Consider the following 124,204-nt stretch of genomic DNA (forward strand, 5'->3'; position numbering starts at 1 on the left):
AGTCCAAGCCTTTTGCATCTCAGGGAGGTTTGTGTGCTGTTTTCTCTTTTGCAGGGCTGTTTTATTGGCAGTAGCTCAAGTATCCTGCCTGTTAGCTCAAGCTATGGAAGTGGATCCCATGCAATTCAGAGCATATGGGAGGCAGCTGTGCTCGCTGAGGAACCTGCACAGCTTGGATACAAGCAAGTGCCTGGGGATGGGCAGGCGGCTTGCCAAAAGCTGAGAGGATTCCTGAGATGATCATGTCTGGATGCTGAGCGCTGGATGTTTGACATTCATGCCGCCACATGGGAGGGGAGCAGGCCTGAGGAGGCTGAGGCCCTGCAAGGAAGGATGTGGCTTGGAATGAGGAGCAATGTGAAACAGAAGGCCAGTAGAATTGGTGGCGTGGGGTTTGGAGTCATAATTTTGAGTAGGTGAATGAGATGTCTTAAAGGAGGATGACTCTTATCTCTGTGAACATTTTAAGATGCTGCTAACAAGATGGAAGCTTAGCAACCACAATGCTAATACCTGACTTGGAGCTGATGTCATCTCTAGTTGGACACTAAATTTAGTCTTTACAAAAGTAAGAATGAAAGATGGGGGTCCAGTAAAGGCCTCTGTCTGTTCTGCTCCAATGTCCTCTTGAGAAAATACTATCAACTCCTTAAAACAGGAATAACAGTTTCAAAAAGCATATCTTCTTCCTCCTTGAAAATGTCATCCATTTCCAGATGACCTTGAAAAGGTCACATAATCATAGAATCATTTGGATTGAAAGGGACTTTAAAGATCATCTGGTTTCAACCACCCTGCAATGGGCAGGGCAAGGACTGATGATATGATGAAATGAGGGAAGCAGAAGTCTTATGCCATGGAAGCTCTGCCCTGAGGACAGTTTCTGTGGCAGCTTGACCTTGTCCTCATAATCTGCTCTACAGATATGTCTCTGTCCCTCCTACAAAGGTACCAGACTAGGAAGGATAACCAACACAATGCTTTTTCTTCTAAGCAACTAGACAAGAGGGAATTGTAAAAAGTTGCAGGGCATTTAGAAGCCAGCTGCTCTTCTGGAAGGCAGACATCCCAGGAAGCAGCCCCGCAGAAATCCCTGCCTCCTCCCCAGTGCAACTGTCCCCTTGGGGGGGGTCTTCTACTCCCTTCAGCCTTGCAGTACTATGGCTTCTTCTCCCCTGCACGAGCTCTCTGTCTCTGCTTTGTAAGCAGGTTCCTCGTACTTCCAAATTAATTTCTGGGAGACGTTCAGCAGACAGTCCTAGGGTCAGTGTGACAGTGGTGCCTGTCATTTCCCATAAAAACACCTCTGTGAAGTGAAAAACCTGACACGCAACTGCTTGTACTAACACATCTCCCTTCCACCATTCCAGGGGTAGCCAGGAGGCTAACAAACAAAAAGAAAAGTGACGCTCAGCCAGTATTTGAGGGTACTGCATGCCCGGAGCCCCAGAATGCCCAGACTCTGGGCAACACAGGGTCCCTCTTCCTCTCCCTACAGCAGTGGGAGCGACTGTAAGTGTTACACACTTGTGCATCTGGCCCCCCCGGCCGCCAGCACTAGGATCACCTGCTGTGTGTGCCAAGACCCTCTGACAAGACATCAAGGGAGGAGGACAAACCTGAGGGGAGGCTGACTGTGGGATTTGAAATCCACCTGCTTTTGTAGTAGAAAAGATGGCCAAAAAAGAGTAGTGTTTTCAAGGCTGGCTCACTAGCACACAGGAGCCTGGAGGGTTACTTAGAGCCCAGAGGGGAGGCTGTGCTCGAGGAAGATGGGGCAAGGGGGAAACATCAGCCAAATTGTTTGAGAGACTGCCTGGCAGGGTAGTCATCCCACAGTCCCTGTCAGCCACATGGGTATTTATTCAGAGGAAGCTTTTCTTAGCCCAAATCCATTTGGGTTTTTTCATCTCCCAGCTGGTATTTTCACTATCATTTCCTGAGCACTATTAAGAATTACGAAGACAAATATAACCTGTCTATTATGCTGCAGCCGACACAAACTCTTTCAAAATAGAATATTTACTGCTTAATCTTGAAAATAGCATTATTCTCTTTGGCATTAGTCTCCCTGCTGGGGAAATGCTTTTATTGGATTTTTGCATAATCTGTTTTGATCCTACAATTGGATTCTGGTTCATACATCCTCTCTCCTCCTTAATGCCTCACAGATGCAGGGGAGGAACCTGCATCAGTATGAATGATGTGGCAAAGACTGGGCATATTGCTTACATTTCTTCATGCAATAGCATATTTAATTAAAAAACCACCCAAACAACCAAAACAAACAGACAACCCCCCTAAGCCATTATTGACATCAATTGGTAGAAGCAGGCTCATATTCACTATGGCAGTATATTGACTATATTGAAATTACTATTTTGTTTTCTTTCACTCATAACAGTAGTTGCTCATGAAAAGAACAACACTTTTTTCTGTAATCATCCTTCCTGGATACGTCTCAAGGCTCTAGACATTCCTGTTATTAGTTATTTATTTTTCCAATACAAGAGACATCATATTTTGTTTTCACTTTCCTATGAAGAGCTTGGATCTCTTGGATAGCATCAAAGCTTACAATCTAAGCTATTGAAATGATTTTGCTTAAAACTTCCCAAACTCCATTTTGAGTTTTGACAAATGCACAGGAGCACAGTGGTGATGTGCTATGGCAAAGCAGCCTGCTATATTTTTATATCGTACTGTAGAAACAAGGAACCTTGGGACATCACTGAAAAAATAATGTAACGCCTCTTGAATTTTGAGTTGTAAACTATGTAAGGTATTGATTAATTGTCCCCATTGAGAGACAAGGTACAATTAGCAGGAAAATGGCAGTGTGTCATAGTGACAACAAGCAGGGAAGAAGAAGGAGGACTAGGAGCAGAGACTAACATGCATCAAGTGATGTGAGATTCCTGCTACTGAAAACAAAATGTTTATTATGACAAACTTGGCATTAGAAAAAAATCAGAGAGGCTTCACAATCCAGAAAAAGATTTAAATGACTTGAAAAACAATGATTGCTTTTACTGAACATTAATTTGTGACTTGTTTGCAGCAATGCAGATAATGCGTCCACTGTGGCTTCTCAAGGATGAAGTCCTCATATGTTCATAAGAATATATTCATACATTCATGTGAACGACTGAAATAAGAGTATTTTCACTTTAGAGATAGCTCATAGCTTTAAAGTAGCAGCAGTGAACCAAAAATACTATGAAGCTAATGCTTTCCCATTCTGCTGGAGGAAAAGGGGGGTAAGAGGGTTTTTTAAAATTTGCTAAAACAAGAAACATGAAAGTATATGGTTAACTAATTATGATCTTTAAAGTGTAAAGTTTAGTGTAGCTCAGTTTTCCCCCTCATTACCTATTTTCTTAAGTAATAGAGACACCAAAACCATCCGCCTGGCTCCTACTCTAGATAGAGCATACAGATAGAAGTTTAGAAGGTTATGTTTGAATTTTAAATGGGCTAGACTGAAATATTAATGATTCCTCAGCTTAGAAGAGCCTAAAATAGATTGTCAAGTAAGCAGTGCCGAGGTTAGCCTGTTTTAATGTTCTGGGAAAAAATCTACAGCTCTTTCTAATTCTGTTGTGATCTCAAAATGTAACCAAACCACAAGAACCGAGTGTCCCTAAAGTGAGAAGAAACTCTGTTTTTTAAGCGGAGAAAACTGAACAGAGAGAGTAGTACTGCTGATGCTTGAAGAATTAACATTTCTCACCCCTTCCTAAGTTGGCGCTCCAGGCTGGAGGAACAGCTGGACATTTCTGTATTTTGTGTGTGTGTGCACACATGTCTGTGCAGACACAGACCCTCCCTCTGGAAGGACACGCTCACTCGGGCTCTGTCTCCTCTCTGGATCTGGGGACAGGGAACTTCAGCAGCTGCACTGAAGCCCAAATAATTGTTTCCCCTTGGCCTTGTACTTCCCTGGCCCAGCTGGAACATGGCGTGCAGGGAAGTGCTGGTGTTTCCGTCCCAGTGAAGTTTCTCTGCCACTTGATTCTCCGTTCATGGGTCTCTCCTGGCATTGCTGCTGCTGATGGAGTGCGGGGGACACAAAACACCCTCTCAAAGCTTATTTCCCCTTGTATACCTGCCCCTGCCAGCCTCGAGACTTGGTGCCTTTGGGTGCTCTGCAGCCCACCGTGCAAAGGGCTCTGTTCTCTGGGGCAAGCCTGCTGTGAGACAGGGCTGCCAGACTCCCTTCTGCCCCTTTCTGTGGCTTCCCAGGGCAGCCCCTGGGTATGGGGATGCTCTCTGGGGTGTGCAGTGGCTGCCCCTGTGGAGGGCAAGGGGACAACGAGGTGGGAGGCCCAGGAGGTTGCAGTGGTGTGACTGCACCATCTAGTGCTGTCCCTGCACAGCCACTGCTGGACACACGGCCTAAAGGAGACTCAGCTGGGATTTCCTCAAAAAAAGAAACCAAAAGAAAAAAACGACCTAGGTTGTACCTCAAACATGAGTAGAACCATACATCTTTCATTACCCCAAAATCCGGATAAATTGATGTGTCAAAGGCAGTAAGACATCGTCTTTCCAGTTAACTTAGCTTCCATCCAGCTTAGGCAGCTGTTAAAGAGGAAAAAGCAGGACACAGCACTAGCTTCCATCAGTGATATAGATGCACAAAACACACACATGAAATAATGAGCTGCTTCAGTGGGCCCTAAAGGGAAAACTGGTTCAGTGTAGATCACTGCTGTATTCAGGACCACCTGAATAAAGTCAGAAAATGATAAGGCAAGAGCAGAAATAGAGCCCAGACCCACAGAAGCTGCTCACTCTGCTCCTGCTCAGCGCTGCCCTAAGGCCTGGCCAGTGCTGGGAGAAGCAACTGTGGCAAGCAGGAAGAGTGGCAACTGTGCTCGCAGGGAGGCCAGAAAGAGATCAGTTCTGATGTGGCTGCAGGCTTACAAAAGTAACTGTTTTGTAGCTTCTGATAAGTCTGAAAGTCTTCAGGCCTCCGAGCTGGGAGTCAGGAATACACCATTTTACCCTTAAAAGCCTTTGGCAGCAGGTCCAGCAGAAGCTGGACTGCTGAGGCTCTCCTGCTTCCTGGGGTGATAGAGGGAACACCTGCATTGTGATGTAAAGGAAGCTGAGCGGAGCACCGGAATCATTAGCCTTAGCCAAGGTTAAGTGGTAATGCCTTCCAAGAGGTTCTCCAGAGCATGTTTGCAGATATACAAGTATATACCACAAATGGTAAAAAACAGAGGAGAACCTCAAGTAAAACAAAGGTAATGGAAAATAGCCTTACTGTCTCTATGCGAAAAGGAGAAAACAAAATGGGGAAATAGAAGAGCATCACTGTGCATAAGTGGTTTTGGAAAATGTACTGAGATAAAGAGCAAACTCTGAATCAGTTAGATGTAAAGACAACACCTGTTTTACAGCAATTAGCTGAATTTCCCTCATCCACTCTTCATGTTAGTACTCTGGGATCTATACCTGGAGACAGTGGCCTATATATAGACAGTACGACTTAGAAAAAGTAATTATTACAGCAGAGGATTTTAGGGACGTGGTCTTATGGATACCCAAATGGCAAGTGGCAACTAACAGCAGACTATGGAGGCCTGACAGCTGCTGCCAGACCACTCATTGCCTCTGTTCCCAGTAGGGCTGATATAGTCAGTCCTCTTAATGATGGAGGGCATCTACTGACACAAAAGAAATGTTTTTGATGACCCCAGCACCAGGGGCAGATCAGAGGAGGTTTGCTTTCATCTGGCAGGGACTTCACAATACATTTACTCGTCTATCCCAAATCTTAAACCATAGCCCTAGCATACATGTAGCTCATGCTACATTGGCTGAAGAGCTGGAAATGTTAAAATTTCCACAAGAGGTCACTGTGAGGCAGTGCATCGGGGATGCCTTAAGAGGTGGCCACTTTGTAAAACCTGTAAAGACTACAAACACTTGCTACCCCCACAATCAACTGGGGTAGAGATACCAGAGGAAGAGGAACAAGGGCCCAATCACAAATTCATCTTTTGGAGAGTCAGATGGACAGGTGGGAGAAAAACATATGCTACAAGAAATCCAATAGTTACCCCTGTCCCAGAATAAGAAATTAGTTATGTGCTGTGCTTGGAACTTCAGGATCTTGGAAGGCACATATTCCAGGATTTAGCATAATAGCCTGACTACTCCATAACTTATTAGAGAAAAATGCAGTCTGGGAATGGACCCCACAACATAAGAAGGCCCCTGCAGCTGTTAAAGAAAACCATAAATGTGTATCAGTCACCAGTGCTCATCTACCCTATGTGGCCACTCTCACTACAGGTCCAGGAGAGAGAGAAGGGATATTGCTGGGGACTAGAGCGATAGTGACTGCCTGGATCCATGCAACATCACATTACTTTGGGTTCCAAATCACAGCAGAAGATTACATTTGTGTAAGAACGCAGTCAGACATAACGATAAGACTATTATTAAATAATTATGAAAAGAAAAATGATTTTGAATAGGAAACCAGAGATTATGACTTTATAGGAAGATTGTGAAGCTGGGCAGTGGGATCTTGGAGAAGGCAAATACACTTCCCCTCTAATGAAGCTTTTTGAAAGTTGAAAAGAGCATGAATGTTTATTTCCATGGTAAGCATGGAGTGCCTCACTCCAGCTCACAAAGCTTTTTGCATCTCAGTGAAATGCATCAGAAAATATGATAGGTATAGTCTCTCCCTAGACCATTTTCTGCACTTGCTTAAGTGAGACCTTCGTTATCTCCATCTCTAAGTACTGCTTGGGAAAGTAAGATGATCTTGAGAGAGTAAAATTGTCATTAATAAAACTTCCTCAATTCTCTTCTTTCTGTCAGATACACTGAGCATTCACGTGCCATTTGGAGAGATGCCAGTTTTAGAGAAGAACTGGCAAGGCTGTGACAGAGCCAGAAGCTTTATCCACGAGGCTTAATTCAGGGATGCTGACAGTTGCTCTTTGAAGACCTCACCTTTTTGTCATGGTTATTAATAAGCAATGCCTTTAATGCTCAGTATAGCTACGCGTGTGCTCCATGCAAAGGTCTGAACAACCAACCCAAGATCATGGCAGGTATCTCAACACAATCCCCTCACAGAGGGCAGCAGGGACTTCCCTGCCTCCTTCTCCCTTTTTGTATCAGGAAACAGGGACAGAAAGAGGAGCATCTCCTAAGCATGCTCTCAGGTGAAAGAGAAAACTGATCCTGAAATTATGGAAGAAAACACAGAGAGAGAAGGGGAGAAAATCATATTCTGGTTAGTACTGCAGTGCTTGAAATATTTGTTTGGTGCCACTCCAGCCGAATAGGCAGTGTCTTGTGCCTGCTCTCTCCACCAGAGAGAGAGCAGACTTTTTGCAGGCTCCCTCTTCCTTCAGCAGCTCTTTTGCAGCCCTTCTGTGGTGAGAGGCTCCCACTCTGTTTCTCTCCCAATCCTAACCCTAATCCTTGCCCTGGTTTTGGCTGGGATAGAGTTAATTTTCTTCCTAGTAGCTGGTACAGTGCTGCTTGTTTGGAATCGGTATGAGAATAATGTTGATAACACAGATGTTTTAATTGTTGCTGAGTAGTACTTACCCTAAGTCAAAGTTTCAGTTTCCCTTGCTCTGCCAGTGAGGAGGTGCATGAGAAGCTAGGAAGGAGCATAGCCAGGACAGCTGATCTGAACCAGTCTGAGAGTGCTGGGGTTGTGGCCTTCTTGACAGGTCCAGCATGGCTACTGCACTGTGTGGCTTTGTCACCAAAGACCCTGTCAGCTGGAGAGGCAGTGTGAATCCTGGACGTAACCATTGCTTCAGCAGGTGCTTGACTTCCCTGGAATCTCTCCTGGGTTTCTGTGATTCTGAGCAATTCACCCATGTAATCTTAATACATTTCTTGTTGCAGGATGATACCAAGAAATGCACCTTCTTAGTTCCTTTACACACTGAAGAAGAATTTTGCCACTCAGATGGTAGCTTTTAAACACAAACTGAGGAACTGCCCTCATCTATAGCATTCTGCAAGCTGGCACTTCTGCAAAACCACCTACATCACTTCAGTCAGAGCATTTCAGTTCTATCCAGGAGACCCCTTAAACCCTGGAGTGTTAGTACTCCTTATGCTCAGTGGCAGAGACATCAGTGTTAAGTACCACTGGCCAATGCCAGTAGTAGTAGTATCTCTATGTTCCAGTTTTCAGAGCCATGTTTAATCGTGTTCCTTGACAGCAATAGGAAATAGATGTGCTCATTTCTCACGTAAGAGTCACCACAGAGGTGTGGCACTGCAAGGGAGTACTGCTACTGGCAGCTACGTGACAGAGCAAATAAATCCTCTTGGCAGCAGTGGCTGCACTTTTTTCCTCTCACCGTGCAAAACCTCAGCTCCTGTAAGCACTCTGGAGGAGACCACCAGCATGGCCAGACGTAGAGTAAACCATCACCTCACACTTCCTTGCTGTAGTATCAGAAGCAGGAAAACGTTTTCTACGATGTTGCAACACTAGCTGACTTTCTCATGGGTCTACCAAGGACTTGTGCTGAGACACAAATACAGGTCTTGAGAACTTTTAATTTCTTCAGGGCAACTTTTCTAGAGCAGAAAACAGCTCCTTTAGGAGAAAGAGATTCGATCTGTGATACTTTCTGAAGGGGGGAAAAAGCGTCAATACAGCCATCATTTCCAAATTCCTAGCATGGTCTTCTTTTTAAGACAGATACAAATCCCATGCTGAGAGATTTCTGCCCCTCGAGCTAATGAGAACTGAAGATGGTGCTCCCATTCTCTGGGGCAAGTACATTGCATCTGGTAGCACTTTCTTTTGCCCTGCTGGCAGGAGCAAGGGGAAAGCACCAGACTTAAGAGAAGAACTATCATCAGAGTGCTGCTACCCCTAGGTTGGCAGAGCAGAAGCCATGTGTTCTCAATTCCGTTGGTGACAGACACTAAAAGGCAGAAGTTCTTGCTTCCACCCTTGCTGTAAGATGGGGGCATGGACTGCACAGAACCATAGAATCATTTAGGTTGAAACTGTTTTACTTGAAAGCTGCCCAATTGACATACCTGCCTTGCACAGCTATTGCAGAAACCTCTGCAATGTCAAAATCCTCTATAGATGTAAAATATCTGTGTTACATCTGTGCCTTGGAGGTTTCCACTCTTTTAAGAGGAAATGATTAATATAATGTAAAAAATCTTGAACCTAAACAAAAAAACCCAAACCCCACCCCCAAACAGGAAAGGTGGTGTCCTTAGAGGCATGGTCACAGCTTCACAGTTTAGGTGGCTGCTTCCTGAGTTACTTCTCAGTTGTCTTTCAGACTCTCCCCATTTAGTCTGAGCTGCTGTTTCACCACATGTTAGCTCTCCACTCTGCATGGCACAGCTCTGCATGCAGATGAAAGCTGATCCAGATTTCAGCTGATTTCTTCTGCTGGTTTTTGCTTTTGTTCCTCTTGCAGCAGATGGAACTCAGACAAGTGACATCGCGGCCCTTTGCTCTGGGACACTTCCTATATGACACGAGAGTGATGCAACAGTCACACCCCTCAAGTCATGCCTGTGTCATGTTTTTTTAAAATTAATATCATACTACAGCTTTGTTGAAAAAGAGTAAGAAGGGCATGAATATTTTGAACTTTAATAAACTTGGTGAACAAGAATGAAGTTTCTCTGAATGTTCTTTTTCAGTTCTTGTAGACAAACCAGGACTTGTCCTGAGTCTCTTTCTGTTATCAATATTGCCAAAGATGTCTCAAAATGAAAAAAAAAAAAAATCCGCATAAGAATGCAATATCAAAGAGTGTTATTATTATTATTATTATTATTATTGAACAACTAGGAGGACCATGCCTGTGTGTGGAGAGCTGTGTGCCAGCAACTGGAGTGGTGCTGGTTGAGTGATATGGCATCACCTTCCTTTCCTCATTAGCTGCAAATCACATGCTTTGAGTGACTATTTTCCTTTACATCCTTCAAGTACTGCTGTTGGGGTGGAAGGACCTGACCCTGTGTGTGTGTGTAGCCCTCCCCATTTTCCAGACTTTACTCTTTTGTAGGACAACCAGGAAAGACCTGCTCCTGCTGGAATGTGAAGCTCATGCTGACAGTTTAACACCAAAAGAAAGGTTGTAACCAGTGTCCCTATTCAGGGCTGCCTAAAAGCCTGCACTTGTCCTCATCTAGGGTTGCATGAGCAGTGGCTGAGTAACAATGTTCCCATGAAACCGACCCAATCTGAAGTCAGTTGCTTCTGGGAGGAAATGGTCTTGGTCAGTTCTAAATGGCAGATGTGACAGTGTAATATATATAAATAAATATAAATAAATAAACATAGAATATAAAATTTAACAAAATTTTAAATTGCATATTTTCTTTTCAGTGAAGATGTGAAAAGGTCCCCTCTTTTCTACCTGCCCCTGCCAGCCTTGAGGCTTGCTGCCTTTGGGTGCTCTGCATCCCACTGTGCAAAGGGCTCTGTTCTCTGGGGCAAGCCTGCTGTGAGACAGGGCTGCCAGACTCCCTTCTGCCCCTTTCTGTGGCTTCCCAGGGCAGCCCCTGGGTATGGGGATGCTCTCTGGGGTGTGCAGTGGCTGCCCCTGCAGAGGGCAGGGGGACAAGGAGGTGGGAGGCCCAGGAGGTTGCAGTGGTGTGACTGCACCATCTAGTGCTGTCCCTGCACAGCCACCGCCGGACACGCACCCATTAATGGGCAATAACGAGCTGCTTCAGCAGGCTCTGCGGGGAAAATGCAGGTTCGGTTCTAGATCGCTGCTGCATTCAGGGCCAGCCTGAATCAAGTCAGGAAATGATAAGGCAACAGCAGAAGTAGGGCCCAGACCCACAGGAGCTGCTCACTCAGCTCCTGCTCAGCGTTGCCCTAAGGCACAGCCCCACCAAGGCCTGGCCTGTGCTGGGAGAAGGGCCTGGCAGGGAGAGCGGCATCTGTGCTGGTTCTGAGGCCGGAAAGAGATCAGGTCTGCTGAGCCTGCAGCCTTGAAAAAGTCACTGTTTGGTAGCTTCTGATAAGTCTGAAAGGCTTCAGAGCAAACTGCAACAAGGCACAGGGAAGGTGTAATTAGACGAGGTTTCCGAGCTGGGAGGCAGGACTACATGTTTACCCCCAAAGCCTTTGGCAGCAGGTCCAGCAGAAGCCAGGCTGCTGAGGCTCTCCTGCTTCCTGGAGTAATAGAGGGGACACCTGCAGCGTGACGGAAAGGAAGGATAAGCACCCTCTCTTGCTCATAAGCATGCGGGTTAGTAATTTTCTGAGTTAATGACTATGTGAATTGTTGAAGCAGTACATTAGAGAATTGAAAGATCAGACTAGTTTATCAAAAGAGGACTGAGCCCTGGTTTGATTTCCACCTAATAAGATCATGAAGTAAAGCTTGTCTGACAGTACATTGCCCTATGAATTTAAGAGACCCAAATGAACCATAGCAATCCATAAAATAGTTCACTGCTGAAACTAGAATTACACAATACAGTAGTAACAAACTAGAAAATGCTTTAACCGTGTGGTTGAGAGATTAAGGATCACTGTAGAAGGCAACATGGATTTATCAGGAAGTTCTCTTAGAAAGTGTGGGAGCTGCTTCAAGATGGGACCTGACACAGTCAATAGATTGGAGACAGTCTCTGGATCTATGCTGATGCATGCTGGAGTGGTGGGTACCTCCTCCACACTCCACAGAACAGTACAGTAAGTGAACTTCTGTGTTAATGTGCATTTTGTGACTCTGCTTCTCTCTTCTCTGAGTAGATTGCCTAAGGTTCCAGGAAAGCTTCAGTTTTGGCCCAAGCAATCAGCATGGATTGAATTAGAGGAAGTCCTGCTGGCAGCTCCTTTGGCACAAGGGCTACAACACAGGCACTGCAAAGAGTGACAACAGTCACTGACAGATGCTCCAAGCTCTGCATCTTGGCACATGTGACCTGTTCAAACACACAGACACCATGGCAGCAAGGCTGTACTGCAGAGGAAGTGTGTTTTGTGGTTTTGGTTAAATTTCATCAATATCTGTCCTTTTTAATGGCAAGCTTGATAGAAATCCATATTTAAGGACAGTCAGTTTCCCTTACTTCTAGAGAGGATCACAGATCATTTGGCAAATACACGTTAATGAAGGGTGCAAAAGACTTCTTGCCTTTTCCTGTTTTGTTCTCCTATTCTTTTTGTTTTGGGATTTGTTTGTTTGTTTTATTTTGTTTGTATTCAGTGACCTGAATACTCCTACTTCATAGCTATGAAGTATCTTGCCACATGAAAACATTTGTTGACTTTTAAGAAGCACTAAATGACAGAATTCCAAAATTAACTCTTCCCTTATTTGTGTGTAAAGATTAAAAGGCGTGGAAATACAATCAAGGAAAATTACTGTAACGGTTAAGAATGAATCAATTTGACCTTCAACTGCTTGGGCTGAAGCCATTTAAAGAACTATATTACCCTCCAAAAACGTAAAGTACCCAAACAAGGTAATCCTGTTGTTAAGCAGATTGGGGAAAAAAACTGCAAGGGACTGTGATGCCACCAGGCACCATAGCACCTGCTCTTGTTCTAACCAGGTTTCCTTTAATTAATGTAAAAAATTTTGCAATGTCAAAGAAGTTATTTAAAGCTAACAGAAAGAAATCTATTTTTTTTCCTCTTGCAACTGACCATGTTTTGTGACTGAGGCTGTTATTTTATGGGATTTGGAGCTCAAGAGCCAGCCAGCAGATTTTCTAAACATCAAGACGGCAACTGAAGGCCCTGCAGTGTAAACGGGAGCACAATTCTAAGTATTTGATGTTTGTAACACTAGCATCTTCTAATAAATTCTCCCCCTGCAGAAGCAGAATGATTATCAGACCAGGGATCAAGAAGATACTTGACACAAAAATATTGATCGCAACAGACTGCAAACTTCACTTTCAGAAGTGATAATCCTCTGTTCTTTCTACAGAGCAGATAGATTTGTAAGTGTTCGGTACTTCTGAAGTCGAGGCAGAGGTGTCTTGTCAAGTGACATGCCTAGGAAATTAACTTTGAAGGTACTCCTTTGGAAAAAAATGGGGCTGAAGTTCAAGCCCACAGCCTTGAATGATGGCAGATTTTCACCAGACTTCCTAGCAGTTGCTTCCAAGTTGTCTGGTTTCATTGGTAGAAAATTCACAACTTCAGCAGGCGAGCAAGACTGAATGAGTAACGAGCAAGTCAGTCACAAATTTCTGAGTCAAATGCTGAAAGATAAACCCTCTAAGAAGTTATCTCTAACTGTAACAATAATTCAGAGCATTTTAACAAAGAAGCTTGAACAAAACTGTAATTGCGCTGTAATTATGCAGACTCTTGATGCAAATGTTAATAACCAGAATATACTGTTCCTGATTTGTTGTAGAGGAACAAAACTGCTCGAGCAGTTGAAAGGTAATGACTTAAACATCACTATAGAGCATCAGACAATAAAGGGTACTTAAAATAAACCATTATCATAGCTGAACACATATTAAAACAGTCTCTTTATTGTGATTATTTTTTCTTTTTACCCGACAGTGTTATTTCTTAAGAAAAAATATTAACAGGTGAAAGTATCTCTGCTGGGCCTGCAAATTCACGTTCCTTGCAGCAGTACTGTCATAACCAACTATTTCGCTGGCTTCTTGTTCCCTGCCCTACCCTGCTCCTTCTTTCTGGGCAGTACACCGGCTGCAAGGCCACCCTGCCCACCAGATGAGGGACCTGCCCAAGCGGGAGTCACCACTTCCAACCCTCTACATCCTGGATGTTGCCAGCAGCCACACTGGCTTCAGTAACCCTCTTCCCTGTTCATCTCTGCCCTTGCACAATCCATTAGTTGCTCAAAACTTTCAGCAGAGCTAAAATAGGGAAGATATTTGACTGAAAAATAGCATTTTTAAAGACTAGTTGTTTTTCACTTGAGCCCATTCAACATGCAATGATCTCCAAACAGGGGACAAGGAGCGATGAGAGCAGGAATAAGGTAAGGGGCTGATGAATGTCTCACAAAAAATGGTGTACCCACGATAGAACCAGCCACCTGGGGAGCTGAGCTAAACTCTTGTACTCTGCCATGGAGCAGAGCTAGAGCTCTGGGGAAAATAAAAAAAAAAAGGAGAAAAAAGAAAAAGAGCATCTGATTAAGCAGTAACTAGCTGCTAAGGCAGCAGCACCTTGAGCAGCTGCAGCCATTTTGGAAATGAACTTGTCACTAGCCCCTAAACCACAGACACCACAAAAGCTGACCTTACCCTGAATTAGGAAAGATTTATTCTTCTGTTTTTCTACTCTGAGAGCATTTCAGACTAAGTAAGATGAAATAAAAAATGTTTTTGAAGAACATATATTGGTGGATGAAGATCCTGAAAAAGTTTTAAAATGGGCAACTCTAAAATAACTCTATAAGATGCTATTTTTTTACTTCAAAACACTTCCATACTTTAAAGCAAAATCAATTGATTTTAAATCTGTTATTCTAATACAAGGGAGATAATAAAATCAATACCACTTTCTTTATGATAGTTGTCACCTGGAAAAAAATCTAGTATGTAGTGACTTTTTGTGCTAAATCCACTGTTTTAAGTCTTAGCAAGCTATTTGTTCATCTGTAGGATGATAAACAGAATACATCACTTGGCTTCTAAACCAATTCAGCAAGAGCTCATCCAGGAAGACTGAAAACCAACAACCTTTCACCTTCAACTCAATAAATCATATCCCATTTAATTCAGTTTTTATTCAATGAAATAATGTATAAAAACTTACAAATCTGAGAACTTAACTATACACAAAAAGATGATATTCAGTTTAAACATATACACAGAGAAGAGCTGTGGTTTGTGACTTGCCCTCTCCCACCCCTCCCCCCAAAACACACACTGTCTCCATTTATGACGGGGCACTTTTTCTGTCCACTTACACCTTCTGTTGGCCCAGTAATTGCTCGGTGGGCTTCACTGCTGCCGTCAGTGTAGGTTTTTAGGCTACCAGCAAAAAATCTGGGCATCTATTTGAAATAATAAAAAATCAACAACTTGATTTTTAACACAAAGATGCAGTGCGACTATCAGCAGTAACCAAAACTACAGAAGTCATCCTCTCACTTTTTGCAGACTTTGTCTTGGCATTCAAAATAACAGGGCTCTCACAATTTGCCAGCCAGCACTACAGATTCACTTTAAAACAACCATGATCACCTGTTGCTAGAACACTGTTTTTTCTCCCTCTTAACTCATGCCATCAGAACAAATGAAATCATGGACGCTCCTTGCCAGAGTAAGGGAATAAAGCTTTTCTCTCTCCTTTCATCCAGAATGACTCAAACCTATAGCTAATAACACATGCATGTGCTGCACTAATGATGGTGCAGTGCTCACCAGTATGTCACCTCCCTAGTTTCCTTGGTAGCTTGGGTGACAACACTTATTAGCTTCTCTTCAACAGGTCAATAAAAACGCACACAGCCCAGGACGTTTTACATTTGATTAAAACTAACCTGTGCAATGACTAGTTTTACCAAATGACTAAAAGACATTCCAGGCTGAATCTGAGAGTAGGTGGCCAGTTACTTAAAAAGGATGTGTGCGTTTATTTACCTGTACCAAATATACACACAAACACTTTATATATATATATATATGTATATATCTTTATATATACACAGTATTTATATATATAAAGATTGCCATCACATTACTATTATAGCTACTTAAGTCAAAATTTGGCTAAGCAGCTGCTTTGCTTGACTCCAAAACAGATACCCAAAGGCATACTGGAGGGAAAATATATGGCTAAAAGAAACCCAACTCCTTCAGCTCTTTTTAACTCAATGAACAGAGACTTTTGCTCTCCTTGAGAAAAGTTCTGAGGGCTTTAGGTTATAACCTTAATCAACTTGCATGTGGACTTGTAAAAAGCATGGTGTTTATTTTGCCAGATCTCAAAATGCCTTCTACCAGGGAAACTAAAATACATATATCCTTCACTTACCAAACTGGTAACTCTGTTTCTCGTTACACTCATCACTGTATCTAAATACACTTTTAAGCAATCTAAATTTAATTTAAAATCTATGAAATTTGGATTAACTAATACTATCAACATAGTTAGCTGGATTATTTTTCACATGTTCCTTTGCATTAAAATCAATTTCGTTGTGGTTTGATGCAAGAGCTTTTTGTTTGTTTTGGTGGGAGAGGCAAAGTCCAATTTCCTAATGTGCCAGTACAGTTCTGGTTGCTGAAGACAAAGGGTGGGAAGGATGTTGGTGGAAAAGATGGAAGGGGTAAGTGAGGTAAGAGGTAAGGGAAGGAAAAAATTGATTTAATAAAAAATGAGTAAAGAAACTTTAAAAAATTGATATAGGTTTCACATTCAGTCTAACAACACTGCTTCTTGCTCCTTTTTGATGGAGGCTAACACTGCGTTATCAGTCTCTGTGGCTTCTGTGTCCCCACCACCTAGCAGAATGGAGCGATCTTCTTCTAGTGTAAAGACAGAGTTTTGATTTTGGCACGAATGCTTGACTACTTCATTGGGAGTTGAAAACGTTTTGTCACACAAGTTACATTTGTAGGGCTTGTTGGTCTGTACTAACATGTTGTCCATTTGACTACCTTCCTCAAAGGTACAGAGTTCCAGAGTCTGTTTATCCACCATTGTGTATGTGTCCATGCTCTGGTTTAGGCACACGTGTCTGGCAGCCTGGTTAGCTCTACAAAAGCTTTTGTCACAAGTGCTACACTTGAAGGGCTTGCCTGTGTGTATGTACATGTGCTCCCTCCAGTGGCTTTTCTGAATAAATTTGCGACCACAGATGGAACACTCGTATTTCCGTCTCTTTACCTCCCTCTCTTGATCTGCCTGCTCCAAGTTGTCAATGTCTGCGATATCAGAGGGGGGAGGTGTCTCTGACTGCTGCTGCCCATCAATTATTGGGGAGTCTGAGATCTGCTGCAACTCGCTGTCACTAATCATCCCTGCTTCAGGCACTTCCATTGCATCTTTATCAGCTGTGTTGTTACAGAGAGACAAAGAAATATTACTTTCTCCCTGCTGGCTAGATGTGAAGGGAACTCCCGTGTGGATTTGCAGGTGCTCACGCAAACTGCTTCGTAAATTGAACCGGCGACCACAGAGGTGACAGGCATAGTATTTTGGGAAGCTTCCGTTCCTTTTCATAATGCTTGGCTTGACATGTGCTATTGTGAGTGAGGCAGGCTGTTCATCTGAAGAAGATGCTTCCATGTTGGCCTCTTCTCCTGCAGGTGAATTATTACCAGCAGCAGATACCAATTCTGGAGATAAAGAAGATGGCAATGGGTCAGAAGTGGACATATTTGTCCGGGTCACTTGTGGCAGAGTTGTGGCTAACTGCGAGAGCTGTGAGCTTTCAGAAACCTGCTCTTGGTTCATCCGCGATGTCTGTGGCCTTGGTTCTCGCCCGAGTTTGTCAGTCGCTGATGTAACCTTAGTGGGATGTCTTATCTGGTGATCTGCAATCTGAATGCCATATAATGAAGACGCTAATGGAAAAACTTGATCCGGGTGAGAAAAAGTTCCCTGACTTGCAAGGCTGGCCTCTTGAATTAGTGGATATGCATGCAGAAACTTTATTCCCTGTTCTAGTCGAACTGGGTCAATGAGTTGTGGTGCCATCTTCCCAGTGTACATCAAATGCAAGAGATAACTGAAGATATCTGGCTGTATGTCAGTTGCTTTCAAACGGACACATTCACTGAAAGATGAAACAAATATATATTAGAGAAATGCTTTAATGTAAAAGAGCTAATCTTATTGGCCACTTGGAAGATGACTTTTTGCCTCAATGAAAAGACAAAGCTGTCCCATTGCGATCTGCACCCTTCTAAAATGCTGTTATGTTATAGATGTGTTGTCACATATTAATATATTCTATAAATTGCAAAGACGTTTTCCCCCTTTTCTTGGTTGGATTCAAACATATCTGTAGCTAGATGAAAACCTGCTAGCACTGGACTATAAATTCACAGTTCATTAAACTTTTCTCAGTACTCAGTACTTTTCTCCCTGAAAACATCTAAAAATTATCTGGCACTTGCCCGTTTGCCCTCTATGTCCTACTAGTGTATATATCTACAGTTCTGCAAGTGTGTGGTATCACCTTGTTTCAACTGCATTATGATCCAGAAACCATGCAGGACAGGGTGTGAATCCCCTGGGGGTCTGATGCAACAGGTACAGCCTGAGCACATGTAACCTGTGGAGTCCAGGCTCCTTAACCAGCAGAACAGTAGCTTCTTTCCTTGAATAAGAAGGAAGGAACAGGAGCACTAGCGGTATGCATGGCCAGCCTACAGCACTCAGTAAAGGGAAATGCTTTGGCTGTGATGCCTCTTCAGCCTAACAGAACTGAAACCAACATCATCCTCCAGCTGAGAGTGTGCCCAGTGCATCGACCTTTATGATGCTCTGGGACTGAAACACCCACCATGCCTCTGGTGGAAGGTGTATCTCTATGCAGAAAGTGAGGCATGGCTCACAGAAGAAAGAAAATAGGGAACACCTTGAGGTTAGGTCAGTTAGCTAACAGGAGAGGAACTGGGATTTTAATTATTTTTCAGAAGTATTTGTAGCTCTTGTATTAAAAACAAGCATTAAATAAAACACAGAAATCCAGAAATGGACATGACTGCGTGCTGTGGTCTGAATGCTCCAACCACAGTGTGCTACCAAGCCGAGGAGGAAATTACAGCCAATTCTTCCATTTCTTGAGATGCACCCTTCTCGAGTCTTCTCTGTGACTGCTTTTGAACTCAGATGTATTACTCAAAAATAAACTTTGCAATGTTGTCTTCCAAAAATAACTGTGTGCTCTTGATGGAGCATCAAGACTGATACATCTACCTGCAGTACTGTTTCAGAAGTGCAAATGCACTTCTGTCCTATAAGTTTTGAGATAGTTCAAATATTTGGAAAAAAAAAAGAAAAACTTTTAAAACAGTCTTACACTTCGGTTATCTTTTCAATGTCCTCAATGTAAGGCTCTGGTAAAACCCCTCCCCCCAAAAACAACACCAAAACACAGAAAGGAAAGTAACACAAACCCCATTATTTTCCACCACTATGTAGTATCTTATTATATAATTGACTTTGATAAACTGCAAAAAATATAAAGTACATACACCTCTTTTTTAAGTTTATTTCTCAAAATCTCCTAGTAAATCCTTATTGGGTTGTATATACTGTTATGGAAATGTCAAGAACAATGTCAAGACAGAGCAGAAGGGAGAAGGAAAGTGCAGGAGTGAAACAGGATCCTTGAAGTATTCAATTCTAGAAATCCTATGATTTTTTAAGGATAGAGAACTTGTGTCAAATTATAAAGTTAGTGCTAATGAATCACAGTTCAACTTTAATTTGTTTTAAAGTGAGGTTCTAGTTTGCAGATAAGACTGGATTCCATACTCCTTATGACACAGCAAGAAGCAAAAAGAATGTTTTCAGGTTTCAAAACGTTGATAGACTTCCTTAGCTCAGCTAACTGAACAATATTTAAACAGTGCACCTTTTTACAGTTACCTGGTTTGATGAACAAACAACATCTTGAAGTAGTTGGAGAAAGAAGCGAGGACTGATTTGTGTGCCTTGAAGTAGACATCACCAATGGCAACAGTGCAGTCACACAGGAAACCGAACTCTCTCTGAGCATTTAGTTGCTGCAGCAGAATAAGTCCATGGTTGGCCAAATCCATTTTTTTACACTCTGAAAAGAAAACGACTTTCATGTAAAACTTAGCAGTAGATGCACAGATGCAAGAGTAGCTGTCTCTTAACAGACATTTTCCTCTAATATCTGTATGCCTTGCTTTAGTAACATCTCTTAACCCCAAGTTAATGTATAAAAGATATTTTACACGTAGGCAATGATCACTGTTTCACGATGGGCAATGCAATTCACAAAGGTGCAAGTGATTTGCCAGGGTTAAAGAGCAAAGAAGAGCCAAGACGAAAAGTTCTGAAAAGGCATGGGGTTGGGCTTGGATACAGAAATAGAAATAGCTAAGGGAGAGGAAGATATATTAATAAACAGTAAAAACACTATATTCAGTGGAAAAACAAAAGCTTTTTGGTTGCCACTTGTCTGCTCAAGTAGGAAAAATAAATTTTCTTACTGATGTCAGTCACCCTCATCTCAATGGGTGGGAGAGACAAGAGCACAACCCAATACAAGACAAGTTAGACACTTTTAACTGATGGTTATGCCCTCTCCTGGGAAATATCAGATAAATACCTGAATCTTGCCAGAGTCAAACAATTCATTCTTGGTATCAGCAAGCTCTCTGCACTATCAATACAGAAGGGCCTTTTTACCCAACAAGTCTTTATTTATTTATTGAGACCAGCTACAACAGCATTTTCTAAGCAGCCTGTGTGTCTCATGCCCGCCTAGCAAATCAAGAAACTCAGGGGGTGAGAGGTGCAGTTCCATCCATCACTGACCATCAGCACAAGGTGGAATAACTAACAGTGAAATGTGGCACTGACCTGAACCCTCCTAAACCAGGGTTTCCACAGCCCTCCCCCTCCCTGGCACTTCCTTGTACCAGCTACTGGAGGCTGCCCAAAAAGAACTACCTAAGAGCTATAAACTTTTTCTCAAGGATTCAAATTCAGCCTTGGAAGCAGAAATCAATAACTTTGGGGAAAGAAATAGCCAGGAAAACACATTAGGACAGTTGCGTATGGTTGGATGGATGAATATAGGGCTAGTAAGATCAACGAGTGGATACAAACTTAACCAAAATAAATAGAGCTTTGAGCAGAAAAAGTGAAAGTATGAAGTCACATAGATCTGTACTTAAACACGTAAAACAGCAAAAGAAGCCAACAAAATTCCTGGCCATGTTATGCCCAGAAAAATGAAGAAGCAGAACAGAACAGAAAACAAAGAGGAGGTGAAATCAGAAGTGGATCAAAAGGTTTATAAAAAGTCTTGAGCATTTTCCCCTCCAAACTTAACAGGAAGCTATTGAAATTTTAAGTAAAAGTAGCTTGTTTCTTTTATATGGTAAGAGCATGGCTTTTTGGGAAAGAGAACAAAAGTGTATTCCACATGCATGCTTGGTCATTGAAGAAACAGGTATTTCTACTTGCTGGACAGTGAAGAATGCCCTCATATTTAAACCAATAACCAGGCTGATCAAATGCATTCCTATGCATCCACACGAGATCAGAACTCATTGGAGTCAGGGCATAAGCAGAAAAAGAAATACAATATACAATACAGTTGACTATGTTCTTACAGCTAAGAGAAAAAAAAAGAGTGCAGCTCTCTTAAGGTCCATATTCTTTTCCTTAAACTTTTTGGATAATTACATTTTTGTTGTACAAATGGAAGATTCCCTCCACAAGAGGGAATACTCACTGTCAGCAATAACAAAAATCATGTTTGGTGTTACTTAATCCTGCAAGATGCCCCACATATGTAGACTTTGTGATGTTACAGAAATCACACTAGATTTTTTTTTTGTTAGCTTTAATTTAGATTATTAATGTGTACTGTATTTCTAACTCATCAGTGCTAAGTCTAGTTTGTACTTGGACAGCAAAATTTGTCAGGCAGAGCAAACCACTGACATGAGGGCTTCCAAGCCAGAAAGGCATTCTTTCTAGTTATTATCATTCTAAGTTTGTTTAGCTTGTAGTTTCACCCTTACCCAAACAGCAGTCACTGTGGCTGCTGAAGCCAATGCCCTTCATCACAGGTCTGAATTAATCTTTTCATGAAATGACACACGTGCACAACATTGCATTTTGAGTGTATCTGAATGATATTTAAGTGCTGTAACTGAAAGCACTAGAAGAATTACACTCTAAGAAAATCGTAAGGCAGACGACAGGAGCGAGGAAAGCGCTTTGTTCATTATAGGTATGTGTGAACTCAGGAGTTCTACCCTTAGCTAAATAAAAGTTTTTTCCTCAGCTAAACAAAGGTGATTAACACCGGCAAGGCCGTATTAGTGCTGACCGGTCCAACAACTGCGCACAACATTTCTTGTACCCTGGAACCTGGACAGTCCTTCCCTGGCCCGGCTCTGTTCTGCCACGGTTTTGGAATTACCTAATCCGTTCAGCGTGGAAAGCCACGCCGGGGCGAACCCTTTCGGGAAGCGTGTGTTCATCTCGGAGACCCCGCGGGGAAAAGGGGTGGGCACGAGGCCAGGATGAGGCCGGGAAAGCGCCGGTACCGCACCGCGGGAGAAGAGGCTGGGAGCGGCGACGAAGGAGCAGCGCAGGGCGAGGGAGTGCCCGGGGCGGGGGCGGCCGGGTGGGCCGGCAGAGAACAGCTCGGGCACGGCCCGGCGCAGGCGGGCATCGATCCTCGGGAGCACCGAGCCCGCGGCGCTGCTCCCGCGCCGTCGGCAGAGGGCACTGCCCGGCCCAGGCCGCTAACAGCGGCGCAGCACCGCCGGGAGCGGGCGCCTCCACCCTCACCGCGGGCGGCGGGCAGGGACTCGCGATGGGCCCCGGGCCGGCCCCGCCCGCCGCCTCGGGACGGGACCGGACGGGACCGGGCTGCGCGCGCGCCAGCGGGGCGTGAGGCAGGGAAGGGGCGCACGCCGCGGGGGCGCTCCCGCCGCCGGGGGGCGTGTCCCGGCGCGCGCCCTCTCCTTTCCCGGGAGCTGCGCGCGGCCCCCGCGGCAGCAGCGCACGGCGCCCTCCCATTGGCCGACGCGGCAGAGGGCCAGGCGGGCGCGCGCCGCTCTCACTGGCTGCGCCCCGCCCCCCGCCCCGCCCCTCCTCCTCTTCCCCCCGCCCGCCCTCCCTCCCCCCCCCCCGCGCACGCCACGCGCGCACGGACGGGACGGAGACGGCGCGCGAGACGCAGCGCGAGCGGAGCCGCCAGGGCGCGCGAGACGGGAAGAGCTGCCGCTGCCGCCGCCGCCGCCAGGCCCAGCCCATCCCATCCCAACCCGCCGAGCGGGGGGGACAGGCGGGGCAGCCCCGCCCCGCCTGCGCCGGATCCCGCCGCCGCCGCCGGAGGGGGCGGGAGGGAGCGCGGGCCTTAACCGGCCGAGCCGAGCCCCGCGCCGGGCGGCACCAGCCCCGCCGCCCCCTCCCTCCTTCCCCGCGACCCACCGACCGCCCCCCCCCCAAGCCCGGCCCTCCCCTCGGCGCGCGCCCATCCCCCTCCCCGCGCCGTGTCCCGGATGGAGCCGCCCGGCCCGGCCCGGCCCGGCCCGGCGGGGGTTCGCCAGGCCGGCCCCACCTCCAGCCCCGCGCCCCCTCGGCCCGCGCAGACCCGGGGGGGCCCGGGGTGGCCCTCGCACACAATGCGGAGGTAGGGCCGCGCAGGCCCTGCCGCGCCCCCGCCGTCGCCTCAGCCCGGGCCGCGGCCGGCGCGGCGGAGCCGGGCGCACGTGCGGGCGGCGGGGCCGGGCGGCCCCGCGGGGCGGGCGCGGCGTGGCCGGTGCTCGCTCACCTGGGGGGCGCCGGGGCCGCCGGGTGGCGCCGCGCGGGGGCCGCCGCCGTCTCCGCGCCCGGCAGCAGCAACAACGGAGTCAGCGCGGCGGCGGCGGCGGCGGCGGCTTTTCCTGTCCGGTTACGTTCGGGTCACATGACCGGGAGCGGAGCACAGAGGCTGCGGCGAGGAGCCCCCGCCGTGGGGGAGGGGAGGCGGCGAGTGCTGTGGCGGCAGCGGCAGCAGCAGCGGGAGACACCCAGCCCCCGCCCCTCCCTCCGCGCCCGCCCCACCGCCGGCACCGGGCACGGGACCGGCCCTCCCGCCCTCCGGGCACCCCCGGACGAACGCTGCCGCCGCCCCCATCCCAGCGGGGCGCACTGCCCCTTTAAAACTCCCGGGCGGCGGGGGCTGGTGTGCCCTGCGCCGCCAGCGCTGCGGGGATAACGGGGACTGTGGCGCCGTGCGGGGCCGGGATTGGGATGGGATGAGATGGGGCGGTGCTGCGCCCGCCGCCCTCTTTCTGGCGTCCGCCCGGCCTCGCCGCGGCGGCAGAGGCTTCTCGGTGCCGCCGCCGGGGGCCACCGGGCGGCTCCCGTCGGGCGGTGCTTGGCGGCAGGCGTGGGATGGATGGATGGAAGCCGCCGGGTTCTGACCCCGCGCTCGCTCCCGGGGAGGAGTGGCGGGCGCAGGTGCGTCCCTGCGCTTCCCGCGGAGCCGCCGGGGATGTGGGAGACGGGGACCGGCCGCCGGCGGCGGGACGCGGCGTCCCGGGGCTCTCGGGCACGGGCTCAGTGCCGGTGCCCTCCTCCGCGTCACCCTGGCTGCGCTCCAGGTGTCATTTATAGCAAGGTCTCGGTTCGGTGCGCTGGGAAGGGGCGGCGTGGGGCTGATCCCTGTGAAACTGCCCTGGGCACAGCGTGGCTGAGCTGTCAGACGGGAGGTTACAAGTTCAGTTGTCAAAAAGAGTGATTCAGAGTACAAAAGTGGAAAGGTTGAGTTCGCTTCTGATCTGTTCAACAGGACTCAGGTTATTTGAACTGGCTATTCTTAGCATGACTTTTTAAGGGGACAGTATAGTTGTCTTCAAAAAAACCCCCACATCTGCAACTTCCCACGGTGGCAGATTTGGTTGCGGTGGAGTACGGACAGAAGGTGGCTGTAGCCAGGCATCTTTTTATCCAGATCTAAGGTGTGCTGTAGAATAATTTGCGGATGCTTATAAAACTGCACAAAGGAATGCACCAACAGACACTGCGATACGTGGAAAAAATTGTCGGTCTTGCAGACGTTACTTAAGTCAAGAGTTGTTAGTGTGGAGCAGGGATACCATCTTCTACAAGAGGCTGGGAAGTCCTTGGGTGTGATTCCTCCAAGCAGAGAATCAGTCTGGGCTGTAAGGTGACATCTGCTAAGCAGAGCAGTGGCACAGACAGAAACGTTTTCAGAGAGAAACTGTTGTTGAAAACCTCGTGGGAAGATACTGGCCAGCAGTAGTTAGAGGGGGTTCCTTTGCACCCCCTGCCCTGGAGGCCTGCTCTTGCTGTCCTTAAGTGTGCTTTTTGTTGTTCATGAGGAACGACATATGCGGCAATGCCAACAGTTTGAATTAGGTCCAGATAATGGTAATAATTATTATTACCTTTTTTAAGGTACTTATTTAAGCAAGTGTTTATTGTTAAAGGATTAGACCAGTTTTATGTGAGTCTAAGCCATCTCCCACTGAAATTAATGGATGTCTTGATAGGCACAGTTTGAGACTGTTTGGATCATATAGCTCATGAATATTAATTTATTTACCCAAGTTAAGCTGCACATGAAATCTAACTAGTGAAGTCTTAAAAAAACCTAGCAAACCAACCCCAAAGCCCAACAACTTTAATTTTAGTGGAGCTGAAAGCTTACAGTCTGTTTGCTGCTGTTGCAGTACTTTGAATAGAGCAGCTGAACAGAAATGCATCTTTAGGACCCACGTTGAGTATTGAGATATGCTGAACTACAAGGGTCATGTTTTTAACAACTCTGAGTTCTGCTATGTGAGCATGTGGCAGAAGTTTATAGAGTGTATTTAACCAGTCTACTTGGCAATTTTTTTCCCCTGAATGGTTTCCCTTACATTTCAGTTCTGCAAACTAAATACAAAGTAAAGAGAGTAGATGGGCATTAGAACTTAAGTTGCTTAGTGGTGGATCATTTGTCTCATTCTCATGAAAGATGGTGAAAGTGATAAAATTTTTAATTAAATCAAGTGGGCTGTTTAGGAAAACCAGTGTGTTTCTGGCAGATATATGGCAGGCTTTGTGGTCTCTTTTTTCTCTTTTATGTTGCACTTTAGTACTTGTGTATTGGCATTCGTGTGGGATTCTCCTCTGTGCCGTCTCTGAAATTGGAGAAAAACTTAGCTATGGTTTATTAGTAATAGCTCATAATTCAGCTTTAAAGCACTTTTATTTGGACCCAAATAAAAGTAGTTTAATCCAGCAATAATGCAGTTTCTAATTTAGAAGAACTCTGTTGGATTCAAGGCCCATTGGAATCTGTAGAAAGATTGCTGTGTTGAGTGTAATGCTGCTGAACTTCACACCTTCAGTACTGACTTACATCTGAGACCTGTGTCGCAGGGAGTAATAAGTTGTTCATCTGGTGCATTTTGGACACCCAATTTACAATGTGAACCTAAAATTCTACTTCGAACTCATCTGAGTTTTGGGGGTTTGAGTTTCTGGAGGTACTTGATTAGGACTTCTTTCCCAGTTTATGACGTTTTGAAAGGACCATTCAGACTGATTCAACTGTTCAGGCTGATTCAGATAGTGGTACTCATCTGGGTGCATTCTTAGTTAGGTGTGTTTCTGTTGATGACAGGATCAGTCCCTAGGTTTTTGGTTTTGCTTCGGTCTTCACGTACTTGGATTAAAGGCAGAATTTTACCTGCTAAGATCATATTTTGCATTGTAAATGAACATACTGCTGATGATTTAAGTGTTAATAGGATGACCAAAGTGTCTGCTAATCTGAGTAAAAAGTCACTTGAGCAGCACAAGGAACTTGATCCAGTCTCGAGTTCCGTGTGTCTTTTTAGTTGAGTTCAGTTGAAATCTGGAGTTGAATAGCAGATGTTTTTATTGTTATAGTCAAAACCTTAACAGCTTTAGTGATGTTAATCAGGCTCAAAGTGCCAAGATTTTTAGTGAGATTTCAAATTTCTCAGCATTTTTAAAAAATAAGAGAGCGGAGTCCCTCTTCCGAAGAGCTCTTTGCTCACCGCTCCCTGTGGCACTGCTCCCCACTCCCACAGGACTTTCTGCTGAAGCTGTGGGGATCTGGGAGTTGCATATCCTAGGCAATGGGTGGGAACCCTTCCCTGAAGATGTGGGACACTGCTCTCACGTGGGTACAAATATAGTAAAACATGAGTTTATGTCAGTGCTGTAAATCTGTTTTATTAGCACAGCTGCCATTTCTAACACTTCCACTTTTGATTCATGCTAGCAAGAAGGCTTGGTGGGAAGTGTGACAGCTGCAGTAGCTCCTTGCTAGAATACTATCCCTCTGATAGTCTCCAACCTTTTAATCCAGGACTCTGTCCTCCCTCTCTTAGAATTTTTCACACATTTGGTCCAAATCTCACCTGTCTTCCACACAGCACTGTAAAAATGTAAAAGTGATCCCTGGGAAAACCCCAGATGTAAGAATCCAGCAGAAGTTGTGGAACAGCTCTGCTTTTTCTTGGCTTCCTTGCCCTGGGGAGGCTGTTGGGGCATGTTGGTGAGAGGTGAGTTGTCAGCCCCCAAGGAGATCTGACCTTTCACAGTTTTTTTGGTGGTCCTAGAAGTGGAGATCTATGGTGTGTGAGCCACCTTTTGTGTAGGCTCTCTGAGGTGCAAAGATGAAGAAATGGATCTTTGCTGTTCTGAAGGCTGTTTTTCTGGTATTGGTATGTTAATTAGGAATTGTTCCTACACCTAGTGAACACAACTAGTTGAGTAGCTGCAATTTAGACCAGGGGAAATAATAACAGGCCAGTCCTTTTGTTAGTACAATGTTTATTGTTTAAGGAAATGGTTTAACTGTGTGTACTTTTTCTTGTTAGGAGTTTCATCTCCATCAGGAATTGTTAGTGTAGACCAACTGACACAGCTTCTGCAGTGTAGATTAGCCCTCTCCTCTCTGGCTTTGACTTAGTCCCAGATTAGCCTGTTACATGGGCTTTGCCCACTTTTCACTGGTAAAGTTCAAACATGACTACGTCCTCTTGGCTGGAGTGACATTTTCAGTGGAGCTTGACTATAAAGTTACAGCAATATATGAAAATGCATGTGTTGTTTTCCTTAGAAAAAACCTGATTCAAACTGCAATGGTGATGAGTGAATTTTTAAAGGCCATGCGGGTGAGGTATTCCAGAGAGGAAGCAGCTCTCAGTGACAGAGCTCTAAGTGAGTGTGTGTATGTTCCAGCTTATCCTGCCTGCAGAGCTAATGTGAACAGCGCAGCTGAGAGCAGGGACTGACTGTAGCCACTAGTGCTGTCACCCCCAAAAAATGGGGCTGGAATTCAGGAGTCACAACTCTCAGCCAAATAGCTGCTCTTGTGACAACTTCTTAGCAGATCTGCCAAAGAAAATAATCTGTAAGTAGTCCTTTACCTTATCTAGTAGAAAAAGCACAGATAGAAGCAGTCTGCATAGTTTGGTTCCTTAAAAAGAATGGTCTAACAATGTTCCATATGAGCAGAATTTTGCCATTCAGTCTTAATTTTGTTAAAAAGGTTAAAATTTTAGAGTTTTGGATAAACCAGGATTCCGCTCTGATTTTCCTTGTATATTCTGTATTTATTGTAACTTTTTTTTTTTTCCCCCAGGTGACCCTTACTGGTTGGAGTAAACCCATTTTGGTGAAGACTCAAACAGCAGGAACTGTGTAGTGATGGTTGTTTTCAATTACACTATGAAGGCGTGTGGTAGATGAGGCAGGTGAAAGATGAGTGTGTTCTCACAGCTAAATCAGTTTTGTGTTGCTGCTGGAACTGAAGACTCATCCTGCCTCTGCCATAAAACTTCCTCCTGGTCAGGCCATGCACACACACGTGCACAGGCTCCCCACGGGATCTCCAGTGTGAAGCAGAGATTGTAGGCGGGGAGTTTCCCACGTGCTGCATGGTTGCAGAGGGCTCTGCTCTCTGTGTAATCGTGCTGTGAAAGCTCGTTAGGTTCTTGGTGCACTCAACTTCCCAGCTTGCTTCTCTACATGTAATAGAGTAAAGATATTCTCAAACAGATTACGGAGTTTGTTGCTAAAAGAAAAGCCTGTCATGCGATGTAGTGTGTACACTGTGAAAAAAATGGATACAAAGTTTTAACATACATTAAAGCTTAACTGAACTTTTTTTAAAAAGCTGTGAGGAGCCACTCAACACAATAAGTGGGGTTGGGGGCTTGGCAGGAAGCAGAGAGTGTGACTTTAGTGGCTGTGATTTTATGTGCCAAGATAAACTGATCTACAGTTTCAAAAGTAACTGCGCTTCCCTTGTTTTGAGGTGGTGGTTGCTCTTACAGTCCCAAAACAGAATGCTTCAGATCATCAAGCCTAGACACTATGCTTTTAAAGAACATCCAGGAGTCCTCAAATATTTTTGTTAAACCACTTTTCCTGATAAATGCAGCTGGTCTGCAAATTCACATTTTAGCTAAATTTACAATTTAGCAATACTGAAACTGTGAGATGAAATGGGAACTGATGCTGAATGTAAGTATTACACGCAAATGGGGTGGGGGGAAGCCTGAAAAATGTTTGTTAAAAAAGTTAGAATAAAAATGTAACCCAGTTCTTGTTACTGGAATTAGGTGGTGCTTGATAAGTTTTTCTGCTGCATAAAAGATGTAATGTCCCATTACTTAACAACCCTGTGTAAGTCAGGCTATTGATGCAGAGCTGTTTGCACTGTACTACAAGACTGTCACCCAGCTGTTCTGCTGACTGATTCACTTCCCTGAGCAGGGCTTCATGCTTCAGACCTTCTCAGCAGTTCAGAGAAGTCAGAGTTGAGCTATTCTAAAACCAAGACCTCGAGGCAGGATCTGTTCTGGTTCCAAGGAGAAAAACCTTCACTTAAGAGCAGTTGCTGCTTCTTAAGCAGCTCCTGTGACACTGTAACATAATTTATGGCAAAAGGATGGGTTTGTAGTCAGACGTTTTTCCTGTCTCTGCCTGACTTTACTCTTTTCTCCAGTGGGTGTGTTTGACATATTCAACAAGAGTCCAGTATCACACTCAGAAATACTGCTCTCAGGTGAAGACAGCAAATGGATTTTGCACTTTTAGCCAGAATTTAGTCATTGCAGCTTGTCCATGATGCTGCAGATGCTTGTAACAACATTTTTAGGTTATGTTCCTGAAACAATACACTGGACTAAAGTGACTTTGAAAAAGGTGATAAAACAGCAGTTGTGTCATAATTCCTGAAAACACATTTAGAAAGAGCAGTTGCTGGGGAAAAAAAATCCCTTCATCCTCTCATGAGGAAGTGGTAATATTCTGTAGACTAGGAATAAATTAAAAATAAAAAAAACCTTTTACCTTAGAGGATAATTAAGACATCTTACCCTATGCTAACTCCTTGCAACTTGTATTGATAAAAATCAAATAGCATGATAAGGTGAACAGAGAAATTGTGTGAATCTTACTTTAGTTTATCATTCTGCTACAGCTTCCTGTGACCTGAGATAAAGATCAACTCCATTCCCCTTTCATATGAATACTAAATGTTAAAAAAATAATATAAGTAGTACTAAAGAAATGTAATCCCATACAAGTATATAAACACCTTTTCCTGATGGGGTAGAACATAACATTAGATATACCTGCCACATATATTAAAATCATGCCAGATAACTTAAGGAGAACAAGTAGTAGTGCCATTTGCAAGCTTGGGACAGTGTCATGGCTGTACAAGGAGGAGCTGGGGAAAATCAGGGAAAATATTGTCAGAAATGCACAAAGTAGCACTCAGTGTCTTTTTAGTTGTCAAGGGGACAAGGCAGTAGAATCCTTCACCAAATTAATACAGGGATCCACCCTTCTGTCTTTGCTTATTAAGAAGACAAAACTAAACCTCTCTCTGCATTATTCCTGCACGTGTCTGGGTCCACTCCCTAGAAAAGTTCCCCTAAAAATGCATCTCAGCTTTACACTAGCACATTGATAGATTAAGACCTCTCTAGTGTCACTAGTACAGCAGTTGGGAATGATGTTCACAGACTGATTTATTATTTTTTGGGTTTTATTTTAGTAGATTTACAGATTTATCAAGAGACATGATTTCACTCTTTTCCAGAAGGATATGATAGGAATTTTCCAGGCTGTATGGTCTTAATGATTTTGTCAGTTTTCTTCCTGAGTTTCTTCTGTCATCAGAAAACTACCCTTGCAAGTTCAAACAGAACCTGGAGAACAGCAAACAGTGATACAAATTTTTATTTGACTGAATAATCCTTAAACCAGTTTACACTGTAGATCAGATAATCTGAAAAATAACTGTAGCTGCAATTTGAAAAGTTACTTGCAAAGAACTGAAGACTAATCCCCTTGTACAGTACATCACATTACTAAAATAATCTTAATTCTCAAATAATGAAGTATATAAATTGCACTTGTTATTACATGTTCAGTGTGACAGTGCTAAGAAACGCTACTAACCTCTATGGTGATGAGTATTACTATCATCCACTCAAGGCGCAGAGCGTGCTTTTCATTCAGGTGATTTCGCATTAGATCTGTCAGCTCCATGCAGTGTTGAAGCTTTTCATTCATTACCTGCAAGCAATTACAAACATGTGGCAAATCTGGATTCCAGAAATGGAATGAGATCACTAAATATGGGAACACACTCCACAGAAGAGCTCAGTGAACAGAACTAGAAAGCTGTTATCACCACTGCAAAATAAAACAGAAAGCTCTGTAAGGGAACATGCACAAGCAATAAAAGTTTCAATATAAATGAGCCTGTTATTTCAATAGGTTCACAAAAATAATACAAATCTAGATATGCATTTGCAGGTACTAAAGTGCTTCTGGGTGATATCTACTCATGAAAACAGGCACAAGCAAAAGATGATGCAGCTTTTTGGAATACCTCCAAAGTAAATACTTAAGGCTGCTGTACCACCAGAAGTGGTAGTTTTTGTGCTTCTTATTCTGGTTCAGCAGTAAGCATTATGTTGCCCTTCAAAAACTGACCTGAATGACCATGTCAGTAAGAAGAATGCTTCACATCTCATTATTATTTAACCTGTTTTCTTGCACACATTTCAGAAGAAGACTTTAATCTCTTCTTGTAACTCCTTAAATCCTAATTTAGTGGCTCAGGAAATACACAATCCATTCATGTGTGGCAAGTTAGCCTAAACTGGGTAAAGGTGCAAATGGGCTATGAACATATGGAAAAGGGGACAGCATATAGCATCCTATTTTTTATTCAGTTTCTCCAATTAATAGAGACATTCAGGGAGCAGTCTGTGGCCCTGCTGAGCCAAAGATGACTGATCTGAGCATGGAAAGTTCTCGTAACAGTAAGACACCTACCTTAACTCTGCGATTAATGTTGAGAAACTGGCACGTCTTGTCGTAAAGCTCTTCCAGTTTTTCTCTATCCCAGTAGAAGTCAGGTGTTATTAGCAGGTCTGAGCTCAGATTTATACGGTGTCTAAAAAGAATGGGTACTAGTGTGGTTCAGGCTTCCTTTTGGTGAATATAGGAGCAAATATTTACATAGCAGTCAAAAGAAACAGAAAAAATGTCCTGTAATTTTGAGTAAAATATGAAAAGAATCTTCTTTCAGAGTAAAAATACAATTGCAGTGATTGTTTAAAATTGGTCACATCTGAAACTTTTCTGGCGATACTGTACTGTGAAAGTTTTGAACATAAATGACTTCTGCCTTATAGCAACATTGCATCCTCAACCTGTCACCTTCCTTAATTTTTGATACCTGCAAAGAAGTCCTTGACTATGCTAGTAGCTCACTGAAACAGTACACGAAATAAAAATAAAGAACTTCTACATGTGACTGGTACTGCATGCTGGATGTGTGAGCACAGCACACCCTTCAGAACCAGGCTGCAGTCTCAGCATCATAAAGGCTAAGAGCTAAAATCTCCTGCCTTCAACCTACTGCTAAAATAAACCTTTGGATATTAGGAATATCGCTGTTTATTACTGAAGAGTCCTTCAAGTTAGGCTATAAACCCCAGTGCTTAAAACAGGAATTGCTTTTTAATTTAACTTTGAGGGTTTTTTTCTTTTTTTTTAAGAGTATGTAATGCTCTGTATTGTTAATGGCCAAATTTCACTTGAGGGAGGAAAAACCATTAAATCTGTACATTTTAGCAGTGGTTTCTGAGTAAGTCAAGGGAAGACCAGAATTCACAGAAGATCTACCTACCTGTATTTCCCCTGGTATCCTTCACATGCTCTAGTATCTACTGTAATTACCAGTTAAGAGACATGCATTGCTGGACCTAGGGAGGGAAAAGGGTCTGGAATTTGGTCATTTACGATATACTGCCTAATGCCTGTCTATAGCTGAAATGCTGTAATGTGAGTGGTGAGCCAGTTGGTCTTCTGACTAACATAAACAGCACAGTCTCCAGCCAAGAGAAGTTTGAAGGAATTCCCCCACCCGCTGCCCCATCCTGCTCTATTTAGTGTGTAGTCTGGTATCACGCACAACATAGATTTTAAGTTCTGTGTAATACGTCTTGGGTGTAACCAAAAAAGTTACCTTAGTGCAAAGAGTTCTCCAATTTTCTGCATCACATCTGCATGAGAGAGTTTTACCTTCCTTCGTGACTTTAGAATCTGCAAAGTAAGAAGTTCTTCACTGCTTGATCAAGTAACATGTACTAGCAGTTAAGAAACCCAGAATTTTACAGCCTGAAGTAGGAACATGGGTTAAAATCTGAATGCATACTGTCCCTATTAACATTTTAGTTTTGTTTTCTTAGTGCCTTGGTTATCTAGCTTTCTAAGAATATCACCATGCAACTGTTCATCCAGGTTTTTCAATAAATCACTGAGTATGTTATCAGTATCTATACCAAATCCTGAAGCATTTTCTATGAATGATTTCTGAACAAGAGATCATTTGGTTTTCTTCCTACTATTGTTAAACTCATGACAGTGTTCTTTTATTTTGTCACTAGTTAACCTTTCTGTAGACATTTTCCTTACAACTATCAACATATTACCATTTATTTCCTTCATATAAAAATAATAAACCCAATATTTTCTCTTTTGAACCCTATGAATCTCATTTTTATATGTGACATCATATGGGCTTTGTACTTTTAAGTTTCATGAAAAACTGTAGTTTCAGTAATTCACTTAAACTTTTAATTATATTCAAGTTAAAGCACCTTATTTTCAGCTTAAATTTCCACACACTTCAGCCAGGTTTTTTAAATGCTGTTACACGCCCTGTTTAAATGTCCTGTTACACGTACACATTCACCAGTGGAAGGTGACAGTGACGCAACATGGGAAACATCATTACAATGCAGAACCTCACTCCCAACCCTTTAAATGATGATTTCTTGTCCCACCACTTTGCAGGTGTTCTGAGCTTCTCCACATTGATGGCTTTACCGCCAAATGTGTAAAGCGTTCAACTGCTTTTTCCATATCCTCAGCTGTATCTGGACTGATCTTTTACAAAGCACATGAGAAAAGGAGGGGAGAGTTACGAACAAGGCCTTACCTCAGGAATTGACTGGATAGATTCCACAAAGTTATCCAATAACGATTCCCAAATAGCCAGCTTTACTGCAACACAGAGGTGACAAAGCAGAAGACTGTGAGAGGTACATATGTTTTCAAGTAATCGTAACTTTAAATCTGCCAACAGGCTGCTTCAGGACACGTCGATGCTTACAAAATTATTTGCAGCAAGTTACCATTTGTATTATACAGTCAGTGTTCATATACCAATACATAAATCTGGGCCGGGCACTGACAGCTCTGCACGCAGAACCACCTTCATCTTGAGCACAGCTTCATTCTCCAAATGATCCATTAAGTTCTTGATGAATTTTGCTTCAACTCTAAAGCTGTGTGTCTTGGTGTTCTCCTGCAGGTGAGAAGCCTTTGCAAACTACATTCCAAGGAAGCTGGAGACATAAGCAGTGCCTGGGTGAGGCTGACTTCATGTGTGACTCATTCAAGAGCCTCCACTGCATTTCTAGTGTCTCATTTCAGCTCTCATTTTCCATTTGTCCAGTACTGATCCAGTGTGCTCCTACCATGGAGAGTTAGCTTGTATAGACACACCACCTGTACTTGTTAAAGCTAAATTCAAACTTAAGCAATCTCCCATTTTCTTTTTAGGTGAGTGTACTGTTTACTGGAGATGTAAATTCTCTTCTATGGAAACCTGAGTTCAGCACAGGCAATGGCAACACAAATTCTACTATGCCTCAGTTTGAGCCTGGAAAGATGTTTCTGCAAGATAATGATATAACTCAGGCTTTGTTCTTTAATCCACAGATTCCCAGACAAGAATGAAGTAGCAACAGATTAAAAATTAACCCTATTCGATCAGAAAAAAAGAATTATGGAAGGTTTAATTGTCAAAATGAACTCTTTCGTGGTAGTAATTGATAGTATCATCTGTTTAGGACACTGACTGTAAATCCAGCGCTTAGCATTTGCACATTCATCTTTTGAATACAGAGGCCTACTCCAAGTCATTTACTTAAAAAACTTCTAATTTAGCCTCTGAAAAAAAAAGCTAGTAAGCATTTCAGCTATCACCTGTTATTTGACAGAGGTTGTTTTCTGCTGTGTCGTAAATTTGACTTGGGGCTATACTTGCATCCTTTATTTTTACTGAACATTTTTATTGAACTGTTTTTCTTTATGATGTGCATGTCTCACACTAACATAAACTGGTACCAATTATCTCCTGGGAATAAATCCCTTGTTTCCTTTTATGTGGCACTATTCTCCCATACAGTGGCTTTATGAATAGGAAAACTACAGAGAACAATAGGCGTTTTTTCTCAACAGCTCTTCCTTCGACAGTCAAAAACCATTTAGTTACACTGTACTCCTTGATCGAATGCTGTAGCACCTCAAAAACATGCCTTCTGTTTCCTGATGTCTCTCCTGTGTAAAGGGGCACTTCCCTAAATATTACTGGAATCCTATAATTTACCCTACAGGCAATAGGGGTAGACAGACCAGACTATCTTTGAAGGCCTTTCCAAGGACAGCCTTACTGCTGCTAGCTTCTACTCCCACTTCATCATTCAAGGTCTGAAGCAAAAGAGAGGTGTTATTTCCATAAGCAGCAGCACCACTGCTGAGTCTAAATTCTTTGCAGTGCCTCCCACTGTCTCCTACCATGGCTAATAAGCCTGGAAAATATTTTCTGTGACTCTGGTCCACACATCTGTTACTGGTACATCTCCCCAACTGAGAATCGCTGCTCCACATCACTTCTTTAGCTGGCATCTAGCTTTTTCTGTCAGAGGAAACGATGGCAGGATGAATTATGCAATATTACTGAGAGGTTTCTAATAATGGCCTCTATACTCATTGTTATTCAGGGATACTTCTCAAGGGTGGGGAACAGGATGCTCAGAATAATGTGTATCTTTTGCAAAGCATGTTTATTAATGTGCTTTGTTCATCTTTTAAATGAGTTATATTGAATAAGGCAATTTCAATTTTTAGAAAACACAGTAAATACATTAAAAACATCCTCTCACTGAAGAACAATCACTTTTTACACAGCTTGCCTAAACCAGACACCAAGTCGTCTCCAACCTGTTGCTGTACAATGACCTATAATGACATTTCACAAAATGTGTAGCATAGGCTGATAGTATGAACAATATTAACTTACCAGAAAGACAAAGAGCATTTGAAAAGGCAAATTTCTGCAGAACAACCTCATCACTATCCAGCTCAGAATTTAAAAGGATTTGTCCTTTATGGAGCTTTGACTGACCTCTGTTAAAACAAGATTGAAGCATCTTCATTGACTAAGCCACCAGCAAAGGAACATTTAAAGAATAATCAAGAATGCAAGAGAGGTTTGGTTGTTTATTTATATAAAGCACACGGTATCTGTATGGCTATCATCCCCATCCTTGCGTTTCCCTCACATTCATTCTGACAATAACCAAAACAAATCACTGAAAATTAGTTCCTCAGTCTAAGACTAATATTATGACCAAATTTTCTAGGTCTAAATGAAAGCACAACAAGCTGTGATGGTAACTACAGCATTACTACAAACACACAGAAAATTCAGAGTAAGCAGGATGCTGGCCTCTCCCCTGCTCTCTAGCTCCTCTGTTACCTTTCTGTTTGTTTTCCTTTTCTGCTGTCACTCTTACCAACCTCACTCCATCCCCACTATGGTGCTACTTTCCCTGAAACCTCTATTGCATAAGGGGCAAGTGACAAAGAAAAGGAGGAATAAGACTCGTTCAATTTTTCATGTCAATCCCACTATGAAACTTGCATAAGCACAATGGAATATGTCCAGAATCACAAACTACATAACCAGATAGTACGTGCAGTTTTCAAATGGCCAGAAAAAACCCAAACACTTGTCTCCTTATCAGGTTACCTTAAATAAGCTCAACCTCATTAGTTCAGTCCCTAGTGTTAACGGTGTCCTGTCTAGGAGTGGCTTTCTGGTGGCATCAGTGTTGGAAAATTACAGATAATTTATATAATCATTGAGAAATATTTCTGTAGAGATAATTTTCTCCCTGGGATGAAAAAAAACATTTAACGAGAAATGACAACTTGCCAGGTTTATCATTACACAATATTCAAGTTGTAACTTTCCTAGGAAGTAAAGTATGTGCAGAATTACATCCTTGTATATGAACCTCAAGGGCAATAAGGAAAACTTATACAGAGCATCCTCTTTAAAATCAGACTTGTCTCAATAATGCTTATTAGTTTCTTTTCCCATGAGGTACCTAATTCCTGTTCAGGATTGCTGAAGAACATGTTCAGTTATGTGGGCACAGAGCTTCTTAATTTATAAAATCTATAGCATAAGCAAAGCACAAAGGCCACTACTTGCAAGTTTAACAGTACAGCAAAATTTGTCAATTTAGATTTACTGTTTTCTTCTTTCTTTATTTTACTCGTTCGAAAAAAGTGTAACGACAAGTATATTTTTACTAGCTTTTCCTTGAATTTGGTTAAAGTGCCTATTAACTTTTATATACTGAGTGCCCCTGAAGATACTTACTCCCCTATTCTGTAGTTCATTTCTTCATTCTCCCAGTGGACGAGTGCAACTTCATATGGCTGAATTTCATGCTGTTCTAGCACTCGCATGATATTCTTCATCTAAGAAAAAGACAATTGCAGCAAGAGTTACCACACAGTGTACTATGACTCTGCAAAGAACTTGCATATAGCAGGCTGGTAATTGCAACCTTCATGCTGAAGTTATTTAAATAACAATGAAGAGGTGTGCTAAATAATGAAGTTATTAACATAGTTTACTTCTGAAACTATTTGTAGCTTCAGAAGAATTTGTGGCTATGAACAACTGAAAGGAATCTGAGAAGACTAAAATGTCATTTAATGTCTGCACACATGAAATACGGTAAGGATTAACTGCAGCAGCAGTAAGGACAATGCAGATGTATCCAGCATTATAACAATGAACTGTACAAGACTTTGGCAGATGTCTGAGTGTGGGATGAAAATCTTCAGGATAAGTACATCAGGTGGTTGTTTCGGATTAAATTACTAGTTTGCTGCTAAATCAATAGTTTTATTTCTGGTTGCTGATGAAATCAGTAGTTTTGTTTCAGCTTCCAGAGGTTGGGTGGTATTACAGAAATCCTTTAACACTACAAAAATCTGGAAAAATTGATTCAGCTGCCACATTCAACCTTGTAAACAGTTAAATGTGCAATTTTAGTCACAGAAGTAATCTCACTGCTCTCTTATTCTCCAGCACACTAAAACCTGATGCAGGAAGAAAGAAGCCTTTTCTCTCACAAAACGTTCTCCTCTGACATCTGACTTAGGATCTCTCATCCTTGTTCCTTTTAATGTACTACAAGGTTCCCCTCATAAAAATCATCTGCAATTAGAACAAATTTTGAACTAAAAAGAGCACTTACCTACAAGTTTTTAAAAGGCATTTACCTACACAACAGCTAACAAAAAAATCCAAACCACAAAACCACAGTACACTTTTGATGCCTAAATTCTTTAAAGAGTTCAATCTTCTACTAAGTCATACTTAAGAAACACTCTTCTTCAAAATAAAATAGTCAATCTTTCAGCACAAAACTGTACACTAGAAAATTTTTCATGAAGCATAATCTCCAGGTTCCGTACTGTAAAATGATCTGTTGGATTACCTGCAAGAGGGATATTCTTGGCAGCGCTAGCTTTCTTCATTGCTTTCAATTATTTTAGTGATACTATCTATCTATGTAAGACACAGTAGCATTTTTCACTGAATAAAAACCCTCAACCCCACAGCTACAACTCCTTGTTTCATAATCCTGAATTTAATATTAGCATGACTAGTACTTGCCATATAATTCAAGTCCTGTGGTAAAAAAGCGTATGAAAACTTATGTTCATTTTTCTTAAGCAAGGAAGTGCCTGCTGTTACACCAGTTACCTCAGCCAACCAGCTAAGCTGTGTCCAGGGACAGTTCAGCAATGCAAACCCCACACTGCTTCTAGGCCCAGTCTAATTTTATAGAAGGGACTAGCTATGACACAGTAAAATTAATCAGACGAGATGTTCTTGATTCACTAGATTCAAACTCCTGCTATTATGGGCGCTTAGGTCATACAATTTCCTTTTAAAAAAACCTCAAAGCTGGTTTTGCTTTTTGCCCTTGCTATTTTAGTAGAGGAGCTGTTGGTACAACCTTCCTATTCAGGTATTTGAAAACGGTGTTTTATATTTTAAATTTCTTTCTGTGATTAGTCTGTATTAGTTACTTCTCCTGGAAAGTGTTTGTTAGTTTCAAAGTTTTTCTTCTCCTACTAGTCATTCTGGAGTACTTTGAAAAGCCATTTTGTCCATTCCCAGCGATACTCTACACTTTGTTTTAATGAATTACTTTCAGTTTCTGTTCCACAGACCAGTTTAGGGCTTTTTCCTTTCCTTTCATTTCATTAAAACATGTGCATAAAATTACTTCCTCTATTTGAGCAAGTTGTTTGGCAGTTAAAACTTATGACTATGATTTCACGAAGCATAAAAAATAAAGCTAGCATGGGACCAACTACAGTTACTAGTACTGACCAGTAAAACACAGTATCAAATTTTCAAAGGTACTCAAGCATGTACAACAAAATGAGAGTTTTCAGAGTACTCCAGTGGGCTGAAGTGTCCAACTCAAAGATCATCATGAGTTAAGTCAGCTAGTAATACCTGAGAATCAGCAGCGTAGTTACAACCATAGCATCCTAAGTGTGCTACAGGGAGAACTACTATCTTTTTGTGGGACATATGATACATCGACACCCCCTAAAACAGACAGGAAATCAGGAATATTTCAGGTCTGAAACAGAAAAAGTGAACTTGAATCCAGAAACTGTTCACGTCTGGAAAAAACCGCTACGTATTTTCATTTACTGTAATGAAAATCCTCCTATGAACTTCTGCGTATCTCAGTATCATCTATTGAACACGTCATTTAATTTCACATACTCTGCCTACAGATAAGATCAATACTTTTTGTATCTAGAATCCAGTTTTACTTAACAACAGTAATAAAAATACATTAAAAATATTAAATTTCTATAAATATAGTCATTAAAATAGATATGCTTCTGGCATACCCTTCTTGGTCAGCATGCTGAGGTTTGTGGGACTGACAAAAACACCTGCTTATGCAGTTTTAACAAACAGTTTTGCTTTACTTACACTTTTCTCTTCCACATTCCAAAACACAACAGCCCCTTCCCTGTGAATTCAAGGAAAAACTGAGGTGTAATCATACTGTTTTAAATGCATTTTAATGCAATACTCAAATTGTACAGTGGCAATTTCTGTCACTGTTAATCAAGAAACTTAATACTATCTTCACAGAAACTATGTAATAGTTGCTTTTTAACCATACTTTAATGAAAAAACATAAGAACGTATTTTTTAACCATTTAAATAATTTGATTTCTTTTTAAAATCATCCCGACTGGACAGTTATTCCTTGAGTTTCATCTAGCAAGCTGCACTACTTCCTTCACACCATTACTATTAATAACAGAATGTTTTGAACACAATTTATAGTTTACCTGAAGAAAAAAATCACGCCAGGATCATATTCTTTTGCAGATTTCTCAGTACGGACCACCAAAACATTTGCAGCATCTGGTTTGAAATAAATGAAAAAAATGAACTAATAGTCAAACTTCTAACTTCGATAGCTTATAATTCAACAATTACATACTGACACATTAGTCAGTCTCATTTTATTTTTCTGATGGAAATGCTTGCAAGGAAACAACTACAATATCAAACTACACTGCGTTTATGAACTGTCACACTCTAGACAGACTCAGCCTTTATTGTGAACTTCAGTGGAATGTTCAGTTAATGAAATGTAACACCTTCAAAGAACAAAAGACTTAGGAGAAAACTGATGCAAGCGTAATAAATAACCAGGAACAGAATACAGAAGTGGACATACAACGTGAGAGAACTATGGAAGTTGCCCACAGCTGCAAAGAAATTACCATTCAAATCTGCTTGCCCAGAAGATCTTTCTCTTCTCTACACACTGAGGGACTAATCTGCACTCAAATTCTGCTGACCTTGCTCTGCTAGTCAGAAACTTGAAAGAGCGTATCCCCAAGACAGAAGAGTGTGCACCTGCATTTCCCTTCAGATCAGAAGTGTTCTTTTGAAACAAATCTTCCATCCACCCTCCTTTACCACACTTCTGATGTGCATTGCAGAATAGTATACAAAATGCAGGATTTTTTGCATCAAATTAAACTGAAAGAGGAGCTCCAAAAAATGCCCCTATAGTACTCCAACCATTAATAAGGCATTTGTTACAAAGGACCAGACTAGAGCTAATGCAAGTAGAGTGCCCCAAACTTAAAAAATGTGGATGCTGGGTTCTCAAAACAAAGTTTTGGTTTTTCTTCTCCTACAAGTCTTCTCCACTGTAGTACTTGCTAATATGGATAAAGTTTTAGAAGTCCTGATGTGGTTCCAAACAAAAAAGTTTACTTTCCAGCATGACTCATTTTGTTGCAGGGCTAGTGGAAGCTAGACCAGAAAAACCTCCTACTTCTACAGTAAAGCAAGACTCCCCAAAGATTTTGCAGGGCCTAACACTTAAGCTTTAGAAAGTTAAACCCATTTGCAGGAAGATCCCAGGTCAAGTGACAAAGTGTCAAATTCTGGCTGTGCACAAATTCCACCTTCTGCTTTACTGGTCAAGCCACAGAGGCCAGATAAACTAAGGCAGCACAGTGACCAAGTATCAGAGATACTTTTTCTAATACCTGAATTGAGACCACAGGGTTGGTCTGAGCCCTTTAAAGACTCTTCTTTCACTTGCTAGTCCAGTTCAGAAACATGGAATTGGATGAAACACTAGAGCAAGTTTTAGGTGTGACGTATAATATCACTGTGGAAGTAATATTTGCCTACAATTTCTCATTTGCCTTTTTAAATACAATCCATATCTTTATTTACCTGCTACAGCCAAAACATACACGATTGAAGAGAACTTGGTCTGCTTTAAGTGAAAGTACAGGATCTGCCTCTAAAATGTTTTTAAAGAAGTCAAAACCGAGCATAATGCTTAGAAAAAACACTACAAAGTAACAAATCCATACAATAATTGCTGATTTAGATTTCTATGTGCTAATATTTTTTTTCTTTTCTAAGATTCAGTGTTTGGCTTGGTAACCAAACTGCTACATGCACACGCCAACAATCACAACACTTCAGATCTGCTGGCACAGTCTAACATACTTTCATCATTACTTCCTCCAAACCTTTGATAAAGAGTACTTATTGTGAGGAGTCAAAAACACTGTCAAGAAATGAAAGAACCGGCAAAACTCACACTCCAGGGCAAAATACCATCAACAGTAACTTTTAATTCACAGTTACGCTGGGGGTTGTACAAAGTTTCTATCCCAAAGCTGTGAAACCAGGGTTGGTTCTAATACAAAGAAACTAAAACGCACATGAAGCCTATATTCTAGTCTTGTCTTTCACATTCATCTTTCTGAACAAGACAATCACTAGTAAATCACATGTTTGAAAGAGACTTACTGGAGTATTATTGCACTTAGATTACTGTTTGGGATGCAGACAGGTATTTGACAACCCCTATCGAAATGCCCATAAACTGTCTGTCCTTCCCTTAGCTTCATATAATCTGTCCTTCCAAAGAAAAACAAAGGCATTCTACTGCCAACATATGAAAATCACAGCTGTTCCAGGGCATAAGATTCTTTAAGCTATAAAAAGCTCCATTTGTTTTTTTTTCCTGTAGTATACTTTGGCTATTTCCAAGCCATACTTTCCCCAAGTCTTCAGAGATACTTTATATGGAAACCAGACCAATTATTTTGCTGAAGCCTACCCAAGTGAAGCATTCAACATTTGCTATGATATACTCGGCCCAATAAAGGAACCCTATCAACAGCATTCTCTTTACTAGAGTTAAGCATTTATGTGTTTATCTTTTTCATTTCACTTAGTCAGCAAGATTCTCTCTTGCATGCCTTCCTCTCTGACCCTCAGTGATTTACATTAATAGAAATGTGAATATGGAACGAAGATGCAACACTTCAAATTACAAAATTGTTTTGACAGCTGAAGCACTGCACTACCTCACTACTGAAAGATTAATTAAAATAAAACATTCAGAATTTTCTCAATTAGTGAATTTCTATAGAAATTCTCTGTATCAGTAAATTTCCAAAGTTATTTCTCATGCATGCATGTAATTTTTCAATACTTCTAGTGTAATTGTAATGTTGGGAAAAATTATCAGAGAGTAACAGCAAATACTGGTCATACTGATATTCTGAAAGGTTTAGTTGTGGGGATTCTTAGGCACATGGAATCTTTAATCAAAGCAGTATTTTTACAGGCAGTATGATATATTCCATGGTATTACCAGAACAAGAATACATAAAGTTATAAAAATTATATACCTCACCCATATTTTATTTCCCAAGGTATACCATTGCTTTTAATATGTTTCAAAGATCTACCTCTAGGCAAACTTGTTATTTCAACATATCCATGTGAAGTCAGGTCATGACACAGATTACCAAGATGATATTCATCTGCTGTTGCAAAGGCTGTGCACTGCATCAGATTCTGTGCCAAAGGAAGAAAGATTTGAGTTAGGGCAAGGCTGAAGCAAGATGTTAATAAGAAAACTGTTTGCCTCAAATTTATTCAGAGAGTGACAATTTTCATTTATGCACTCTTTTCTACGTTATCATTGCCATGCTGTCCACCTGATGTACAAATACTAACAAGATTACTTGCTCCTTGTTGAGCGGGAAAGCAAATCATACACTGAGAACAATCCAGGTGATATGAGTTAAGTCGCACCAAAAATCTTTGTGACAGAGCCACAAAGAGAACTCTTCTTCCCTGAATGCCAATCAAATGCTTTAACAGTAGAGCTGCACTTTCTACTGCTCTTCCATCCCACAGCTTACGACATGCTTGGCTGACCACTGAAACCAGAGGCAAGACACCCCCAATACCAGTTTTAACATCCGTGTTTTTAAGATAAATGGAGTTCAACTATCCCAATCTGCTTATCAGGCACAAAGTTGTTCCAAGCACAAACATGTTCCACAGCACACCAAGCTCACTGCTCAGGTGCTCCCAGGGTATGAGGCACTATGCAGAGAAAGTCACTGATCTTCCAAGGCCAGTTGTAGGTGCTGCTCCTCTGCCGTGTCCCTCCTCCCGCCCCCAGCTGAATCCTGCACTAACAACATGCTCTCAACCGACACCACAGCTGAACAATACATGACAGCCAGAGTTTGTCTCAATATTCCACAATCTTAAATAACTAAAATGCCATATTCAAACAAATAACTGGAAAAATGATGCTGACTTGCAAAGTGACTTGACTTTAGGCATGGCAAAGAAATCAGAAAACCATCTGCATAAAGACTTTCTTGATTAATCAAACAAGTCACATTAACCTGATTTGCAAATTCTATTACTTATTTTAAGTGTATTTCTTTGTTCTGATACAATGTATGTCCTACAATAATGTTTTTCAGTACAATGTAGTGGAAGATGTCCAGAAAGTAATGTCTCACTGTGGATCAGTCACTTCCCAGCTTTTTGTAACAAATACAAATGGGGATGTAACTAACAACAAATGAACAAAAGAACTGTACTCATCTGCAGGCATTTAGACCCATAATACACTTCAACTTAAATCCAAATTACATTCTTGCAGCACTCATACACAAACAGCAAGGCTTACAGAGGTGTTCTGCTCCCTGCAGGGTGTCCATTGCCAGTCATCAGATTCACAACCACACGTGTGAACTTCTTTTTAATGTCAACGTTCTGCTATCACGTCTAAAGCTTTGCTTATACATCGCCTTAATTCAGCAACTACTAACAGAAAATAAGCTTTAAATGTAATAACAATATTCAGAGAGCAATTTTGTAGGCATATTCCCACAAGTGTGCTACAAGGCTGAGTTAACAGTGGAACAGAACTGCATTTTCAGTTCCCTTGCAGCATCAAGTTGCATTATCACAATTTCATCTGTATAATCCATTCTCAATCTCTAAATTACCAATACCAGTTATGTATCTGAATCTGAAGATTCTTCCAGAAAGCTCTGATGATTAGAAGTACATGTGCTCTGCCATGAAACTCTTCTGTCAAGAGCTAAAGGAGCAAACTCTCATCTTCTAGTTAGCATATAATCTGAAAATCTGTCCTTCTCTATCCTTCCCATAGTTTATTACTTGTGCTATTCTTCATTTCAAGGTAAATGCACTACAGAATCGACTTTGTGCTGCAATTTTAGTTCCAATGCAAAGATTTCACATTTAGTTAGAACCAGAAATTTTCTGCTAAGCTATATGCCTGAAATAGCATTTGGGATATGAACTAGTTTGCTTGCGGGTTTTTTGTTTGTTTTTCTTGGCTTTGTTTGTTTTGGTTTTTTGTTACAATGTACTGTTTCACTTACATTTCTATTAAAATCTTGCTTGATGGAGAACATTTGGATTGGGTATAATTTGAAATTAAGCCACTTAATAGATGTGTCCACAGGTGCTCCGAATGTCTAAATTCCCATAACTGTTGGTGAGATACAGCCAAAAAATCTACTCTAATCAGTGACTCAGCTAATCCTAAAATTGACAAGTCAACTGGCTGATCAACCTTTATGCCATGCTTTCAGCTACGCCACTTTCACGTGCAAACTTAAAACTCCCCAGAATACAGCCCTTGTACTGGCTCTAGAAAGAAACTCCAGCTCCTCACCACCCTCCTTCTTTCTGCCTACAGCTGGGGCATTATTAAGATTCTACTCAGTGCACCATACAGGATGGCTGGTCCTAAGGACAGCTAAGTATCTTGACAACTTAGGTTCTGTATCATCATGCCTCCAACAACTGTACAGGCTCATGGAATCCTAACTCTCCTTAGTCCATCCGTTCCACTTTAAGCATGCAAAAATTTTTAAGAAAAAACCAAACTGTAGGATGAACTTTAGTCCTCGTATTGCCACAGGAATCAGTCTTTATCTAAAGTGTAGTAAGTATAACATCTTTGCCTGAATTTCAAGCTATTTTTATGCTATATGGCTATAGCATTAAAAATTAGCTCAGAGGCTTTTCATGCCACCAGACCTTACAGATTAACTAAGTAGTGGTACTGCTCACTGATGGACTGACTAAACCAGTTAACTGCTTTCAAGTAACTCCTCCATCTATCCTGAAAAACTGGTTGTACAACCAATTTATCAATGCTGGTACTCAGCACTCTGCCTGTAAAAACACAGGAAGACTAGTGCTGGGGAGGGGTGGGAAGGACATCATTCTCTGCAAAAGGAAAGTGTCAACTGTCAGGCCCCCCCAGACAGAAAACACCAGGGATCCCTGGGGTTCCTCTAACCAAGAACCTCGGGAGTGGGCCTACAACTACTGTCTCCAGAGGAAGGCTAAGAAGGAGAAGATGCCCCCAGGAAACTGCTCTGACAATAGGGCCTGCAATACTAGAGGGCTCCTGGTTGTCTTCAAACGTGCACAGAAGGCAAGATCAGCATTTTTTGTGACACCAGGATTTAAAAAAAACAGATGGCATGCTGAAAAAAAACCTCCAAAGATTTTCCATTTCTGCTACTTTTATTAATCTCATAGAAGTCATCCACATCTCTAAGTTATTTCTCTATACAACACAGCTCTAAGAAATACACAGGTAAAAAAAAATCCTGATTCCAAAATACTGTCAGTCTGCAGTCAACGTGATAGCTTGCTGTCTGTACCTTTGCAGACAGGGATATATATCTGACAAACCCACGTGGGATTTAATAAAAGACAGCAAATGTTTCTGCTAGGTCTGAGTTTATGTGATTTCTGGCCCAGCATTTTACCATGTGGAAACTTCCTCAGAAACTATATTATTATTTCAATATATCAGGATGTATTTTCTCCATGTCTTCACAATGGAAGAAAGTAAATACAGCACTGCATGTTACTTACATATAAATATAAAAATGTCAAACAAAGTTGGCATTCTGTCAAACTGTTTGCATTCTATGCTGTCATTTAAAGCCTCAAAAACGTTGTCACTTCACCCAAAACCAAAAAGAGTCAAACTCTGAATGTAATGTCATAGCAGGACTAAAAAGCTGGAAACATTACATGGTATTTCAGGACTAATATTCTTCACTTTCCTCTTTCAAAGCAACATGGAAATATGAGTGGGAACTAAACTGACTATGACTCTTTACACAAAGGCACACTCCTGCTCATCACACAAAATACTAAGCAGAAGCTTAGATGATAAGGCAAGCATTAAAACTTCTCTGTGCATCATTTTCAGTAGATGATGTAATAGACATATTTTGCAGTGTGTAAACTATTTCTGAAGGCACAATGCTTATTTCGGTCTCATCTATCATACTATATTACTAACAATATCCAGTTGTTGCTGTAGCTTGAGAACAGTAACACTTCTGACACCAGGATTCACTGTGGAAATCCTATATACAAGTATACTTAATGCCTGCCTTGGCTAAGAACTATCTTAAGGAGATACAGCTACAAGTATGCACTGTTTCACTTCATCATATCTCACTTTATCTAAATCAGTTTGTTGTTGCAGTTCCTCTGCAACAGACCTAGGAGTCTGGATATTAAAGAGCTATTTCTACACATAGAATAATCTTTCTCAAGTAACACAGGCTACACTTGCACATCCATTTCCAATCTGAAACTTAATCTGAATATAAATCTTATACTTTTTACCTTCACCTTTACTTCTGTTTGAGTGAAGCCTTAAAACTGGGTAGATTTGGACAAGCAAGGATATGTAGGGCATCATTCTGATAGCTCAATATTAAATGTGATATGACAGCACTGGTCAATACTATTTTTAATGGACTTTACCTTTCCACTTATCTTCCTTCCACTTTTGTTTACACATTGTTAGTAAACTTCCATTTTACCTTCAGAATACCAGACACACTAATTTCTATCAAGCTTGCTTCTGTTTGCAGAGCTCCCACATTAGGGTAAATAATGAAATCCTTCTCACCAAATAAATATATTAATTTCATTAAAATGTTAATCTAAACCTTAATCTGAATATAAGTTAAAATTTCATGCATTCCCTTAATGCCATATAGACTGTAAATGTTATACATTACCTCCATGTCTGAGAGAGGCAGGTTGGTTCTGGATGGCTGCTTGGTCCTCGGTGCCTTTGGTGGCCTCTTGACTGGCTGGTTATTGTGTTTTGGAATAATTTTACCAGCTGATACAACTGCATAAAATCTTGATGATGTGTTTCTGAGCTTTTTGATACGTTCTGTATTGAGCCTGAAGTTTTGCATCATCATCACACCCAAGCATCTCCAGGAGGGAAAAAACCCCTCCCCACCCTGATAATAAACACTTCTTCCTGAAGTGGATACATATCCTTGGAGCAATTGCCAATTCTTGATTTGCACACATCGACTTGTCAACCAAGGGAATGCAGTTTTCAGAGCATAAAAATTCCAAGACTTTGCTGTTCTCTGAGCTGTTCTGTCAACTTCATTATCCAGCTTTAATAGCAGACATCCAGTTTTATTAAAGTTTTGGCATTGACATATTGTTGTTAAAGCATGGAAAGATCTAGTCTGGAGGCGCAGAAGTTTCAGTCTCATTTCTTCCCTCTGAACTGTATGTAAAACAAAGAAACAAAATCATCCATCAACATTCTGGAAAGAAAGAATATTATTTCTCTCTTATCTAAAAGATGACCCATACTACTTTTGCATGTGTTAGGATGCCTAAGCACAAGACATTGGTGGGAATAAATAGCTTTTTTCGATCCTATGGAAATCGTCTAAGATCAAAACACACTAGAACTGGTTGCTGTGTCAGTATGAAAGCAGGCATCTGTTCCTTCTGCTGCTCATTCTGTGCAGCAGCCTACACTCTCAGTAACTCCACTGCTCACCGAGCAAGCAAACACACACCTTAAAGAGGATATCAGACTCTGTGAATCATTGCGTTATACATAAAACCCCAACAATTTAGATTACTACATGGCTGTATGGGAATGGCACCTACAGAATACACACACTGCTCAGCATCAGCTCAGACTCCTGTGCCAAAAACAGCTCAGCACAGATCCAGCCCCTGTCATGTGTCCTGACCACAGTGAGAACGGAGCCGAGTTACAGCCTTGCTCCTGCCAGTACATCCTAACGCAACAGTGACCACCAAGCCTGCCTGCAGACCCACCAGTGCAGGTGGAAACACAACAGTGTCCTTATTCTGGTTATTTCAGACCAGCAAGCTTAGTGTATCTACCCTATGTCATGTGAGCTAATCAAATAAACTTTAAAAGTATTCACAGACAGTAGGTTGAATACCTCAGTGGGTGTGTTTCATTTGCTGAAAAATCCCATGTCAAGTCCCTTCCCACATCTGATTTTCCTAATTTCCCTTATGACATAAAATCTGTCTTCAGTAAATTATTAACAAAAAGTCATTAAGTTGTATAGCTCAAAAACCCTGCCTGTCAGAATATTTTTCAAAAAGGAGTATCTCAAATACCACAAATACACTTAACATAATATTTCAAACAAGCATTTTCTTGTGAGAAAAATCATGGTGTGTGCCATGGAACAAGCCCTCTGTCCTGACAAGGATACCTGGATGTTAGCACAATACACACACAAAAAACCTCACCAAACCACACTCTGACATAACTTAATGGAAGGGGAATACACTAATTCTGGTGAAGGAGGTATACAATTAAAAATAACTAACTAAATAAAAAGGATGTAGAACACTTCTAGGCTGCCACAGGATAAGTAACTGATCTTGGGCATAACTTCTTAACTTTATATGCTCTTCGCTTACACATTTCTGCCCAATTTAAAGCTTGTTATTGGCATACTTACTGGAATAAACCTAGTATTATTTTAATTTCAAACTTTTTCTGTATTTATAAAACAGCCCAGATGACTCTGCCCAGAACAAGGCATGTTTACCTTTTAAAAGGCTTATTACCTCTGGATAATCAAAAGAGCTGAAAAAAACCTCAGCGACTGCAGCCCAAGCCAGTGGAGAGCCAAGGCTAGGGGAGAAGTCTCCAGCACTGTGGGGTAACTGGCAGAAAAAGACTCACAAATGCCAAGTAAATCCTCACTTTCCTAGGCGAAAAACCTCATCCCGAATCAGTGATGCCAAGAATCATTTTTCAAGTGTACAGGCTTAGAGCAGGTTACAAGGAAAGAGAGATCATATGGGCTGAATTCCATCGAGGGGTCTGAGCGTCAGGCCTGTGGCAGCAGAGGCAGCCAGCCAGAATGAACGGAATAGAGTAATCCAAGAAAAGCGGGATGAAGGACGACCAGAACAGGATAGGAGGCGCCACCCCCGAGCAGCGAGCACGGAAGTGGGATTAATTTTCCAACGTCTCTTCAGGCACGGCACGGTTTAGCCATGCCCGCTGCCTTCCCAGCCGGAGGCCCAGCCCGCTGCGGCGGCGGCTGCGACCTGCACGGGGAGGGCGGGCCCGCTCCGCCCGCGGACGGGTCCGACCGGCAAAGACCGGCTCCGCCCGGTCCCCGCAGCCTGGATGCCCCCAGACTGCCCCCGGGGCCCGCCAGCAGCCGGTGCTGGGACACCCCACCCCTTCCCAGCCTCCGCATTCCCGCTCCTTTCCCCGAAGGAAACTGCCTCGGGAGCGCCCCTGAAGCACGCGCGAGTTGGGGGGGAGGGGGCACGGGAGAGGCGAGCGCTCCGCTTCCATTGGCTGCCGGTGGCAGGGGGGCGGGCACAGTGGGGGATCAGGCGGCCAATCGGGAGGCGAGGCCACTCCGCCCCCGCAAGCAACGCGAGTCCCCGGCCCCGCGCAGCTCGCGGGCGCCCCCGGCGGGCGCGCGAGCTATCGCCGCCAGCGCGCGCGCGTCCCCGCGCAAATGGGCCCGCTGCCCTCCCCCCGCCCCGGTCGGCAACGCGCGGCCGCCGCCGCTGCTACGTCACCACCGATCGGCGCCCCCCCGGAGCCGGGGGAGGCGGGGGGAGCCGGGGGCACCACCCGGCAGCCGCCCCGCAACGGCCGCGGCGGGGGCAGCCTGAAGCTGGGGGCGGTTCGAGGCAAGAAATCGCCCCTCGCCCGCAGGCAGGGCTCGTGCTCGCCCAAAACTGCCCCCTCCTCGCAGGGAGCCTCGCGGTGCTCTCCCGCCTGCGGCAGGATCGGATCCCGCGGGAAGGGCGGCCGAGGCGGCCCGGGCTCGCCCGCCCCCCCTTCGTGGGTGCTGCAGAAGCCCCGCCGCCCTGGGGGCGTCTCAGGAGGAGCTGCACAGCCCCTCCTGCCCCAGCGCGGGCTCCGGCCGCAGCCCCGACCGTGGCGCAGGGCCGCCAAAGGCACCCGCAGCGCCGCCGGCCCGGCCCGGCCCTGCCCTCCTTCCCCTCCCCCGCCCCGCGCGCGCTCCCGCCGCCGCCGCCGCGGGAGGGGCGAGGCGGTTCCCGCCGCCGCCGCGCGCCAGCACTGACCTGGGGGAGGGGGCGCGCCGCTCTCCGCCGCGCGAGCCGCGGCCCCGCCCACCGCCCGCCGGGCCTCGCCAGCGAGCGCCGCCCGACACGCCCCGCCCGTCCGTCGCCGCGCGGCGGGGCGCGGCCCGCGCGCTAGGAACGTCCGGCTGCCGCGCTCCCCGCTTCCGGGGGGGCGGGGCGGGGGGCGGGGGGCGGGGAGCTGGTGCGCGGGGGGTGGAGCAAGATGGCGGCGGCGGTGCCGGCACTCCCCGTGTCCCTGTCGGGCAGGTTCAAGGGGTCCGTCACGGCAGCGGGGCGGGGGGCGGAAGGGAGCTGAGGCAGCGGTCGGCGCCCCGCGCCTCGCGGCCGGTGAGGCGCCGGGCGGGGCCGGGGGGCGGGTCTTGACCCGGCGGGGCGGGCGGGGGCCGCAGTGCCGGCAGGCGGCGCTGTGGCCGCGATGCTGCCGCGGGGAGCGCCCGGAACGGGCCGAGGGCTGGTGTGGAAGCGTCGCTGTGCTCCCGGTGTAGCTGCTCGGCCCTGGGACCCCGACTCGCCGGGTGGAAATCCTGCAATAAAAATAACTCTCCGGGCCGTGTGGGCGCTCTCTGTAGGGCTGGTTACGTTCTGCTCGTTGTCCTCCTCAAACATAAACGGGGTTTCGGGGAAATGTAAATGAAGTGTGTAGTGCAGAGTGCGTGAGTGTGGATTTTCGTGTCGGTAGGAGGGAGATACATGTTAAACTTTTAACATGTCTCTATCCTTTTAATTTGATATTTCCCTGACTGCACCAGGGCAACTGAACAATTAAAGAACACGTTTTAGCATTGAATTAGCTGCAATTTTTCTCTGTTTTGGCAGGACAAATAATTTAGCATTTTCTTCCTTGAAAAGACTGCTGTTTTTCTTTAAAAGCAGACCTAAGAACCTGACCCATTTGAGGGGGTTTTATTACTGTTACTACTGTCCACTGCTTTAGAGGCACATAAAGTTACTTTTAAGACTTGTGTTTTAACCCCAGCTGGCAGTCAAGGACGACACAGCTGCCCTCTTACTCAGCCCCTAGTAGGGTGGAGGGGGACGGAATGGGAAGGGTAAAAGTGAGAATACTTGTGGGTTGAGATAAGAGCAGTTTAATAATTGAAATAATATTACATTATAATGGAAAGAAAAAGAACAAAGAGAACCCAAGAAAAACAAGTGAAGCCAATGAAAACAGTTGATCACCACCAGCTGACTGATGCCCAGCCAGTACCCAGGCAGTGACCCCCCAGCCAACTTTTCCTCCTGGTTTCCACTGCTCAACATGACACCATATGGTATGGGGTATCCCTTGGGTCAGTTGGGGTCAGCTGTCCCAACTCTGTCCCCTTCCAGCTCCTCGTGCACCCCCAGCCTGCTTGCTGGTAGAATGGTGTGCTAGTAGGAGAGACAGAGAGGGCCTTGACTCTGGGTAAGCCGAACTCAGCAGTATTGAAAACATCCCTGTGTTATCAACACTGCCTCCAACACAACTCAAAACACAGCCCCATACCAGCTACTGTGAAGAAAATTAACTCTGCCCTAGCCCAAACCAGCACAAAGACCTTGCATTTGTTTTTACAAAGGGAAGCTATTTCATCATTTGCTGTCAATAATAAAAATTTGTTCCTCTCCCTTTTAGATCCTTTGCATATTTTACAATTAAAGACAGACTGCCACAGATCCTCACAAGAGTTATTGATACTCTGCATCGACATAAAAATGAATTTTTTGAAGAACATGGTGAGGTAAGAGTAAGGTCTCTTTTTTTCCCTGATGTTTTTCCTCCCTAACCCTTGAGACCCCTTCTCTACCTTGTTTTTACTGGTTTCTTACTACAGTTGTTACTTGTCTGTCTCAATCTTTTTGTCTCTTTGGTTTTTTTAAAATCATCTCTTTCCTGTAGCTGTTTTTGATTAGTTCTGTAATTCACTTCTCTGTCTAACCTTTTTGTGGTCTGTTGTTTCTGCAGCTGCTGCACTTCTTGGGATTTTGTGTTGATGTAGTGTTTGATAGACCATAGCACTTTCTGTGTTTCAATACTTTCTTCCTCTCTAATAAGAAAAAAGTCCAAGCTAAAAAGAAGTTCCATATGCAATTCGTTTTAGGATGTTAAGTCTAAAATGAGCTTTATTGACCAAAGTATGTTTTGTTGAATCAAGCTCTGATTTGTCAGGGACTCACCTTTGGCAATTAAAACTTACCACTTACATAATTAGTGAAAAGTTGATCTGTGTCTCTACAGGAATAAATGTTCAAATAGGAACTTTTGTTCTCCGCTTATTTCAGAAGGGTGTTGAAGCAGAGAAGAGAGCTATATCCTTTCTCTCCAAACTGCGGAATGAACTGCAAACAGACAAACCAGTGACCCCTTTGGAAGATGAGCTGCCTGATGCTGCGCTGTGGAACCAATACCTGGACTACCAACGAAATTTATCAAATGGAAATGGAGAACCAAGTTGGTTTCAGTCCCCTTGGTTGTTTGTAGAGTGTTATATGTATCGAAGGATTCATGCAGCATTAGCACAGAAGTAAGTATTTACTAGCTTGGTGTGCCACTTTGAAAAACATTGTTCTTTCCCATTTCTATTTTAGGAGGAAGAAAGACAGCTGAGGAGTAAGATAAAGGAAAATCTTAAACTTTTACCATATTCCTTTTCCCTTGTCTCATACTTCAGTTAAAATTAATACCTTTTCTTCTTCCATACAGCAGAATTTGCTTTAGTTTTAAGGAGTTGATCTACTTGAAAACTCATAAGCTTGACTGCATAGCCTGACCTTCTTGCAGACTAATCTGAATTGAGATATAAAAATCATGTAGCATTTCTAAAAGGTTTGTTAGCCTAGAATTCTCTCTTAAGTTTAAAACAGGGAATGTGAGAGCCACAAATCTGTTGGGAATTCTAACTTGTTTTGCCGCTTGAAATCTGAAGTTACCATCTGAGAACTGTTTTTATAGCAGTTTACCCACCTTAAGCAGCCCCTGTTGTTCGATCTACACCAGCTTCTTCGTTACAGCAGTGCACGCAGACCATCTGTTGCATCAAACTCTGGGAGCTGATCCTGGTTAAAAATAACTGCAGGAAAAACTTGTGCTTGGTACTGTGGAGAGGTGCCAGTACAATGACATGGGGTAGGAGTGAAAAGTTTAAGTTCCCATTGGTGTCAAAAGAATTTGAAAGCTCCATGAATACTGGATTTACCCATAGTATTGCAGAGATGCAAACACAGGAATGGGACTCAGTTTCTACTGGTATATTGTGTAATTTGAACTCTTGTATCAAAAGTTTCAAATATGAGATGGATCTGCTTGATTGCTCTTAAAATGGTGAGTGGATACTTTTCATTAGTAAGATTTAAGTTTCTTGATCTCCATTATTTATCTCCTCTTGAGCACATGCTTTGATGGAAGTTCAGTCATTTGTCGAAAGGTGTATGTGCAAATATGTCTCATAATAGATTGGTTTATATTTCTTATATATTACAACATTCTCATCTTTGTCATGTTAATTTTCCAGAGTCCTAGTAAAGACTTTCACAGGAATAACTTCCTATCACTGTAAGAGAATCTGGTATGGGAAGTAACTTCAGCACACAAAAACACATTTACAATTGGGCCAGCAGTTCTCCACATTAGTTTGCTTGTATGTTACAGTTTTAGTTATCTGTGCCTGAAGGTTGGAGTTCAAAATTGTCACTGTATGTGCAGTTCCCAGAATTGTTGTGACTGAGCACTCGTTCACTTTCAGAGTATATTGCTGGAAATATAAAAATGTTTTGCATAGTGTCTGTTCCAGTGAGATACAACATCAGGCTGCCACTGAAAGTCTAGTATGACAAATGAGAAATGGAAAATCTAACTAGGGCCTGTAGTACAATATAAAAAGCTGACCTTTGAGCTTCATTTGCATATACTGTCATGGCAAGTATGTCAATATATTTGTTCTCCTCTTTTTAGCCCACCTATTGACAACTTTGACGTATTTAAGGAAGGAAAGGCTCAAAATTTCTTTGAATCCCAAGAGGCTGTTATTGCCTTATGCACTTACTTTCAGGAACTTCTTAAGAACATCAAGGATCTAGATGAAAAGCAACTTAAGGAGGAACTCTTTAAGTTATTGCAGGTAAACTACTAGTGCTTAACACAAGAATTTAAAATATCTCTCTTGTGAAACAAATGAAAACTTGAGGCTATAAATAATTGGAATTTCATATGGAAATTAAAATATAGCTCTTTTGTTTGTAAAAAATGTGATAAAATCCTGATTGATAGCCATACTGTATTGCTGCTACTGTGGAAATATTTATATTTTGGTTACTTGTCTTAAATGTGACATTTTCATTAACTGCTGATCTTCATTGTGTATTAGAAAATCCAGCAATTTTCCCTGAATTGAGTATTTCTCAAACGTTTTAAGTTCCAGATGACCTTTTTGGTATTTAACTATAGTTTTTTAAAACAGTAAATTTTAATTGGCACTCTAAACATTTTTAAACTTCTTTGGAGAAAAATTTAGAAGTCAGTCTGGGCCAGAAGTTGTTTAAAAGCTTTATAATGACTATAATGCCTTTGGCTACAATACCCAAAGTATCTTAAGCTTACAAAGAAGTCCATTAGCTGGCAACAGTGCAAACCAAGTATTTGATCAATCTTTATAAAGAGATCATTAGTGAGTACTTAAAATACATATACTTAAAATACTTACTTGGCTGCATGTAATAAGAAAAATAAACCTGCTTTAATATTCCTTTTTCTGTGTTACCACAGATATTTTTTGGAATTGCAGTATGGAGAATATTTGTGTTTTAAGCTTTGTCATCAGTGTATCTGTGTTGATCTAAATCTTTCATCTTTGTCACTTCCGATGCATGTTTCTGATACCTGCAGAAATACAGAGCATTGTTTGGTTTCTTCCACAAAATCTCATCTATGTTAAGATATCTGTATAAGAAGTTGAGTGTGGAGTTAGAGCCTTCACTACCTAAACCAAAAAGAAGGAAACAAAATCTTTAGTGTATGTGAAGTTCAGAATGCAACTACAGTGAGACTTAGCAAATGTGTTTTGTTTTTTTCTTCCTTCTAGGTGTCATTGTGGGGCAATAAGTGTGACCTTTCTTTTTCAGCTGGTGAAGACAGCTCTCAGAAATCTAGTCCCTTACAATCCTTGGAAAACATGGTACCTTACATCTTAGTGAATGATATGGAAAAAGTTTGGTCATTACTTGTAAATGCCAAAAAAAATAGAACAGAAAGAAGTAATGTTAGAGTTGACATAATCCTGGATAATGCTGGATTTGAACTTGTAAGTGATCTTGTGTTGGCTGATTTCTTGTTATCGTCAAAGCTAGCTGATGAAATCTATTTCCATGGAAAAAGTATTCCATGGTATGTGTCAGATACCACAAAGCATGATTTTAACTGGACTGTTAAACAACTGCAGTCAGCTAATCATATGTGGATGTCTAGGTGTGGGATAAACTGGGAGGGCAATTTGAAAAAGGGAGTTTGGGTTTTCTGTGACCACATGTTTTGGACTTTGCCACATGACTTCTCCAGTATGGGTGGAGTTGCTCCTGACTTGTATGCTGAGCTACAGAAGTCAAACTTGATTTTTTTCAAAGGTGATCTAAACTACAGAAAATTAACAGGAGATAGAAAATGGGAATATAGTGTCCCGTTTCATCAAGCCTTGAACAAGTTTCATCCTGCGCCTCTCTGTAGTTTGAGAACACTGAAATCTGACACTCAGGTTGGCCTAAAACCTGGACAAGGTGAACAAATTCAGGCTTCTGAACCCGAGTGGATGGTAAGTGGGAAATACGGGGTAGTTCAGTTTGACGCTGGTCTCTAGCTAAATGATTCTTAATATTCTGAAAGAGAGATTTAGTCTGGTTACTTTCTCTATTCCATGCTTGGCTTCAGCAAAGATTCCTTCTTGTTTGCACTTTTTCCTCCCAAGTGATTTGTTCTTTTTGTACCACAAAAAACTTTAATGTCGTGCAAAAATTTACAAATGGTCTTTGTATATGTAAATCATCTCTATTTCAATATATTTTGTTTTCCTAATGTCCAACATCAGCAGATCTTTAAGATGAATATGTAGTTGTCCATAATATTTTTTCTTCATTAGTGGGTATGAGTCTATAGCTTAACAAGTGAAAAATCTGCTTCAGAAACAATTTCCTCAATCCCACATTAGCGTGTATTTACTTATTTCAGGCTAATTTGTGCTCCACATGCCAGGCATTGCATGAAAGTTATTATTTTAGAGAAGTCACAAATTAATTCCAGACAGATTCTTTTGATGTTTGATTATAGTTTGCTGTACATTACGTGATAAGTTATTGGGTGACAGCTTGTAAACATTTGTGTAGGATTGAAAATGAAATTTAATTTTTAAGATACAAGTGGATGTTGCTGGCCAGTTTGCCTGTAGGAGGGGAGTTGTCCCATCTTGTAGGAAGATTAGTGGGAGAAAGGAAAATCTCATTTTAAGAACACACTGAACATATTGTTTATCTAAGGACCTCTACCAAAAATAAGCACACAAAACCTCCTCCCCAAATAAACAAACCAATGAACAATTGCATTAATTGGATTTTAGATTCAATGCAGACTTGAATTACAGATGGCCTGTCAGCAGTGTATGTGGTTCAAGCACTGCTGCCTCTTTCTGTTGTGGTAATTCTCTTTATTTGTCTTTATTTGTTTTTTATTTGCCTGTTGTTTTACGAAAGATGCCTTACTTTTGAGGGGGGGAATACAACTCCGGTTGCATTGAGAAGTATATGCTAGAGAAGCATATGCCATACAGGTTTCCTGCTAATTTGAATTGTTAGGTGCCCAATTCTTCTCTTCTACCCTGGTCTCAAAAGCTGCTGCTAATTATGTTCTGTACTGGTTTAAGAGTTAACCAGCAGGGGAAATGAACTCAACTCAAAGGAGAGATTATAAGTCAGAATAACAATTTATTAAAATAATACAGTAAGTACAATCATACAAACAAACAATTGGTCTTAACCCACAAAACCCAAATGTATAACCCAGTACCCTGGGGCATGAACAAAGTGGTGTTCCTTGGGCCCCGCTTGAGTCCAAGGTAAAGGGAGAGGGGAAAAGAAAAACCTGCTGGTGGGAGAGCTATTGCAGTCTGGTCAAAAGTGGTGATTGCAGTCCAGTTGAGGGTGGTGTAAGTCTGGTTGAGAGCGGTGGTCTGCAGTCTTCCTCTGGATCCCACGAGTGGTTAAAAATATATCCTCCAGTTCAGGCAGGAATGCTCAGTGCTTCCCTCAGGGTGGGGAGTTCCACAAAGGGTGTGAGGACAAGAGCATCCTCCTATCTCACAGGCCTCTTAACACCCAGTTTATAGCCTGAGGAGTCAGGCTCTATGGGCAGAGGGTGCGAATAGTCTATTGACAACAGTTTCTGGGAAATGGCATGGAAAGCTATAGAATACACAGTTTTGGGTTACACCCATACAGTGATGAACTGGTCTCAGTTGTCCTAACTAGGACATTATCATACAGTAAAGATCTGTACAATGGATAAATATGGTCTAGATGCAGATGACTTTGGTTATTTGTGTTTGTGTTCTTCTTAAATCTAAAGAATATTTTAAAGTTTTAAGGTCAAGTGTTCTAAAACAATGATGCAAGGAATTTCATGAAGCAATGTGATAGTAGTAGGTAGGGTTCTGCTTTTGAGACCTGGGTTTAGTGCTCTCATCTATTTGTATCTCTGGCTTAGTACTCCTAAAGGGTGAATTTATGCTCATCCTTAGGCACCTGATTGAACTGCAGAAATTAGAAATCCAGTCAAGGCAGCTGAAGGTCAGACTGCTGAAGGTTTCTTTGACTGGAGAGAGCTCAGCAGGCCTCTCGCTTTAGTGCTTTAGTTAAGTACATAAACAACACGATGAACCTGTGCACTGGAGCCTCAGTTTCTCATCTGTGAAAATGCTGTTAACTTGTTTTAAGTGCATTTTGAAGCAACAACTTTGGGTCAAGAAGGGAGGGGTGGAAACTGTAGAATATATGGAATGAAAACTTCCCACCTAGTTCAGACATGAAATGAACAGGGGAAGAAATATGCTTTGCCTGTGGACAGATTGTTTGTAAGGCGCTGACTTAATTTGCTGGAGAGGTTTGAAAGAGTGTAATGGACAAGAAAAGGATTGTTTCATCGTTGAGGCCACTCTTGACGAATAGATTTGCCCCTTACACGATCCTTACAACATGCTCAGAAACTTGGTTTCATTTTTTAGTGGTTCTTAATGTGTCTCTGTACCCAGGTGGCTTTCAAGCTGTTACTTCTGAGACTCACAGTGCAGATCATTGAAAATTAAAGTTATGAAGTTATGAGAAATAGAATCCTACAAAATACTAAATCACTTAGGAGATGCTGTGGCATTTGCTCAGTTAACTGAATTATCCCATTGGAGCTTGTGCATTAATGTTTGTGAGGAAGAGTGCTGTAAGACATGTAATTCTTAGGTCAGCATGTGCATGCCGATGTAAGGGATGATGTCATGCTGAAAAAAATCAGTTCTGTTATCCAGTTTATTAAATGAGCACTTCTCATCTTTTGCCCCGCACAAAGAGAAGTTTATATGGTAGTACACAGTATGACTACATGGCTACATGAGGAATGCACAGCCATAACTTCCAAATGCTTGACTTCTATTGCTGTAATTGCAAAGTGCTATCTCCAGGCAGAATTGAATATGCAGCATACTTTTCCGTTTGTTAGTTGGCCAGATTTTTGTAAAATTTTGATTGATCCTGTGGAAAAAAATTCCAAACATAAATGGTGCTGAAATGCCTGTGTTACGTTCTCCCATGCCCCAAAGACGCAGTGAAGACAGATAATCTGATGAAGCGCTGTGCTCTGCTGATGGGTTTGCCACAGTTTAGTTGAAAATAGGAAATGCTTTTGTAGCTACTTGGTGTCAATTACTTGTGTAATATAGCTTCATGAAATGGCATCGTGAGCCTGCTGCATTTAGGTGGAATTTACTATTAGAACAACATAAAGCATGTGTTATAACAATAGCATGTGCAGTAATATAGCATATTTTTTTCCTTGACTATTCAAGAAATTGGCTTCTACACATCTGTATTGCAACCGATTGTCCAAGATGCTTGTACAGTATAACTCAGGAGCTGCTGATTTGTATATACACCCAAATTTTTGGGAGTTTCACTTCCTATGCTATTTGAATATTTATGGCAAAATCCAAGGGCATTTTCAGTAATTCTGAGGACCACAACAAAGCAATGGTTTTTACTTCTATTTTTGTCTTATACTTTTTGAGCAACTGTATTTCCAAGTGAATTTTTGATGGTGATGACTTTCACTGCTGATGAAACAAGAGGAAAAGTAATGTCTAAGGCACAGTGAAAGTCAGTACACACTTGATAATGTTTGATAATTCATCATGTAAGATATCTACAATAATTTCTTACATATATAAGGCTCCTTAAGATAAACTGATGTGGAAAATAAGTTGATTGTATGACTGGAAACTTGCAAGAATGTTGAAATAAATTATATAATTTTGTGCAAAAGTCAAACATTGTTATTCTATTTCAGTAACTGGGGAAGCCAACTTAAATTAATTCAGTTTTTTTCTCTGAAACAGATTTTATACAAAAACCTGTAAAGCATATTTATCCAATGAGGTTTTGAAAACTACAGATGCAAGAGACAGATATCGTAAAATATCCTTCTATATCAAGACAGGGCAGTAATAGGGAATTTTCTAACTTGTTACTCTATTCATATACCTGTTTTCAAATTTGAAAACCTTAAAAATCATTGAGAATCTCTGAAAATGTATCTGGTAATTACTTACTAAGGTTGGTGCAGGTGATGGCATCATTGTCAGGATCACTTCCAGAATTGATAGGTGGGCCATGCGTTCTCAGCAAAAATGGAAATACTTCAGTGTTACACTTGCTGTTAACTAAAACATTTCCAAACCACTTTGGTTTACACACCGTGCTGATGTCCCATAAACCCTAACTGTTGGTGTTGAAATAGTTTCTTTAAAGTTCATAGTGTATTTGCATTTGTGATTGAACTAAACAACTTGTTCCATGTGAGGCACATTTATCTCCAGTGCTCTATCAGACAGGAAGAATGTTCACCCTGTTGCATGAAAATTACCACATGAAATGATTTTAATCTAAAAAAACCCTACCTTAATCATGTATAAAATACAAATTTCAAAATGGAATCTTGTACAGAACTGTTAGGGTTTTTTTCACTTAACAGTTTGTTTGCTTACCAGCCTTCTGTTTACCCAAAATTACAGAAAAAACCTTGTGATTGTTTTTATTCAAACATAAGTCCAAAATCAGCTAACACCTATGGATCTTAAAATAAAACTGTGAAAATGTGCTGGTTAAAATGGTCCTTTTCTTTCTCATATGCTGGGGCGGAACACATGTGAGGAAAAAAATTTCCTATACCATGGACTGTTTATGTTTTCTTATTTGGTTCTGAAGTTTTTTTCCTTAAAAAGATACATTTTTATTCTTGCTGATATGTTTCTATTTGTAACAGACCTAGAAATAAAAAAGGCCACTTAAACACATTTTTATATGAATTAATAATTAATTTATAGATTATTTAATCCCCATTCTGCCTCAGCTTTGCTGTTGTGAATTCTGCAGACGTATTGTGAGAAAGGTTTTTATTTACAGTGCTTTTTGACATTTGGCTCATCTGTCTTGGTTGTGACTGGGAAAGAAATATAAAATGCCATATTATGATAATTTGCAATGAATAAACATATTCAGTACTTGTGTTCTGCTTTTGTTGTACCACTTTTCGGTAAGCTACATCATCTAGTAGCTACATCATTCAGATTTCCTGTGAAGCCAAATTTTCATCCTCATAGAAACTAATTTTTCCTGGGATTCCACTTACTTCTTTTCCAAGTCTCATGAAGTAAAAGATTAAAAGCTGAGGTAAGATGTATCAGGGTAAATTTTTTTTTTTTTGCTTTCTTAATGTTAACTAATTGATTAGTCTTATACTATCATGGTAAGGCCGATGCTTTCCAGGTGACTCTAACTGATGAGAGGCCTGACGATACCGTTAGTTGCATCTTCCCACATGCAGATCACAGGGAGTTTTTCCTGCAGCTGTGGTATTTCACTCAGTGATTAATTTTAAAGGAGGACTTGGTTGTTACCGAATGTGGAGACACAGAGTCTGAGAGTTGGACTAATGGGTGGAGGCGAAGAGGCAGAAGTAGCCAGGCCTCCTGTTGGGGCAGGGGCTGTACAGAAGCACTGTGTGTTCAGTGAGGTGCTGTGTAATACTGGCACGGGGCACAGGGGCATCTCCTGACAAGCACCCCTGCAGCTCAGGCATCTGCAGCTCAGGGCTTTCTCCCCTCTTACCTGCTAACATACAGAACACTGTCCAGGAGGTAGTCACAGTGTCCCTGAAGTTCAGCAAGGCTTAATCTTTACAATACTTGTGTATATTAATGCAGCAGAGAAGGACCTGCAAACTGGTAAATCCATGCTTTCCTTCAGTGGTGGTGTGTACAGAAAGGCTGTTCAGGAAACAGAACAAGCTTTTAACAACCATTTGTGGCCTGGAATAGGTTTCAGCTCTTAACTCCCACTTCCCAAGAAAATATCTTAACTGTTATAGGTCAGGAAATGCACTGTGTTCTGATCCTAGATGGCTTATATGCATACATAATTGTTAATTTTGGTCTAGGATCTGTGTAAAATGCAGAACAATTCTGGAAAAAGAGCTAGAGTCCAGGAGCGTTCCCTCAAGGTAGCTGAAGGGACTCTTCACCTACTTTTCCTTCTGTCCAGTGACTCTTGTGTTATTTGCATTACAATCCTATTTCAGCCCAGGGAATATGTGTACCCATGGCCTAAGGTTAGGGAATTAGGAGACAGGTAAATTCCTGAAGAGAGAGAAGGGCCTACCACTTGCAGCAAGGGTTCTATGTGACCAAAGAACATCCCCGTTTTTTCATAGTTGGCTGTATTCTTGTTTTCAAGCGATCCTGATTAGAGCTACACTTGAATGCCTTTGGCATTTGTTGGATATGCAGCTTTGACTGCATCCCTGGCCCTAGGAGGTTTTGCTGCTATTTTGCTGGGTCCTGATGGAAAGCGCTAGCAGGAGCTAGTTGTGCAGTGCATATCAGGGAGTTAAACTTAAAAGATTTTTGGGGAAAAAAGGACTCTTATTTTGGTTAGGCAGAAGAACAGATGAACTTAATCAGACTAGTTAATCCTTCTTAAAATAGTCCACTATCAGATTTACAGTAGTAACTGTTATCAGACACAATTTACCTACACTCAATTTACACATCTTAAACCTTGAAGTAGGTAAGCTGAGGATAAGAAACCCCTCAAGAAAGCTTTCTCCACTACAGGATGATACTAGTGATTTGAGGGAGTAGAGGAGGAGCACAGCTTGGTGGGACATACTCTGCTTTTGGAGTGGATACCTTCTGGAAAACGAGCAAATTAGTACCTTGGAAAGTAATGCCCATGAGTTTTATGCCAAGTATTTGTTAAAATGTGGCCGTTCTAATTATTCTAGCTGAATTAGGAGATAATTTAAGTCCTGTGGATTAATTTCCCCTGAACCTCTTTCTATTTTAATGTTGCTAGTGTACAATTCTTTTGACCTCAGCCATAGCTGCTTTTAGGTAATGAGTATATATGTGTTCAGGAAATCACTTGGAATTCGTGTACATGAAAAAATACAAATACTTCACCTTCTCAATATGGTGCTGATGCTTTGAGGTTAATAAATTTTTTTTATAGTGTTAGTAAAAAAAGGAAATTTTGAGTTCAAAACTAATATTAAATATTTTGATTCAGTCTTATAATCACTTGTTAAAATAAATTTAAATTACAAGATTTGTGAGCAGTAGAATTAATGAACATCATTTTAGCCTTTGGCATACTAAGAACTTTGGAAGGCGACTTCTGCTAATTTGTGTCACGTGCTAAGAGAATCTCTGGTTCAAGTGACCAGAAATTTGGTACCATTGGGGTACTTCGGACACTTCCTCTCCATCCATCTATATCCTACAAGATACAAAGGATGTCTCTTTCATCGAGTGAGGGGCAAGCTATCCACATCATCACATGGCTTTTAGCTTTGAAATTTTTCTTATATATCCATTCTCATTTACATACAGAAAATTCAGTTAGGAGCAGATATTTCAATACCTGCAGAATCTCAACTGGTATATTTTTGAGTGTACAGGGTACTGGGTTTGTGGTTTCATTATCCCAGATCAGTTTTAGCATCTTTTCTCAATACTGAGCATTTTCAGGGAAGGGAAGGTTTAGAGTAATTTTTTAATTGTTATTTTCTGTTTCAAAAATTGGAGTGGCGTACATATATTCAAGAGATTTTGCATCATACTTTGCTCAGAAAAGCTGAGAAACATCCTGTCCATGTAGTTTCTATAACAAAACATGAATTTGATGAATGAAAATGACTCCTTGAAATTACTTATAATTAAAAGTCTGGAGTAACCCTTTCTAAGTCATTATTTCCTGTCCCTGTTAAGGGAAAAGAAATATGGAGTCCTTTTGAGAACTCTACTTGTAAATATTGGCACAAGGGTAAAGCACTTTTAAGTGTGAGCATTGTGTAATAAGATACTTTTTTCTTAGTCAAATGGGGCCTCAAACTGCCCCATTCTTTTTTGGAGTGTTACATGAAATTTCTACGTAATTTTTTTTCTTGCCTCTTTTATTGTTACTCTTGCTGCAGTTCATCAGATTCAGCATGCTTTTTTAAAGCCAAATAACTTCATAGATCTGTGGTAAGATACAGCTGTATAAGTGGCTGAAGTATAGCTCTTGAACCAGCCGTGGCACTGCAGGACTAGTGATGGGGAAGTGTGCTCAAGCACATGCTTAGGCAAGTTAGGAAAAAGTTTCACAATCATTTAATTCTGCATCTGCATGCTGCTCCAGTAATAGGACAGTTTAGCCTGTAGTCAAATTCTGGGCAAATCTAGGATGATATTTTTATTCAAATTTGCAGTGGATAGTAAAACTTGTGCCAGATTTATGCTGGGTTTATGTAAGACCACAAGCACAAATTTAACCAGTTAAAAATACTTAATAGATGCAGAATGAGGTTACCCTGGAGCAACATTTTGCACCATGTGGTGGTAGCAGCTTTGCTGCTTCTCTGCACCCCCATCTGCTCTGTCAGCACTGGAGAATCTTGATTCAGAAGTGCCTTACCGGGTTTCACTCCTCTGCTACAGCACCAGCATTTGTGTACAGTAAGAACAGCGGGGTTCATGAAACATTTTCGTGCCCCTATGCCATCCTGTGTGGCTGTTAGCTCACCCTTCACCCCTGAGGATGAACTGAAAACATGCCACCAAAGGAGCTGTCACCACCCCATGCACCGACAGCAATTGTGTCTTTCCCCTAACACTTAGGAAGACGGAGGCCACTGCTGCTGCCTGTGCTGCACAGCCTCAGCCCCATGTGGGTCTCCATTTCCCTCGACCTGTTCCCAGCACTCCTTCCTCACATTAAGTTATTTTTCTCCCGTCCTTTATGAGTTTAGTGGCAGATTCCAGCTGAGGGATGGCATTGTATACCTCCGCGATTTAAGCAGTGCCAGCCATTTAAATAGGGTGATGACCCATGCTAGCACCCCTCTGCTTGGGTAGGGGTCTTCTCTGTCCTTGGCAGCAGCAGTGAAAAGGCTTCAGCCACACAGAGACGAGGACAAAAAAAAAAAAAAAAAAGAGTACTATCCCTAACTTTTCCATTTTGTTTTCTGGAAAACATGATTAAGTCAGCATTCCTAGGAAAGGTGAGGCAGTTTTTGACTTGTGAGTACAGAAATGGTGCAAGATGGCACTGTGCCCAGAGGCACGGGGATGAGCTGATTAAACAGCTCACAGGGTCTTCAGAGAAAATTAAGTGCAGCCTCGATGCACCCGCAGGTTTAAAAATTTTCTTTTACTGCTATCTTCAGTTTCTCTCCTCCCATGTTTATCCACTTTATTTGGGTGAAAGGTGAGGAGGAAGAGGAGGAGGTGCTCTTTCAGCTGCAGGTACTTTAGCGTTCATCAAGGAAGGCTGCTGTCCCCGGGCTGCGGAGGTGCTCGTTTCCAGGTTCTGAGAGGAGAAGGAAAGCCTGCCCGAGGAACAGCAGCTGCTGCTCAAGTGTCGTCTGCTCTGATCGCCTCTTTTGACTTTTTTGAGGAAAAATTTGAGCCAATTTCCTCAGGTAATGTTTATTTGAAGTGAAAAAAAACAGCAAACCCAAACAGCAAAAAGCCCCACGTTTCTGTGAGCATCTCCTCGTAAAGTCTCTTCACCTTCTCACACCGAGCAATCTCCCCCCTTCCCTCGCCGCGGGCCCCACCGCGGTGCCCCCTCCGTCCTTTCCCGGGACGCGTTGCCAGGGGGATGGCGGCGGCCGAGAGCGGCCGTGAGGGCCGGCAGGGGAGGCTCGGCGGGCTGGCCGGGCAGCAGCGCAGGTACCGCGGTGACAGAGGGACAGAGGGCAAGGCAGAAAGGGCAGAGGGTCTTGGCGTGGTTAGGGGTTTTGTGGTTTGTTTGGTTTTTTTTGGGGGGGGTGGGGGTTGTTGTTGTTGTTTTGTTGTTGGGTTTTTTTCGGTTTTTTTGTTTGTTTTTTATTTATTCCCCTGTTAGAAAATAAAGCCCTGCTTTTGGAAAAATGCCCCGTTCTCCCCTCACTCTTCAGTAGCTTCTGTCGGTGTTGCTGTGGAGGCTGACTGACCCTGAGGCTCGTTGTAACCCCCCCTTTGCAAGTCATTTTTTTCAATTTTCAATTTAATTTTGCCTTTCAAACACCCCCCCTTCTACCCGCCCCCCCCCAAAAAAACCCCAAACAACTTTTGCCTCAAAAAACCAAACCCCCAAAACACAACTTCTGCAGGTGCAGAGCTGTACCCAGTGATCCACGTGTGGTGCAGTCGAAGCTCAATGAACTTCACCTGATCATTACAGCTTATCTTTATACACTCAAGGCCAAAAAGATTTTTCTTACTAAGTGTTGCAGAAGGGAGTAGCTTTCACGGAGTAGGAATTTATAGTAGTTATCTAAGAATTTCTTTTTTGCGTCTCTTCTTCCTTTGAAACTGGTTTGCTGGCTTTGATGTGAATTTAAGGGAGAGAATATTGCTTAGAAGGATCAAACTCTTTTGTACTAAAGATATAGTAGAAAACTTGTAACAGCTTTGTATTGCAAAAGATAAAAAATTATTTTTTTGTGAACAGCTTGGTACCTCCTTAACAGTTGAACATCACTTTTGTAATGAAGCTATGTTGCTCTGAGACAAAAAAATACAGAATTCTGGTAGTTTGTGGTGGCAAACAACTGCCATTATACTAAATACAACTGTTATGACCCAATTACAAAGTTTTTGTTAGCACTGCTTACTGTTACTGTTCTACCTATCTGAAGTCAAATAGTTTGTGAATGTTGCTTTTGGGACTCAGAAGCACCTTAGAAACTATGTATTTATAAAATGTGGGTTACAACTGGTAAATCAAACTACAGCACTAATCAGTCTTTAACTGTGTATATACCAGCACACTTAAATATTTCTAAAATATTTATGTTTTCTTGCTTGCTGTATAATAGGCATTGTAGGAAAATTGCAAGTGTTGACATTTCAAGAGGGTCTGTTTTTTAAATCTTGTGTATAAATTATTCTGTTACAGAAGTTATTTAACTCTATTCAACACTGATAAAGCAAAAGCAGTAGAACAAGTTGTTTGCACAAATCCCTGCATAACCACTTAATTTTATCTTAGCAATTACCCTTTTTATTGTTTTGGAAATAAACACAGCAGCTTTTTGTTAATAATTTTGGAAAAGCTGTGAATGAAAGTGTCAGGGGAGTGCCATATTACTTAATTTATTCATGCAGACAAAAGATGAAGTAACTCAGAAAACATGTTAAGCAATGTTTAGGGTAGGTGATGTGTCTTTGTAATTGCTTTGAGATGGGTGCTGTCTTTCATAATTTTAAATGCATTTATTACATATAAGTGGAAAGTCATCTCATCTTAACAGAGGGAAAAATGTAAGATGAAAATGCTTTAACTGCTGCTTGTAGTAGTAGTGGGTAAGACTAAAATTTTTATTGTGATGAAACTTTCATTTGGGCCCGTTAATCAAGCTTGAAATTGGCCTCTTAAGTAGAGGAACACCAGAGGGTGATTTTTATCTTCAGTAATACCTTTCAATGATTACTGCAAAGGGAGGAGAGTAGACTTCAGCAGTAGCCTTCTGAAAGGAATTTAGAAAATCTCTTTGGTAATTTATCTGAACTGCTGGGAACATTTAGTTTTACATGCTTCTGGAACAGTACACTAATGCAGAAAAACTTCACAGACATATCACAATAACAAGAAAAGAACTTTTCAGAATTACACAAAATGCAAGCAATGAATTGGGTGCAGTTACAGGGAGAAATCGGCAAGGGGAAATAAGACTACTGAGCAGGAAGTGATCAAAAGTAATTGGTTATTTCTGGCATTTTAAGATGTGCAAGAGCAACTGACAGAATGGAAATAGTTGTGAAATATTATTTGCAAATTTTGATTTATGTTAATAAGTCATTATCAGCACAAACATTTTGAGATTCCTGATAGGCAAATTAGGTAAAATATTATCTATAAAGAAGTCAACATTACCCAAAATACACATAAAAGATATTTAATTTGTGAACTTTTTTCTCCCTTAAAGTGACTCCAATTAATTGTAATATGTTTTCGCATGTGTTAACAAAATCTGAGTCACTGTGTAATAGTGTCTTACCCCTCTCATGCTCGTTGGTGTGTGTAGGTGCTGTGGCTTTTCTGAAGCAATGTGCATGCTGGATGGATGGCTAGCTGCTGCTACCAAAAAAAATCTGCTGTAGCCAAGTGCTGCCTGCCTTCCCTGCATTTCACTCAGAAATTAATCTCTAAAAATTGTCCAGTGCCTGATTTTCATGTTACTTATTAAAATAAGATTTTCTTTTTATCCTGTAAATTTTATGAAAAGAAATGTATTCTAAAACTTGTTTTTATAGTAGGATAGATTATTTTTCAAAAAAAAAAAAAAATTATGTATTTGCTGCATGCTGAAGTAGAATTTTTTTTTTAGATCAATTTATTCAGAAATTTAAGCTAGTTAGGTTGTGGATGGCAACAAATTTTTAATACTAGGTTTCTAGCTGTAGATAGAATAGTGAGTATCAAAACAATATTCAAGACCCCTTTTTCAGCAGTTCAGTCCATACAGAATGAATTCCTCCTGGTTCCTCTTGTCCTGGAGAGCACCTTAGCCTCCCACAGACCCAATAACAAGTTTGGGGACTAACATTTCTTTGTGATTGCTTATGGAGATAAATTCTGTGTGGAAATTTTTCAACTGCCCATTCTTCCCAGTACTTCATGTTGGATGTCTTCTTCTTACTTGTTGCGGCAAATAATAATAATAACAATCAACTGTACTGTTGAATTGTGTTTTCAGAAGTTAGAACAATTTTCATCCACATATGCACCCACGAGCATTCATTTGTCTTGGGAAGAAATATTACAGATTTGGGATTTGTCATTTCCTTTGTTTTCAGAATATGAACGGTTATGACACTGGGAATTATAGAAATTGTTGAATATTGCACTGCGTCCAGTCAGTTAAGTTAGATCATGTGTAATTGCTCAGGGGTTTTTTTTTAATTTTGAAATATGTCAGTGCAGAAGACATGCAGGACAAAAGGAGAGATGAAATAAAACTTGGAGCACGTGAAAAGCAGTGGCAAAGGAAGCAATCACTGCACAAAGGCTGACTGTAGCTGAACTGGTGAATGTGACCTTGAGAAGTCAAAGTGAAGGTGTCTGTTTTAGTTAAGTGTGTGTTTGAATATTGTGGAGGCTATCAAAGTGCACACAGCTACTAGAGAAACTTTCCCATGGTGTTCTGCTTTTATGCCCAACTTTTCTGATGGTAACCTATGAAAAAGTTTAGTATAGCAGGCCTGTTAAAAATTAATGTCATGTGCCATCATATTGCAAATCTATTTAATTTTCAACCTTTCTTCCCCTTCCCCTCCATTTGTTCTGTAGAAGCAAAGGAAGAATGGATTCAACAAAGGTTCGCGAGTCATCATTTTTGGTATGTCAACCCCAATGTGATTAGATGCTTTGGGAATGGGAAGAAGAAATCCCTGCCCTGAGGAGTGAGTGTCTGTCTGCTGTGGGCAAGAGGCAGTGCATTGACAAGTCACTCAGGGTAGCAGTGGTGCTTAAAGGCTTATGGGGGGCTTTCTGTTTCTTTAAAGACATTTTTAAATATATGCTTTGGCAAAGGGGTAGAGAGAATGTGTGCGGGCAATGGCAGCGGTAGCAGCATTTGCTAGGGCTGAAATAAGAAACACTTCGGGAAATAAAAGCTGCCAAAAGCAGAATGGGAGTGAGTGACTTGAGAAGTTGGCTGATTTTGAAGTACATGGATAGGTGTAAAACTATGTTGTTGAAGTTTCATTGTTTCTTAATCAAATGGAGTTTACCAACTAAAAGCTGGCTTCCAGGGAGGTGAAGGTAGTTATTTGGTAAAAAATCAAAACAAAACCGGGCAACAATAACAACAATGACCATATATTGTTGATTTTCTAAAGAACATTTATTGCTAACAAAGTCAAAGGTCCAAATAGATACTGCTCTTACGTATTTTAAATATACATTTAGCTTCTGTTTAGCATTTGATGTTAAATGAAAACTTCATTTTCTTGCAGGTAAGTGGAAAGGGATCAAAAAAGTTAATAATGTGAATGGGAGAACCACCCAAAACCTAGATTATTTAGAGTGGATTGAGTGATAGTGTATTAAAGCTTCTCCTGTCTACTGCCTCTTATTCTTTTAACACTTTATTAATTCTGTTTTATTAACAGTAATCAGTATAGGCTACAGAGTACTTATGAAAGATCACAAATCTGAATTTTTCCAGAGATATAAAAGTGCCGCATCCCCATTACAAATTTTATCCCTACAGTAGAGTCATGCCAAGTTAATTGAGTTGTCTGATAGGTCTTATTAAAGATCAGATTTGTGACTGACCGATGGCAAAGCATAGAAACATAGAAAAGTATTAATACTAAAGCATGCACATTTCCTGCCAAAAGTGTGATGGTAATGCTAACTTTCCTAGTGTGATGCTACTACGTGTGATTAGCTTCATATGTGCTAAGGCACTGGAGGATGCAGAGATCTGCCACTGTAAATCTCACTAACACTGTAGATGAGTGAAATGGTAATTCCCATTGACTTTTGCACCTGGCTTCATTTTAACCTCTTTTTTTTAATTGTTTTGGATGTGTATCTGAATCTTTAAAGTGCTCATCATTTTAAAATCTAGATTTGTATGAAAAACACAGATTTTGGAAGTTGCAGCTGCAAAGCTGTTACATTGGTTGTTGCTGCTGAATGGGGGCTTCTTTCTTCATCAATGCTCTGAAATGTTTTTGTTTCATCAGTTTTGAGATGTATTCCTTCCTTCTGTGAAGTCATAAGTGGCTGTATTTGTTTAGGGAAGAAAAAGAAAATCTACGTTCATACAGTACTATAAATATAATAACATGCATAAACGGCATACAGCATTACTGTTTGCAAGCTCCATCTGTGTTTGTGGAGCCCTGGTGTATTACAGAATGAAAAAACACTCTCTACATCAAAGAATTTCATGTGGTTGTACAGTGTGAAATAAGTGGAGTGGAGCAAAAGGAAGACAGAGTACCAAGGAGGTGGCACATGCCTTTCCTCACTCCCTCAGGAGGGTGATAAAGTGTTGAGAACATTAGCAGCCCTTTTATCTTTGAGATTGTGTTGTATGTGGCCCTGAGCTTACTCCATGTATCTGACTGGCTTGGTGAAAGTGGCAGCTCCTTCATGAAAGGGCACAGCTGAGTGTCTCTGGGGGAGATGAATGCAATTAAACTTGATGGGTCTAATCCAGCGTCTACTAGCGCATTGAAGAAAGATGAAAACAAAGAGTTGGCAATATTATAGCAACTAATCCAAGGTGATTTATCTTCTGTTGCAGCCTTAACTAGTAGTTTTGCCTTATTCTCCAGGGATTTCTCTGTGTGTTTCTTGGTAGAGATTTATTTTACTCACTGTTAATTTTTTTTTCTGTTTAGGATGGGTAGGAGCTGCACTTGTAATTTATCTCAGCCTGGAAACTGCTGCTGATGTAGAAAAGCGTGAAAGGAAGACACCTTGTCTCTCTCTCTATTGGGATGCCTTGTTCCAACAGCAGTCATTGGCTGGGGGAGATTTGCATTTTGAAATGCATACCCAAATGCATGAGGATTGCAGTCCTGTGTGAGAGCTGATGGATTAAAAATATCACATTCGATCCTATCCCATGTGTGCTCCCAGCATAACTTAAGCTTAGTTGTGTTCTGAAGAGGTTGCGTTTCATCATTTTATAGTTACTATCAATTGAAAAAAAGGTTCCATCTAATAAAACTCACGTCAAGACCTTAGGTCAGAATTTTCTTCTTGAAAGACTTAAGTAATAAAGGCCAAGAAATCCAGTGCATTCCTGCTCTACTCTAGAAGAGCAGAGGAGTGCAAAAAGGAGAAAGCCTACTGTAGAATCTAAAGGGCACAGCTGAAAGAGTTGTGCAAGTGGTGTGAAGGAGACTGTGCTAGAAACACAGAGGCAGTGCTTGTCATAGAATTAGGACTTGAAAAAGAATGAAAGGAAGTCATCATGGTGATTGCTGGGGATGAGAACACATCAGTCAGAAGGCTGAAGTTGTATCCTAGTAATGAAGTTTAAAAGGACCTTTAGCCTTGACAGCTTAGAAGTAAAAGAACAAATGGCAAGCCAAAAAGTGACTTGGAGGGGCAGATACAAGTATCTGAGTAGACATGGACTCTTCAACCTGGTAGAGAGACTGTGGGGGTGAGATATGATAGAAATCGGCAAAATCATGACTGGCACAGAGAAGATTGGTAGCCACTGCTTTTTTTTCAACAATTCTTCCAAAATAAAAATGAGGGGACAAGCAATGGAACTGAAGTCTAAAAACCAAAGTGGTTCTTTGCGTAAGATACATCTGAGGACTCCTGTTGGGTTAAAGTTTACATGAGTTAAAAGAGCAACTGGATAGGTTTGTCGAAGAGGGACCTTTTGAATGTTGCCAAATACATAGAAACTGCTGGAAATAGCCAGAGCTGAAAGCAGTGGAAGGCCATGGGATTGTTGAGGGGGAATATCTTACAGGCTATTATACTTTAGCACTGATGTTCGTGGCTGAACTTACAGATTAAAGTAGTGAGTGGTAGAAAAGTGACTGTTTAACCTATTTTTCAGTAAGGGCGTGCTACTCTGGGAATAGCGTATTCGGAAAAATGTGCTTTATCAAACAAAAAAGCACTGCAGTAAAAATGTTCAAAAGTGCAATCTCCAATGGTTTTGTTTTCATACTGTCTTCACAGGAATCTCATGATCACGTTCTTTTGGATATTCCTGTCACTAGAGAGCAGATGAATCACTATCGAGCTGCAGCTGAAGCTGCTCAAAGTGAACTTGCAGCACTTTCAGTGAAGTATGATTGTGCCGAGTCAGAGGTACATTTAAAAGCATTTCAAATCCTTCTCTAAACCTGAAAATTCTTTGGGGATTCTTTATACAGAGAATAGAAAGCTTGCAGAAATTCCAAATCTTGCTTTTGCAACAAACTTTTGTTTTTTTTGTAACATTTTTGTTTTTAGAATTTCTGTGTGATTTTTTACTTTGCTTCCTTCTGTGATCAAGAGCTAATTGTGAGTTTCTGTTTGAAAGATTTGAAGCAGTCTAGCTTTTTATCATTGTCATCTAAATTCAATCTTTTTCTTTTAAACCTGAAAGTTAGTATTTTTAAATTGTGGTTTTGTAAAAGTTCTGATAGATGTCCTCCTGTTGTTGCTGGTGAGTTAAAATATGGCTGCCCATCTTTACCCATTTCTCCTCTTTATTCAAATCACAGCTCCACAAATTTGCTTTGCTTTCATCATCAGTGAAATTTTGTTTGTACTAATGAGGTTGATTGTAACTAGAAAGGCTGAAGAACACATACACATACTTTGCAGCTCTTCCTGCTGTCTAGACGGTGCTTCTCAGGAGAGGTTTTATTACAGGATATTTCCACAAATATTTTTTTTTTTAATGTATGACTGACCAAAGTTGATTTGATCAGTCAAAGTCAGCAGTGTGGTCAGTGGTTAGTTTTAAAATGGAGTAAAATTTGCCTTTAGAAGACATGAAATGCTTATGTTTATTTACATATATTTACAGTATCCAGACAGAACTACAGGAATAAGTGTCCATTGGCTGAGCTTTAATTTGATGAGTTGATCCTGAAATGACTGCAGAGTTCCCCTACATTTAACATCCATCCAGGATCAGTGCTTTAAATTTCAATTTTGAAAAGCCATACAGAATCTCATGTTCTCATACGAAGAATTTATTACTGGAAATGTTGAATGACTTTATTGCCAGAACGACTGAATGATTTATAGATTCTTTCAAGACTGCGCTTGCAAAAGCAAAAGAATAGTCAAGAAAGCAGCTGTTCATGCTCTTGTTAATAAAGACCTTCATGACCCAGCTGAGGTCAGAGCCTTGTTCTGCTGAGTGCTCTGTAAAACTCATGATATGGGATTATTCTTGCTTTTTCTACTATTGGAACTGACCACAAAGACAATGGACAGAGGAAAAAAATATCATATGGGGAGTTGAACCACAGAGAAATTTTAAGGTTATGAACACTCTAAGATACCAGAGTTTGGTCCAGCTGCCAAGCAAAGCAATTCTATTGTTCCTTTAGCTGCTCATTTCCTTCCCCACACTGCCCCACCCCTTGTGCCGGCACAGATGTATGTGTAGTTTTTATGGTGCACTGTTTTGTCGATGCAATTGAAAAAATCATTCCTTTCAAGTTGTGTTTTAGCCAGATCAGTTTCCCAATCTTATTTCACCTCATAGCCATATTAGTGCTTCTGCTAGCACAAAGAACAGGGTGGAGTATGGAAGTGAAGCCCATGAACCTTTCTTAAAGTCGGTGCTGCTTTATGTCAGTTCCAAGGTGTCTGATAAACCAGCACTTGCATGTGAAGCATAAGCTTATTGAAAGTTGTGCTGCTGCTGCAAGGGTGATTCTCCTACCTGATTTCTCAGTGTTAGCCTTTTCTCTGTGATGTGGCCAGCTCCACTTCCTCTTTCTCCCCTGTGAGAGGAAAAGTGAATTCTTTTCTGACAGCTGTTATTTAAGTTGTTTGTGGAGGAGTCAGACAAACGCAGAGCTGGTGCAAGGTAGAGGGCAGACGTGTGGCTGGAAGCAGGAGAAGCAGGACCTCTCTTTTCCAAAGCAGTTGTTGTTCAGTTGGCTCACCAGCCTCTTGAATTTCTCTGAATATTCTTGGGTTTGGTCACACTGGAAAACTCTGGCAGAGCAGCGAATTTTACATTGTCCTGAATTGCAGTTTAATGTCCTAAATATTTCTGCCTTAAAATGTTTGCCGCAAGTTAAAAGCCCTACCAGTCTTCATAAAGAGCAGTTAATGTGGCTTAATTATTTGCCTGTTAATTTTATGTAATAGGAGAGGAATGCTTTGGATTGCATCTTGCTGCTTTTAATTGGAATTGTCAGGAGATCTGAAACATACCTTAATGCTTCTTGTGATTCCTTTTAACAAAATTGCAAGGAAATTTTATTTGCCTGGTGTGTCTACCTCAAGCTCAGTCTCCTCCAGAAGCTTGTAGCAGAGATAGTTCAATGGAAAATTGTATTTTTAACTAAAAGAGAGAGGAAAGCCAAAAACCTGCATTGAATTGGATTATCAGACCAAAAAATAGTGATTTACATAAGATGAGAAGAGGTTGCCCTCCGCACAACGTTCCAAAGATTTACTTGCCTCTGAATATTTCACAAATTATGAAGAGGCTCTGTACCCATACAACAGGATACTTTGCTGTTACGGCTTCCTGCAGCTTTAAATTTTCTGTGGAATTGTGCACCAGAATTGGAAGCAGGCAAGTGGCAGGCAAAAAAGAGGGAATAGTGGTGTTAATAATTTTATTGTAAAGCAGATGCATGCAAGACAAGGTTGTACAGCAGAACTTAAGGTAAACTTTTCCTAAATTTTGAATTATGAAATAAACTTATCTTCCTGTAAGATATTATCGTGAAAAATTGTATTGTGTTACCCCACAGTAGCTTTTGTTCTTACAAACCTCTTCTATTACTTTTTCATAGTTATATGAAAGTAAAGTTGTATCCCTCCACTCAGTCTTCTAGTGGTAGAAAAGTGAATCTTCTGTTCCAAATTGTGTTTTTTTGTCACATTACTAAGCTCGTAGTACAGTCACGTTATTTCACAGAATCACAGAATATGCTGAGTTTGAAGGGACCCACAAAGATCGTTGAATCCAACTCCTGGCCCTGCACAGGACCATTCCCAAGAGTCACACCACGTGCCCAGGAGTATCATCCAAACGCTTCTTGAACGCTGTCAGGCTTGGTGCTGTGACCACTTCCCTGGGGAGCCTGTTCCAGTGCCCAACCACCTTCTGGGTGAAGAATCTTTTTCTCATACCCAACCTAAACCTCCTCTGACACAGCTTCAGGCCATTCCCTTGGGTCTTGTCACTGATCACCACAGAGAAGAGATCAATGCCTGCCCCTCCTCTTCCCCTCACAAAGAAGTTGTAGAGTGCAATGAGGTCTCCCTTCAGCCTCCTCCAGGCTGAACAGACCAAGTGACCTCAGCTGCTTGTCATACAGCTTCCCCTCAAGGCCCTTCACCAGCCTTATTGCCCTCCTCTGGACAGTCTGTAAGATCTTAATATCTTTCTTATATTGTGGTGCCCCAAACTGCACACAATATTCAAGGTGAAGTTGCACTAGTGCAGAGTGGAGCAGGATAATCACCTCCCTCGAGCATGGGCAAATTATTCTCCATTAATTTTCTCTTTTTCTGTCCATAGCTTCTTGAACTCAGGTCCAGCATAATCTCTAAAGAAGCTTCTTTTCAAGAGCTGAAGGCTGAAGCTGAAAGCTATAAGGAAAACAATGCTAGACAGAAGTCTCGCCTCCTGTCTTTGCAAACACGAATCCAGGAGATGGAGGAAGAGCTGTGTGTGCTCGCCAGTTCTAAAAACCAGGCTGAGCTGACAGCTCAGGTGGCATATAAGGAAAACTGGGAGCTGAAGGAGGAGCTGCACAATCAAAATACCAAACTTAAGTAAGAGTCATGTAAGATGAGAATTAATTTTTGTTTGGGATGACAGAATGGTGCAATTGTCAATGCAGAAAAATATATTGGTGGACAATCTTTATTTCAGTTCTAAATTCTGTTACAATGCCTTGCAAAACTGTTGTACCTGAGTGTATGGAAGGTGTTGAAATTTGAATTTTGTTTTGAGTTATTAGCCCATAAATAGGATTTTGAGTGTTTTGTCCTTCAAAGGTGAAATGATATAAGTCAGCTTGGTGTAACCTCATTGTTTACAAAAAAAGAAGCACAGAGGGCTGTTGCTCTGAACACAGTAGAAGTTATACATATGCTTTCCTCATTCAAGTTATTTCCATGTGTGGCACTGAGGCAGACTTTGTACAGACTGGTGCCCTGGTCTGTCCTTATTACGTGCCATCTTTTACAGACATTTACCATGGGCATACTGCATAGACTATGCAGTGGTGAGTGACTGTGCTCCTGCACCACCCCAAACTGTTTTCCCCTCTTCTCTGTCACAGCTGGAACCAGAACAGCATCAAGTGAATTTCTTTCTTAGTGTAAAGCTGTCTGTTAGGAGCAGTCTAATAAAGGAAATATGGTATAATTCCTAGTTAGTAGCATCTTGAAAGGAACATGGTAATGTTTGGTTAATGTTTGTACAGCTTTCAGTAATGTTAGCTTTCTCTGACATTGCTTCTGCTTTCTTTTGGATGTTGCTGTGGGGTCTTGTTTTGTTTACTTTTTTAATGTGCATAAAACTGATAATAAAAGATAGTGTCTTTTAACTATACTGTTCTTAGCATAGTGTATCAGAGCACTGATCTGTCAGTTCTACATAATTGCTCCTATTTCTGTGGGAGGGACACTGATAGCAATGTTGATCACAAATCAAATTGATTGCTGTGAAAATATTCTGAACACTAAAATTCGAAAATCGGTATCAGTCATGTTAATAGACACCTTGTAGACTTTTGTAATGGATTTTTCCACCCATTGGCAGGCTAATATTCATGATTCTCTCAATACTGTCTAGTTAAGAGCAAGGTGAGTGTTTACCAGATGTCTGTATTTCCCAAAATAGTATTTTGCACAGCTCTGCCAGGCTTTGTGTGTTAGAAGTGAATAACTAAGTTATTTTAAAATCTAGAGAAAACCATTGCAGTGCACTTGTTTATTACCAGCCGATTTGCCAAAAGTTCTGCCTAGAGAGTGCTTATGTTGATTACCAAAGATATTAGATAGGATCCCAGTATAAGTGAGGATATAGTTAAGTCGAGAAGTGTATTATTCATCCTAGCAACATTAAAAGCATCAATCTCTGACATAATAACTATTAAGATTCTTTAAAATGCTATTTCTGGTGGAAAAAAAAAGAAGAAAAAAGGGAAGAAAACCCCACTATCCCATTTGCCTAACTCACTGGGAGAAAACTGCTGAAATATTGTGTATCGTACTAGCCTATCATTACAGTGATAGATCAATTTTATGGGCATAAATCTCTGCTGTCACTCCCAGAGCAGTCCTGGTTTCTCTCTTTGGCCCATGAGACTTGTGTCATCAGTTCTCTTTGTGTTGCTGCATGGTGATCAGGACCAGGTGACTGCTCCAAGAGAGAAGTGAGCAAAATAAAATATTGATTTCCAGCTCTACCGATCCCAGATCTGATTCACTGTGCACCTGGAGTGGACCACTGGACTTCTGGCAAAAGGGAAGGGGTAACGGGAGATTGAGTCTACTCGTTTGGAGGAAACAAACATGTTGGATTGGTCATGAATGTGCAGTGTTTGTTTTCCAAGTTTTTTCTCAACCCCAGCTAATGGTTACATGTGTCACTTAATACTAACCAATGTACTGACTTACTGAGCTTCAGTCACTTAGTCTAACCACCTTGGTAGTACGTGGCACATGACTAGTCCTAATTAGGTATTCAAAAAGATTTTCACTGAAAATCGCTAATGAAATGGAAGAGCAAGCCAGTATGTAGGAAATGCATATTTGCATTCTGTACCTGGGGATGAGTAAGAAATGTTTGATGAATTCTATGATTGGCTTCCAGGATGTGCATCTCTTCTGTTGAAGATGGTGCTTTTTTACTCAGCAGATCTATTGCCGTGGCATATTTAGAGTGTGAACTGTGAAAAGCTTTTTTCTTCCTTTTCCTTCCTCCTCTTTGCTCATTAGTTCTAAAGAGCTAGCAAAGCTGTGAAAAAGCTGTGTTCTACTTTTTTTTTGTACCTGATTGCCTATTTTCTGGGTGCTCACACCTTTATGGCCCTACTGGAGGTAATTAGGTTATTCGTAGAGTTATCAAGTACGTGCTTTGTACTTCGGATTTTTTATTTTTAGAAGCAGACACGGTTCTGTGTGGATGCCTCATTTTTTTAGAACCACGGAACAGTTGCGGGATTGGTGGTCAATCTTATACCATATTCTAACATAAATCAGAAATGGAAAAGAACGAGTCCAGAAATGACTCATACCATGCCCACCTTGAAAGTTGAGAATAGTGCTATACTCTAATAAGCAAATGAGTTTCAGTAAAATATTTGCTTTAGATAGCTGTTTGGTTGTATCTCATGTCTTGGTTTTTTCTAGTGTGAAGAACTGGCTTTAGAAAATACCTTGTTTTTCAACTGGAAGCGTAATAGCTTGTCTTCCACTCTACCACTAAGTACCTCTCTTGTGTTATCTGAGAGGTATTGGAGTTGTTTTTTGGATTACACTAATGGTCATTTTGAGCTTTGTTTGGTTGGCTGTTTTTGTTAATCTCATTCCTTGTAGTTTTTCATAAGTGATGTGTGTTTCAGCATCATGAGCAAGATTTTTATCTGTTAGCTACCTATGCAGATTGTGTTGGTTCTTGTTTGCTGGATTTGTCTTTGTCCCTGCCAAGGGAAGTGATGTAACCACACTAATGAGTTAAACTGACTGCTAGTTTAGTTGGTTGGTTGTTCTTATCTGCCATTTACAAATTGATACCTGTGGTTAAGGCTGGAATATGTATTCACATGATAAGCACCTGTTCAAAGTTACAAAATTGATGGCAAAAAGCTGCTTTTTCTTCAAACCTTTGTGTTAGTCCTAGATATTTTCTGTTTTAATCCATCTGTTTTAAGTCATTGATAGTGCTGCACTGCAGAAGACTGTGTAGCAAAGTAGTGTCTCCCATCTCTGCTTCTGTTGGTAAATTTCCCTTCACAAGGTACTCTGGATGTCCTGCACTTCTGTTAGTCCAGAGAGGCTTCTCTTTCCTTGGAGTTTGTTGATCAGCACTGTCACTTCTTTAGAAGGGGGATGTGAAGTGCTTTCAGCATATTTTTACTCAAAGTTGATTACTCTCTTCCCCCCCCTTACCTTTTCTAAGCTTTTGGTTGCACTTTCTACTGCTAGTGTCTTGAGGGCACTACTTATTGATGTCACCTGATTCTTGTGTTTTATTGAAATCTTGTGCTGAGAATGAGGTTGGGATCATAGCAGATTCTTTGAAGTGCCAATCAAAAGCAAAGATAAATGTTTACACAAGGGAACAACAAAAGTTATATGTATTAAATAACAGACCATAGAAAATTAAATGTAACTTTTAAAATTCAGTTGCTGGTATGCAGAAGCTAGCAATAGTCTTGGGATAATGTCTTCTGCCTTGAATTCTTTTTCAGAGAACATTCATCCTGGTGTGTGTATTTTTTTTCTGTCTGACTAGTAAATATTGGAATAAAAGTGAAGAAAACATGACTCAAGCTTCTAAAATCAGCAGGAAGTATGAAGAGCTCCTTACACAGCTTTCTGGATTCTTGGACACAGACATCAGAGAAAAAGAGAAACCACAAGAACATTTAATGTCGAAGGTGATTATGTGAAGCCAGGGGTTTCTCTATAGTGATTTAACAGAAAAATATTTGATTGTTATAGAAATAAAGCAAGTGATGAAGATGAAGATCTTTGTGTTTTATAATAGTTTGCAGACAGTGCTGTCATTTAAGACAGACTTTTTTTTTTCATGTTGGGCTAATTTTCAAAGGTGCTGAACACTCATAGACCTCAGTGAACTCAGTCTGCTCTTATCTGCATAAATATTTTATCACCCGAGTTCCCGAGTACAGCCCTGATTAGATACTTGGTTGAAAGCTTTCCTGAAAACATTAACACTGGGAGTCACTAGGTGATGTGTAAACATATGGCACTAGATCTTTACACTTATCTCGGGCTGACATACCATTAAATAGAAACATCTGAAATGGCATACTCTAAAGCAACCCTAACTGTGCCCTGTAATAAAATGCTGTAAATAACTTTTTGGTGTTTCTGAGACTTAATCATAAACCACTACTATTTCTCTTCAGAATACTTCCAAAGTTCCAAAAACTAAGCTTCCATTTAGGAAAGGAAAATTGTTTGGATATTCTTTTAACCTCTGTCAATGCTGTTGAAAGACATTTTAGTCTAATTTTATGCATTTTACTTGTCTTCTGTCTAGTCTTTGATATCCCTATTTTTCTTTGGAGCACATGAGGTATTTGGGGAAATTCTGTTTCATTATGTTCACATCATTGTAAGAGTTCTGTCTTAATAAATTAAGATTATCTAGGTATGTATCACAGTGATTTCTTAAAGTACTTGCCCTCATAATATTACATAATATTGCAAGCACATTGAAATTGTAATGGGTGCTCTAACAAAATTTAGCTAGATCTCATGCAAGAGGCACTCTTTCATACTTTAATAAATTAATGTAATTGGTAATTGGAACTTCAAAAAATCTATGTTGATGTCTTTTAACGATGCAGTAATAAATGTAGTTGGGAAATCTAATTGTCCTGAAAACTGTGTGCACTAGGAAACCTTAGCAACTCATTTTTCTTGGGTCTTAGCACATCTGTTTAGCTTCTTTTCCATGTTATGGTTTTATTTAAGACAGAATTGATCTGTTTTAGTCTTAACAAATGTCTTGCCAGTAGGAATCAGGGTGCGTTTTTTACTCACTCTTTGAAGTGCCCACATTCATTAATTCCAGTTATTGGAAACAGCATAACGTACCAAATCAGCCCTAGAATACTCCTGGAAAGGACTCCTTTTTCCGAGGTGTTGGCAGCTCATAATGGCAGCACACCATGTATTTGCCCCTGCCCTTGAATTACTTATGAAATGTCTGCTACTAACTCAAATCTCCTTTGCCTAAAAAGTTTTGAGCATAAATTGCAGCTTTCTTGTTCCAGATGAAAGGCACACATCTTAAAAAGCCAGGCTGAAATTGTCTGCTTTTCACATGAAGCAGTTACGTGATCTTTTTTCTGACCTTCATGTCAAGCACGGATATGCAGCAGCAGTAGCTCTCCACCTGCTTAATAGATCATAAAGTTTGTGTTGGAGTAAATATGACCCACTTTATACTAAGGTGGGGGTTTATGGTTAAAAATACGATTCTATGATTTTAATTGTCTTTCTACTCTTTTTTAAATGAGTAGCAGAGTGCAGTTATAAATCTGACATAGGGGTCACCAGGAATACCATTTCTTTATTGGGATGATTAGGAGCAGGTATACGGGGATAAATATATGTAATTTTTAAGTGCTTTTAAGAAGCTACTAATACTTGAATTATTTCTCAAGGTCTCTGAAATATGTAAAGAAAATCTGACACTAAAAGACCAGGTTGCTGCTCTTCAAGAAGCTGTGAATATCCATGAGATGGAGTCTAAAGCTAGCAGAGAAACTATCATGAGGCTAGTTTCAGAAGTGACAAAGGAGCAAAAAAAGGTGGCAGGATACTATCAAGACATGGAAAAACTTAGTAAGGTACATAATTGCATTACTTGTATGTTTGTCTAGTTTTCAAATGTTTTCTTGACATTTCAAATTAATTTTCAATAGGAATTGTATGAGAAAAAATGCTTCTGAAAAACTTAGTTCAATTAGGGTCTTTTCTAAAAAAGGCATTTTTCTGAGGTTATTCTCAACATTTTTAAAGTTTCAGAATATATAGAGATGAAACAAAAACATTCTGTAAAATAGATTTGATGCAGATTTGATGTCTTCCAATGCTGTTTACAAATTTCTACTTTTGCTTTCTTGGTATTGTTGTAGCCTTTGTTGTGCTTACACAAACATGTAAATAAACAAATGTGCCTAGAGTTAATGAGTACATCTGAGGCACAAGCATGCAACATGGAAAAATGCTCTTTTAAATAACATTTATATGATACTGCAAGTTTTCTGAGATTTCTTTTACTCAGTTTCTTCAAAAATTCTAATGAGAAATTGAAAGGAATTGATAAGACACTAAGGAATGGAAGGTAAAGTGTCTTAGCTTCCAGACACCCTAGATTATCTTTTCACTGCATTATAAATTTGTATTTCATAACTGTTGGCTCATACCCAAAAAGTTGTAGGCAGTAGGATGGCTCTTGCAGGAAAGCACTGTTTTATTCTCGGGGAGCCATAGAGGAAATCTCTGCAGCAGGAAGGATGCTCAAATGAGAAATGTAAGTTAAGCTGTAAGTCAGGTATTCACCAAATTCACCTAGCTATGATTTGGAAAGGAAAAGTACATGATTTAAAGATTTAATTGCTCCAGGAGAACTTGCCATTAAGAGTTTGTACATCTCAAATGATGGACAAACAAAGAATATTTCTGTAGCAGTTTTCCTCATTGCTTTGTACTTTGAGTGGTAACTGTGGAAAGGAAGCAGCCCATAATGAAAATTTCCCACGGGTGGAACAGTGTGGTTAAAGCTGATGGCCAGAACTTAAGAAAATAAGGGATGAAATTTAGACTGCCAGATATGTAGCTGAGTTGTGTGCAATTGAGTTTGAAGAAATTTTAAGCATAAAGGCAACCTTGTGCAAGTGAGTTTTCAAATGTAATACAGCATTTTCCCCACCCCCAGCATTCTTTTTTTGTCTGAACAAAAGACCGCCACCGTACACTTTAAAGGATATAGTGTTCTGATTTGGTTGTAAGCAAAATACTTAGGAGATGAGAAATAGCTGGCAGTGTACTCTGGAGAAGAAAGAATTTGTTGTGGGGAAGATAAATGTTAAGTACCACAAGGGTCATAAATTTTACTCACTGCTGAAAATAGTTCTTACCAAGCTGTGTTAAATTTTCTAAGACTCAGTGGAACTGAGGGAGAACCTGCACAAAAACTTAAACAGGTCCTTTTTGAGAACATTTTGTTCTCATACTTCATTTCAAACACAGGTGTGTGAGAAAGAACAGAGTGTAGTTTACTTACTAAGTAAACCAGAATCAGGAGATGTTTTAAACCAAGATTAGGGCTTCCTTTGTGACTTGTTTTGCAAGTTTGCTCTGACTGCTAAAGCATTTACTAAGTTGAGCTAGTTTTACAAAAAATATTTTCCTATCATTATTGTGCATATGCCAAATACATAATTTATTTAACTAAAAATAAATTATTAGCATTGCCTTTCAAATGAAGTGTTTGCCATCGGGGCTTATCTAGAGGCTGAAGATTCCTCCAGTGCTTTTTCAGTTTAGCTACTTACATTAGCAGACACTGAGTAAATCTGTTTGTGTCTGAAGGTTTTGTGTTCACAAAAGCATAGTAAGAAATTCAGTATTGAAAAGGTAAGTAAAAAAACCAAAAAATACTTAAATCCTCACATGTAAAGTGTGATGTATGGGATCCTCTGTTGCGTGGATGAGTGTCTTAGTAGGTTACAGGGAGGGCACCAGCAGCATAAACTCAGTTGGACCTTATCATATACTTTGCTGCACAGTTTAAGCACATGAACAGAGTTGCACATGTTGTAAAATGTTCCTCTGTAAAGGCAAAAAGCAGAAATCCATACTGTTCCTGTGCCAGAAGACTCATGCTCAGCTGTTTTCTGAACTTAATTAATGGAATTGCCTGTAGCTGAGTTTACCCAGCAGAGGTTGAATACAAGTACGCCTGTGTGTGCCCGAAGCTCTCAGGACCAGACATTTTGGCCATCTTCAGTGAGATGGCAGCCCATTTCTGCCAGTTTTCTCTTAAAATGTTTTCTAAGCATATAGAGACCATTACACTGGTCTGTCAGTCATCTCTAGCAAGAGTCAGACACTGCATTGTTCCCTGCCACCTCTCTGAATAATTGCCAGTTTTAATTGCCAGGTAGTTTTCCACTCCTGCTCCTTATGATTTCTGTGAACTCCTTCTCTTGACCAGGTGCTTTTCTTTATGTCCTGGAAGGAGATAAGCTGTCTATATTCCAAAATTCTTAATGAAGAAAATGAAATCCAGTTGGTTATGTTTTAAGGTTAATACATTCAAAATGTTCTTAACATGTTTGATACGTATGGGTTGCAGTTATTTGGGTTTAATTCAAGGAACATTAGCAAGTGAACAATAATTTTATCTGTTCCCCTCTGTCTCACTGTATGACAATAGCAAGCAGCAAAGAATAAAAACCAATACAGTCTTGAAACTGTATATAAATAAAATATGTAAGTAAAAAAAATGAAGTCAAGAAGCTATTTTTGTTGTAATGTATTACTGTTCTTTTAGAATTCCGAACTTCTCACATTTCTGACAGACTATTGCAAGAGTTTGCTCCTAGAAATCTGTAAATATTGTGCATACCATTATTGTGGCTGTGCTGGATATCAAATTTGCATTTGATGAAAAATGACTTTTAAATGCTCCCTAGATTTCAAGAATGAGAATACCTGTTCTTTCTTTCTGTGTGTCCAGACAGCGGTTATTGATTATGCTAATCATAATTACAGAATTATAACACTGAGAGTGTCTGTACGTCCTTTAAAATGTCTTATTAGTTCTAACAAAGTTTCTTTCTAATATTTAATAAACTCCTCTGTGGTATTTATCTAAGGTATAGAAAAGGATGCATATATTCTTCCACATTATAATTTGCCCTTCATACAGCATTGCCATTGATGAACTACAAAAATTAGTGGATTATCTTGTTTTATTTCACATCTTTGCTGATGATTCAACCTGGAAATACTTGTGATTTCACTCTGAAGTGCTGTTTTAAACATGTGTTTTGTAAAGATGTGCGCCATGCAAAATCTTTAAAGAACATACTTGAAATATAATCAAGCAATTTTAATGAATACAAATATTCTGATGCAAAAATTAACCAAGAAAATACTCTTCAGTATTCAATATTGTCTTGTATTGTTATGTTAGTGAATAAAATTTACCTAAGTAGTTTCTAATCAATATGCATTTATTAAAATAAATTGACTGTATAAAACCAGTTAATTAAAATATAAAAATATTATTTAAGGAAATTGATTAAACTTGAGAAACATAGCTGCCTAAAATAGCCATTTTAAATATACCCAAATACTTAGATTGCAGGAGAGACAAGCACATGATTTTAGGTTTTTCTTGTCCCAACAGACAAATAAAAGAATGAGTTTCTCAGAACCTGGATTTTTTTTTTCTTTTTTGTTTATATGATGTCATTAAGAAAATACGTATTTGAGACAGGTTTCAGCAGGCATCACAGATATTTTCAGGTTGAATCATCAGAGAAGATGAGAGCAAGCTAGTTTACAATCCTTATGGTATAACAGTGGTAACGAGATGCAGGTGGTGTAAGAATTCATCTAGAAAATACCTGCATTCTCTTTTGTGCCTTCTTATTACTGTTAATGTAATGTGGGTTCTTTATATGTATGTGTAGTTGACTTACTGTATTCAAACCCTGATGCTGATTGAGGTGCTGGTATTTATAGAGTCATAGAATTATTTAGGTTGGAAAAGACCTTTAAGATTATTGAGTCCAACTGTTAACCCAGCACTGCCAAGTTCACCATTAACCATGTCCCTCGGTGCCACATCCACAGGTCTTTCAAATACCTCCAGGGATGGGGACTCCACCTCTTCCCTGGGCAGCCTGTTCCAGTGCTTGAAAGCCCTTTTAGTAAAGAAATTTTTCCTAATATCCAATCTAAACCTCCCCTGATGCACTATGCGGCTGCCATTTCCTCTTGTCCTATCGCTTGTTAGTTGGAAGAAGAAGCAAAACCCCATCTGGCTACAACCTCTTTAGGCAGTTGTAGGGAGTGGTAAGGTCTCCCTTGAGCCTCCTTTTTCTCCAGGCTAAGCAACCCCAGCTCCCTCAGATGCTCCTCACAAGACTTGTGCTCCAGACCCTTCACCAGCTCCATTGCCCTTCTCTGGACATGCTCCAGCACCTCAATGTCTTTCTTGCAGTGAGGGGCCCAGAACTGGACACAGGATTCGAAGTGTGGCCTCACCAGTGCTGAGTACAGGGGGAGAATCACTTCGGTAGTCTTGCTGGCCACACTATTTCTGATACAGGCCAGAATGCCACTGGCCACCTGGGCACCTGCAGGCTCATGTTCAGTGAGCACACCCAGGTCCTTTTCTGCTGGGCAGCTTTCCAGCCAGTGTTTGGTGGCTTGCACTTCCTTATTTTATACCTTGATCTTTTGATTTGACTCTGTTTGTTTTCAGATGTTCACAATTTAAACAAGATTGTAATTAGATAAGATCCCTGGTACTGGCAAACTAATTTAGCACTGCCTTTCTGGAAGGAAAAATACACACTGCTGATAACTGTAATTGAAATAAATTACTCTTTATTCTTTACTATAATTACCATAATGTAATTCTGGGCACAGGTGGGAATTTCCTATTAATAGGACTTGTTTAGAATAAAAAAAGAGAAAATGGCAAGGAATCATGCCAACATGTTTCTAAAACAGTTCTATAATTACTTTAGTATTTAGTACAATTACTATAGTAACAAATAATGTCCTAAATGACAGGGTTTGGTTTTGTTTGTGTTTTTGCATGTTTCCCATTTTGAAGCTATTAAAAATTCAATTATTTTTAGAATCGTATGTTTATATTTTCTAAGGGTGCTCTGCAAACTCCTCTTTTGTCCATCCTCCCTGCTGATCTAAGTAAATTCTCCCAGATCTGCTCCTTGATTGGCACATATTCTATTGATACAAATGACTACAGCAAGCACACATAGACCCTGAGAGACCCTTGAGTACTCACCATATTCATTACTGCTCCAGAAACAATAATTTAATTCCAGTGTACACAATCTTAACTCATATCAGTCCACTTAATGAGCCTCTACTAACCACTGAGACTTCCAGAGGAATTCAATCACTCTCTGTAAATATGCTGTCCTCTGTCATAATTTTGTGTCTTGAGTGAAGTAATATTCTTTCCTTCTGTGTCATGTGTGAAGTAATATTCTTTCCCATTTGTTCTTTTCAATCAGATAATGCCTTGAGAAATGAAGACTTAGTCTTTGTTATACTTTTAGTTGGTTTCCCTGCAAATATTTTTCTTGTATATGAATATGTAGGCACTCTTAATATTGGTATTGTGGGGAAAGAGATTCACAAGGTGACTGAAAGAGATTACTTTCTCTTTATGTTTAGATGGTTATTTTTCTTCAATTTTTCTCTCATTGTTTGTTTTGGCGTCCTGGGTCAGGATACACAATTCTGTCTGTCTGCTTTGCCCTGTTAGGTCAGTATTTTATATATAACTGATATAGATATGTATGTACTGGCTATATTTCGTTGTTTCCCAACCAAGCCTTTGGTCCTTCACTTCCCATTTCTGTGTTTAGATAATCTCAGGAATTTTTGTCACATTAAGTAAACTGATCTCAGAGATCACCTCTTATCACTATTTTCAGACAGATTGTGTCTATTGTTTTGGTCAACTCTGAATTGTTCAGGCAGCTGGAGTTGATCACCACTGCAGGTCCCTTCCAATTGAAATATGCTATCCTATCCTATCCTTTCCTATCTGAGTTGCAGTACTTTGACTTTATTAGCGTTACATCTTGTTCACTGTTTTTCAGGTCATATTATCTGAATGGAAAAATAAGATATCAATAGTTTTACAATTAAAAAATGTTTTTTTTAAACCTGCAGATTTTATGCATGTATTCCTTCCTGCAGACCACTGCCAGAGGTTAATCTATAGAGTGATTACTGCAGACTTTGGCCTTTTATCAGTTTCAGTAGCAGTTCTCCTATGAAACCCTGATGTTGAATCCATATGAGCATTATGGGTCCTAGTTTCTCTATCTGCAGTACCTGCATCTGAGTTATTCCTTCATATGTGTATGGTGGGGAGGGGTTATAACTGATTTAAAAAATCCTGTTTAATTTTTCACGCATTATAGGATCTTGACAGCGCTACAATAGAGAGACAGAGTTTAGAGATGGAGATCAGAAACCTCCAAGATAAATTGACTGTTAACCAGAAAGCCTTGGACACCTCAAAGAGGGAACTGCACAGTCTGAAGAAATCTTCTGCCGAGTTAGATGGAAGCTTGAAGAGCAGCAGAGCAGAAGCCAGGACTGCTTGGAGCTCTTTAGAGGCTTTTAAAGAACAAATTGCTACCCTGCTCAGCAGTGGATCTGCAATAGTTGAACCGTCCGAGAAGGCCATTTTGGAGAGAATTCGAGAAATAAATGGTAAAGAGGAGAGTAAACAAATAGTAAGTCAGCAACTACTGCACTTGCCCAATGTGTGTATTTATTCTCTTTGGATCCTGTTTAATTTTTTTCATCTGGTAGAGTTTTGGTTCCTTCTGCTTAGGTTTTGAAATTACAGAAACCTTTAATTTTTTTGTCAGTTGATTTGAGGTAATAGGTGAAAAGCATCTTTTTTTTATTAAGTAGGAAGAGTTCAGAAATTAAATTAATAATAGATGCTGTTAGGAAGAAAAGAGTTGGAATGGTCTTTCCGTTAAAATATTGAAATTTGGTTTCAGTGCCGGCAGACATCAAAAGTGGCTGTGTGGTTGTGAACAAGCATGGAGGCATAGATTTGCTGCTACAATAGTGACTTCTTTCTCAAAGCAGATAAAATTGATGAGTTGTCCCAGGCAACCTTTTTCCCTATAATCCTCAAAACCTGCATCTAAAAATAAAGAAGTATTTTTACACTTACAGTTAAACATTGTTCACCATACAAGGAAGGCAGCTGGCTCTGGCTTGAGGCATTTTGGCTGGTAGTGTTTGCAAAGCTGTGTTTGAATGTACAGGTAGAGAAGGGACAACTCAGGAGGAAGTCAGAATGCAGTCTGACCAATATCAGTATCCTGACACTGCACTGAGGTTTCTCACTTGCTTGCTTACATGGGCATTTATTAATTTTGTCAGTGAGGACTATTATCACACATTAAATCAAAAGGTATTTTGTAGCTGGGCTACACCCAGGGCCACTCTGCGGGGGCTCTGGGTTCACTAACAGCAGCACATCTCTGGGGGAACAAGTTACTGAAACTGTTTTTTTCCTGCTGAGTGATTTTTTGATGCAAAAAGCATAAAATATGTGTGTGGGTTCTTGCAGTTTTATTATTATTTAGTTTTTTCTACTGCTGTATGAGCAGCACTAATTTCTCAGTGTTTTTTTGGCAAGTTGGGTGCAAACTGTTGTTTGTATTTAATTGCAGTTTGAATTGGAAACCTTTCAGTGCCAACAAAACTAATGAGAGCTTTGTGTGCCTATTGTTCATTTTATTAGCAGGAACCAACCAGCTGCTTAAAATGAAGAGGCTGCTTGGAGATGAGTGTCTGAACACTGAGTTACAAATGCAATATAATTAATTGTGTAACCAAAAAATTTATATGACAGAGGGAAGCAAGCAACTTTTGGGATAGAACTGCCTTTCAGTATTTGGCAACAGTGTAACCAGATGCTTTCAAGCATCTAATTTATAAGTAGTTTACAACTTAAAGTCCATTACATTATGTGTAGGTGTTGTAAACAGTATACAGCTAGAAATGTTTTCAAGATTGTTAGTCTAGTTGCTTGTTATGAGATTTTATCCTTTTATCCTTGAGGTCTGGCTAGATAACAGAAATTATTATTACTATATTATTTTTTTAGCAAAATCTTTTAGTTAAACACTCTTTTACAGTTAACAATTGGGAAACACTCCTGAGGCTTAGTTATCCATATCTACATTCTCCCCTATGTGCTGCATGTATTTTCTAAATCACTTATCTGTTTTTTCTACTCAGCTACTTAGTAGACTAGTGATTTTATTGGCTTGTTTTAAAGAATGATAGCTGACTACCAGGTATTGCTGCTGTGCTCACATCTTTGGAAATTTTGTGTCTAATTAGTTTTTATTGTTTTTTTAATAGCAGTCCCTTTTAGTCATTTGACTCATACATGGTTTCTGCTGTTCAGTTTTGGATGTTTCACATGTCACTGCTTCTGCCATTTTCTCTTGGTGGTTATAACAGATTTTTCTCTTTTTGTCTTTGTAAATGCATACATTTTAAAGATAAGTACTTTACCATATTTTTAGTAATTTGATGGTGCATCTTTCATATCCTTCTAGCATTTCCACACCCACCTAACTCCATATATTTTGTTCTTTTGCTTGCTACCTAGATGGTATCTCAACTTGAAACCCAAATCGCTAAATTGACTGAAGCTTTGGAAAATCAGACCAGATTGTACCACAAAGCTCTGGAGAGGAGCAGGAAAGCTGAAAAATGTTCTGAGAGTTTCCAGGATCAACTGAAACAGTTGGAAGAAGAATTACTTACTATAGATCTGATGCAGGATGGTTTGAAGCTTGAGAAACAAAAAGTAGTTACACATGTTATTTAATTTTGGATAATAGTCACTAAGGACAGATACAGCTGATTGTATTGTGTTGGTCATCTGAAGCGTTACTCACAACACTCCAAATAATGCAAATTAGCAAAATCAGACATCACATAGAGGGTAGTAATATCTTTTCTTTGACCAACAATATTAGTTGGAAAAAGCTAAGCTGTTGAGTTCCAAGTCCGTTATTGTGGAAAAAAAACACCCCAAAAGCAGCTTAAAAGAGGTCTCTGTAAATACATCAGAGGTCTTTGTATGATTCTCTGGTTTCAAAGCATTCTCTGATCTCTGTGTCTTTCTGTAGTATATCATCCAGTCTGCATCTCTCTTGCAGTCTTTGTTTCTTTTATGTTCTTGGACAATCATGGCTACCAGGATGTTTTATTAATTGGATGAATGAACACACTGTTAACCTATAACACATTCACATACTAAAAGTTTGAAAAATGGCGTAGTACCCAGAAAACCAAACCAGCCATCCAATGCAGCTAAGAAAGACAAAGTTATAGCATGTTGCTAGGCCAAGGTCAGTGATTAGAAAGTTGGATTTGCAAAGAACCAACGGTTTGGTGCTATTTGTTTTGCCTTACGCTATAATACAGTAACTTCTATGAATGAAACTGCCCCCACACTGGGAGAAAACCAGACAAAGGATCTGTTTCTTCCTCTCTACGTCCTCTGTTAAGAGCATTTGGCCCTAGATTCTAAAATTTACCTCTAGATTGTGCTGCAATAAAGAGATTCTTGTTATGATTTTTTCCTGTTAATGCACAACTTCAGTGTTTTCTTCTGCTGCTGATGTTTTTAATTTTTTGAACCGGAAGCATCACAAAACAAAAGGATATTCTTGCTAATGAACTAGTAATGAAACTGGTTTGTTGGTGGTTTTTTTTTTGTTTTGTTTTGTTGGTTCTTTGCAAAGATTATGGTCTGCAAAAGAAGTAAGAGAAAACAAAGGGAAACATAGTTCTTAGTCAGAAGGAGAGCTTTAGATTTTGCAAGAGAGGCTAATTGAGAGCAGGGAACTAATGCAATTTTTAAAAAGCTAGCAGAGCAGAACAAAGAAGGAAAAAACAGATTGAATAATATTTCATATCTGTATGTGTTCATCACCAGATAGAGATGCAATTAAAATAATCATAAAAGCAATTTTTATATCAGCAGCTGTTATTTCTAAACCTTGCTCTTCCAAACCTTGCTCTTTCTAAACCTTGCTCTTCCAAAGAACGGCTAAAGAGAGACCATGTTAATATTCCTATGTCTTCTCAGACTACATTGGATGGCATCATTGGTATCATTTATATCTGTTTTAAAAGTCATAGTACTGGGGAATCGCAGCACTTGCAGTTATTAGTTAGGATGTAACTGTCCTTTCTAACTTCTCCCTCCCCATGCCTATCCATGTAAAGCAACAGAGCTCCAGACAGGAACTGGAGTCAGAAGCAGAGACATACCTAGTGCTGCAGAGAAGCAAAAATGAATCTTGTCTTACTAAAAAGATAAATACAGTAGGTCTAGGGATTTATGAACAGAATAAATGTTGGCTAAATAAGTACATATGGAGAATTTGCAATTGTGTCAGGAGTGTGCACTGTAAACATAGCCTTTATTATTTCTTGTGCATCATGTACTTTGCTGTATATCATTGAATGCCGGTGTAGGGGGGATTGCTTTTAAATTGTACTTCAAGACTTTTAATGAGGTTTTATTATTCTGTCACCCACTTTCCCACACCTTATCTTAGTATCTGAAATTTCTGGAGCAACTGAAAGAGAAGATGAAGCTGGATAGTCTAGCAGCAGAGTTTGGATTCGATATGAATATGGATGCGATTCTAGCCCGGGTAGAGCAGTTAGTGAAACTGGAAGGTGATGCAGTGATTGAAAACAAGACTGTGGCACACAGCCTCAGAAGGAAGGTATGCAAAAATGACATACCTTTACTATTTGTTTCAAAGATAAACATTACTATGGCTATATTTCTGTAGTGGTTTGCTAGAAGCAACAGATTGTATATGTACAACGAATTTCAAAGATGTCCATTTCATAAAAAGAAGATAGCAAACGTTTGCAAACTGTGCAAGCAGACTGCATATTAAAACAACTAAACCCACCAGTGGGTTGAACACATGATATGTGTTTGTGTCTACTTTTTAATAGACATTTATAACATTCTTCTGTAAACAACTACCATCAATATTTAAATCTGAAAGGATCTGCTGGGGAGGGGGATATATAATACAAACTTCTCTAGAAACTAGCAGGGTGTTGGTTGTACTTCACCGAGAATTTCAATGTTTTCAACAAGAACTGTTCCTTCATTCAGTATTTCCTTCAGGAACAAATCCAAATCTGTTCAAATTTGGTCAAACATCCCTCCATCATTGTGTTAGAACACAGTGAAATCTTTAGAGTTTAGGCTTATCAGACTGGTGAGGAGCTGAGAATTGGAGTCTGTTTAAGGTTTAAAACAGTACTGTATTTTTTTTTTTTTTTTTATGAAGCAACTGCCTCTTTAGCAGGGAGTATATGTATATCAATACTCCTCAGATGTTCCAGAGTAAAGCCTGGCAGCTCAGTTCAGATAAACTGAAGACAAGTAGCTCTTTCAGCAGCAAAATTAAAAAACTAAGCTGCTGGACCTGGCACTGGAGCAGTGGATGAAAGATTTCTTATTTCTGTATGTTGCTTCTCCTTCTGGAACACCTTAAACTACCACCACTGAAACCACTGTCTCCTTAATGAATCTCTCTTGCATCTTGCATTTGACTGGTGTCTTATACTTCAGGCAATCTCAGATGTTATGAGTGATGCACAAGTATTTATGTTCAAATAGGATGAAGTCTCTGTGTAAAATCATTCTAAAAGGCAGTGCACAAATTCAGGGATGGAGAAGCACAATGAATTGGTAATATAAGGAGTATCAAGTTAGTGTATATATACTGATACTTCTTTACACAGTTTTCAAGAGAGGAAAAGGAGTTCAGTCTATATGTGCAACACAGGGATTAAATTTGCAAAACAATCTGTGTAGTACCACTGTCATTCACATATATTTTTTCAAATATCCTTGTGTTTGGAAAACAAGTTGAAGACTCAGAAGGAAAAACTTGAAAGCAAAGAGCTTCACGTGAACCTTCTGCGGCAGAAAGTAACCCAACTGGAAGAAGAGAAGCAAATCAGGACTGCCTTAGCTGTGGAAAGGGATGAGGCCAATCTTGCTGTCAGAAATTTACATAAGATGATAGAGAGGTTACAGAAGCAGCTTGATGTGGCAAGGGAAACAAATACTGATCTCAAAGCCAAGCTGTCTGAAACCAATGAACTTAAGGTGAGTTAAAAGGTTACGTTTGTGCTTCTTGCCGTTTTTCTATTCCAGTTGTATACAGCTGGAGTTCATTTATAAATGTGTTCATAGAGAACTGCTCAAATCTATCTAGGTGGCAAAAGCAAATATAATATTAAAATGTTTTGGTATATTTTGCAATTTTTATTGATATGCTAAGAAGTGTCTGTAAAGCACAATGTAAATTTTCAGAGTAGTGTAAGAAAATATGATATATGCATCCTTTTCTTTCCTGTTGATGTGGCTGTAATCTTCTCTTTTCCCATACATTACATGCAGAAGATCTATTCATATAGATATGGGGGGAAAAATGGCTTTTTTTCTGGCATACAGCAGGCAAGATGCTAAATTTTAATTGTTCCTGTCTACATGTGATTTCATCAAGAACCCATAAGAACCCACATTAAAGTGCTTATTCGTGATTGCTTATTTGTTCACATTAGATGAAAAAGTATGAAAAATTTAACGCTTCTTTATCTTATTGCAGATCAAAACTTTGGAGCAGAACAGAACAATAGAAGAACTCAATAAGTCTCAAGGCAAATTGGAAAGAATGAAAGAAAAAGCTGAGAAACAACTTAGATCTGTCAAATCAGAACTTCTTTTAAAGGAACGTAAAGCTACTGAAGATAAAGAAAAAAACCAAAATACATTAGAAGCAGTTACCAGTGAAATGAAGGTGCTTAAAACAACCCTTGCAGAACTAGCAAAAAGAGAGAGACAGGTAGGTGTATAGGTATTTGATAAGTGCTAGCGGTCCCTTAGAATATAAGAATGTGGTATATGTGGAGCAGCTATCCAACTGTGCTTAAAATTGTTCTGAACATCATTAAACGACGAAATTTTAGCTCACTCTTGTGAGTCAGAGTGACAGTTGTGATTCTGAGAGGCAAAGTTTTGCAATAGAATAATAAATACAGGCAATAAATACTTTGTTCATCACAAAATATTATATAACCTTTTAAAGAGCTAATAAAATGCTTTAAAATCATGGGATCTCTTTTAATGTAAGTCCTTTTCCAGATATCTTAGGCATAAAACTTACCAACTTCTCATCCATTTCCTCTCATTTCTCATTCATGTCTCTTGGACTTTCTCCTTGCCAATTGTGTGAGACTCAGCAAGGCTAAGGGATAGGATGAAAGGAAGCAGCTTCAAGTTGTGCTGGGAAGGTTTAGATTGGATATTAGGAAAACTTTATTGACTGAAAGGGTAGTCAGGCATTGGAATAAGTTGCCCAGGGAAGTGGTTGAGTCACCAATCCTGGAGGTATTTAAAAGATGTGTGGGCATGGTTTAGTGATGGACTTGGCAATGTAGCTTAAGTGTTGGACTTGATAATCTTAAAAGTCTTTTCCAACCTAAATGATTCTATGGTTCTGCATTACTGTGTATAGGCCATAAACTTAAAGAATGTTGAAAAATACAAGAAAAAACTCCAACCACACCCCCCCCCCAACTTAATATTGAATGTAACTATTTTGGATCAATTTATGATATATAACTTTGTTATTTAGGTCAGAAAAAGTTTTGTGGTAATTTACCTTGGGGAGGGTGTAAGTAGTTTGTGGCAAACATATTAGTAAATGTGTTACATTCTAATTTAAAAAAATTGTGAACCATGTATGTTATTGCTCTGCATGTTGTGTTTTGTAGCAATGTTATAGATGGCATAATTGTTGAAAGCTAATGGGATGCTTATTCAAAGTAAAAAATTTATAATTTTAAATTTTTTGTTTCAACTGCTTAGAATATTAGGTTTTCCAGCTAAAAATTTTATGCCATATGTCAGCCTTAACAGTGACTCTGGATGAAATTTAAGAATGTTATTTAAAAAAATTAGTCTAGAAAAATATTTTTTTATTTACATGGAGAGAAGACCAACAACCTGGGCATCTTTTTTCTTGGAAATCTTTTTACTTCCCCAAAGCCCTGCCCTGCAGTATCTTGGGTTAATGCTCTAAATTGCATTAATTTCATGATTTTTTATTTCAGATAATTTTACTCACTGAATGGAAGGTGCAAAGAAAATTTAGCAGGAGTGCTCACTGCTGTAGCATAACTTTGGTTTTGAATCTTGAGTGATGTTTATCTTTTTTTATTTCTCTCGTTTATTTCAAATTGTGATTATCTTAGGAGTTTTACTGAAGAAAACCTTAAATAGAGAGGTGCTTCTTCTGTTAGATTCTAGTATTTCAGCAGAGCTGTTACTTTGTTGCAGCCAAGAGCAATGCTTCTCTCTGTCAGTTTATGTGGTGTATTTCTTTGTCCTCAACCCTTTTTCTGCCTTTTCAATGAACTACAACTTTGCCTGCACTGTACTTTATATGCCACAATATAATAAAAATGTCTTTCTGTCTAAAAATTCACATAAATGAATGGCTTACATGCTTTCTTTAAGGGCTCTCTGTGCTTTCCACTTTAGGTTATTTGCTGATGAAAGTCATTGAATTCTTGATGTGTTTATTGTCCATTCAATATAGGTATGACCCTCAGAAATAAAGGGTGAGGTGATTGTGTAAATGTTTTACTTTGTATCTATTCCCTTTGGCCAAATCTTGCCAGATCAATAATCAGTGTCAGTGCATCAAGTTTGATTTGATTATTACATTTGTTACATGGTTGTAATACAATTTGGTTTACTCACAGTTGCTGTAATTAAGTTGAACAGCTTGCAGCAGCAAAGATATGAGAGCAAGAAATTTAGTGCAAAGTGCAGACCCTAATGTACTCATGAAAGATCAGTTGGGTTTGCTGTATAGGTTCTTTCGGGAGTGTACTTAGTCCAAAGGCTGGATCAAACAAATTCCAGCTTTGCTGACTGCTCATCCTGTCTGTGATCCAGATGTTTCAAAATATCTTTAGCTTCTGTTATATGGTACTTGCTTAGCACACTGCCAGAGCCCAGCATCAGTGACCTCCTGAATTGGTTTTGAAGATAATATCTGGGAACTTAATGGGTTTTTGGTGTTAACGTTGTTCCAACATTTCATTGAAGACATTGCACTGTCTTGGTAATACAGACAGCTGGGACTGAATTCTCAAATCGTAAAATCATAGAATGGTCTGTGTTGGAGGGGACCTTAAAGATCATCTGGTTCTAACTCCCCCACCATGGTCAGTGACACTTTCCACTAGATCAGGTTACTCAAAGCCCCATCCAACCTGGCCTGGAACGCTCCTAGGGATGGGGATGCACAACTTCTCTAGTCAACCTGTTCCAGTACCTCACTACCCTCTGAGTAAAGAATTTCTTCCTAACATTCCAATCTAAATCTTCCTGCTTTAGTTTAAAACCATTTCCCCTTTTCCTATCCTACATGCTTGTGTAAATAGTCACTCTCACTCTTTTTTTATAAGCCCCCTTTAAGTACTGGAAGGCTGCAATGAGGTCTCACTGGAGCCTTCTCTTCTCCAGACTGACCAACCCCAACTCTTCCAGCCTGACTTCATAGTGGAGGTGCTTCAGCCCTCTGATCATCTTTGTGGCCCTCCTCTGGACTCACTCTAACAGATCCATGTCTGTCTTGTGCTGAGGACTCCAGACACCAGTCCTAGACTGTTGTGGTTTCCTTTTTGTGTTTCTGAACTGATGGCAGCTCCTCAGGGTTTGTGCTAGGATGAACCAAACTGTCTTTGGTAAAGTCTTGGAACTGAGACCTTGTTTTCACGAAAGGCTTCAAAAACCTTTCCTCACAGGTGTTGTATAACTGCTTTAGAATTCTGCACAGTACTATTGGGGTTGGACACATATTTCAAGAGTGTGTCTATCTCCTCCTTAACGTGGAGTGAGGAGGATGCCACACCAGAGCATGAGTCCAGTTTCTTGATGATTTTGATGATTCTATGACATTTTCAGTCACTTTCATGTTTAGGAATGGGGATCTTGGCATTCAAATAGATAGCAAGACAAGAATATTTCCTCAAATAGGAACATTTCCCTGTTTTGTGTGCTGATGATAAGGGGTATTAAGGCATTTATGATTTTGACTGTGTAATGCATTGTCCATTGAAGAGGCATTGCAGTTTGACTTGTAATCATCCATATTAAGAGTTGAGAAGAGCAAAACAGCATTAATGTTCAACTGACCTTAAGTTTTTAATCTAGTTACTGGTGGGGTCACTAGTGATGACAATTAGTTGTGGATGTCTGTCCATTTGGAACTGCAGAAAGTTGGTGTCTTGAATTACTTTGTCAAATTCCTATGATATATTTTCAGCAGCTATGCAGAGAAGAAAAACAAGCATTTCCCAAGCTGCATCTTGAATTTGGGCTGTATCTTGATTCAAATCAAAGTTAGACCAAGGAATGTGCCAAACTTCCACCTTTCTTCTAACTTCTTCCTTTCTGCTGTGGTTTCCACAAGAAAGTGCAGGATGGAGAGAAGCAGTGGCAAACAGTGGTCAAGGACCAGGATCTTAGCCCGTACTCTGGTTGTGCCCATCAGAGTTTGCAGCCGTCTGTATAGCTTCTGGTCATCTGAGTCAAGTACAGCTCCTCTGCCTGTGTTTTCCTCGGTTTTTGCAGTTGAGTTAGCAGGGAAGATATGCCTGTGAAAGATACTAAAAACACTTGAAACTGTGCTTTTTGTTTGAGATACTTAACATCTTGGCTGTTTATGTGTTTTGTGACTTGACGTATGCCCCTAAGTGGCTTTTTGCAGCCACCTCTGCTCTTTGTATTGAGCAACAGCAGAAATACCTATATTTTGCACCAAAAATACAAATGCTTGTGTTTGCAAGGATGCAAGTATGTATGTGTGTTCCCAGACATCTCCTCTGCTTGCTATTTGATTTATTCCTTTCTGTTTACTCTTGCAGCTGGCAGATTTCCGAGAGGTGGTCTCGCGGATGCTGGGCCTCAACATTGCCAGCCTGGCTCTTCCTGACTATGAAATCATTACATGTCTTGATGAGTTGATTCACTCTTATCAGCACCACTGCTTCCCCTGTGTCTGCCTCAAAGACGTGGCAAGGGCACCAGAGGAGCAGCAAAGAAATTTACAGCTTCTTCACTGAAAGGAGACAGAACAAAGTAAAATTTTCTTTTTGCTTAAGGCCTTACCTGCTACACATCCACAGAAAAGAGATACTTATTTCTATTCCCTACTCTACAGACACCGACTAGGGCTGATTTTTAGAATTTCAATAGGGAGACTGAACCAAATAGATAGAGTAAAGCCAGGAGCCTAGAGATGGCAAAGAGAAAATCTCTGGGCAGCACAATGCTTCAGTTATGAAAATGATAGGCCCTTCAGTTATGATCAACGATACCCTCCCGTTTCATTGCAGAGGCACTGAAGTCATGAGCCACCCAAGGTCAGTTCACAGTTTTGGGAAGCACTTGAGAAGTTAGTGAATGTCCACTTTAGTCTCATTCCTTCTGATTTGCCTCTGGGTGTCAAGGATAAAATAAAGTAGGGGTTGTCCTGCTGCTGTTTCTCTTGACAAATGGGACCTCTCTGTGTTTTTACACATAAAGACTTTAGCTTCAAGATAGTTATCTGGAAGTTAGAGGATTATCTCAATTTTTGAACACGGGATATTTTTTTTTTTTTTACTTCTGTTGTTTTCCTTTGTCTGTGCTTGTGCCAAAACAAGAAGTTTTGCAGCAAAGGCTTTTTCACAGGCTCTTGTCACGTGCCTGATATAGATATATTTGGTAAAATTGAATGGTGACCTTGGTCATGATGCCTTGAAAATTTTTCTTCTAGCTGCTGTATTCCTTGGGCAATTAATCCACAGGCCAAATAAATGGCGATTGTTCTGAGTTAAGGAAATTTTATAATTGTAAAATGCTTGTCCATTACAGGAAATACGTGAATTACTAAAGTCTTTATTTTCAGAGAAGCAATGGTGAGGTGTACAGAACTACCTCTTAATCATACAAACGGCTTTCTATCATCTTTTCTGAGTGTTATTAAACTTTATGATTTTTTAAAAGAAGTATGAACAGTAAATCTGTTTTCATAGCACACTCAACTTCATTCTGTGTTTTTAGTTTTTTCTTCCCATTATATGTTTTGTATGGATGTGTAGAACAATAAAGAAGACTAATCTATTTATGTCTGACCATTTGTGGGCTTTCTACAGTATCTCAGCAAATGATAACCCACTCGGTAAAACTGAACACACTATTTTAGGAAAAATTACACTTTTTCAAATAGGAGTGGTAATTTTGGTATCTGGCTACAGCCTCAAAGCATGCTTTTATTTCACTTGCCTCTGAAGAATCATTTCTCAATGACTTGTTTGTAAAATAAATCAGTCATTTGGGGAGATAAACAAAATAATATTTTCTTGTGCTCCTGTGGCTACCTGGATTAAAAACAATTTCATTTCTTGTTTTATCATGTAACGTTGTTTTGGAGGGAATGGCTTCAAACTGAAAGAGAAGCAGGTTTAGATTAGACGATAGGAAGAGATTCTTTTCTTTGAGGGTGATGAAGCACTTGAACAAGTTGCTCAGAGAAGCTGTGAATGTCCCATCCCTGGAAGTGTTGAAGGCCAAGCTGGATGGGGCTTTGAGGAACCTGGTCCAGTGGAAGGTGTCCCTGCCAATGGCAAAGGAGTTGGAAATAGATGATCCTTAAGGTCCCTCCCAACACAAACTGTTCTATGATTCTGTGATTCTTTTTTTTAAGGTAAAGTTTAATAAATGGAACAAAGGAAAAAGCTAACATTAAATTATATAGACTTAAACTTGGCACAACAAATTGCAAGTAAAGTAAGAGATTGAAATGTTTAAGGCATGATATCTTGGTTGGGAATTTAGAGTGTGGAGAGGGATGCAGTACTTTTCTAATTCTTTGTGAGATAATACAAGTAGTTTCAGTTTGTGTTTTGCTGGTTTTATAGGCATTGCTGCTTCAGTTATTACTCAAACAACAAAACCTGTTTTCTTCATCAATGTTAATAAATATCATACAAACCATGATTTGCCATAAATTGCAAGTTAAGTAAATTACATTACAAATTTAGGTCCACTCAGCCCAGATAATACATTTATAACTTTAAGAGATAATCTCTGAGAGTGCCCATCTTAAAGTAAGTTTGCATATTTGTCCAAATTTTATGGTTGTGACATGATTTCCTAATGTCTGCCAGCAGACTTGAAATCTCCTGTCATACTCATCAGCCCTGTATCCTGCCACCGTGTGACCAGCCCCTGGCACCATCAGTGAAGTTCCAGCCCCACAGAAGCCACAAAAAAAGTTCTCCAAATTACTTCAGAGGAGGCAGATTTTCACGTGAATCATAGAATATGCTGAGTTGGAAGGGACCCATCATGATCATTGAGTCCAACTCCTGACCCTGCACAGGACATCCCAAGGGTCACACCATGTGCCTGAGAGCATTGTCCAAATGTTTCTTGAACTCTGTCAGGCTTGGTGCTGTGACCACTGCCCTGCGGAGCCTGTTCAGGTGCCCAACCACCCTCTGGGCGACAAACCTTTTCCTAATATCTAACCTAAACCTCCCTTGAAACAACTTCGTGCCATTCCCATGAGTCCTTTCACAGGAGTGAAGAGATTGGTTCCCTACTCTTCCCCTCACAAGGAAGTTGTAGACTGCAATGAGGTCTCCCCTCACTCTCCTCCAGACTGAACAGACCAAGTGACCTCAGCTGCCCCTCATATGGCTTCCCCTCAAGGCCCTTCACCATCCTTGTTGCCTTCCTTTAAAGGGACATTCTCTAACAGCTTAATGTCTTTTATACTGTGATGCCCAAAACTGCACACAGAGCTCAAGGTGAGCCTGTGCCACATAAAGTTGTTTGTGATGCTTGATTACTGGCTTGTGTGTTAAGCCAACAGAAAGTAGAATTAAGAGTTTTCTAATGCCTTTTTTTTAATTATTATTTATACCATGGATCTGTATTTTCCAAAGTATTAATGCTCATCATGTTTATAAAGGAATATGACCTATTATCTTACTATTAATATTCCCTGTATTTGTTTTCTTTTTGGAAGAGTACTGACATCTTCCTTCGTTTAGCCAAAGCAAATAAATAAATAAAAAAAAGTAAAGAAGTAATTTGATGTGAACAAAGTTTAGGTGATTTTTGACCCATGTAATTTAAGTAACCCCTGAACAAAGTTTACACTGACTTGCAATCTTTTTTTAAGGTTTGTTTCATACAGCATTGAAATTACTCTTTTGGAAAAAAGATGAGAACAGGCTCATGAATGTTTTCAGCATTTCTTTCAAATGTTTCAAGATGCATTGAACACAAGACAGGTATGATAGAAACATTAAAGTGTGGATTAAGGTTGTGTCAACAGACACCCCTCTTCCACTAGATTATTTTTATTGGGTTTGTTCGTATTAATACAAGGTGTAGGATTAAGAGTTTGCCATCTGTTCATAATGACTTTTATTGTGGTAAAGAATTCTTGATTTATCAACAGAATGTATTACAGAACAGCACAGTTACAGGGATGCATTTTTTCTCCAGTTCAACAAATTAAAATGTTGCAATCGTAGATATTGAAATGAAACAATTTACATGCCATAAACATTGTAATAATAAAATCACAAAGCAAATAGAAAAGTGTTACAATGTTATGAGTGTATTAAAATACATGCAACTGAATTTTTGCCTATGCATCATGCTGTTGATAACACATTCTTTGCAATACAGTAGAACCATGAATGAGAACATTAATGTAGTAGAACCATGATTTCTCGAAGAAGTAAAGCGCAAAAGTATTCAAGCACTTTGCTGAATTAGAATTAGTAAGCATAAAGACATATCACATTAAATTACTCCTTGACTTATGTTGCTGTAGAGTTTATTATTACTGTATGAAGAAGTTTGCTTGCTTTTTCACATTTTCTTTCTACGGATGTGTGCATCATCCACATTTTCCTAGGGCCTGCTTAATTATGATGCTGCAGGAGAGGGTAAATATGGGTGACCCAAGTCATAATAGATTTTAAATTAAACAAAAGGCAGGTGGGGAAATCAGTTATATTTCTAGAGAAAAAGTAATGTATTCTCCCAAATTCTTCATAAGAAATAGAAGTATTTTCTAAGACTACAGATGCTGACCATTTCTCTTGACCATCTAAAAGAGAAAGGTGAGGAATGGAGCAAAATGATGTGAAATTCTCTATGAAATTAGAGAAAAGGGATATCTGATACTACTGAAGCACATAAAATCAGTTAACTATGTGGAAAATAAAAAAATGATAGCTTGCCAGAAGAGAATGTTCAAAGATAATCCTTTTCAAATGGAAGATTTTCAGATTATTTTTCTTTTGTCAAAACAAGTAAGAATCCTCAACGACAATGCTTTTTCTTCTGGAAGAAAAGGAGGATGAGTTTATTAAACTGCACTCATAATTAGTGAGGAATAACTGAGTCAGAAATGAAAAATCTACAAAACACAACAGTTTGTTGAATAAAAGAGGTGACAATTTTAAAGTCAGCTAATGAGCTCTGAGACAAAGAAGAACACTTATTTTCAGAAGGAAATAAATAAAACAGTTGAGGTATGTGGGTTTTTTTGTTTCTTTTTTCCCTGTCACTACTTACTTTGGATAAGTAGGAGAAACAAGACAAAGAAGATTGCATTGTCAGCAAGTGGGCTCCAAACAGTTAGGTTCAAATTGGTCCCAACTAGAGAAACCAAGTGTCGGATGGCTTTTGGAGAGCAGGAAGTCTCACCAAGCTGGGAACTGAATAGATTTTGGCCTTGTGGCATGTGTACTTTTTACAATTTTTGTTATAAATTTGTGTTTTTATAAAGTGCTTGGGGCTTTTTTTTTTTTTTGTAATGGAATGTTAATAATGTGTTGGGGGGGAGGACAAGTGCTTGGTTATAAACAAAACATTAAATTTTCTATTAATACTAAAATAGGCCAATGAGTGCAATTTAATCTGAAAAAAAGAACCTTGACCCACAAAATATTCCTGTTACCATGTCTTAGTAGTGACAAATGCTCTTTGGGGCGCTGATCCTCTGGTCAGAGGATCAGAGCTTAGTTTCCCCTTCCAAAATCAGGATGCTAGGGGCAATTGTTCCTGCTGGGCAGTGCAGTCAGCCCCTGCCTTTGCCAGGCAGGCAGCCCTGCGGGCAGCAGAGCCCCTTCCCAAAGGCTGCCTGGGTCTGGGTGGCCTGGGCTGGGTGTGCTCACACTTGTGCGTGCTGTCTGTCTCCCCATCGGCTGCCAAGTCCTCTCCTCAGCCGTGACCCTGGGCCAGCTGGGATTCTGTACCGCTCCTCAGGCCACATACTGGGAGCTCTGATTACAAAACAAATACACCATGGTAGCTGTGGGATGCTGGAAGACCTTCCTCAGTGTTGCTGTGAAGGCAGCAACATGCCAGCAGAGCTGACTCAGCCCTTTCCCTGTCTGGTCATGTTTTCATGCTGTGAGGAAGAGCACAACCACAGTGGCTCTGCGAGCTGTGGCAGGGCATTAGGGAGAGCCTTGCAAATGGGGCTGTAAATCTGGGCAGAGCAAAGAGGCACCTCTGGTCTCAACAGTGAGTGTCTGCAGTCTGTAACCTGCGCTTTGGTTGACGGCCAGGCTCTTCCTGGGCTAAAGCTGCATGAAGTAAGAAGCACTAAGACTATTTCACTAAGCATTTCAAAGCATTTCTTCTGTGTATCCTTCATACCACAGTAACAATGTAAAAATATGCAGTACAAATTATAAAGTAGCAGTATGAATTGATATGGACAGCCACTCTGACTGGCTTCTTGACCTTAGAGAAGATCAGAGACAGGCATCCCAAAGGACAAGCAGAAATACAGTACTAGCAAACAACTCTCAGACCTTTCTCTGAGGACATTTTCTTTCGAAGTTGGCACATGCTCCATTAGATTTGCTGTCATTCACAATATCTTTCTCACCTTGATCTTTCACAGATCACTTACCTGCAGTAAAGTCTCTGTGGCCGGCCCTGTTCTTCGTGTGGCAAGGTTTTCAAGTCCATCCTTGCAAGGACTGTGGTGTCAGCCGGTTTGTGCAGGGTTGCTGGAGAAATCCGTCCACACTCTTGCTCTGCTGCAGTATCTTTTAGACTACACTTGAAGAGGTTTCATACCCTTTTTAGGTAATTTTCTGGAGCTGCTGGGGTGAGGGCAGTCAGTACATGCATATATGGGTAGAAGAAAGAGCAGAAAGGTTTTGGTCAACCTAAAGGGATCCTTTGAAGTAACAAGCCTGTGTCAGGCATATGGCCACAAGGGGACAGATATATACTGCTTAATTGTGGTAGGGAGGTGGAGCTGCAAGAAAAATAATGTGAGGGTAAAATGATGGCAGCAAACAGACCAGGACAGGTGCAGGTGCAGGTTGTTGTGAAGCAGACTGCAAGTTTTCATAGCCGAAGTACTATCCCCCCCCATCAGTGTAGGTGGAAAGAATTCTGCAGATTATAGAACTTTCCTTAGAGACTACTCCAAACCAGGCTTTGAAGAAAAGTGCTAGACTAGTGCTGAGATTATCACATTAAGATCAGTGTCTAATAATTTTGATATTAGACCCAGCCCACATCACCCAGACCCAGGCAGCCCTTGGCGAGGGGCTCTGCTGCCCCCAGGGCTGCCTGCATGGCAAGGGCAGGGGCTGGCTGCACTGCCCAGTGTTAAAGACATTTAGAGTAATACTTCTGTGGTGTCAGTTCAGCATGTGACACCATTATGTAGGCCTGTCTGCCTTTGAGAATACGGATTGAGAATAGTTGAACAGAGGACAGACAACAGTGCTGGGAAGTGTCCAACAGGAGTGGAGAAGTAGTATGGCTCATATAACATATATAACATGATTCAAGTGGCTAAAAATATGTTTGCAGATATTTTCCCTTTTTTACTATTAGCAACTATTAATCTCAACAGTTCAAGACAGGAGGCCATGGAGAGTGTAGGAGTCAAAAAAATAAATATTTGAAAAAGCAACCGGTAAACAGATATGGATTTAGACTAATGACCTAAACAGAAAATAATGCCATGGGTTCAGAGCTGCACAGACTAATCCTCTGGTGATAAATCTTAACTGCAAGGCTTTATAAACTTCTCCTGACTTGTGGGTGAGCTTCAGGATACAAACAAGAGGAGCTAGTTGCCCTTGGAAATCTGCCTGTGATGTAGAGGGAAAAAGAAAGCTGGAACAGGAGGAAAGACTGGTTAAGTGCCTGAGGACTGCTGCCCAGCTGGTTTTCGAATCAAGATAGGTAAGCTTCCTTTCAGTCTCATGAAGCTCTATGAATGACAATATCTGTGCCAGCAAGTGAGAGAGATCCAAAATGCCCCCAATTAGGATAGCAGTTTTTAACAACAGCTCTTTTACTCTTAAGTAAGTGCACTTTCAAATACTCTTTCAAATAGTTCTTTACAGTGATTTCCTCACCTGAAAGTCAAAGAAGAGGTTGTATTTCTCCAAAAATGTTCCCTCTGTGGTTTTCCTAAGAAACTCTTGACTGGTTTGGGAGTCCAGTTTCTACGTGTGTCTGTAGCAGTAGTATCATTGCCCCTAATGGAATGTGATGCTTTGCTTTTATTTACAGAAGGAGTGAAGTCTTCCATGGCAGCTGACAGAATTTATTCATTTGAAAATTCAAGGCAAAATAGTTCAGTCCTTCCTAAGAACAAGACTAATGGAAAACCCATAATTTTCCTGTATCCATAAATAAAAATCTGGCGATTTGGAGCAATTCAGGCCAGAGTCAAAGCTTAGTTTCTTTGTAACAACTGTTTCTGGCTTTGCTCTGGGCCAGAGCAAAGGTTGACACATCTCTCTATTCCCAGTGCTCTTTTAGTTAGAAATAAGCAGGAATGGAGGGAGTGGTCCATCTCAAAGTCAAAAGGAAAAATGGCAGACTTGGCAAGGGGCTAGTTATGGCAGGTTTCACAGGGAAGGGAAGAGAAAGGAAGTTTAATGGGTGTGATACGGGAAAGGTGGGCTGTGAAATAAAAAAAGAAAAGGGAGAGGTGAGAGTAGTTGGGTAGGGATTTGGGACTGAGCATTTGGGAGAGCTGAAGCGCAGGTAGCAGTGAGGATGAGAGCACTTCAGAACTTCCTGGTCACAGACCAGGATGAAGGACAAGGGGGAAGCCAACAGCAAGAGACTGAGGTTGAGACTGTTGGGTGCAGTAAGGAAAAAACCCAAGAGCGGTATGAGAAATCAGCACTTGCATCTCCAAATGAAGTAGGAAGAGCAGGAGGAAGCAAGGTAACATAGGGTGGAATCAACTATACAAAACAGTGTTCTGTTGTGCTCTCTAAGGGCCTTCTATCAGTATTCCATACTGCTGGACTGCTGTTTGGCAACTTCTTTTTGCTTCCTTGTCCATTTCTCATGGAAACTGTCTTGAGTCAAATCTGTATCCATGAACAGAATTGCTCCCAGCATTTCACACCAGAACATGCAGTCTTTGTGAAGTTCTTCCACTGTGTTTATGTACATGCATTCTGCATATGGGAAGGGCTTTAATATCTGGTTTTTGGGTACAGAGAACCCTGAATGACTCTTAAAGATTAGCTGGAGTTATGAAGGTGAATATCCTCCAAAAATCAGGGACAGGAGTTTGACAAACAGACACAACCAAAACTAAACTAGCCTTCTGCCTGCTTCTGGGAGACTTCAGCAATATTGTCAAAATGAGGGGAAAAAAGTATGAAGAAAAAGTTGGTTTGAAAATGATCTAAATGCAAGGAAGAAAAATAAGTTTTTGAAGTGTAGGAATTCTAAGACAGAAATAATTCTATTTCTCTCACTTAACACTTTCCATCATCTTGCTTACTGTAATGGCAAATGCTGTTTCATTTTGAGAAAGTGTGAAATCAGTGGGAAATCCCTCCTATTTCTTGCTATCACCATGAGGAATCTTTCACCCACTAATCCTCAGCAGATGACTAAATTACAATTTTACTTTTTGCTACAAGTATGCTGTGGTCTGACTCTCTCCACCAAGGCTTCTGGTCCCTGCCTGCCATCCCAAGGAGCTAAAATACTGGTGCATCTATTTGGAAATCTGCAAAATGCTCAGAAGGTGGCCTTTTCAATGAAAAAGAGCAATAAGGAAGAAAAGTCACTTTTTCCACTCTTAGAGTTCTTGATCCTTTCAAGTTCCAGTGGTGGGAGAAGGTGGGGAGAAGCAAGAGTGACAATATGTCACTTTGGGCTTGTGGCTCATGTCTTGGGGAGTTTGCCTTGGCTGGATGAAACACTTCACCAAGGGATCTCCATTCAGTATGTTGTGAAACCCAGAAGACTGGAGGAACTGCATGTTTGGATAGCAGCTGAGAATCCTGTGTCTCCTCCATATGGTAGGGAAATTGATTTTATAGTTTCTAAATGAAACAGGATTTAAAAAGTATGTTCTATGTATATTCAAAGAAAGATAATTATAGTTATACCAGCACAAAGACTTGACAAAACAGACTAGTAAATGTAGTAAATTAATGCTTCCTACAGAAAGAAAAAATTGCTGGTGATTACTGCAAATCCTTAACAGCATCAGTGGTGTAGTACTCCCAATATACAATTACTGTCTGCACTACTGTCTTGAAAAGAAAAAAATAATGAATATCAAGTATTGTTCCATTTTACAAATCCCAGTGCTCTAGTAACTAGACACATCCCGTTTGCCATCCCAAATCCTGCAAGATTGTCACGTTTTGTGACTGATTAGTGCTTGCATAAATCAGATGCTGCAAAACTCTGTGAATATCAGAATAATTTTAAATTTTAGAAGGTGGAAGAAATTTTTTTACATACATCTGCCTTTATCTCTGTCATAGTTAAACCCTGAAAATACATTTGCAAGCTTTTTTCTTGCTATAGAAAAATCTTATTTTTTATACTAGGAGAAGGTTCCTTTCTGTTCTATGGTTAAACACTGATGTTTTGATTTTGTTTAAAAGATAGTTACTGTTGCCCACCTACCAAGTTCTTTAAAATTTTCATAAATGAAGCACTACAGGTAATGATTTTATATTTGATTATAGAAAAGATTCCCTATAATTTGTTAATTTTTTTCTTTAGAAAAAAATCATGAATACCATACTATGTTATTTCTTTTTAGTTTTGCATTTAGCTTAAAGTAAACTGTAGTGATATTTATTTCTAAGATAGATTGTAAATTTCACTTTAAATAAATATTCCACAAATGAGACTATGCTTGTCTTACAGTTGTAGTCAGAAGTTAACCCTTTTTTGGCTTTACCACTCTGCTGTTTCTTAGCTAGGCACAGGTTAGTAACCTTGTCACTCAGTGTTAAACAGAAAAAGCTTTCTCATGATAACATTCATATTTTATCATGTGAGTGAAAAATTGCAGCAGTTGTGCAATTGCCCAAACTTCTGACATTCCTTCTCGTGCTTTGGGAAGCTGGAATTGTGTTCCTGGAGAAGAATAAAGGGACTCAGGTGTGGCAATATTTTCCTTTTAACCATCTTGATTACTTTTAAGAGCCTACTGTGAAAGCAACTCTCTAATTCATGAACATCATGGTAATGCTGTCAAATTCTTAATCATTGCACGTCCTGTAGACCTCAAATGCAGGTTTAGCATCACTGCCCATATGCAAATTAAATTAACATTGTAAAGGAAAGTGTCAGAATACTAACAAAAATACTATGGTGTGTTGAACAGAAAACACACACTGTGTTGTCCACCTAATAATAGTCATATTGATAACAAAATGAGTATGCTACTCATTTCTATTAAACACATTTCTTTGTAAATGTTTCAACAAAAATTACTAATACCTACAAATATAATTAATTTTAAATACCAGCAAATTTAATTAATTGTTACTTGTGATTAATTAATTAATAATAATAAGACTATGCTCCAACATAGTACTTTCTACAGTAGGATCTCAAAGTGCTTGACAAAGGGCTGTTGGCCTCTTGTTTCCATCTTTACGTGCAGAGAAACTAAAATGAAGTAACTTGCTGAAAAATGAAACAAAGGATAAGGTGGATAGATCACTGTATCTTCTCATTCTGTCCTGATGCCGAGCCACACATCTGTGCTGCATCTGGACCTGATACTTCACTGCTTTTCCTGTGCTCATTTCTCAGCTGCATTTCCTGATAGAGCACGATTGTTGCTAAAGGAACTATGTTTGCTTGTCTGAAACGATGTATTTCTTGAAGCATATGAAAAGCAGCTCAGCTCAGTTGCAGTTTGAATGCCATCACTTAAACTCCAGTCTGTTTGATAGACCATGTAGAAAGGGGGTTGGAATTATGCAGGAATCATATTTATCAATTTCAAGATTGTTTTCACCCTCCCTTGTAAAGTGTCTGAATATTATTGTCACAAATACTTCTAAATAATCCTAAATATGGGATACTTCTGACATCGGGAGGCTCAGAGAAATTAGAAATAAAAAGAAGTGGAAGCAAGAGAAAACTCCCCTGTGTGGGATGGTCTTAGTTAGAGCAACCTGTTATAACCTACATTAGACGACTTTGAATTTCTGATTAAGAGTAGTTAAAATATCAAAATCCCAGATCTTCTAATTATCACAGAATATATTTGTTTTTGTCTCTCCTGGAAGCTCTACTATCAGCCAGCAGGAGGTGAATACTGTTTCCTCTAATAAGTTCTCTGTGATGATGGGAATAGTTAGCCTGAGTGATCAGGATGTTGAACTCAGTTACAGATAATTCACATGTAATATCAATTATATGGTGTTTTATTATTCTTGAAATCCAGACAAAATGCCTGCTTGAAAGAAATGACATTTTTTCAGTATATCGTGATGCCCTGTAGTGCTACATCCTGCCACTGAAGGCAAATCACACAGTAACAGTCAATTTCTGTTTCTCTTTAAAAGATTATTAGTAGAGGAATGGTAACAGCTTGCAAAAAAAAAAATGGTAAAGAGCACATGGGTAGGCCAGTAACACACAAGCAGAAAAGGAGGGGCTTATTTGCTGAAATAAGGTAAATAAGGTCATTAGGCTGGAAAAGTCTGTCACAGAAACTTGTGGTAATAGCCGTGGTCAAGATTTGACAGGACTATCAGTGGGACAGATGTGTACAAGCCTGGAGAGAATCTGATCATTCCTGTCATAAGAAAGGGACTGGAATAGATGGAGTTCAGGGGGTTTTTTCCATCCAGAAGTACATAATTATGTATCAGAGATCTATCAAAGGTTGGTAATATTTTCAACAATATAAATAGCTATAGAATGGTGTTTTGCCTTATTGTTTGCAGTTAGAAGCTATAGTTCAGTATTTTATTTATAGTTGTTTTTTAAACCTTATCTGTAGCAGACTAACACTGCAGTTTTTCAGAGCCACAAAAAAAGGCTGAAAAACTAAATACTAAGGAAATTATATTCTAGTAATAATTTAAATGCTTTGGCTACTGTGGAATTTCATATTTAACTGCTTCTAAGTGTTTTTTCCTCTGCTCAGAAGTCTAAGTAGTCCAAATGAAATAAAATAAAAAATGCCTTAAATTTTCAAGAGCAATTTTTTTATTGCATTATATTACATGTGTACTTGTATGTTTTAGTCTGTTACTAAATACTAGCAGGAAACTAAAATGGATACTTACTGCAGATGTTTTCTTTTACTGGCTAGGCTATTGAGAAGCAAGGAAACATGCTACTAAGGTAAGAAATAATGAAGAAAGGTGAATGCCAGTGCATAATACAGTTTAGGAGTTGGCTTTGTAGGCAAAAGCCTGAGAACACTGATCTGATGTTTTCAGAAATGGTGCATACATTTGTGGCAATTATTTGCCAGTCAAATAAACCAGCTAACATGTAAAAATCAGCACCATGCTTTTATTTGGGAAGCACTCAGCAGCTGCCAGTGACAAAATGCAAATTCAGAACAATGGAGGGGAAAATATCAACTGTATAAATAAGGAACAGCCAAAAGAATCATGAAGGAAAATGCCACCAGTGCTGTTGCTATTACACAGCAAGACTTCGAGGCTGTTGCCAAACAGTCTCGTGCCAGTCAGTACTCCCGAAGATGATCTATCAGTGCTTCAAAAGGTTGACTAACGAATTCAATCAGTTGGTCACTGTCACAGAACTAAAGAATCAACATATTTTACATGATATATTAAGTAGCTACCTTTTCTGATGTCATTTGGTTTAGATCACCTGTCAGATGCAAAGAGGCGAGTCCAGCATTGTTAGCCAGCAGTGGCTGGCCACTTAGTGCAAGTACCTCTGGAAGGAGGAGCATCCTTAGGAGCTGAATGTGTTCAATCCCAAGAGGATCAGAATTTGCCCTGTTAGGGCTAGGTGAGTTTAACATGTTGAAAACATTATACTATGTTTAATATCAATGTAGACATCAAAAAGAGTCCCATTGTGGAGTCATGTTAATTGTGCTAAGAAAATGTGGGCATTTATTAGAATGTTGTTAGTTATTAGTGTAGAAATTACCTATGAGTACCCTGCAATTTTTAGTCCCTGTTGGTAATAGCTCATAGAACTGGGTTCTATTTATAGCCTTAGTATAAATTTTCTGAATGCAATTATTGATTTCAATTTAGTTTAATTTTATTGCTAGTAATTTAGCTAAATAGCAGGGCAAAGAGACTTGATTCTACCATCACCAACAAAAAGGTATATAACTGAAATAGGGCCTGAAATACTGTTAACCAATTAACATTTTTATTCTGGGGCCAAGAAATACACATTTGCCTTTAACAGAATGACCGACCAAATTGCTGTCAGTCAGCCAATCTGATAAAGGTCAACTACTGAAAACCCAGGCTGTCAGTACACAAACTAAGTGACCTGGGCAGTCATAAGTTCATTTGTTGCTTTGAAAGGAAAATACACTGTTTTAATAGATGCATCTGTTGTGCATCAATTACTAAACTTTTAATGAACTTTTAATGTGTAAATAGTAATATCAACTTTCCTAGTGATGCTTCTTGTTCATTGGGGCTTCTTTGGGTATCTTGGCAACATAAACTTGGTATAAATAAAACTATATGTTTTAAGCCCTTTAAAATGTTGTTTACTTTTACTTTAGTCAAACAACTCTTCTAAAAATTTAAGCTGGCTGATTAAAACTGATGCTATTCCTAAGGTAAGCAATTATTTTGTGTAGAGATTTACATTTCAGATTGTAGAATAAAACTTCAACTGTTGTTTACCTGTTTTCAAATTACTTAAATCTGAAAAGGTTTTAAGCACGTTTACTTTCTTTAGAGTGCTGACCTGGCAAACCTGGCTGTGGGACTGGCTGCAGGGGAGCTGACTGATGCTCTCTCATGGTCATGTTCACTGAAAAAAAAGGGCCAGGACTGGGTGCCGCAGACAGGAGACACTTGTAGAGTAACTTTCCTATGCAAAGAAGTTTGCACAGGAAAAGCTTATCAGTCAGTACAAAGAAATTCCCTTATGTTCTTGGTTAGGAGTTGTTTTATTTATCACAGTCTTGCTTATATCCCTTTTAAGAAAAAAATTAAAAAAGATGTCATCCTCTAAATGCGATTGCTTGCGATACCATCGGCTGGACACATGTTTAACTCTGGAGTCAGCTTGAATAGTTGCATCACTACACTGATCTAAATCTCTCCGTGCCGTGTCTGCCCTGAGGGAGTATTTTGAGTCTGTTGCAGCATTTCTCATACCAAAGAACAAACAGCATTTCAAGATGTAGGTAGCTTTTGTTTTTGTAGAAATTCGAGGAACTCACAGCTCCCAGTAAAACTATTATGAAAACTAGATGTTCTGTCTTAATAGGCAAGTTGCATATTTTTTCTTTTAACATCCATTTTGCTTTTCTGAAGTACCAGAAATGTACATTATTTATTTGAAAGAGGGAAGCTGCTTCCCCTGCTAAGCTGTGGGTGTCTTAGCCATGTCTTTTGTCCTCTCACCAGAACCACACAGTTCTGGTGTCCGTTATCTGCAGTCACTTCTTTCATAAGGATGATGGCTTTTTTACATCCATGATCTCCTTTTCAAATAAAAGTGAAAACCACTGTCATGGTTTTCCACAGACCTTAAAGGAATTAAGATTTAGTCTGATTTTAATGTAGGATATAATAATTTCTTACTAAAGATGGGAGTAGCTTGTTAGAATATAAATGCTGTGTGAAAGCACTGCACAAAAATCCTCAATAATAATGCTGAATATATCTACTTACACAATTCCTATAAATAAATGAGTACTGAAAATGGCTGCTAATTATTCTGTGCTCAAATAGTGCCCATTTCAGAAGCTTGAAAAAACAATTTATTATTGTTTGTTAAATCCTGATTTTATGCTTGTGTTTTTCTCTACTTCTCTTCCCTCATTAAGCTGCAGATGAGCAGAAGTATTTCTGGTTTATGTGCTTGTTTGAGCAGAATAAACACTAATGTCAGCATTACTGTAGAGAAGTAGTTGATACCTGCAGGCTGCCAAACAAGCAAGATGGTATTTTTTCCCCAGTTTCTATAGCGAACTGTACTGTGAATGCATACATGAGCATATAAGCACATATTAACAGCACTTGAATACATATGTGTGACACTCAGAGACTAGTGTGTGTGAAGCTACAGTCTTATCTAAGGAGATGTCAGCTTCTCCAAAGTGGTTTGAAAAAAGTCAAGCTGGCAGTATTTTGGGGCCTGAAGCCTAGAGTTTTAGCCATCACATCAATCTCTTTCTTTCAACGTCCCTGGAGGATACAGAGGATGTTTATCTGGCAGCTTGTTCTACCACAGTATTCCACTGTCTGACAGACCTTTGGGGGTTTGTGCCATCATTCTTCCTTTCTTTCCCATCTTTGTCCTTAGTGTCACCAGAGAGATGAGGAGAGAAAAGCTGAATATTGGCACACTGATTCCTGTCCCACGAGGATTCACCTCAAGCAGCTGTGAAGGAAGGGCTTGTTCGCCATGATCGATCTAGAAGAAGTTGGTTCCTTGGACTAATACATCTTTCCAAATACAAGTGTATCTACCTCACCAATCCCAGAGGTTCAGAAAAGTAGCCTCTCCAAAAAGTCCTCAAGTGAGAAAGGAAAATGAGCAACAGCACAGAAGCTCCTATTTATGCAATTTTTTAGCCTGATTTCTTATTTCCTTTGGAGTGAGAGCACCTAAGAGTGATGATGGATGTTGCAGTAAACTACAGATTTGCAACAATAATCTTGGGGTGGTGAGCATAGTCAAAATAGTTTTAAAGAAAGAGTTAAAAAATGGAGGAAGATACACTTGAGTTTTTATTCCTCACCCCCTTCTGAACTTACCTTGCATTGAGCAGACATCAGATAATATCATTATGAGATGGAATAGCTATTTCTTGCTCTTTATTTATCACAGAGCTAAATCTATTTTTTTTTTTAATAAGGAGGAGCAAACCAGAGTAAGGAATTAAAAATATGACTTTAAAAACTTTGTAGAAGGGATATTTATTAGGTCATTTGGACCAACAGTAGTGTCTCGATAACAGAAAAGTTTATCAATGTGTAAGCGCAATAGAAATGTTTCTATTACATCTATAAAGAATAGTAATTGTAGAGCTATTTTTGTCACACATTAAAGCATTTCTCCTCCAGAGCAGTTTTTCCTCAAAAGTGGGAAAAGTTTCATGCATCAGTTTTTATGAATTGATTTGATGGCTGTCATCTGTAACAGCTACATCTGTTGCTGAAGAGGAACAAAATAAAACTAGCAGACAGCAGAGAAAGCAGAAGCAAATTAGATTTTAAAAGTCTACATCAATTCTGAATCTCATTTGCACTTTGCAATGCAGGTGTCAAAATCTATTTCTTAACAAGTATCTTTTAAAATCAGATTGTGCTCCTTTAAATTACTTAAATAAGATTTGTGCTACTTTTCTGCTTCACAGACCTCCTTTTTCTTAGAAGCGAACTTATATTGCTTCAGAAATGGAAACATCATGTGACAGTGGGGAAGGGCCATATTGGCAGCAGAGAGCTCATCCTTTCCAGGGTCACTTCACAGAAACCCTGCATTTCTCAGTGTTGGGATGAAAAGGCATGACGAAAAAATATGTGTTTTCCAGGGGGAAAGTAGTTGTCCTAAACTGTCTCAGTCCCCTTCTTTCAGTCACTTCTAATTCGTGTTTAGCTCTCAATAATATTTTTTTGTAACTCAAATAAACTCCCTTGTTTGAAACTGTTTCTACATATAAAGATTTATAGTGCTGGGAATAAAAATAATCATCTGGACTTCATTAAGATTTTCCTGGCAAATAATTAATGCTGAAAGCATGTTTTGATTAAGCATCTCCAATAGCAGCAATGCTAAGTGAGTTGAAAGCAGCTAGCATTATAGAAATAGGTCTACACGGTCTCCTAAAGTTTCTGCTAGTTTTTCCAGCCCTCAGCAAATGGTGGTGCTAGTACCTTATTTTTCATTCGCTGTGTTTCCTCATTTCATGGTCATATCAGCCTCTTGGTGACTGCCAATGAGCAGATCTCATCACAGCTGAAAATTCAGGAACATGTGCAAAGAAGCCACCCAAATGGACAAGAAATTTGAATATTCTTTCTCCTGGCTTTTTGCTTTAGAATGAGAAGCCTGCAGGTAAGAATTTGTCAAAGTAGGTAGTTAATTATTTTTTTGCTTTGTTTCTGTTTTGATTTGTATCTGTTGTGACTTAATTGCATGTCTATATTTATATGTACAGTAAGTCAATGTAGGTTTTTCTGTGCTACACATATTGTGCATTTGTGTTCTAGACTATCAGAGCAGGACCCTGCCTATGCCTGATTTTGGGAGAATTGGCTTTGGAGCAATAATCAGTAAGATGTAGGGTGCCCTTTTTCCAAAGCAGCAATGACAGCTTATCTACTGTACTCCAAGAAAAATACATAGTGTACAGCTCCCTGTGAAGTTACATGTTGCAGAAATCCAGAAACACCCATTGGCACCAAAATAGTCTTTTACACAGTGCACTGGCTGGGGAAGTACCTGTGAGATAACCTTACCCTTAGTAATAAATAATAACTATTGTCTAGATTCAGTGTGGTTATTGATCATATTGAAAACTATCAGCTACAGGTTTAGGTTTGGAGAAATTTCCAGAAAGTACTGATGACTTAGAACATATAATGTAGCAGCAAGTGTCCAACTACTGTTAATTTCACCCATTGAAAATTGCAAGCTGGAAAAGCCGTTATGAGTTGTTTTGAGAGGTTCGTGTTTTATCATCAGCTTGAAATTGTGCTTCTGGCTGTTAGTCACTGGGCTGCCAAAATTCAAGTGGCCTGAAGTGTGGGAGCTACTGGACCTGCAGGGCAGTAACGGGAAGGAGGTTATTTTATGGCTGATCTCCCTGCATATGTAGTGTGTTTCCCTATGATAAAGTGGTTATATCAGCCCCACCTATTAAAGTTGTCTGACACTTCCCATTACAGTCTGTTTTCAGATGCTTATAATACAGTCAAACTATAACTGTCTGAGTTGAAATCTGATTTCTCATGCTGGAGTGCTGGAGTGCTGAAGTGCTTCATGTAGAAATTAATCAAAATTAGTCCCCCATTTTTTTTTTTTTAATAAAGCTAGAGAAATCTCTTCTGTATGGAATTCTAAACGTAGCTGTGGGATCTTTGATCTGCAGGTCATGATTTCATGATCTCATTAGTGGGAGGACAGTTAGTGTAGGCTTTATATTAATGTAGAAAATGTGGACCTTAGTGGATTTTTTTCACATAAAAAATACCTTTGGCAGCTTTGTGGGTTGCCAAAGGTATTTTCAAGTCCTGTTTGGTTCTCATTAAAGGAAACTTTCTTGCCTGAGTGCATCTGTGTTTTGAGTGGAGACTTGACACATGGAAGAGAAGTGGCCATTGGCTAAAGGACAGCTTTTATCTCTGCAAAATCGGACCAAATCTGGCAAAGCTGTAAGCTGCTTAAAGAAAACATAATTCAAAAATGCTCATGCTTGCTAGATGTTTTCAGCCTTATTCCCCATAGTTTATCTCTGTGTGCCCAGGCTGAGACAGTTCAGGGCTGAGCAGATGTCTCCTGTAACTGAAGTTCTCAAACTGTTGCTGGCTATGCTGGCTCTGGATATCACTACAAAGACCAGGGGCTCTTTTTCTTCATTGTCAATGCTTTATAAAATTATAATACAAAAAAATAAAATTTTAAAAGAATAACAGAGGAGACTCTGAACTTGGCCCAGGGACCAAGGCAAGAGACTAGGACAAAGGATCTGGTTATAGAAGACCACAAAATACAGGAACTGGGGGCTTATGGGATAGTGAAAACTGAATATTTGGGTTACTCTGCTGGGTAAAAACACCCAGGATTTAGTGGTCTGGATCAGCTGGACAAAGAGATTGGGGTAAGGAATGAGAAAGGGAGTTAAGGCATAGATAGGAAGGACTGGAATGGTGAAAAAAAAGTTCCATTCTAGTGTCTATGAGAAGATGAACTCCAATCAGAAGGCTAAGCAGTAAACACTAAAACTGGCTAAGAAAGACAAAATAGGAAGAGTTATGTGTGAAGAAGCACCACCTAAGAAAGACTGTGTAAGAGAAGGGACAGAAGACAGTTTTGTAGTGGATCCGTATTTCTTAGTTCTTCATGTGAATTGAGGGATCAAGAAAGCTGCACATAACTGAAGTTTTGTGAAAGGAAGGATGTTAGTTTGTTTTTCAAACCAAAAAAACTGTACACAACATCTATTTTAAACGCATTTGCAATTGTGGAGCATCAGAAACTCAGAATGAGTAGATTCCAGAGATAAAATATCCCCAACAGCCTTAATTTTGGCCTTGTTTGTTTACTTCCAGAAAATGTTTCTCTTTGCCTAACACATGCCCAAAATGGGGGGAATGAATGGTCTGTGAAAGTTCACGTCATAGTTATTTTAATGTTATGTAAGGCCAACATTAAGGATTTTAATAAATATATCACACTGGCTAGTACAAGGCCCCTTGTTCTGAGCTAAATAGTAATTCAGATTTTAGAAAAAATTATAAAAGAAATAATTTTTAAACCTGAGCTATTCTGTTGGAACAAAGGGGAAAATGAAATTTATGTTAAGAAGTATGCAGCAAAGTGGCAATGCAAATGTACAGATGTGAACAATAAAGATAACTAAGTTTAGCTTTGCTGTTGCTTTACTTTGAAAGTTTGCAACTGTGTTCTAATTGTTGTGATGGAGGAAATTACTTGGTTTTCTCCACAAGACAGTCCAGCAACATCATAGTATGCATGCAGAGTGGATGATGCTGGACCAGTACCCAAGAATGAAACCAGGAGTCACTAAACTGCCCCTGTAGACATTACCTGAAGGTGTGTAAAGGCTGTGCATAGCATCCACGTGAATTTGAATTACTACCACGAAGTCTGGTGAGTGTTTTTTCACCACAAGATCAGTATTTAATTAAAATTACACACATAAAAACATGGTACTTCCCCCCCCCCCCCAATATTAGCACGTGTGCATACAGGTTTATTTTACTTCTTGAATCTGCTTGGAAGAATGAAATGTTTTGTGTATCTAATTTTTGCAAGTTTGTTTCTGTTTGAAGATTTTGCCTGTTTAATGAGCAGTAAATGAGCTTCCTGACAGAACAAAACCCTCACACATTCCACTATTTTTTACTTGATGCTGGCAACTTGGACCCAGAGAAGGTTCATTTTTGTTTTTAAAGAAAAGAACCTAAATTAGGTGCCTGTCAGGAATGGTCTCTGGTTGTCTGCTCAATGGAAAGGGTTTAACGCTTTTCACTAATTAGATAGGAAGTGAAAATGAGATATGCATCTCTAGAATAAAGTTACATTGTCAAATTAAATTCACCAGTGTGATATCTCTCCGTAGTCACCTGTCACTATTTAGTGAGACAGTCTTGTTCACGCTCACCGCTGCAGAGCTGTCATGAGAAGGCCTTAATGATGAGCCTTGTTTTCATTAGATGCAACAGCTAGTGCTCATATACTTCTGCTTGCAAAATCAGAGCAAATTCTACCACAAGCAAAGTGAAGGTGTGTGATTTTATAATTTATGAAGTAGACGGTGAATTCTGGTGAATAAGCTGAAGCTTGAGTTCCCATTAGGTCATGGCAATTGTAATGTTAAGAAGACAGAGACAACAAACTAAAAATATGTTTTAATTGGAAAAAAGTTGTGATTATGCCTGTTCCTAAGAGCAAATTCTGTGTTCTGTGCTGATAGCCCCTTGATGCAATTTTGAATTCGGAATAAGAGCTTCGATTCTGTTATTTCCCCACTTTGTATGCCCTAAGCAGAAAACATCAGCAAGGCAGGATTTAACTTTTTCCAACCAAGTAGCATACAAATAAAACCATATGACTATGAACAATAGCTCTTGTGTCCTATTCCTGCTATTTGCAGGTCCATATAGTGGTTCTTTGGCTAGCTATCAAAACTCATAAAATGCTTTTAAGCATCTGTGTCCCATTAAAGCCACATGTTATGCTACATCAATAAGAAACCGTAGAAGTGCAGAGCTGACAGGGATTTTAGATCACTTTTTTTATCTCTGTAGACTGGGAAAGGATCAAGCATGCCACCCTGGAAGATACTAAAAGCACTGAGGGGAGGAGGTTCCAGATCTCTTTGGATAGACTGTTTTGGCATTTCCCTTCTCTGACTGTTAGACAGCTCTTTGTAGTATCCAGCCTTAGTTATTTTGCAATTTTTTTTCGCACGGTGGACACTGTAAGATATTGATTACTTTTCTTTTATAGTGCTCTATTACTTATTGTAAGTTCAGTGTCATATCTGTTCTCAGTCTCCATGTCAGAGCAAAGAAACCCAATTAGTACAGTCTTTTTTATCTTTTCATCACCTTTCTGTTTAAATCCCCTAACACTGTTACAGTCCTCTGGATTCTGATTTAAATTTTTCTTGGAAATGGATGAAATTAATTCTTCATCTGAGGACACAAATATTCTTTGGCTTGTGTTTGTGCATTTGATTTGATTATATTCTATAATAATTCTATAATTTAATATGAATATAAAACATAGAAATGAGTATGTGTCCCTTGGCTATGGTCTAAACAAAAGGAACTGTAGAACAAATAGGTCTGAGTACTAAAAGAATTACCTTTTTTACAGTATTTTTTTTAAAAAACAGATTACGCAACTGCAGGAAGGACCTTTGTTAGCAGTGTCTCTTAAGTAACAAATTTCTCAGTTTTGTTCATGCACTGAGATTAAATGGGGAACAATTAAGTAGGTGAAAACTCATCACCCTAAAAATAGACAAATTACGGAGTATTTGATAAAAATCTGCAAAGTTATGCATGACACTGACTGTTTATCATTCCTTTCAGTACATGAAAACTAACAGAAGCCAAATTCAAAACAAACAGAAGTTGGGTTTATTTTTCTATAATGCAGCAGTCATGCAGCAAGTTAATGTCAAAGCATGCTATGGATAATTTACATGTGTGATAGTTTACATGTGTTCAAGGCAATGTGGAGAAATTTGTGGAAAAGATTATGTAAATGGTTAGTAAGTGGATAAACTAAGGTCAGTGAATGGACAAAGCAGATCCATTTCAGGAAATATTTTGACATGAGAATAGCTGGAGGGTATTAAGGTACTCAGAAATATCATATGTACTTATTCCCTGAGCATCTGCTTCTGATCAGTTCTGAAGATGTGACACTGGAAGAATTGTCTAGTCTGTCTGCACCTGTCTGCACCAACGGACCAATTCCAATGCTGCCATGCTACCAGAAACCAAGGCAGTTTCATAAGAGCATTGCCTTTTCACCAGAGTTTGGAAGTTGTTTTTTTTTTCTTTTTCTACTTAGAGAAGAAATACTGTCTCCCTACCTCTTCACAAGATTTCATCAGGCTCTAAAAACCTTTTTTCAGGAGATATTCATGAATGAAGAGTTTGGGCAAACAACGAGTGGCATAGAATGAAATTAAATGTATTAAATATCATTATGATTTAGCAGAAGAGGAAAGAAAATGGTCCCTCCTTCAGCAATTGTTGTTAAGTAGTTACAGGAAGTATACACTAAAAATTAAGACAAGGGAAGGGAAAGAAGGGAAGGCAAATGAAAGAAGATCCTGCTTGGATCAGAAAACTTGGAAACATTAAAAACTGAAAAGAAAAATTAATTTGATGTTTCCTTCTTCACTAGTTAAGATCCTTTACAATCTGGCAAGTGGCTGTATCTTTGTGCATAAATTGTTTGTTGAAAAGTGAAAAAATATTAAGATAAGCTCTAAAAAAAAAGGCTGGAAATTGAAACTAGCTTCTAAAAAAAAACTCACGAAAAACACCCCTTTACCTAACAAATCATGTCGGGGTGGTGCACCAATGGACGACATCAAATCTGTAGTGCGGTCAGTGGCATGCAGCATTACCAAAAAGAG

At 40.2% G+C, this 124,204-nt stretch overlaps 4 protein-coding genes and 2 long non-coding RNA genes across 17 annotated transcripts; 3 read left to right on the forward strand and 3 right to left on the reverse strand.

Annotated features, from left to right (window-relative positions):
- Positions 1 to 4,881: 4,881 nt before the first annotated feature.
- On the forward strand, positions 4,882 to 9,653 carry LOC135411501 (uncharacterized). The gene is made up of 3 exons (XR_010429174.1): positions 4,882 to 5,350; positions 6,847 to 7,082; positions 9,453 to 9,653. It is a non-coding gene; the product is annotated as an uncharacterized LOC135411501 (long non-coding RNA).
- A 5,059-nt stretch (positions 9,654 to 14,712) lies between these two features.
- ZBTB2 (zinc finger and BTB domain containing 2) lies at positions 14,713 to 23,590 on the reverse strand. 2 transcript variants are annotated; one of them, XM_064649147.1, is made up of 3 exons: positions 23,460 to 23,590; positions 19,556 to 19,739; positions 14,713 to 17,732 (listed from the first exon to the last, which is right to left on the reverse strand). In XM_064649147.1, exons 2-3 carry the CDS (start codon positions 19,726 to 19,728, stop codon positions 16,370 to 16,372), a joined length of 1,536 nt encoding a protein of 511 aa, XP_064505217.1. In that variant the 5' UTR covers positions 19,729 to 19,739; positions 23,460 to 23,590; the 3' UTR covers positions 14,713 to 16,369. The 2 variants fall into 2 exon arrangements, with proteins under 2 accessions (XP_064505217.1, XP_064505216.1); XM_064649146.1 differs by lacking the exon at positions 23,460 to 23,590 and adding an exon at positions 22,098 to 22,495.
- LOC135410675 (basic proline-rich protein) lies at positions 22,201 to 28,421 on the forward strand. Its single transcript, XM_064647385.1, has 3 exons — positions 22,201 to 22,573; positions 22,660 to 24,130; positions 28,299 to 28,421. The coding sequence occupies exons 1-2, from the start codon at positions 22,201 to 22,203 to the stop codon at positions 23,883 to 23,885; spliced, it is 1,599 nt and encodes a 532-aa protein (XP_064503455.1). The 3' UTR covers positions 23,886 to 24,130; positions 28,299 to 28,421.
- A 2,277-nt stretch (positions 28,422 to 30,698) lies between these two features.
- Positions 30,699 to 51,813, reverse strand: RMND1 (required for meiotic nuclear division 1 homolog). Of its 5 annotated transcripts, none has more exons than XM_064649148.1 (12): positions 51,696 to 51,813; positions 48,347 to 48,861; positions 43,691 to 43,799; positions 40,739 to 40,814; positions 40,371 to 40,410; positions 37,710 to 37,810; positions 36,339 to 36,445; positions 34,191 to 34,255; positions 33,216 to 33,292; positions 32,018 to 32,138; positions 31,133 to 31,249; positions 30,699 to 30,879 (listed from the first exon to the last, which is right to left on the reverse strand). In XM_064649148.1, the coding sequence occupies exons 2-12, from the start codon at positions 48,845 to 48,847 to the stop codon at positions 30,847 to 30,849; spliced, it is 1,347 nt and encodes a 448-aa protein (XP_064505218.1). In that variant the 5' UTR covers positions 48,848 to 48,861; positions 51,696 to 51,813; the 3' UTR covers positions 30,699 to 30,846. The 5 variants fall into 5 exon arrangements, with proteins under 5 accessions (XP_064505218.1, XP_064505219.1, XP_064505221.1 ...); XM_064649149.1 differs by lacking the exon at positions 51,696 to 51,813 and adding an exon at positions 50,205 to 50,647; XM_064649151.1 differs by lacking the exons at positions 30,699 to 30,879; positions 31,133 to 31,249 and having other exon boundaries at positions 32,050 to 32,169.
- Positions 51,814 to 51,863: 50 nt separating this feature from the next.
- Positions 51,864 to 104,514, forward strand: CCDC170 (coiled-coil domain containing 170). 7 transcript variants are annotated; one of them, XM_064649138.1, is made up of 16 exons: positions 51,864 to 51,971; positions 53,335 to 53,440; positions 53,982 to 54,223; positions 55,651 to 55,816; positions 56,777 to 56,995; positions 74,193 to 74,324; positions 77,722 to 77,978; positions 81,673 to 81,817; positions 83,579 to 83,764; positions 90,125 to 90,442; positions 92,353 to 92,553; positions 94,319 to 94,492; positions 95,662 to 95,904; positions 96,407 to 96,643; positions 100,740 to 100,953; positions 103,029 to 104,514. In XM_064649138.1, the coding sequence occupies exons 1-15, from the start codon at positions 51,919 to 51,921 to the stop codon at positions 100,935 to 100,937; spliced, it is 2,877 nt and encodes a 958-aa protein (XP_064505208.1). In that variant the 5' UTR covers positions 51,864 to 51,918; the 3' UTR covers positions 100,938 to 100,953; positions 103,029 to 104,514. The 7 variants fall into 7 exon arrangements, with proteins under 7 accessions (XP_064505208.1, XP_064505207.1, XP_064505211.1 ...); XM_064649137.1 differs by lacking the exon at positions 103,029 to 104,514 and having other exon boundaries at positions 100,740 to 102,211; XM_064649141.1 differs by lacking the exons at positions 100,740 to 100,953; positions 103,029 to 104,514 and adding an exon at positions 97,914 to 98,293.
- LOC135411506 (uncharacterized) lies at positions 57,319 to 59,350 on the reverse strand. Its single transcript, XR_010429175.1, has 2 exons — positions 59,218 to 59,350; positions 57,319 to 58,590 (listed from the first exon to the last, which is right to left on the reverse strand). It is a non-coding gene; the product is annotated as an uncharacterized LOC135411506 (long non-coding RNA).
- Positions 104,515 to 124,204: the final 19,690 nt, after the last annotated feature.

Source organism: Pseudopipra pipra, chromosome 3 (assembly GCF_036250125.1).
Source record: "Pseudopipra pipra isolate bDixPip1 chromosome 3, bDixPip1.hap1, whole genome shotgun sequence".
NCBI classification, from domain to species: domain Eukaryota; kingdom Metazoa; phylum Chordata; class Aves; order Passeriformes; family Pipridae; genus Pseudopipra; species Pseudopipra pipra.

Coding starts and splice junctions, on each gene's coding strand:
- ZBTB2 (XM_064649146.1), bottom strand. CDS start 22,158: ATGAACACACGCTTCCCGAAAGGGTTCGCCCCGGCGTGGCTTTCCACG. Junction 19,740..22,097: donor TTCCACGCTGAACGGATTAG/GTAATTCCAAAA, acceptor TTTTCTTTTCAG/AGTGTAAAAAAATGGATTTG. Junction 17,733..19,555: donor TTGTTTGTTCATCAAACCAG/GTAACTGTAAAA, acceptor TTCATCTTTCAG/TGAATGTGTCCGTTTGAAAG.
- RMND1 (XM_064649148.1), bottom strand. CDS start 48,847: ATGAGACTGAAACTTCTGCGCCTCCAGACTAGATCTTTCCATGCTTTA. Junction 33,293..34,190: donor CTATCCAGTCAATTCCTGAG/GTAAGGCCTTGT, acceptor CTTACTTTGCAG/ATTCTAAAGTCACGAAGGAA. Junction 30,880..31,132: donor TAATACTCATCACCATAGAG/GTTAGTAGCGTT, acceptor GCTGTTCTCCAG/GTTCTGTTTGAACTTGCAAG.
- CCDC170 (XM_064649138.1), top strand. CDS start 51,919: ATGGCGGCGGCGGTGCCGGCACTCCCCGTGTCCCTGTCGGGCAGGTTC. Junction 51,972..53,334: donor CTGTCGGGCAGGTTCAAGGG/GTCCGTCACGGC, acceptor TCTCCCTTTTAG/ATCCTTTGCATATTTTACAA. Junction 96,644..100,739: donor TAGCAAAAAGAGAGAGACAG/GTAGGTGTATAG, acceptor TTACTCTTGCAG/CTGGCAGATTTCCGAGAGGT.
- LOC135410675 (XM_064647385.1), top strand. CDS start 22,201: ATGAGGCCGGGAAAGCGCCGGTACCGCACCGCGGGAGAAGAGGCTGGG. Junction 22,574..22,659: donor TGCGCGCGCGCCAGCGGGGC/GTGAGGCAGGGA, acceptor CTTTCCCGGGAG/CTGCGCGCGGCCCCCGCGGC.